The sequence below is a fragment of the Centroberyx affinis genome, unplaced genomic scaffold, assembly GCF_046629955.1.
Source record: "Centroberyx affinis isolate AG114_WGS23_722 - 3 ecotype Tasmania unplaced genomic scaffold, CSIRO-AGI_Caff_v1 ptg001115l_1, whole genome shotgun sequence".
NCBI classification, from domain to species: Eukaryota; Metazoa; Chordata; class Actinopteri; order Beryciformes; family Berycidae; genus Centroberyx; species Centroberyx affinis.
The window spans coordinates 1-142,253 of NW_027279657.1; the positions used below are offsets into that span (position 1 = coordinate 1).

Here is a 142,253-nt window from a genome sequence, read left to right on the forward strand (position 1 = left end):
TGTATGTATTTTAGAGAGAGGAGGGCAGAGGGCAGGAGGCAGCCAGGTGTGTGTGTGTAAACCTGGTCCTCTGGTCGTCACATAGGCTTGCTGGTGTCTCACTCAAAGCGTTCGTAGTTCCTGGTCTGTCTCACACGGGGCACCATGTCCATCAGCAGTCTGGGAGGAGAGAAAAGGTCTCATTAGAATTAGATTAGCACGCAACTATGCAGACATTACAACAATATACAACGTGCATGCTTTTAGGAAAGATTTTAGGAAAACGTTCATCGGTAGGTGGTTGTTTGGGCCATGTTCTGATATGTATATTGCTGAAGTGTCTGGTTCCAGAAGTAATTTCCCATTCATTTTTTCTGTATGGAATTTGATTATAAGTCATAATGTTTTAACAGCATAAGGATGAGCTATCAGATTGTAAAATGACTACATGTTCCTGCAGAAGTCATCAGTCATCAGTCAGTTTGTTAAGAAGTTGTGATCCTCGCCAAATACTACGCCACTCACAAGCTCAACTGAGTTCCCACCAATCGGAGACGTCGCTGCAAAGTTCCGCATTGTCAGCAGCCAGACCAGGGTAAAGTAACGTCAGTCAGCTAGCAACCTGTATTGGTGATAAACACCACTCCACCATGGTTTTGCTGTTTTTTTTGCAAAAGTCAATTATTACATTATTGTATTACATTAGTATATTATTTAGAATCACTGTTGAAAATGAGAGAAAGGGAATTGATGACATAGTAAGTCATACTAGTTTTGTTTTCTCATATGCCTTTTTCTGATGATTCTCATTATTCAAGTGGTAGCTGGTTGGTTCAGTCCAAAGCTTAAAACTCTATATCAGGATTTTCTGAAATGTCTACAGAAAAAATGAATGGGAAATTTACTTTTGGAACAGGGGCCACTGGAAAAGGAGGTGGGGAAAATTTTGGGCACATTTGTATGTGTGTGTCTCTTCTTACTTGACCCCATATGCCAGAATGATGAGTCCAATGAGAACTCCTATGGTGCCATCCAGGAACCAGACGTCAGCATGGTGCTTAAAGACCTCGGCACTGATCAGAATGGAGAATCCCATGATACCGCCAACCAGGGAGTTGAACGCTGAAACACAGGAGCATATGGGAAAATGTAACATCTGTGTGTGTGTGTGTGTGTGTGTGTGTGTGTGTGTGTGTGAGAGAGAGAGATGTGTGTCAGTCACTGTTAAAGGATGAAATACAGGAGGGAAAAAGAGAATACAGTCTATACCTTTAGCCCAATGAACTGTTTTATCATTGTAAGAAGTTTATTATTGTTAGAAGCACTCACTTTAACAATATTAATTTGACATTACATTAACAATATTAATTTTACACATTTCAGCGCTGACCCAGTACTGAGACAGTATGTTTTTGTTTGAAATTCATGTCTACACCCAGTTCCTTATAAAGAATATTTAGGTTGCTTCTGCCGTTCTCTTGTTCTTTGGAAACTGAACTAATCACATTTCAGACAGGTTATACAGTTATATAGAAATATGGGAACTGATATGTGGGTTAGGGGAGTTGCTATGGTGGTATCACAGATATTTCTAGATGTGTCTCCTTAATGGTTTTTTGTGCAAGCAAAAAAATAGTTATGATTCCTAAATTCCATAACTTAGTTATAAGTTATAATTCCTGACATTTTTAACCCTAACCCTATTTGAGTCATCCTTTACAGCATTTCCAAAAATGTTAAATCTTTTTTAAATTACACTCTCTGTGTCTGAAAGCAGCAGTAAGGCAGAGAGGTGGACTATTGTTTCGCCTGCAGTCAGTGTGAAGTCTTGAGGGAAATAAATCCAGGCTCTAAGAACAGCAACCTCAGGTTTATTGGATTGATGCTCTGTGTGTTTGGAGACCTGGAGACAGCAGTGTGTGTGTGTGTGTGTGTGTGAGTACACTGTACATGTAATATTTGTGTGTGTGGTTATGTACACTTTGTGTGCGTGTGTGTGTGTGTGTGTGTGTGTGTGTGTATGTGTGTGTGTATGGAACTGCCAGGTCTTGCAAATTTTCTTATTTTATCTTTATTGTGTGCATCCTTGTTTGTATTGATTGGGACATGAATACATCTTACAAGTTTGTGTGTGTGTGTGTATGTGTGTGTGTGTGTGTGTGTGTGTGTGTGAGAGAGTGTGTGTGTGCGCGTTTGTATACATGCGCATGTGTCTATGTGCAGCCGCTGGGTCACAACCTATTGTGAGTGTGTTTTCAGCTGTGTGAGCAGTCTACCCCGCAACACACACACATACAGTCGCCTACATGCACACATACACACACAAGCGGAAAAGAATATCCAAAGCCCTACCTTCCTTTTTGTGGTTTTGGTTTTTATTCTTTGGATTGTGTCGAGATGAATTGGTCGTCGTGTTCGTTTGTGTGTGTGTATATGTGTGTGTGTGTGTGTGTGCGTGTTCATGGTAACGTTAGCGTGGTTTCTGCATTTCTATAGCTAGCTAAAAGGCAGCTGCAAGGTTAGCTAAAAGACAGCTATTTTCATGCATTACAGTTCGCCTTTCCTGTTGTTATATCTCCGTCTGGGCTTTAGTGTATCAAGCACTTCTAATTCCAAAGTCATGTTGCACATCCAACTCTGCTGCCTCTCCCTGAACAAGCAGCCAGCCCTCGCTCTGGTGCTGCTGCTGCTGCTGCTGCTGCTGCTAATCTGGTGGGAACATCCTTGCTGTCGGTGCATCTGAGCCCCGGCCCCAGTCGTTCAAACACTCCCTGCCCCAAAAACATCAGCGCAGCCAGAAAGGAGGGCAGACTGCAGTGCTGCTGTTGGTGAGGCTGACCGTGGCCTGAACACCAGCACACCATCTCCCACCAAGTTATTCCCCAAACGTACTGTCTGTATGTTTAGCCAAAATGCTCAATAATTCAACCTGAGCTGGTGTCGCTCGAGACAAGGAGTATTCTGTAAAGCTAGATGTACTGTATGGCAAGGAGTTATTAGCAAGTATGATATAGCCTTATAACTTTCAAATGTCCGCTCATTCTTGATCAAAACTTTGCTTTCAAGTTTCCATTTACTGTAAGAATAGGTCATAGATATTGTGGGAGTTGGAGGCGGGTTTGAATACAAACAGAACAGGAAAGCTGCATGTAATTAGGAATATGGCATTTGGTTGACTCTATGGCTATGACATGCTATTTAAAATACAGCAGGCTGGAACTGGACCTGCTTTCTGCTGTTCTCCAATATTTCTCACCTCTCACTTCCTTGTATTTTTTATTTAACTAGTACAGGTTCAATAAGGCTCCTAGGATAATCTGTGTGTGTGTGTGTGTATGTGTGTGCAGCTGTACATGTGTATAAGAAGGAATATGTGAGTATGTGTGTATGCATGTGTAAGAGAGTCAGTGTGCACATGTGCGTGTAGGAGAAAGAGTGTGTGTGTGTGTGTGTGTGTGCGTCTGTGTGTGTGTCTGTGTGTGTGTGTGTGTGTGTGTGTGTGTGTGTGTGTGTGTGTGTGTGATTGTGGGTATGACTTAAGTCACTTTCAGGGACACACACCAGACTTAAGACCAGTTGATTGGGGACGGCTTGTGCAATTGGGGACAAAAGCCATGTCCCCAATTGGTAAAAAGCTGATTTTTGGGTCAGTGGTTAAGGTTAGGGTTAGGTTAAGGTTAGGATAAGGCTAGGTTTAGGCAAGTAGTAATTAAGGTTATGGTTAGGGTAAGTCTCCAGGAAATGAATGTAAATCTATGTAAATACCTCAAAAGTGACATAAGTAAGACTGTGTGTGTGTGTGTGTGTGTGTACCCTACCGTCAGTGATGAGCGCCCGGCTGGTCAGCACTCTTCCCAGCATGAACTTGAGCACAGCCAGCACAACACACATGAGCCCACTCACGATGGACACGCTGAAGAGGAAGTCATCCTGAAGAAAGGCAGGAAAGAAGAAAGAAAGTGTACAGATTAACCTTGTAATATTGTGATAAAGCACACAAATGAAAGACAAAACCAACTAAAGATAATTGGAGAGAGAAATAAAGAGAAAAAGACAAAGAAAGAGAAAGAAAGAGAAACAAACATAGAGAAAGCATGGGGAGTAGCTGTTAAACAGGGAGTAAAAGGAAGCATCAGCATCATCAGTCAGACAGAAGGACCCAGAAAGCTTTTGTCAGTTCTACCATTAATAATACATAGTGTACAGGCTTGACTTGGTGCATCAGCCCAAGGTCACAGAGATGCCAGTTAGTGATGGGAGGGTCTGGTATATTTTCAACTTAAAGCTCACCAGGACTCAGCAAAAACCTACTCAACCCTACAGACTCAACCTTGCTACCAGTTTTAATTGGGTTCAGAGAGAGAGGGAGAGAGAGAGAGAGAGAGAGAGAGAGACAGAGATAGAGAGAGAGAGAGACAAAAGGAAGGATAGAGAGGAAGGAAGAGAAACAAAAATCTGAAACAAAATCTTAACCTTACCTTATATAACACTACTTTGGATAAAACTTTCCAAACCCCAAGCAAACCCAGTTAATCAATGTACAGTATCTTAACAATTGATCCCAAACTTTGAGCAAAACCAAAAAACCCAATATTCTGTGTGTTTCTAGGTTAGCTTTAACTCTGCAAAAATGCTGGTTCTATTCTATTCTATTCTATTCTATTCTATACATGTTATGTGTTGTCAATGGAGAGAAGAGGAGGCAAGAGAGGGAACCCTTTCATTCTTTACAGGTGATTCCTTATTTGAATTGAGAGAGAGAGAGAGAGAGAGAGAGAGAGTTGCATGCATGCAGTTGTGCATATGTGTGCGTGTGTGTATGTGTACATTGCATGTGTCTGTGTCTGTGCATAGCTACTGTTTATGTGTGTACATCACCGTGTGCGTGATCTTGAGTGTGTGTGTCTCCTCGTGCATGTACAGTATATGTGTATACCTCCATGCATCAATGTGCGTATGTGTGTGTGTGTGCATGTGTGTGCCCTTGTCTCCCTCTTGCGCAGCAGCTGGGGAAGCCAATCTCAGCTCTCCGTTTTTAATCAGGCACTAGACACAGACAGCTTGCCATGAGAGCGGCAACCTGGACGTGACGCGAATCAAGATTCCTGATTTCACCCCCTCCCTCTGTCCTCGCCTCTCCGTGTGGTTTCACAGCCCGATTCTTGAAGCTAAAAATCTACCATTTCACAAAATTCACACGTTATCGCTGCTATCTGGAGGCAGCTCAATTAATACGTGTGAACAGGAAAATCTCCCGGTAGAAACCAGAGAGCCGAGAGTCTAATCAGCGATGAAGCCATGAAGTGAGGAACATCGCATTCAGACTGCAGATTTTCCATCCATTCTGACACAATGTGCTTTAAAGGTTCCTTGATCTTATTTTGTGGCTTTATATCCCTCTCCTTCTCTCTGGCGCACACGCTTTCATACACACACACACACACACACACGTAAATAACAAATGCACACACACACACACACACAGATCACTGCTGGTATGATAAATCACCTCTGACTTCTGTTTGATGAAGACTTCAGTGAACAACAAGCCTGTTTCTGGCCCAAAGAGATAGAGAGAAGGGGGGGGGGGCGGGTGAGAATGAGTGAGTACAGAGGTGAGAATGGGATAGACAGACAGGGGCAGAGTGGAAAAATAGAGAACATAAGGGTTGGAGGTGGGAGGGTGAGAGAGATAGAAAGAGAATGAGAAAGAAGAGAGAGAAAGAAGCAGAGTGAGGAGAGCAAGTGGATTTATTCTTCAGCTTGTTTCACCGTCTGGCTATATCGACGCTTGTTAAACTCTCACTCTTCACGTCTATTATCCAGCTTGACGTCTACAAGGGGATGTGTGTGTGTGAGAGAGAGTTTGTGTGTGTTGTGAGCAGCAGCAGTGATCTGTGTGTGTGTGTGTGTGTATTTTCAGTTCAGATGTGTGTGTTTGTGCCCATACGTGCATGTAAGTGTGCAAGTGTGTATGTGTGAGCATGTGTGGATGTTGTATGTGTGTGTGTGTGTGTGTGTGTGTGTGTGTGTGCGTGAATCCAACTAAAGAAAGAAAGGGAACGAAAGAAAGAAAGAAACTGACAAAAGAGCAGTCAAAGTGGAACAAGGGGACGAGTGAACATTTTAAAAATAGAGTGGATGGAGGGTTTGAAAAGCTCACAGAAGATACTGCTATTTTTAGCTGCACTAAGGTAAGAGCCAGAAAGTTAGAAAGAACAAAGAGAAAGAAAGTTAAGGTCTAGACGAGGTAATATAACATTGAACATATTAAGAACCTGAGGTGCCTAAATGTGAGATTGTTATACCTACTATACCTGAAATCTCTGCTGCAATACCTTTGTATCTCTCTACTTAATGCGCTTATTTATTAACTTCTACATTTAACTTTTATGTATTTGCAGTGTTGGATTTTCTTCATCAATAACTTTTTTTTTTACCACAGTACAGTTGCCATGGCGCTGCGGACAAAATTCACTTCTGTACTCTATACCTGGCTGCTATGAAACTTGGTGTGGTAAAATTCCTTTTGTACAAATCAACTGTTCTTTATTTGGCAGTAATACAACAAATTAAAAGTTGTATTGCTGTGAAAATTTTCCTTAAAAAATAATCACACCTCAGCTGCGATTTTCCTCATCTATTAGTTTGCAAGGACTAGTAGTAATTGAACTAGTAGTAATGAAAACAGTGATATATTATACATATATTGTAAGACAATTAGATATGGTTAGACAATACTTTTGCCTTTCATGAGAAAGCACATTGTTTTACAAACAGTGCTTCTATATGTGTACAGGTACAGATAGCACCTCGCAAACATATAGCTAGGTAGCATATTTAGCATATCAGCATATTTCACACATACATAGGAACAGTAGGTCTACTACGGTTCAGTTGCTAATGTTAACTAGCAAGCCAAGTTGCCTAATTTTACTGTATTCTCCATAGAAGAGATTAAGGCAGCTGATCAACTAGGGAGCCTGAAATCACATTCAAATGAACTGATAATTAATTACGTCTATAGGCTATATGCCAAGAATGCACCATGGGACTGTACAGAATCTGTAATTGTTTTGTTTTGTTTAAAAACCATGAAGTTATTAAAAAAGACAGAGAAGCAGTACTAGGCAAGATGGAGATCGATGGCAAGGGAGCAATTCAGACCAAAAGGTGAATAGGAAGATACAAAGCAGGGAGAGAACTGGTGAAGGAGAGAGAGAATGAGAGAGAAAACAGACAGGGGTAACAGGCCCTGGCTGGTGTCAGGCTGCTCCCCTGAGCCTCACACCCCCAGCTCTAATTAACATAATGGCACTGGAGCATCAAACACAAGGCTCCAGCCGAACTGCTGCCCTCCCTCAACCTGCTTCTCTCTCCTCGCTCCACTCTCTTTCTTTCATTTAATCTCTTTTGATTCGTGGTCAAAGGCGCCTCCAAGACACCATACAACACACACATGAAAGCACTCACAAAGACACACACACACACGTGCACTTCTTCTGTTTGCTGCTTCTTTGGTTTATCTTGTGCACATTCTCTCTCTGTCTCCCTTTTTATCTCGCTCTCTTTCATTGTATTCGTCTATCAATGCCACTCATCTGTCTCTTTCTCATCTTGTCTCTTTTTCTTTTCCCTCTTCACCTTCTCCAGCTTCCTTATTGTTACTGTTTCTTTCAGCAGGAGAGTGAGGGTGCTTCATTCTGTATCAAAAAAATCATTGGATACAGCATAACCAATGTTATTCTGTTGCTGTACGTGTGTGTGTGTGTGTTTGCTAATCCATGGGTCTATTGATAGCCAGATATTGGCGTCCTGTTGCTATGGAAACGAGTCAGTTTTGGCAGACATAAATTAAGGCTAAAAGCACCCTTCAGAGGAGATTTTACAGCAACTGTCAAAATCATTTTAGTCAGTTAATAGGCTTAATTCATGGCTGTGAAAGCCACCTTTAATTGTTTAAGACATTGTATATGACACATGCAACACGGTCTCACGATAGTTCGTGAAATAGTCACGAAAATTGAATCTATTGATTCGTGTACATAGACACGATTTTGCCATTTTTTTCGTGAAATGAACACGACCTAAAAAACGTTCCTCCACCACGAATTTGAAAACGTAAGTTTTGGCAAATAAAACTACTTGTGTTACGGTTATGGTTAGGCAACTACAACAACTTGATTAAGGTAAGAGAAATGGTTTGGTCATGGTTAAATAAGAAAAATGTTCGTTATAAATTTAAATGTGGCTTATGGTTCAAATGTACTTTGAACACGCTGGGAATCAAACCCCGGTCTTTGGCATCGAAGGCAAACGTATACGGCCAGCGTTTTATTTCAATGTCACGCTACTTCCTGAGTCCCGACTGACAGAAAAAAATGTGTTGCAGGCATGAAAGATACTTCCAATTGAAATACATTCGTTTGAAAGTCGTGCTGAGTGTCACGAAAAAAATTGAAAAATCGTGTCCATGTACACGAATCAATAGATTAAATTTCGTGACTATTTCACAAACTGCCGTGAGACCGGGTTGACACATGACATAACAAGCTACAACTCACTGGAAGCATATCAATCAGCAGGTGAAGAGTATGAGCATTGATCATGATACTTAAGAGGAAACTTGGTTAGTGAAGCGGACAGATGCTGGGGGTTAAATCATTTACAAACCAAATGAGAGGGTTCAAACCACAGGACTGCAAAGGAGAGGAAGGGCACTCGCTCCCTAAATGAGACGAAGGAAGAGCTGGGCTGCACTCCAGCAACAGAAAGATGAGACTATTCTGGGACCTGTTTCATAGTCTTAACACCTCTAGAGAAAGGTGGGGGTGAAGTGATGTAGACAGTCAAAAAGAGAGAGTGTGTGTATGTGTGTGTGTGTGTGTGTGTGTTTAAGTGTTTGAGACAGAGAAAGAGGGAGAGGGAGGGAGAGAAAGAATCAGGCACTGACGTCACTAGAACTAAATCAGAGGGCTATAAAAAGGTACCTGGCATGCTGTGATCAGAGTCGTGTGTGTGTGTGTGTTTGTGTGTGTGTGTATACAGCTGGAACTGCCAGATCTTGCAAATTCTAATCTTATTTTATCTTTATTGCGTGCACCCCTGCATGTATTGATTGGGACATGAATACATCATACAAGTTTGTGTGTGTGTGTGTGTGTGTGTGTGTGTGTGTGTGTGTGTGTGGTCTTACCACTTCAGGTAGCAGCCTAGTAGCCAGGTCATGGATGGCCTTTCCAAGGATGCATATGGAGGAGAGCACGAATACAATTCCAAGGATCACACATGCTCTGCAGACAGACAGACAGACAGACACACAGACACACACACACACACACAAAGTAGAACGTTAGAAGTTAGGTTACGTACCTGTCTAAATATGATCTAGGTGCTAAACCATTAAAACGTTAAGGAAAGTTCAACTAAAGTCATCAACTAAAGAAGCTGCCATGCAGCGCTCTGAGACATTTGTTCATTTTGCAAATGTCGTCCTTTCCTTCTGTTCTTTGGTTTCTCTTGGCTTTGCATCAAGACATTTTATCAGTTTACCCCGCTCCAGAGCAGAGCCAAACAAAGTAACCTGACATAAACAGTTATAGATGACCTGCTGGTTGTGGCCTTTGGCAGTCTGGAGAGAAACAAATGGCTTTTGCCCAGCTCCAAGAAATATTAAAGCAATAGTTCACCCCAAAATGAAAATTCAGTCATTAACCCTAACTACTCACCCAAAACTACACTGAACTCAGTCAAAACTCCCCTGAAGTTCATATGAAAACAAACCACAGAGCGAGTTCGCACCTGTACGTCCATCTCAGCCCTCTCCCAAACTATCAAAGTGAAAAGAGCAAAAATGCATAAAATGTTTATCAAATTTCTCCAAACATCTCGAGCAGCATAATCCAAGTGTTTGGCATAAGTCAGAAGACTGTTTACAGCCTATAGTGGACGTTTTGGGGCGGTGCGTGCTAGCACAGTAACAAGCACAGTCTGCTGCATAGAACAAAGCATTGCTGTTGAGGAATATATAAGAAATAATGAGGTAAATACTGGGTTTTTTGACCCAGAGTGCAATCATTTGGCTGCAAAATATTATACTTTGAGCTGTTTGAAGAAATTTGACAGACATATTATGCATTCTCTTGGAGCTGTAAAAGATGGCTCTGTTCACTTCAATAGTTTGGAAGAAGGCTGAGATGGAACTACAGTGGCAAACTCTCTCTGCATTTAGTTTTCACACCAACTTCAATGGAGTTTTGACTGACATGGGGGTGAGCAGATGATGAATGAATTTCTATTTTGGGGTGAACTATCTTTAAGTTTCCAAAGGTTGAGGAATAAAGCTTCTATAAGGATTTTATTATGCAATATAATTAAATGATGCAACAAGAACTCAAAAAGAATGACTGAAGTGCATAATTGATTGAATATTTGATCTGGTAGGTCAAGGCTGTGTTATGGCCTTTGGAAGACTTTGGAACATCAGCAATACAGTACAGAACAGCAGCAATATGCCCAAAGGACAAACAACCACTTCAGTTGTAATACTATAATGCAAGAGATGAAAGAATCTAACATTTTATTGGAAACATAGACTCTTTTCTTTCTAACCCCTGACTTGTCTTGTTACACCTCAAACTTCTGTCAATAATGGGCCTCGAGTGGATTAAATTTTTAATTTTCAAGCAAAAGCAGGAAGAATACTGCTTTAAGGAGCTCCAGCTGTTTTGCTGGAGTCATTCAAACACATATTTAAATGTGATAAATCATTACCACATTAGTTTTGAGACATGAGGATAATAATTGTAAACAAACAAGACCATTGCAGAGAAGAGTGACGCTGCATTATGCCGCTGGGCCATATTTTGCGGGAAATCTGCTGGATTAATTTACAGCACAAAGGGAGAACGCTTTATGGTACAAAACAGGAGGAGTTCTTGTTATTCTTCCAGCACAAATGGAGCTAAAGCTTTCAAATCACAGTTTTCAAATCACCCCCAATATGTTCATCCTCTTCAGCAAAGCTAAAGAGAAAAGCTGTGCATGGTGCTTGCATATACAGTACGCATGCATACATCAATGAGTTTTATGCAGTATGCAAGTGTTTGAGCAGACGTAAGCAGGCAGCAGGAAATATTTTCTCCTATTCAAAGAGCAGTGAAAGCTGTGCAGGCACAGAGGGCTGCAGTCGTTTAATTCATGAGAGTTACGGCAGACTTTAGCTTTCCACTCCCCTGCGCTGGCAGCTCCAGAATAAGATGTGGCTACTCAATGCCTCTCTATAGCTGGATCGTTTATCTCTTCCTTTGACACATCCACCAGGCCTGGATGAGAGCATCTGTCTTCCATGTATCTCACTACAGGATAAAGACACAATACCTCTACGGACACAGTAGAGCGGTGTGACTGTGTTACTGATTTTAGCAGTGGTGAGTCACAACAAAGCTGCAGCAACAATGTGAGAAAAAGAAACTTTAAAATGTGCATATATTTGACAAATGTCTCGATTCAGAACGCACTCAAAAATGGCTTCAGTTTAGAATTAGTGCTGTTCTGTACCCAATTCCAGTTACAAATTGGAAGCGTTTTAGTGCTGCAGCTTGCACCAAAGACAGAAATGAGACTAAAACAGGAACCATAGCAAAATTTAAGACAGCATGAAATGAAAAACACTGTTATCTAGTATAAATCTAGATATGCATGTGGCATGTGTCTCTCTCCCTCCATGGCTCCTCCACTTTCCATCTATCCATCTTCTCACAAGTCAATTTATCCCTCCATCCCTCCATCCCCACCCTTGCTGAAAAAAGCGGTGAAAATATCCCTCTATTTGTCTGTCTCTCTTCGCCTGTCTCTGTTTAACAGTCAATCCATCAGTCTTTCCATTTACTGTAACCTGAAACGAAAGAGCCAAGGGTGAAAATGAAAATGTCTTCATCCATCTATCCTGTCCTATTCTATTCTATTCTTATACGCTACCAGTCGCCACTCAATCTAAAACTATCCCCTCCTCCACAAGCAAGCAAGACACACACACGCACACACACACACACACACACACACACAGTCTTACTTATGTCACTTTTGTGGTATTTACATAGACTTACATTCATTTCCTGGAGACTTACCCTAACCATAACCATAACCACTACTTGCCTAAACCTAACCCTTACTCTAACCTTAACCTAACCCTAACCTTAACCACTGACCCAAAAATCAGCTTTTTACCAATTGGGAACACGGCTTTTGTCCCCAATTGCACAAGCCGTCCCCCATCAACTGGTCTTAAGTCTGGTGTATGTCCCTGCTATCATCCATCTCACATACACTTTGCTGTAGACAGACAGAAAACGGAACATGGGGGTGGAACAATACAAAGGTGTGTGTGTGTGTGTGTGTGTGTGTGTGTGTGTGTGTGTGTGTGTGAATTAGAGTGTGTGTGTGTTTGTGTCAGTTTGTATGTGTGTCTGTGTGTGAAACTACATAGTATGTCCTAGAAAACAAAATTTTTGTGTGCTTGTGCATGTGTGAACATCCACGCATGCAGGCATGTGTGTATGTGTGTTTGTGTGAGTGTGTGTGTGTCTGTTACTGTGTGTTGATGGATGGCAGACAGGCAGCTGGGTGTTTCATCACTTGCGACACCTCTGAGCTAAGCAGAGATACTGTTGTAAGACGAACAGGAACCAGGCTCTGCGCAACCTGACAGCTACTTGGCGAACTCAGCTGAACCTGGCCTGGAAACTGATGGGTCAACAGGCTTGAGAGACAAGATGAACAGTGATTAACGGTACAGTGACCTCAGTGACGGTTTATTCAGTTAGGAATGCATTGTTCCAACCTCTTCTCACCCCCAAACGAAGAAAGCTAATTTTTGAAATCACTTTTCAGTCATTTTATTCTAAGATTTGTGGACTAAGGCTGGGGACACGACTGACCAGACTGAAAAGATGGGACATCAGACCCGTAAAGACATGTTTGTTTTTGAGTCGCGTGTCATAGAAATGGACACACTTGACGAGTTGGATTTGGGAATCACTGCTACACAATGTACCAAGCCAACCAATCTCAAAAACAGGTGTTGTCGCAATATTGCAAAAGAGAAGCAAATCAACCATGGTGGTGGAGCATTTTTCCACACTTCCCATATTGTTTTTCCTTTTCTTGTGCTCAGCTCCCAGATTTGGGTCTTTGACTAGTTTATACTACAGGAATACGTCAGGACTTGTCCAGATTCTAGTTGTAAAAATCTTGAAATATTGATGATGGCCCCAACTGGATCGGGAAGGAAGAGAACAAAGTCCTTAGCTCATGCAGCACGAGATCATCTGTGCTGACTCTCCATTCTCAACTCAGACTCGAAAATAAGCCCTGATTGACAAATCATGGCTAAAATTGGCCTAAACGTTGTGAATACCTTGAAGGCTGTGACTGCACTCCATTGACATTGACGGGAATAAAAACATACTCAACAAAATATGAATTAGCATTAGATATCCATTAATTAGGTGCCTTAAGAGAAAGCAAACAGACACACCTACATATAGATAGATAGATAGATAGATAGATTGATTTGATGCAGGTAGAGTAAGGAAGCCCAAATGACATAACACCATGTAGATTGATGTAGATCATAAATCAAACATTAATTAAACTTGGCACAGTGCTTTGTACTCACATGTACTCTCTGTGCGCGGAGTGCACAGCTGCTGCATTGCTATAGCGCCAGAGGACGATGATGGATGACAGGACGTCCAGCGTGGCATCGAACTGCAGCAGGAACAGGAACCAAGCAGAAGAGGAGAGAAAAGAACGGAGGAAAGGGGTGTCGGGTCTGCGGTTAGATAGTAAGTTACTACAGAAGTTGCTGTGTTGAAGTAACACACACAATGTTAGGTGTAAAGAAAGACAACATGTTTCAAACAGCAATTATGTGCATAGGGGCAACACATCAAGTTCTGAATAGTAAATACAAAACAAGACATAACAATGATCACTGAGTGTAGTTTGTGACGACACAAGTATTTCTATGAACATATCTTCAATGGGTGTTGGAAATTCAGTAGAGCATGTTATGTTAAAAGCAATTAACACCAGGTGTGTGTTCTCTCAAATTACATGGGTGTGTTGAAAATCCCACTGAATAATCTCTTTAGTCGTGTTTGAACGAAGAGAATACAGCAGAGAGGCACTTGATCTTTTGCGCACTTAATCATTCCTGTATCAATTATTTAAATCCTCTCAATGGTTCTGAAGATTTGGTTAAGGCGAGCTGAAGTGCAAGATATAGGCTACAGGGTTTGCTCTTCTAAAGCGATTCAGTGAGCTCCATTGTACTAGGAATTTTGCTGTAAGGACTTTTTTGCACGACCAAGAGATTGATGTTGATGTTTAATTGTCTCAGGGGATCGAGGTGATGAACATTATTATAAACATGATATATTACTTTGCACTGCATTTTTCAGTTAATTTATCCCAAAGAAGATATGAGAAAGTGTTTTAAGATATCCCCTGGAGCTGTATCATAAAATATGAGCATGATCATTATGGGATTAATTTTCAAGTCACATACCTGTAAAAGCTAGAAGTTAATTTCCAAAAATCTTTCAACACTAGTGATGATCCTTGGCTATGATCTAGCCCCATTGTATTGCAGCCTGTCTTCTTATTACTTTATTAAAACTGTCATAGACAGCCAAGCACTTGCTAATTAAAATCCATTCTTTAATAATGACCTGATCCTACGAGATAGCTAGGGCTGCAGATTATGGTTTTAAACTATTTTAATCACATTATGCTAATCGAGTTTCCCCTCATTGGCCCGAGGTGTGGGTGTTTTAATGTTCATTTCACTGTTATTAAGCCTATTTTTTTTCTTTCACATCCTCTCTCTTCAGTTCATTCTCCAAAAAATAGCAGGGGACTGAGGGAGAAAATGAAACCAGATCTTGTCCAGACTGATGACCAGTTAATTGCATTAACATAATGAAACAAATAAGCATCAATTTATTGTGGACATTATTTTAAATGGTATTAGTATAACATTGGTATGTAGTGACATGAGTATAAAACAGCATAAGCGCATAATCGACATAATAATGTTGTGTGAAAACCTTGTATCTCCAAAGTGTTAACTTTTTAGGAACTTCAGGAAAGAAAAACAGGCTTGTTTTGAGCTAATGATGATACATTTTTTTCACATTATCCAGTGAGTTTTGAAAGGGTTTCATAAGTCCAAGAGGTCAGAGAATTTTTCTCAACCCATAGTGGACATCATTTAATGTAAGTGAAAACATGAGTTACGAGGTTTACATACGACAATTGTGATATATTACATATATTAACATATAAATTAGAGTGTACAAACTGTACATTATGGCCTTGTGTGGATTTTGGTTTCATATTTCTTTGAGCATATTTGAATGTACGTATATCCATGCATCAAAAATATTAAAAACAGTTGGAACTACAGCTGAACTACTCAATATGTATGCAGGACTCCTCTGAGTCTTAATCATCCCCTTAAGTAACTTTGATGTCAGCAAAACAACAAAACTATCTGATTCCTAGGTCAATGTTATGCACATATTCACATATCTGCTGATTTTAGTCCTTTACAGGTATAGGCGGCGTTCAAACGGTTGGGCATAGTTGATCCTAGTGATAAAATGTTTGATTTTGTTGAAACAAAGCCTCTAGGTCTGCTTAGGGAAACACAAAATGGACTTTTGACATTCAGTCTGAGCTCTCGGTATGCCCAGCCCCTTTTCCTCTGCCTTGTTACCTAGGAGACAAAGGGACCAATAGCACTTTGGTTTCCGCGATCATTAATAAATCACAGAGACCAAAGTTATGACTAATTGATCAATGCAAATGGAGGGAAGAAGGGAGACACAAACTCACGGCAAATCCAAAGGCTGAAGCGCTGTGTCTCATGAATGAAACCGCTGTGGGGAGAGCGAGAGAGAGAGAGAGAGAGAGAGAGAGAGAGAGAGAGAGAAGTTAGTGTCCATGGATTGCATCTAAGACAAATATATACGGTATAACATATTTATGTCACAATAATACTGTCAATTTGACAGTATTATCATGTGACATTATTTCTGATTTCTGTTAATTGGCTGAATGGAAGATAAAACGCTGTCCATTTGGGTGGTACATATTTCATAATGTGCTCACAATGCATATTCATATGGGATTCATATTCACAGGGAACATAACTCATGCATCACTCTATAGTGCGCATAATACATCTGATGTACAGATTAACACAAATTCTCCTTCCACAATGAAAAATTATAGGATTATTGTGGATTTTCTGGCTTGTTAACGGATGAAAACACTAATATCCCATTTTGTTAGTGGATAATTCATATCAGCAGCTCAGCAACAGCAACACAGTAGCCTGACAGGTTTTGTGTTTTGCTTTAGCTCTGCCAATCTATGCCCTAATGTACAATAAGAGACACACAGCCTAGCAGCAGGAAATGAGTCTCAAAGTCTATAAATATAGAAGAAGAGCTAAAAGTGAGAACTGTTAAGATCTGTGGGTAACTGTGTAAATATTTCAAATCACAGTAGAGGTGTTATCAGAAATATATCATGTGCATGATTAGGGTTCAATACTAGCAAACCCATTTCATGTGTTAATCGGTGTTCAAGAAACAAAATCAGTGTTTAACATAGAGCATCGCTGCATCTTATATGAAACCAAAATAATTCCAACTCTGGGGAAGTTTGTGTTATTACTGGGAATGAAGTTTTTGATACTGTAGTTCTTCATGGGTTGAGCAAAGTACATGATGCTGCAAAACATTATAGAAGAAGATTAAAAATCAACGGGCGTTCATCTGATACTGGTTTTCATCTGACAGCAGAGATGTAGTTTATAAAAGCAAATGGCTGTGACTGACACCCAGAACTTGCACTCTGAAGTTTGGCACTATTAAATTTATGCACATACTGTATTGCTGTAAAGCTTTGTAAGGCTTGACTGAGACTGGTTAGATGTACGGTGGTTTCATGAATGGGATTGTGCACATTGTACATACTCTGCAGTACATCACTTGTCCAGCACACCAGTGTTATTTTGTCCTTGTCCTTGGAATATCTCTCTCAGACTCTCTCTCTCTCTCTCTCTCTCTCTCTCTTACTTCTCTTACTCTCTCTCTCTCCCCCTGTGTTTTCAGGACAGAGTCCCAGGGGACATTGCGTCGGCAGCTGAATCACCATGGTAACAGGAGATTTGAGGGCAAGCTGGGAGTTTGTTTGTTTGAACTCAGCAGAGCTTTCATCTTCTTTATGTTTCCCTATCTCTGTCTCCCCCTTCATTTCTTTGTCTTTCCCGGTATATTTTTTTGACATTCCTTTTCTCTCTCTGAGACTTTGACATCTCTCTCTCTCTGTCTCTCTCTCTCTCTTGTCACATCTTTGAGTGGTGGCCTTTGCAGCTGCAGTGTCTTTTATTCATTCTAGTTATAGTCTCCCTGAGAAGATTTAGGAGCTCAGCGCTCCACAGTGGCAGATGTGATGTGACGTTGCATTTTTGCCAGGCACTATCATAGAAAAACATAATGATTCATAGTCAAGCCGAGCGCCAAAGTTGCCAAAATTCCCCAAACTTCTCAGATGGAAAGGAGGGAGGAGCTCAACACCCCATAAATCTGACTACCTGAACTTTTTGAATCCCTTCGCTGGACAATCTGTTAAATACTTAAATAGCTTAATGAGTTGTGAGTCTATAACTTTTGGCTTTGGTTTTTATTGATGTTAGAATCATTAATTGCAAGAGAATTGATTCTCATTACAATTGGATGACAGCGAATTACAAAACGACTACCACTTTCACTACTACTGCTGCTAAATGTTTACCTGTACTTCTCAGCTTTGTGCTTTTCATTTTATACTGAAGATACGTAAGTCAAATGGGAAGCAAGAAAGGAGAAGAGGATAACAGGAGAGAAAAAGTTAAGGGAAATGAAAAGTAATACTGGAGAGGAGAGGACAGTCCCAGACAGTCCCCTGATAGACGACAGCCGGTGCTAGTTGGGCTGGGTGTGTGACACATGAATATGACACAAACACACTCACACACACGCGTCTCGCTCTTTCCTATAGACCATCACAAAAAGTCTCTCTCCATTTCTTTCTCACACACCTACTCTCTTTATTGTTTTCTCTCTCCCGCTCTCACACACAGGGTGTGCTGGATCTCTGGAGCTCCACAGGGAGGCTGGCTCACCGGCTCTCCTACCCATCTGGACACTCCTGAAACCAGGCCAGGCCGAGAGCGTGTCTGTTTTTACCGTGGTGCGGTCGTCACGACACCGTGACATTCAAGAACCACATACAGGTAAATCTGAGACTCTTCAGTCCTCTTTTACCTGGTCGCTAACAAACTTTGTCATGATGCTGCAAAAATCATTTTTCAAGTCATGTCTACCAATTTAAGCCAAGTAGCCTAATGTTACTGTACTTACTTCTCCATAGAAGAGATTGGAAATATTGTTGTATGTTATGCCAATGAAGCCCCCTTGAATTGAATTGAATTGAATTGAATTGAATTGAATTGAATTGAATTGAATTGAATTGAATTGAATTGAATTGAATTGAATTGAATTGAATTGAATTAAATTGAATTGAATTGATTAAGGCAGGTGATCAACGATGGAGCCAGAAAGCTTAGATCACATTAAACAAACATATTAATTAGGTCTATATATCATCATCATGAATGCACCATGTGACTGTTTGTGACTTTTTTATGTGTGTATGCTGACTTTTGTGTGTCATCTTCCTGCCAAAATGGCCCCACTCCCCCATTCCTGGATTTTCGCTTCAATGGAGTCTGCTTAGCTAGCCTTCAATAAGCATCAACACTCACTGATTAAACAATCTGGCAAGCTGTTCAACTCCTTCAAGAAGAAAGATGACTTGCATTAGATGTCGTTGGGTTGTAATTTCACCATGCCGCACATGGCAAGCGGGGAGGGGGCTTTGCTTTGAGCTGATTCAGTACCAAGATCCAAGTCCACACTTGTGTCCTTGTGGAGAACGTTCTCACCAAGTTGTCTTGGGGAGAACAAACTTCTCAAGAAGACAAGCACAGAGAACATTCTCACACTTTGAGATGGGCTGTGTGCTTGACACTGCACGATCAATTAAGACGCATAGCTGTCTGTTTTTCCCAGCTGTTTCAATAGATTCCCAGCTCTGTACCTATACTCCACAGTGATGTTTATTCATGCCAGCTAGTTTGGATGTGATGTGTCTTTCTCGCAATGCATCTTGGAGCTTGGACAATGGACAAGAACAGATACTGAGGAAGACCATCAAACAGTACCTGACCTCCACTGACCTTTTCCTATTGTGTATAAACCCCTTTGTTTGTCAGGGGACTGGGAGTCATGATGCTGCTCTTCCCAAGACCTATTGAGCAACTGTGTATGACTGTTTTTTGTTTTTTTGTGTGTGTGTGTTTTTTTTACACTTCCCAAAATAGGAAATCAAAACCATTTACATGTTGACCTATACCCTGTCGTCTGTTTTCTGTGAAAAGTATTACAGTGCATCATTTTAGAGGAGTAATGATTAAAGGGCAGACTTGTCTAGGTATTTTGAAAGCATCTATGATCAATTGGAGAAAATACTTGGCAATTCTGATGCAGTGGACTCTCAACAAAAGCACTCAGACCAAGCAGATGTAGAATTCTTCTCCTCCTGTTCAAACAGATAATCTGGAACAATTTGCTTTTTGCTGGATTGGTGTAAAATCTAAGTGGATATAATGCCAACTACCTACGGTATTACCATTAAAAGTAGACACAGCATTAGTTTCTCACTATATGGGGACAGAGTCAAATAAAATTTGGAGGTCAAAACCATTGGACAACAAACCCAAAGTACCAATTTATTTTTATTTTCACACCAACTAATAGCGTATGAGCGGCTAATCAGGATTTTTATTAGTCTGATTTTAGCTAATCGCATTTGGTTAATCTGTTGGCTGTGCTTCCTGCAAGTGTACATTAATCCAATATCCACTCATTTCTTGAGGGTGCAGTGTACTCAGGCAAATTGCATTTTAAAGACTAAACTAAATTTTAGCATTACATTGGACTGTAAATTACTGCTCATAGGGATAGTGTTAATTTGCTGAACATTTGCTGAGCATTGCTTCTGATGTTACAGTATTAACACGGCATCATACCAGCCACCACTGTTGTATATGAAGAATGTATATGATCTAGTATAGGATGTATATGATGTATAGGGTGTATGTGTATGATGTAGTATGGTATGTGATGGTATGTAAAGCCCTTTGAGACTTGACTGTGATAAAGAGCTATATAAATAAACAAGACTATGTTTTGCCTGTATATAACCAGGAACACTGACTAAGAATATATTCTTGTTTTCAGCAGTGAACTCACACAAATACTGAACGACCATAGTCTTGCTCTGGTGGACAGTGAATAGCTTTTTGATGCTTAGTGTTTTGCTCGGGGGCGCGTGTTCACCTCCCCTGTTCAGATTAAATCATTTCTACCCAAGCAGGACTTCTATAGGCCATTGAATCACTCATTTAATCATTCACTCATTTTCTTTCTTTCTATTTTTAAGATTCTTTTGGACATTTAGCCTTTTTTTGAATAGGCCACAGTAGAAAGAGACAGGGAGAAAAAATTGGGAGAAAGAGAGAGAGGGGAATTAGCCTTTTTTTGAATAGGCCACAGTAGAAAGAGACAGGGAGAAAAAATTGGGAGAAAGAGAGAGAGGGGAATGACTTGTCTTTCTTTCTTTCTTTCATCCATCCATCCATCCATCCATCGTGCTGAAGGTGGTTTTTACGGTCAAAACATCACTGTGTCAGAGGGTTACAGGTCATATGCCCCCTTCTCATTTTTAGTGTGACATGAAGCAGGTCAAACTAGCTGTATGGGGTGTATATGCAGTGATGTGGGGGTTGAGTCCTCTATCGGAAAATCAGGTCAGGTGTCTATAAGCTCCTACGTGTGACCGTCTACATTCCAAGACGGGCTCCGTTAGAGAGCGCTGAAGCTGGATGGGTGAGAGGCACTGACCCACAAGCTGTTGTGGGTTTGGCTTAGTTAGTTGTGCGGTTTGTATCTTGATTAATGTGCTGACAAACCAAGAGACATAAAACTCCAAGTCACATGCAATTTCTGATTGATCGTAGGCAGATTTCATTGGATTTTAATGAAGTTAGTTTAATATTTCCTTGATATTCCATACATTTACATCTTTACATGGTTGATAAGCAAAGGTTTAGTCCCACTCATAGCAAGCATAACGGCGCTAGGTAATTAGGTGTGGTGATTTATCACAGAAAATCAGTTTGGTAAAGCACTTTTTTGGTAAAGCACTTTTTTTTTAAATTGTCTTGCACTTTAGGAATACTGATGTACTGATTAAGAGCAATAGAGATGGAATATAATAGTGGCAGAAACTGAAAAAGTAATGTACGAATTTATTGCCTCTCAGTGGGGGAAATCATCAGAAGACATGAGTCTGACTGTATTCTCTGAATTTATCGCTGCATAGTAAATGGTTTATCTGTCCTTCTGCCTTCAAAGACAGTGTGATGTGCCTGCTGGAGTGTTATACAAATCAACACTTTGACTGAGGAAGCACAGACACACACACAGACACACACACAGACACACACACAGACACACATGCACACACACAGCTTTTTTCTGCCATGTTTAAAATTTGGAAGCAGATAGCCCCGTGTCCCTGTCAGCTCCATAAAAGAACAGATGTCCTCGCTCTCTGTCATCTGTCTATACGCTCAGTGGGAGAAGATGAACGATGAAGACTCCTGTTCCTCAGCTTCATCACCACCTTGACATTATTGCTGCTGCTGCTACGTCATTTACGACTTCAATTTTTGATGCTTTTCTCCCTTTTAGGCGTGAATGAAAAGTTTTACACTATCCTAATTTGTGTTAATTTCCATGAACATTTAATCAGTTCAAAACCCACGCTTTAGCTTTACATGGCCGTCAAGCCAAAAACACTGAACGCTTTTTCTCGATTCCTGATAGGCTGATAATTTGGAGCTGGAAGGGTTTCACCTCACGGCACAGTTATTCGTTTATCCAGTTCTGCTCTCAAACTCATTTCGATGTGCCAGCCGTCTGTGTGGGTGCTGCCTGCCAGCAAATCGATGCCTCTCGCGGGGAGAGCAGACACTATTCTGTGTTACATCCTTTGGGTTGTTAGTTAATCAAGGAGGCAAGCATGCGTGACCGGCCCTAACAAGGCTAGGGAAATGGGGGAGAAAAGCGGGAGAAGAGGAGGTGGTGAATAGGTAGAGGGAGGACAAAGAAAAGGGAGAGCAGGAGAAAAAGTAGTAGTAGGAGGAAAGGGAAGTAACTGGGGAAAGCGAGGGGGAAGGGGAGGAGAAGAAAGGGAATAAGAGTAGAAGTAAGGAAGGGAGAGGATGAGGCTGGATGAAAGGGAGGAAGAAGGAGGAGGAGGAGGAGAAGCTGACCAGGAAGATCAGAAGGAAGATGGATGGAACGAGGAGTGTGGGGTGGAGGAGGAGCTGGAGGAGTGAAGTGGATGGGGGGAGGGAAGTGCAGAAAGATGAGGTGGAGAGGAGAGAAGTAGAGGTGTGGGAGGAGAAATGGGTGCCAAAGAGGAGGAGGGGGAGGCAGTGTAATTGATAGGGACGGAGCTTGATGTTGTTGTTAAGCTGTAAACAACTGCTCTTTCCCCTTGTCGACACTCTGAGTGTGACTGTATCACCGCAGATGAAAACCCACAGTGGAGGATCCTGGCAGCCTGACTGCATGCTGCATGGCAACGGCCTCGACTTTCCACAAGGGAAATTGACTTTCAAAATAATACAAAATGATAATAAAAAAAAGGTTTTCTCTCTTTTCCCATTCCCCCTATCTTCTTTATTCCATAACTACACCACCACCCTCTTCCGGGACTACAGTACTGTCTCATCTTTTTCACTTCATTCCCCCCGACACACACACACACACACACACACACAAACACACACACACATTTCGATCTGTTTTCCCCTTCAGAACATGGAAATTCTGTTTTCTCAAGCCAGTACACGGACACTGAGATTTTCTATTATATTATATTCTACTCACTTCTACAAAGATTGACATTTTTATTTGGCTCTCTTACTCTTATAGCCTCATTGATCTATTTTCCAAGTGTTCTATTCTATTCGTTTATGTACAATGTTAAACATAAATGTTACCATTTGATGTATTGTACCAGATATAGCTTAGAACTAATTTTCATCTGCAGTCCCTATTCTATTCTATTCTATTCTATTCTATTCTATTCTATTCTATTCTATTCTATTCCCCATTGTCCACTCAGATGTCCAGCCAACACCTGCATAGCTGTTGCAATGATAATGACTTGGCAATGGGCTGGTACAGCAGTGAAACCCTAATTATCAGCGGGTTATGCAAGGACTGGGGCCAGTGCCAACACTAACACCCATACCTCTCCCTCTTCCTCTGTCTCTCCTTAAATCTCTCTCTCTCTCTGTCTCTCTCTCTCTCTCTCTCTGTCTTCCTCTCTCGCCTCCCCCGTCTCTCTGAAAGTTCACGGATGCCAACACAGACTGTTTTTCCCTATTTTTCGCTTGGCAGTGATTGTAAACAGATGAGAGATGAAACGGCATCTGATCTGACATCAATTCCAGACTAGACTTTGAACTGCAGGGGGCGTTGAGGGACTGCGAGCCAGAACGCACACAAGAACATTCACAATAATATTCATATTTGTATTAGTCATTCTTGAGTTGTGTCGTCCCCTGCGTGCGTCTGTCGTGTGCGGCTCATGTTCGTGTCACTGTTATAATGTTTTTTCCCATTTATTACCCTCATTGGTTTGTTTGCTGCTTGTTTTGTGCTCTGCCTGGTCCATTAATCTTCCTTTTGAAGGGATTGAGCAGACTGTGTTTCGCCAACAGAAATATAAAGGCTAAGATGTCTGGAAAATGGCTCCACACTCTAGGCTAATGTATTAACTTAATTTATGCATATAAGCTTGACTCATACTTCATTCTTTGTCCAATTAACTATTGTCTGCTGACATAGGAAGGGAAAGACTTACGACAAATCCTGCACCGGCTGCTTTCTGTTCAATCACCCATCGCCACCCCTGCTGTTGACTGTATGAAAAACAGCCCACATCGAATTACCGGAATCATTTGCAGCTAAACAGAAATGTAATTACGTCCCCTCTCTGTTCCCCAAGGGCAGCAGCCCCATTCAGGGGTGTGAAATTGAATTACATGACAATTTTGGAAAGGAATAATCTAGGGGAGAAGTCATAAGAGCGAGAGAGAGAGAGACAGAAAAAGACACGGACAGACAAGCAGATGGACAGACCAAGAGTGTGATATAGATAGAGACAGAGAGGCAGAGTGGGTGAGAGCGATAATAACAGATAGACAGAGTGAGAGAATAATACAGTGAAGATCCCCTGATCCACTCCTGTGCTGCCAGTCGATGACTCTAGGAGTCTCCAATCTAATCTGAGTGACTCATCTGATATCTGCGAACAGTCAAATTCACAGGAATGGAGCAAAACCGCGGCATTTTCCCACTAATGGTCATGCATTCTATAAGCGTTCTATATGCAAGGACCATGCCAGGTGTTACTTTCAAATAAAAAAGAGGTGAAGTAAGTGTTACAAGGTTTTTTCAGGATACTGTCAAGGGGCTTTCTGGTTCAGAAGTGGAGGGAGAGAGAGGGGAGGAGAGGACGGGAGAGGTACAGAGAGAAGGATGAGGGAACAGAACAGGAGGAAAGGAGAAAGTGAGGAGAAATGATGCTGAATTAAAGCTGCACTATGCAAGGTTTTTATGCAAATACCCCCGTCTCATCAGCTTAAATCATGAAGCGGGGCTGCAGTAGAGAATGGTGCGGACACTGGTGGGAAATCTTCTCTGCGCACATGAAGTGACGACTCAAAACTTAAAAGCAAAATACTTCTCGCTGCCATTTTGGACCGCTGATGTTCAAAGTTGCCCAGTGCAGCTTTTATTATCCAAGCAAAATAATGAGATATGAAAAACTATTCACATTTACTTGCAGACATGCATGTATGTGTGTTAAAATACAGAAATGCGCATGAGCAAGCATGCGTCTGCAATCTGAATCTGAATTCTGTTGCAGAGGCACACATCTGTTCATGCATACCATGAACAGATAGACACCCAATAGAAATAGGGTATGTGTGTGTGCGTGTGTGTGTGTCTTAGATTACTGGTTGCTCTCCACAGGGGCAGCTAGTTAAAATAAAGGCCTTCAAGACATTGCTTCCTCGTTAATTAGCAGCTCTAAATGGGCATACACTCCCTCTGATGACACCCCACACACACACACACACACACACACACACACACAGAGACCAACGCCATCCTTGCCCCCTCAGCAGCAGCCAAGTTTAAAAGGAGACACATCGGACATGGCTGCAGCCGACTGCTCAGCTGCAAAATGTTGTGTTTAATAATTCAGGACCTACTGCTCTGCTCTGCACCGCGCCTCGCTCTCTGACTGAGATCGCCCTGCGGAAAACCCTGCTGGGACGCCTCCCCTCTCTCTCTCCCTCCCTCTGTTCCCTCCTTACGGGGTGCGCTCCTTTTTTCGACCTCTCCTCTCTGTCCTTCTGTCCTTCTCCCTCCCTTGTGGTCTGCCTCCTTGGTTCCCCCTCTGTCCCTGCCTGTCCTCTGGAAGAGAACTCTCCTCTTTTCTCTACATCTCTCTCTCTCTCTCTCTCTCTCTCTCTCTCTCCTCATCCGCCTTCTGTCCTCTCTGTTGCACTCAACGTCAGATCTATCTCCCTCCCTCATCCCACTTTTGTTTTTTTACCCTTAATCATCCTCCCTCCCTGTTCTCTTTTACCACTCCCTATCACTCTCTTCCCTTTCACTGTTCCCCTCTCTCTGTACCTCCCATCTAACCCCCCACTAACCTCCCTCTTTCATTGCTACCTCTATACTTTCCCTCCCAGCTCGCTCCCTCTCTTCTCTCCCACTCCTCCTCTCTCCCCTCTGTCTCTCCCTCCCTCCCTATGTTCTCCTCTGCCACTCCCTATTCCCCTCCCTTCCCTTTCGCTGTTCCCCCTTTCTCCTCTTCCTCCCCTCTCTTTGGCCCTCCCATCCTCTCTCATCACTACTCTACACGATACTGTCCCAGCTCTCTCTCTCTCTCTTCTCTCCCACTCCTCCGCTCTTTCTTCCCTCTCATTCCCTCCCTCTTTGCTCCCTCACTCCACCCCACTCCCCTCACTCTCTCCCAGCAGTATTGATTTGTAGGAGGGCAGGAGAGCGGTCGATGGGCACAGCGAGGGAGGTGCCATCTGCGAGCTGCTTGGCAGTGGGGACTCGCCGGGGTTCACGTGGAGATTAAGCCAAGACAAGCACACGGCTGACTGGCCTAATGCTTCCTACACACCTGCAGGTTTTAAAGAGCTTCGTTTCGGAAACGTTTTAGTTTAACAGCTTTAGCAACTTTCAGTGGTGCGTCCGTGTTCTTCCAAACACAGGCTCTAAGTCAGTGGTTCTCAATACCCAGAGTACTGCTGGTTTTCTGTTCTAGCTAGTTAAGTGCATTCACCTTGCATCGCAGGTGTAAAATAGTCCCTGAGTAGATGGTTAAAAAAACAGTCGACCACCTAAGTCTAAGTCTAAAATAGGTTCTGAGTCTAAGTTTACGAGGCAATAAGTAAAATATGCCTACAAAAAACTAAAATATGCCTTTAAATCATTTAATGAGTTGGCGTCATATCAAATGTTTTGTTTGGATGCTTGCCAATACCCCCAGACAAAAGATCATTAGTGGGTTAAAATATTCATTTATTTGGTCGAATGATAATACACACACACACACACACATACACACACACAGTTGATTATTAATCAAAGCTATCAACATTATGCTCAACAATTAGGCACAGAGTACAATCCAGTAAAGCCCAACAGAGTCATAAATGGGTTATGTTTGTATAAAAGACATTCATAGTGACTATTCATTTTCCGTTAATTTCCTCGCAGCAGGGAGAATTAATGTCATGTAGTTAGCTAAAGGACATTTTGCGGCATCCACTCTGTGTGCAAGTGCCAGCATTATGAGGAAATTCATTAGCACCAGAGAAAATAGCCTTTCAAGGTCTCTACTGCTGCTGTGTTCATCTGCCTCACACGCAAAGGCCACAGCTGCAGTTTAGGTGAGGAAAGGATTAGTTTCTCTCAGAATTTGATGAATGGATGGACGGGTGATGGCTGGATTGTGTGATTGAGTGACCTGTCTGCAGGGTAATCTAACAAAATTGATTGGGTTTTATTTTCTTTGGTAATTTTCCATTCTAGCCTCCAGTCCCTTTCTTCAGTGCAGGGGCAAGACAAGGCTACAGCAACATGATATAGCTGGTAGCTTCAAACAAAAACAATTGTCTAGTCAGAACTCTTCTGCTGTTTTGCCACTGAATTGTTGTTTCCCAACCCAAACAGGACCTCTTGACACCCATCATGGCTGTTTCATGTGTCAACAGCATTTAGGCTGATGCATGAGCACATTAATAATGAATACATGCGCTCTTTAAAAGCTGAGTTGAGCTAAAACAGGATGTGTTGTCCCTGACTAAGCACATACGGATGGGCATCTGCTATCAAACCATGTTGTCACATTTTAATACATCTGTTTGCTTTCATTTATTCAATACATCCTGTTTTCAATACAGCTTTTTGAAGTGAGTATAACATACTGTATACATAATCCAAAAAATTATAATACTGTTCAATACGCCTATGCATGGTCTTAACTGCACTGCTGACAAAAAGTTAAATATAACTCTTCTCATTACAATATAACATAAACATCGGTGTCTCGTTCCATTATAATTGAATCCCTATGGATTTTACCCTGACCGCAGTTGCATTATACTTCTTACAGCATCAACCAAATATTCTAGGCCAAGAAAACAATCTGCTTCATTTTCTTTTATAGTCAGTAAGTGGGCAAATTGAACTTGGAGTTGCACTGCACCATACATCACTGCAAAAAAAGAAACATTTACATAACTGAGGATTTTGTCCGAGGCAAATAGAGGAGGCTGAGAGGGAGACTGAAGTGGATCTGGTTCAAAGACACACGTGCACACTCGCACAAATACGGACACACACACACACACACACACACACACACACACACACACACGGTAGAGTGACAAGGAACGCAGCCAGACTGACACATAGGAGAAACTTAATTGAAAGGTTTCTGGACAAAAATGAAAGAAAAACACACCAAATAATTTATGTGTTTACTTTGCAGTCTTTTTTCTTAATTTATCATTCTTTTATCTAAGATAAAAATAAAAGCCACCTGTTCCGGGAATTTTTGTCTGTGAGGCACAGTCAAAAATTCCCGGAACAATCCACCAGTGGTTTTGAAACACTGAAAACATGTTTTTTCTCCTCCCCAAACTACAGTAGGTTTATGGGCTGCTGTGAAGGCAAAGTATTTTCAAAGGCTGACACAGTCTCAAACTAGAAAACTCAAACCTCCAATGTCAACGCTGAGCAATTCTCCAACTTACACAGCTGCAGCCTCCATAATGGTTTATGTTTTTTGTTTGTTTTCCAGGTTTGACATTTCGACAGAATAGCACATGAATGCAATGCTGTTTAGCAGTCGACTCGGATGTTGATGATGGACTTTCCCATCAGCAAATGAACGCAGCATCATCGTTATTGGCAAAAAAATCGCAGATCCAGATTATCATCAAAATCAAATTGGTGATTAGATTGGCTGATCCTTGCCAAATTTCAGCCAAGTTCGTTCATAACTTTTGGAGATATTTTGCTAACAAACAGACAGAGAGGTGAAATCATAACTTCTTTACAACTTTGTTGGTGGAGGTAAGCTTTACCAAAGCCATACCGGATACAGCTAACTACTTACTTCTATCACTTATTTTGCATAACATTAGGCATCATTATTTAACTAATAAAACAACAATCTCTAGATACATTCACTGGCAACAATCTTTTATATTCACTATCTTTAAGGAGGAAAAATAGTTGGAATTCAGACAGAAATGCCACACACAGAGACACAAAAATACAACTGCAGATATTTAAACTGTTTAAGGTATTTTTAATTTAACAGCACCGTGCCTCAAACTGCTTCAAAAACTGCATAGAGACCAATTCAATTCAAGTTTTTCAACATTCTAATTCATGCCACCCTACATTGTTTTGCAGTTTACTTTGACAGCAGCTGTGGCATATTCATCGACCCCTATCCAACCTCTCCTCCACCATTTAAAAACCAAACAGACTCAAGTACAGCATGGTGAGTGTTTCCTCTGGGTCTATTAGAGCTCAGGCTGGCAGCAGCAAATTAGGGATAAAATAACATCCTCACTGTTTACCTAACCGATTTATTTGCTTTCAGACCTTTAAGGACTTCAAATGGCCGCTGGCAGGAAGAGAGTGAGGAATAGTTAGCAGAAATCAAGCCACTCAGGATTCATTATCCTGAACTAGACCGCTGCATGAGGCTGAATTTAACAAGCCAAGTGTCTAGTGATACAGACTGAAGGATAAGAAGAGGGGGGAAGAGTGTATGTGTTTTGACAATGTTTAAGGAGTGGTTTTACACTAGTACTACTGCTTGTGTGTGTGTGTGTGTGTGTGTGTGTGTGTGTGTGTGTGTGTGTGTGTGCAATGAGTGTGTTGACCTTATACATTCAAATCTCTACTGAGGCACATAGTCAGGTATGCAGCCCACACCACATGGGGTCCACAGGTACCATGAGACCAAATAAAAACGCGCGCACACACACACACACACACACACGTACTCCTGAGAGAAGCCATTGTGCACATGGTAGAGTGGAGTCACCTGAGTCTGACTGATGTCTGTTTTAGTCTGGCAGTGGGGATTTCAGCTAGACACCTGAGCTACTACCTCAATAACCCCCCCCCCCCCCCCCCCCCCTCTCTCCCTCAATAACTTGTCTATTTCTCTCTCTCTCTGCTAAATGAATCGGAGCTACCTTAATAGTCTCCCTCTCCCCCTCTCTCTCTCTCTCTTTAATCGTTTCTCCTACATGCTTGAACTAATTCGACAGCCTCTCTTTCTATCAATTTCTCTCTCCATCTTTCTCTCACTACACCTCACCAGCCTGTGTGCCTTTTTTCTCCTATCCAGCGAGAATAAAATAGGTTACAATGAAGTGCATAAATGCCTCTCTGTAAAGGTGTGTTTAAAAAATGCCTTGAATGATTTTGCAAGGCTAGACTCTTTAGTAAGGCTGTTTCAAAGCCAAGGGGAAGGCAAAAGGTGAGTTCAGATCACTTTTGGTCTTAAAGGAATACGGCAATTTTTGGGTTTGTTGGTCTCCCATCAGCCACCACCTTCAGTTCCCATGAAAACAAAACAAGTCACGCTCAGTCTCGTGGGAAGAAAGTAGTCCCTGGTAGTTCAACACAGTAGTACATATTTTTCTATCATATTTTGTGTAAACTTTACCAATCCGCACAAAAATGACAGACACATATCATTTAAAATTGCTTACCATTTAGCTTTAGAGCTGCTACAAGTTCTCATTTCTTCACTTTTGAGATCATAGTCGCCTATAGTCACAAAAAAAGTCAAAAAATGTTGTCAAATGAGCACAAACTCTGAAATGTAGATTACGTGTTGTGGACACAAATTGTGAAGATTACATTGCTCCACCACAAAGGATTTAGTTAACTAAAGTTTAGGTAACTAAAACAATTTGTAAATGATGATGATGATTTGGCTGAAAATGTAAACTTTACTCACAGTAGAAAACTTCTTCACATGAGTTGGGGATTAAACCCAGGTCGTTGAATCCCCCCCAACCACAACACCCTTTCTTTCCACCACGCTATTTCACTGTAAAACTGCTGCTTGTTTCTAGTCTTGTCTCCTTCGTTTAATCCTGTCATGGTGGAGAAACATTTCTGTATTTCTCCACTCGTGCTCGGAGCATGTTATTTGCATTTTAACACATTGTGCTGATTTCATGAAATTGCATGAGATCAGTCTGCACTCAACATACTGAATGCTAAAGTGTTAGCATGGAGCAACTATAGCAAACAGTCTACCAGGGACACATGGGTGATTTTGGTGTCTACTTGTTCCTTTAAAGTCACAATGAAACCGCATTTTGAGACCTTCTCGCTTCCTTAAAGGATAAGGCTGGTGTTTTTTTTAATGCATTGCTTACCGTCAACAAATCCTATGAAAATAACAAAATCAACAATGCGTTTGCTCTACTCCCGTTACTTTCTGACTTCCCACGTACCGTTTTTAGCCATCAACCCAGAAGTCACTGGCTCCAATTGTAAGCTAAAAACCTTGAAATACAGCTCACAAAGACATAGTTTCAATTTTAAAAATAGCTAACTGTTACCACGAAAAGTCAGACTGTTGTAGTTATTACCAAATCAAATTCAAATGGGAACAAATTCTTCATTACGTCGGGGATTACATTACTATTTTCGGTGCTACGGAACTACTTTCCTGAGATCGCAAACGTGTTTACAGCCGGCTTGTTAAGTTGTTTGAGGAAAAAGTCTGTTTTTAATCTTTTTTTTTCTTAATACAATGGAATTCTATGGCTGCTGGGACATGGCTTCATTGGGCACTGGCTACATGGACGAGATTTGCTGGCAAAACAAAATCATTGCTGATTTTGTTATTTTCATAGGATTTGTTGACAGTAAGCAATGCATTAAAAAACACCGGCCTTATCCTTTAAAAGGTCCGATATCAAGCTAGGAGACAAAACTAGCCGAGCCCTACTGAAAATCAGTAAAATCTTAATGTCGATGTGGATGCTAAAACAGGAAACCAGTGTAAAGAAGCTGAAATAAGAGTAATATGGTCCTGTGATTTAGGTTTAGTGTTCATTGGTCAATTTTGTAGAGAACAAACTGTTACAGTCTATTTCAGCTGCTTGTATTGTTCTCTCAGCCTGCTGTCCTCAAAGTGTCATGATCACTGTCTGCTTTAACTAAACACCTGAGCGCAAAGCAGAGTTCAGCAGAGATCACCAGCTTTGTCAAATTGTACAGACAAACAATAAGCTAGCTTTGTGTGTGTGTGAGAGAGAGAAAGAGAGAGAGAGAGAGAGACAAAAGATGCACTGAGATAGAGAGAGGAAAAAACAGAAACAGTCATGGAATAGACAGACAGGTAGCGGAATAATTGCGTAAAAGTGAGACAGAGAGAAAAGCACAAAATGTCTCACACACACACACACACACACACACACACATACACAAAAATCAATCTCTTACCAACAGCATTCCCTTGCTATTGGCAGTTATGTTATACTCTGAATAAAAGCATGGCAACATACATGGACTGTACGCTCAAGTTAAGACACCAGAGTTTCCCCTTAAAATGAACAGGCAGCACAAAATAATTTACCATTTCGACTGGTTTCAACAGAAGGTTTAACTGCTTTTTCACAGGCCAAAAAATTTTCTGTAGCAAATGTTTATCCACACCTCACAACAATACACAAAAAAGAATCATATACAGACTGCACCTAACTTTTTAATGGACAATTTATTAGCAAACAATAATGAAACACAGGTTTTGTCTTAAACTGTTCATCATGGCCATAATGCACGAGGGGCAGTGAAATGTGATAGAGACAGGGATCAAGACTGGCCCTATTGTTAGTGCCGTGGATTCAATATGTCGGAGTCTCTCTGACCTTCAGGAGCTGCTGATTCAGACAGAACTCAAGTGAGGAATGCAAAGGATTCATTTTCTCCATGTGGAGAAACTGAGCCCAGAAAAAGAAAGAAGGGAAGGTGAGTGGAAGGGAGAGTGAAGGAGACTGATAAAAGAGAAACGTGTAGATGTGTTTTTGTGTGTGATTGTATAAGACAGAGAGAGAGAGAGAGTGAGAGAGAGACAGAGATTCTCATTTGTTTGTGGGGGTTTTAGTCCAAATCAATTCACAATGGTCTCTAGGGCAGCATTGACCACACTGCAATTTCCCCACAGTTTAATAATGAGCTCTGTGGAGACAGTTCTGCATAATCAAATTGAGACACAGACAGACAGAGATGCCTGAGACACTTACACAGGGCTTACACACAGGCACACACACACATACACACAATATAGGCTCTGAAGGGAAGGTTGTTAGTTAGTGGGAGGCATGAAGATCGTTTCAGCTGTCAAACACCAATTATTGTGATGTTTCCCATCAGGGGCATCAAACCACAGGAAGTGTAATAAATATTGAACATCTGAACATTTTCTGTTTACAGCTGGGTAAACTCTCATCTAAGTACGCCTGGCAGTTTGTTTTGGAGTCTTCTGCCCATGCAATAATGAGTACAGTGAGAGCAAAGAGTACAACATAGTTGGAGTACTGGAGGATTTTCAAAACAATTCCTCACTGCAGCAACTGTGTAAAACATGAGACTTGTGCGATTGGCTGTATGGGCTCGATATTGAGATTCAGAAAAGACCAACCTTGTTAATATTCACACTTTCGCCCCTTGTTAAACAATGACAATCGAATGGTTTCTCCTGCCACCTCAGTGTGGGAATTAATGCAGTCTGTCTTTCTCAATCTCTGTCCCTCTCTCTCTTTCTTGTCGGCCCTTTCCATTATCTAACAATGCGTTACATAAATAAACCTGGAAACCCAACTCCTCAGCTGCTAATTGGTGACATCAGAGTCACGGTGATTCATACATCACACCTTCTAGCTTTGCTGCTATCTAATTAAATCCTCCCCAACTTGCAAACAACAATCTTATATCCTCTGTGGATAACAGCAATTCACTAAAGAATAAGAAAGAAAAAACACCTCAGTGAGTCATTCCCCATGGATCACAGGATTTAAATGAATAGCCTTTTTGATAAAATGCTATGTGGTTTATTTAATCAACAGCACCAGGCAGCATTGAGGACTATAAAAATGGTAATGCTGGGAAATAAGCTGTCAAGGATGTTATGCTGTTGTTCAGGACAAGCCACAACTGCAGAGAAGATCTGAGCGTTACATTTAATCAAAACTTTACCAGCCTTGGAGCTTCATGAATCATGGGGAATCAGCTGGCCAAGGTGCATACCATCAACTCATAATGTTGTGGGTTTGAGTCCAGAACTCAACCCCCTCTCTTCCATCTTTGTTGTTTTATTTTATTGATTAGTCTCAAAAATATCATCAAAATATTCTATTCTATTCTATTCTAAACATGCTAAATTTACCACCTACAGCTGCATCATTTCTTTCCCGCCTGACAAGAGAAAAAAAAGACATCTCTGATACAGCCCCGTCATAAACTGTCAGGCCGATACACAGCTGAATCAGTTTTCTCATTTTGGGCAAGGTTCTTTCCATTAACATTCTTCAGCTTTTAGGCAGCTGAAGTATCTGTCCAAATCAATTTCCACATTGTGTTCAAATATTTTAAACCATATTCAAGTGTATTTTAGTTTTTTTCTGGATAGGGCTACAATTTATATCCTGCTAAAGGTTGGGGTTATAAGACTTTCTGGGTGAATACTGTGACACTGCTTCCTGTTTCATCACCGTTCACCCCGGCAACAGGAGCAGAGAGCTCACTGATTGGCTCCTGGCTTCAGCTACTGCTGTATACAATCCAGTTCTGACTGTGAAACTGTGAAAAACACACACACACTGGACTGTATAATATATGGTAGGTGAAATAAAGGGGAATCATAGAAGCAAATATAGCTGAAATTGTAGTTGAATTAAAAATAGTATAAACTATAAAACTATAGCAGGGAGCCTTAAGAAACACTAGAAACCACTCCAACCAGTCCATCAACATGCTGATCTGTTCCACAATATATCCCAAGGAGCATGTGGATTTTAACTAGAAGGATCTGTTTCTTTTTATTAAACTATTAAAGTGTGGTGATAAAAGCCTTTAAAAAGGTAGAGTACTGGCTTTGCGTGTTTATTTCAACCAAAACGAAACACGATAAGAGTTGTGATTCTTCTCCTGTCACACTTCAGACAGCCGCAGTCCTGACTAAGCGTTGGTCTCACATCTCAGACATCTCTGTTTTCAAACATCCCACCGAGCACCTTGTCTGAAAAAGCTCTTGCTGTAGGAAATATATCATTTATCCAACAAAGCTTTTTATAGCACTGTTTGAAGAACTGTGTTCAGTGCGAGCTAACCCACATTCATGCAGAGCAGCTGCAGCCCAAATCCACTCACTCAGTCACACAACTGTGCACCCAAAACACTCTTTCATCTCGCTTAAAAATTAATGAGGTGTGAGTCATGACCAACATCTATTTCCACCTATTTTGATTCTCTGTTGTCGGTTTCTGTTAGCCGTTCTCTCCGCTTCTTCCAAGGTGGAGAACAGTTAAAGACAGGTGAGAGATGAAAGCGGCCTGCCTTGCTGTGGGCTCGTCTTTGTAAAAAGTAATGGAAGCATCTTTGAAAAGAAACGGAGGCAGCTTTTTAGGTGCTTTAACTTTTTAGGGTCCAATACATTATCTGAAATAATGATGATATGTAGGATTAAGATTTGGAACTTTTTTGAGTGTGTTTAGCATGTTTTTTCCAAGCTTCACTTTTCTCTATGTACCTCAGCTGTCACATCTCAACATATAACTGATGGAAGAGTGTTTCGTTGTCAGCCCACCTTGGGGATGTGGTTTAGAAGAGGCTTCATTAAATCCACAATACAGTATTTTTTGACTATATCAACTATAGGTTTATACTTGAAAATAGTTCAGATATCACGATAATTCAGAAATACAGGAAATACAATTTCCTGCATTACTAAAAATATACAGTATATAAGTATGCAGCCCCTGTACTGCGCAGTAGCTACAATACTGTCTGCCACTGTGAGAGCTCAGTGAATTAATTTGAATTTGAGTGGTATCAGAAGTGTCACTGTACATTACTAGGTCCTTAAGGAATAAAATATCACAGGGCCTTTATATCTTATGGCGAGTTCTGCACTGCAACCTCACTATCAGCGTTTTTCCCTTCCATTGAATAGTCAGGGTGGGCTGCCTCGCCAGCTTCTAAAAGAATGTCATTAGAATTGGTTTCAATGGAGATTTTTGTGCCACATGGATGAATGACTGCTGATTCAGAACCGTAAAGATGAATATATGAGGGAAACACTGTTCAGCGCTGTCACTATAATTAACACAAAACTGAGAAAAAGAGTTTCTTTTTAGAGACAATAATCTGAGGATAAGACAGATGTAATGTGATGTCTTAACTTATAATCAACAAGAATCAACTAGTTTATTTTCCTCATCGAAATATGGAGCAATCCAATATTAAGAATAACTGTTGAATCATGGGTAACATGTGAGACATTATAAGGAACTGAATAGACAATGACAAAGCACAAGGGAAAGGAAAAAGTAGGAAGCTGAGTGTCTGAAATGCTTTGCCAGCATTTGACAATCCATTCATACTAGATCTCTGACTTCTATTGCAGAACACCCACATGATCCACTTAGTGTCTGACTAACTGCTGTAGCATGACAGTATTTCTGCAGGGCATTCATTCAGTAAAACACCCTGAGTCACTGCTGTGAAATATATCAGAAATTTGAAATTCTATGCTATTGTATTATTTTTCTGTTTTATTCCATTCCATTAAAACATCTTAGGTCATGATTGTCTTTTATATTGTGTTCTGTTCACACACACACACACACACACACACGCGCGCGCACACACACACACACACACAGGAGCTCTATGTCATAATCCTGGTGTAAGGAGCCTTGGCTGTCTGACAGAGAGGTGGCCAATAATTGTCTGTAAATTGAGTGCAAATTAGTCTGCTGTCTCAAGAGCGCACATGAGTGTGTATGAGTGTGTGTGTGTGTGTGTGTGTGTGTGTGTGTATGCATGTTGTCCAGACATGGTCATGAATGTCGCCTGCTGCTTGGGGGATACAGACAGATGGAGGGAAAACACTTGTAACCTCTCAGGTGCAAATTGCAGCAAAGAAGTAATCCAGGAGGCAGTCGATACAATTTCACCTGGCACTGGATCAAATTCCTCCATGAGAACAAGAACATACAGCCATATCTGAATCCACTTACAGAGAAAAGTTTCAATTTAAATGTAACGCACACTCTGTTTGTCAGAGCAGATGCAAACAATATTTTTTCTGGAATTAATACAGAGTACGCATGCTGCAACAGGACAAAAAAAATTTGAAGGTCATACAGAATCAATTGAAGGCAGCAGACATAATACTTACATCTACTGTGGCAGCTGCTTTTTTTTTTTTTTTTTAAATGTTATAAAGAAGAAGTGGATAGACAAATTAGAACTCAAATCTTGACTGGTTGCCAGAACATTCTTTGCACCTTCTGAGATCTAAACATAATACAAAATCTGGATTTACCAAACAATTGCTTTGTAGTTGAGCAGTAGTTCGCTGTTCATTTAGTGAATGCACAAAAATATGGAACTTCTACAATATAGGTGGACAGCTAAGCAGAGTTTTCTGACAGCTAAGCAAGTGCCTACATTTTACAGCAACCAAGCTTGTCTTGTCTAAATACAGCCTGGGATGTTTAAAAAAGACAGAGACAGGTAGAGTAAGTGCAAGAGTAAGATAGACAAAGGCAAACAGACAGAGATAGAAACCTGGAACACTAGTCTGAGAGAGAAACACAAGACAAAAGGAGGCAAAAAGAATCTGACTCTTGTTCCTATTAAGTGTAAAGATGTTGTGTGGGCTACTGCAGCCACTCTGCAGCTCCGGCTGTCAGACCGGCTTGTTCAGTCCTGTTTCTGCCTTCTTAGCTTCTCCATAGGTAACACTGCAAGCTGAGCGAGCCGTAAGACCTCTAAAGCCATAACCTTTTCTCTTATTCACGCTCTTTCCCATTGTGAACTCTCTCACACCCTTAGTTTTACCCCTCTCTGTCTGCTGCCACTTATTTCTGCCTCTCTTTTTCTGTCTCCATGTGACTCCTCTACCTAGCCTCTCTCTAACCATCTGTCTCTCTCTCTTTCTCTTTATCTCTCACTCTCTTTCTCTCCCACACTCCCACACTTATGCCACTCAGCAGCACCAGATATTGTAGCAGATGGTGTCACGTCTAATTTCACTGAAGTTAAGAAAGGCGTCCCACAAGGGTCTATTCTTGGTCCCCTTTTGTTTACTTCATATATATAAAAGATTTAGACTCTACCATTCAAAGTTATAAAGTCCATTTCTATGCTGATGACACTATCCTCTATGCCTCAAGCTGAGGCTCTTGTCAACTTGCAGCTCGCCTTTGATTCAATTTAGAAATCTCTCATTGATCTTAAACTTGTTTTGAATTCAGATAAAATGTAATACATGTTTTTCTCTAGATCTCACATTTACAGTGAGTCTAATTTTGGTATTCATACCTTGAATACAAGTTAACCTCGTACAAATACCTTGGTATATGGTATCCTTGTTGTCCATAAACTATGGAACTAGATCACAGGACTGTTTGACTTCGCATGTTCCATTCATGAAAACTAAACTTTTGTTTCTACACTCTTTACTCCTTCCTTTTTTTATTCTGTATAATTGTATCACAATTGATCATTATGTTATTGTAAATTACACAGCTTGTACTCAGGGCACCATTGCAAACGAGGGCTTTGCTCTCAATTTGGTCTTCCCTGAATAAATGAAGGTAAATTAAATTGAAATCTCTATATCCCCCCCCCCCCTCTCTCTCTCTCTCTGTCTCTGTCTGTCTCTCTCTCTCTCAGTGAATAAAACTTCTCCAGGTGCAACCCTGTTTTAAGCTATTTTGTATATGAGAGAGAGAGAGAGAGAGAGAGAGAGAGAGTGAGAGAGAGAGAGAGAGATGCTGACGCCAGTATCGGCAATAATACCTCATTGCTCTCCAAAGATGAAGGCGGGGATGGAAATCACCCTGGGGAATGAAGATAAATGATATGCCCCTCTTTCTCACACACTGTACTGTTGTACTGTTTTCTCTCACCATTACAAGCACCTTTCTTTATTTCATTCCTTCTTTCTTTCTTATTCTTACGCTCTCTTGCCCCCTCTTCCCCCTTTCCCATCCTCCCTCTGAGTATTTACGTGTCCCATCAGCCCTGCAGTGTAAAGGGTCGATAACCATTCGGTAGCAGGGGGTAAAGAACATACATGCATTAAGGGGAAAATTAGGCTTCCCAGTCCCTTCTCCCTAAGGCCATCCCAGGCTGCATATAATGTATTCCCAGGTAACAAATTGCCGTATGAGGAAGCCCAGGCCTCTTGGTAATGGATCCAGTGCAAGTATCAGTTTACCATTGATCAGAATGGAGCTAGCTGTTGGTTTCTCTGGGAGTTTCACTGGCGGGTCTTTTCTGTTCCATACTGCTGAGGCAGGAAAAGCTAATGGTTCGATAGACTCCATTAGAAATCTCGGTCCTTGAGCCAAACGTAAATAAAAGGGGAGCCCCGCTACATGAAAGCCATGGGTCCTTGTGCCACTGTTTCACTGATTTTATCCAGAAAACTATGGAAAGTCGTGTGAAGTTAAAAGTAAAATGTAACGTTCTGATGGCTTTGGAAGCTTGAAGAGAAATTAATGACAAGCTTGATTTTCCATAGCAAATAGAATTGAAGTGTGTGCTGCTGTGGTGGTGCAAAGCAGGCCAGAGAAATACAGAGAGCACAGAATTGGTATGGGCAGAACAGACATTCCCATTCAGATCAACATCTTGGAATGGTCATTTGTAGTGTTATATTATTCGAGATCGATCTTGGAATTGAGGGCAGTTTCTTACTCGGACTTGACTCTTGTCTTGGACAACAAAGAAATGTATTTCAAGACTGGTCGAGTACACAGCTGGAGTGTCGCCATAATCCCCCTCGTTTTGCATCATCTGAGACTATTTGAGTTTTTCTTTTTACTGTGATTAGATCTAACAAAACTGCCCCTTACAATGCCTTCTGTCATGTAGTGCTCTCTATCATACGTCCAATTGTAGGGTATGGCAGCCATACTAGGTCTACAAACAAGAAACTTGTCATGATCCCACCAGGAAGTGCTGCATCTATCCATTCTGTTTCCGTGGCGATGAATCTCTCGGCTGTAATACCTGGAGATTTCCCGGACGGAGCTGTTTGGACTGACTGTGAAATTCTACACCTCAACATTGGATAAGTAGGACATTACAGCCACACTGTTTAACTAAAAAGAAACATCCCTGACACACACATACACACATATGCACACACACACACACACACACACACATATGCACACACACACACACACACTCACCCACCCACGCACACACACATATTCCCTTCTGACGCTTATATTCAATCACACCACACAGTCTCACTTCCTTGGCTCATCAGAGGGAATAGAGGTAAAAATAGTCCACTGGTGCTGATTGATGAAAGACGGTGTGAGGCTGCCTGGTGAGACCATCTTATAATGATGTTGCAGATGGAGAGTTTTTGAGAGCCAAGCAAAGATAAAAGACTTCTTAGCTTCTGATAAAAATGCCTACCCAGGCTTCTCTGGCACATCAACAACAAGGTGAAGTGTGTGTGTAAAGTCGTGAAGCTTGTAAAAACAGTGTGTGCAAAATAAAAAACTGCAATGATTCCTTCCCCAAGAACGTACTAGCTGACATTGTTGCTGAGCATATTTGGTGCTGTCAAGCTTATGGTTGTCATATCCTATGTCATATCCTCACTCTAAACAAGATGCTCTCACTGTAAAATATTCAAATATTTACCCCATTGAGAGAAAGACGGGAAATTCACCTTTCCTAGTGTGTGAGTGTTGGTGTCTGCGTGGTTTACTAGGCATTGAAGGAGACCCCTTGTCCTGCATCTATCCAATGCTACAGGATTTTCAAAATGATTTCTCTTTCTAAGTGGAGTAATAGTGTAGCGTCACTGCAGTAAGCAAGTAAAAAAGTAGGGTAGGATTTCTACAATAGCTACATATTTAAAGCTGCACTCGGCAACTTTGCACATTGGTGGCCCAAAATGGCAGCAAGAGGTAACTGTTTTAATTTTGAAGACTCAATACCCAGAAATAATGTAATGTGGCATCAGGAAACTGCACACTCCTTGACCTTGGACCTACATTTCTTCCTCATAGTGGCTGGTGGGGGTGGAGGTGGTGAAAATCTTTTCGCAGCAGGTTCAGCCATTGTTGGGGAGTCCAGCTTTCTCTGCATGGAGCGCTCACTTGCTACTGCTTAGGTCCAAGTTTTGTATTTTACTCTTAGGTCCAAGTTTTGTATTTTACTCTTAAGTTTTGATTCAGCACTTCTTGAGCACAGATAAGATTTCCTACCAGTGGCCATACCCGATACCAGGAATTAATTTGGGCAAATAGGGCGTGGAGTGGATGCTCTTCTCTTTTGCAGCCCCACTTTGTGATTTAGGCTGATAAAACAGATTTATTAGGGGTCCAAGCATAGTAGCATAGCATAGCACATAGTGCTCTAATAGGAAGTCTGGCCATTGTGAATAACTTCAACAATGTGGTTGCAATGAAATGATGAACTTTACAGAAGTCACAGGCCAACACAAAAGCTGGTGCTACGCCTTAACTAATAGAGTGTGTGTGCCCAATCTTCACAACCTGTCAGCTTTTGTGTGTCTTTCTACCTTCTGTTTTGTCTGTCTTTTCAAATTGTGCTTGGAGCAGCAATTGCGGGGTCCAATTACATACAATTCTTACCTGGTGCAGCTTTAACAACCATGCTGTTCTCTTGCATCAACAAGATTGTCTCTAAGTGACTAGAATGACAGTTATGGGGCCATTGTTCTTTCTGCTGATTGGTCCATTAACCAAGGCCAAACCAGGAAGTGGTAGGGTTGTAAAATCACAAACAAGAGGTGAGATCAGAGAGTAAATGTAGTGTGAAGCCTAAAGAGAAATCCATTCAAACTGAAGAGAAAGCTGAGCACCGGTGCTGAGAGACAGACAGAATCTCCTTGACAACCCTGTCGAAGCCCTAATCCTTAATCTCAGTGTAAACAAAAACGTGTAGCTTCACTGCAGAAAGACAGAACTAATTGGAGTTTTCAAAATAACTGACAGTGATCTTGTTAAACTGACAACCAGCAGATTTGTATGTCAGCTATGTTTTGAGGACCAAGGACCAATTATGTTTACAATAACACACTATTGTTTCTAATAAAACTACAGATGAGAATTTGAATTAGGATGAAACATTTATGAGATTCATTCAAGAAAGAGCACTACAATATTCATAACAGAAATCATTAGTGACACACAAAAACCTTGTTAAAAGTCAAATGAAGTCAACTGATTGGTTTTCCCATTCTCGCTCATGCATTTTGGACACAATGCTTTTTCATTTGTTTGGTTTGGTCCCACTGTCATGAAACATTTTCTACACATGGGTGACAACGCCAGATACAATATTTCAGCAGGACTCTGATATGCTAAAACTAATTAGGGCTTTGGAAATCAGGTACTGAATCACAGAGTCCTTAGTGGATATTCTCGCTGTTAGGTACATTAACTGGCGGTAATCGCGACACAAGTGAGTTGCACAACCTGTGTGTGTGTATGTGTGTGTGTGTGTGTCAGCATCAATTGAGGTTTATTCACCAGATTTCACTAAAGATAGAAGCTGTGTAGCGAACCATGCTTGATCACTCTGTATCCCCTGAACATCAAGCTTTCAGTGCAGCACAGGTGTATTCAAACACACACGCACGCACACACAGACATACAAACACAAATCAGTCACACTTGTGCAAAAGCTTAGCACTTACACAGAGCTGCACGAACACAACCCAACCTCATCCTCACACCACTTCCACACACACACATACACATTTTCACAGAATGAGCATTAGTGCAGATCGAGTGATTTCTGCTTTGATAAACAGAAAGTGTTTATTTCCATTTAAGCCCACAATGTATAACTCTAGATGTGAAGATTTAAATTTAGATCCATTTAAAGGGTGATAGGGAGATTAGAGTAAGACTGTGCAGAGAGTGCACAAGGTCAGCTGCGCTATAATGTGCTGCTTTTATCTGACATTTTAGTCTGTTCTCTGGGTCACTGGGACTTTATGTCTGCTTGGCCTCTCCGGCTGTCTTTCTCTGGATTAGTCCCATTTGACAGTGGGATTGACCGTTTAATCTGCCCAAGAAATGCCTGCAGCGGTGTGGGGGTGATTGTGAAGGAGAATAATTTCATTCACACCACTGTTTTTTACGAGTGATATTTAATTTAATTTCCCCAGCATTCTCTCCATGATGATCCATGATGACACGTCAAGAGCCTCTGAAGGATCACAAGCAGTGGGGGGGTTGTCCAAATCTAACATGGTGGATGGGAGTCACCTTCTCTAGAATATATAACATACACTATATCCTATCTTCCCTAAAAACCTATGCATTGTACCTTACTTTAAACCTGTGTATAGGGTTCATGTTTACTTAGTGTCTATGTATGAATTGAACTGAATATCAGATGTACTGCAAATAAGGGAGATGACATCCCTATATCCCCTCTTAAATCTCCCCCAGATCCCCCCAAGAATTCAAATAAATGTAAGCTATACCAAGTACTCTGTTTTCAAAATCTACTCACAGATTCAGGGCCGGGTTTGATCCAGTAATGCGAGTTGAGGAATTACCCAGCAGAACAGAGAAGAAGAGAAATGGGCGTTCTGGCCAAGGGGGGAAGTAGTACGACTGTGATTAATAACTCTGACATTATCCTCGGCCTTATAAAGATTTCATAACCACAGCTAGAGCACAAGGGCCCGTGTACAAACACCGATACACACACACACACACACACACACAGTGGCATACACACACACACACACACACACAAACACACTTTGAACACTTCAGTCACTAATGATGAAGACTAGGCCATAGCTCACATCTTGGAGTAATAAACGCTGTGAAAGGCAGGGCCATTAGCCAGAAAATATTAGAGAAAAAAGTTTTTAGGCATAAAAGATTAGATGTCATTAGCTTTTTAATCTAGGAAAACATTCTGCCCCTCTTTCCCTGTGTTTGCAGCACTCCTTACTGTACTGCTTTAACACTTTTCATATAATAACACTATTCATATCCTTAACCTACGTCATTAGCTAGCATGTGAGCATGACACGTCTAAATGTGTGTGTGTGTGTGTGTGTGTGACTTGTCTGTGTCTTCCTAGCGCCGAAGAGGAGGAGGGGAGATGTCAGCGAAGCATCTGGTGTGAGAAAGCGAGCACGCCTTGCTGAAGATCGCCTCACTGCTGCTCCCTAAAGAGCTGAATAGCGGGGGATCTGTTTATTGTGGCAGTGTGGTACTTTGCAGAAAACCATGCAGTAAAAAAGCAACATCACTGCACTGCATGATATCATTATCGATGTCCAATTCTGTAAATCATTTTGGATTACAGCCACAGTGCAACTTACAGGTTTAAGTGCAAGTGACTCAAATGGCTTAATGCAGTAAAGCACAGCAGTAACTCACTATTGCAATAAAAAGCATAAGAAGAAGAGAAGAAGCAAATTTTTTCACCAAACCTTTTAGTATTAATCAATAAAAATGATCATTCCGACTTATGTAATTCTTCCACCAAGCAATGTAGTTCTTGAACAGCAGCTAAACAAAGTGATTGCTATGTGACACATAAGTAGTAGCATGAGTGGGGATTTTTGGTTAGCGACATTAATATTTAAATTAACTGTTATGAGGTCACAGATGTGTATTTATCAGGTATTTTACAGCATGACAGCAGTTTGTTTTTAAATTATAGTTACAATGACTAGGATACACGCAGAGCACTCTTTATATTCTGAAGGGGAAAAAGATTTTTGATTCAGTTTAAAATGCAGAATTTCAATGAACTCTAGGCTATACTCTAGGCTATACTCTAGGCTATGCGAGAGTGGTTACTGTGCATGCTAGCTAAAACGTCAGTAACCCCACTCTATGGGGAGTCAAAGCCCCCTTGTCCCAGTTCTGTCAGCAGTATTGTACTATATAGTGGAGCTCAATGGTGCTGAAGCCAGTAAAGCTTGCACATGCTGATTTGCATTCATTATATAATTGTTAATAAATGCCATTTACCAAACAGATTCTCAGCAAATAGCATCAAATCATGGGTTGTAAAAGAAAGCTTTATCCTCTTAAGAGCATAGTAGTAAGATACAGCAAAGAATCGGCTACTTAACCACTTAAAATTAACATACCAGTAGACAGCCAATCTGTGGCCTCGCTAAGCTTCAAAATTCGACATTGTATACTATTGTTACAGCGCAGGCCTACGAGGAATCAAAAGCATGTGAGGAACGAGAGGGGTGGACAGGGTCTGCTGTGTGACTCTGTGCAGGTATGTGGAGGAAAAGTGATAAGACAGTCAGACGAGCCTGATGGGAAAAGGAACGCAAAGAGGATGATTGTTCAAATGTAACGAAAGGAATCAATTGCAGGGAAATTGTCAACTGCACTGTAATATATAAGTAACACGGGGAAGAAGTGAATAATTTGTGCTAACTACAAGTATACTGCCCCCTTCCCAGGAGGCCATCCTCTGTATAGTCTCATTCCTGAATGCTCAGACTTGGGTACCATGACATATACTAAACATAAGGAGAATATAGGGAGAAATTGAAACTGATATGTCTGCTTTGTTTCTGACCAAATTAAGGGACTAAAGGAACGCTTACACTGTTATATATCATCAATCTGTGATGTTCAATGCTTTCCATTTTGTGATGAAGTGTTGTAATTAACGGGGGGAAACTTGTTGCATTCAGCTCTGGGTTATAAATGTAGGTGGAGCGAGAGATAGCGATAGCATAGTAAGAGCAAGAGTGTCTTGTAGCTGCAGTGAATTATGGTCTATTGAGGCTGTCAGTGGAGAAATTGGTGGATTTATGATGGATTTCTCCCCATATGATTGTTGAACATCGGTGTACAATGATGAGTCTAGAAAGAAGCCCTTGCTCTATTCTCGATTCTGACACCAAAACCAGATGTTTACCTTTCATGTTTTAGATGAGACATTTTACTCTATCAAACTCCACTGTAGCTGTGCTGGAGTGCTGAAATATCTCAGTGTGATGTCATGTCATCTACGTTTGGTCAGATGTCTGCAGGAATAAGAAAAATACACCACCAAACAACAAAACATGTCCAGGAATGCAAGGAATATCACCAATACCTGTCTTGTAACAGTTTTAAAGTGTTTGTGGGTGGATTTTTCTCTTATCAAGTGTACATCAAATAGTTCAAATACTTGAAACAATTAAAATATACTGTATATTTTGCAGCCTGTAAATTTCACATGCTGAAAAACAGGAGCACAGCACCTGCTGTTATTTACTGCTCTGTTCCTGTGTTGGTCAAGATGCTCTCTGCTGTATAAACAGTGTCATTTGGGAGTTCTCTGTTTTTCCCTGAGTCAGCCTTTTGCTCCTTTTGCACCTGCAAAGAGCAAAGATAGGCCTCCTTTTTTACACAGTGGAGACACTGAGACAAGGTGAGAATAATCCAGTCTCATCATACCTATTTGAGGTGGATAGGTTTTACTGCGGAAGGTCCAGTAACTGTAATTATTACCAACAGTATCTGCGACTTTAATCCAGTACAACTCTGCCATGTCCATAATTTTTACTGAAAGTAAGAATCTAGAGCAAATTATGGACTATTTTTCAGCAAACTCAGAGGTCATCTGATAATAGCAATCCAGTTTGAATAGATATCTCTGTAACATAATAATGTGTTTCGCTTTTGGCAGCTGGCAGATAGCCGGAGGGGAAGCTGATGACGTTTTACAACCAGGCTTAAAAGCACTAATTTGAGGAAAATCACAGAGGTTCTTGATCCCATATAAATGCTCCTCTGGAATTACACACAGAGCGCATGAAATTTACATCCCCCAGTACAACTGTGCCAGTTCAAACAGTGTTTTTGCTGTATTCATTCAGAGAGCCCAAGTCCTCAGGAGGGTCCATGGAGGCCAGAAGCAAAGACATTAAACCCACCATCACCAGTTAGCTTTGCCAGGCTAACCGTCTGCAGCCGGGCCATAAGGCCGTCCGTCCATGTCTGACAAAGATGGATTTATCCCCAGGGGCTCAGGACAGGAGAAGCAGCCTATCTCTAGGATTTTCACAAACCTCAGGGTCAGGGTGGGGTCGGGGGGGTGGAGGAGTCAGAGGTCAATGGACCCCATAATTTAATCCCCCCCCCCCCCAACCCAGAAATGTGCCTGTTATTTTGCCTATTTTGGGGGAAAAGTAGACCCAGATATTATGGACAAAAATAAAGGCACAGTGGAAGACCCAGAGAGGTGGTCTTATAACATCAGATATTTATGACCAGATCTAAAAAAAAAAAAAAAAAAAATCACCTTTGAGATAAATTGACAAGTTTAACTGCAGCCAGTGGTCATAAAAATGTCTCTCACACACACACACACACACACACACACACACAGGAAAGGGGCATAGAAAGGGTACGCACGAACAAACAAACACATACTGTATGTAGGGAAATGGGTACACAGACCTATAAATCAGTACAGGGATCAGGCATCATTAGCCATAGTTATGGTAAAATAGTAACTCCAAAGTCAGACTATGATAAGCGTGTCATTATTCCCATGGCAGAAAAAAAAGACTAACAAACCAAAAGGCACAGTCAAAAAAAAAACTGGAGAAGAATAACAGGAAATAAATTATTTTCATTTCTAAGTCTGACACCATATTGCCTGGCGCACTCCCTCCCTGCTGGCAACCTGGTATTTACCAGTAAAAATAGACTGTACAGGGAAGGAAAGCAAATGAATAAATGATTGTGTTTTCTGTCCCGAGAAAGACAGACAGTAGTAGGTGGGGGCAGGGGGTGGAGATGGTGTGTGTGCGTGTGTGTGTGTATGTGTGTGTGTGTGTGTGTGTGTGTGTGTGTGTGTGTGTGTGTGTGGTGAGGTGCAAGGTAGGGAGGGAGGGATGGAAGAGGAGGATAGGACAAAAAGGAGGAAGAGAGTAGAAGCTAGGGAAGGAGGCTTGGAGGCGGAGAAGGAGGAAGGACGGGAGGGAGGAAAGGAAAAGGAGGGAGGTAGGGAAGGTGGGTGGGAGAGAGAGGTAAAGCACTGGGAGAGGTGGAACTGGAGCAAGAAAGAGAGTGGGAGGGAGGGGAAAGAAAGAAAGAAAGACAGAAAGAGGGATAATGGTGATACTGTTGTTTCTGCGGTGGCTGCCCAGATATGATGAATGGCCTGCAGATAGCACACTGTACGGCTGAGTCCAAACATCTCTATTGTGTACACTCTGCCCACCATGATTCATCATCTGTTTGTCTCCGCTGCCTGTGTTATCCTTGCAGATCCAGCCAATGAGATACAGAGAGCAGCAACAGCAGGCAAATGCATCATCTCTAATGACAAAGAATGGATCCTGACAATATTACAGCACTTTGTCACATTTCTGAAGAACATGGCATAAATACAAATGATACTACGTGACCTGTAATGGTTCGGTAATATCTATCTATCTATCTATCTATCTATCTATCTATCTATCTATCTATCTATCTATCTGTCTGTCTGTCTGTCTGTCTGTCTGTTTGTTTGTCTATCTATCTATCTATCTATCTATCTGTCTATCTGTCTGTCTGTCTCTCTCTCTCTCTCTCTGTCTGTCTATCGTTTTTTTATGTGTGTCTAAATATTTGTACATATGTTTCTCAATCTAATTTCTGATTCAATTGTGCTATGATGATGATGATGATGATGATGATGATGATGATGATGATGATGTGCCTTTGTGAGTTGTACTTTTTCAGTCTTGTAAGTGCTGCTATATTTTCTTGAATAAAAGTAGTATGAAAAAAAATGAGGTAGGAGGAGGTGGAGAGAGAGAAATGAAAGAAATGTTAATGAAAGCCAGGTAAAGAGCAGGCCAAGGAGAAGGAGAAGAAGAAGAAGAAGAAGAAGAAGAAGAAGAAGAAGAAAGAGAAGGAGCAAAGTGAAGAGAGGCTGGCTAGTAGTCACAGTGAACCAGATCGTGTTTCATACAGAGTAACACCGGGAGGAGGCAAGAGGTTGTTACTGACTGGGAGAGACAGAAAGAGACTGAGAGTCATAGAAAGTGAGAGACAGAAACAGAGAGAGGGAGCGACAGAAAAACAGACAGACAGACAGGAAGTCTGTCTGTCCAGAGAGGAAAGTGAGAGGGATGGTGGGTGGACCAACAGCAGCAGATGGAGGGATCAAACTGACAGCAACTGGTCCAGGACTCAGACTGGTATCTGAAACAGATTCAAGCGCTTTTCTGGATTTATCAGTCTCGTTCAGCACAATGTAATCAATTGGATTATTCCAAAAGTCCAAACATGCCCCAGACTCTATTGCAGGCTGACTAAGGAAACACCAAAGTAAATGAAAGGATTTTAAAGGATTTTAATGAAAGTATCACTCCAGTTTTTTTTTGTTTTTTTCCCCCAATATCTTACTGGCGTTACTTTGTTAGCAGTCAACCTTTGATATCACCTGTTCTTGGAGTGTGTATTCACCAACTACATTTTATTTCAGTGTGTTTGTCTTTATTCATAATCTTTGTTACTTTGCTTTATTTGGTGTATGTGTTTGAAGCATGATTCTCAGTTAAGTGGAAGGATAAGTTGGCAAGTGAGATCACTTATTGTTGCTGGTTGACTGCTTAGGAACCCAAGGACTTTCACTAGTAGTTAAAACTAAAGCAAAATATTTCTTAACTAATTGGCCAAGACTCTAGGTCAGTCAAACAACACAGATCAAGCAGAATATAGCAAAACAACTACTAAGTTACTGCAATAGATCATCTTTATGATGTATTGCTAAAACACTAATAATGTCAAAATACAGCTATTGGTGATATACTTCATTTTTCTGGGCCCATTTTTGTTTTTTTGTTTTTTTTTCACTGATAACTGGCAAAAAGTGGACAACGTGATGTCAAATCAAGATATTTCCAATGCAGCTACATTGGAGTTTGATAGCAGAAAAGTTTTCAGCAATCTAAAACATTAGCTTTAAACATCAGATTTCAGTGTCAGTCCCTCAGAATCAAAGAGCTTCTTCTTCTGCCATTTTGCACTGGCGTTCAACAATCGCACAGCCACAAGACATGTGTTGTGTTTTGAGTAAGTGAAGCACTGTGGGAAACATAGGAAATCACTAACTGAAGACGCAGCAGTTACACCAAAAGCCTCTACAGGGTCTACAGGTACTGACCTGTTGAATTTACTGCTGTTCTGACACAATGGTTGATCTAGTATTCCCATGATGTCACATGCATTTGCTACCAATATGGTGCTTTACCATATACACAGCCATAGACACACAGCTCATTGGCTGTGGCTGTCATTCAATTATAATCATCTGTTAATTTCCTACCAAGATGGCCGTGTGATGATGTAACAGAATACTATGAATTATCTCTTATTAAGTCCCAACTCCTACTCTCCCTTCAAAAAAAGGTGACTTTTCACATTTCCTCTGGCTCTGCTCCTCCTATCTACAGCTATGTAATTAAACCACAGATGGAAAGCCAGAATGTAATAGATTTGATGGTTTATTTATAACTGTGTTGGGCCTCCACTATATGTATCTGGGTTAAATCACACTAATGACAGCACTATGGCAGAGAGAGAGAGAGAGAGAGAGAGAGAGAGACAGAGAGAGAGAGAGAGAGAGAGAGAGTTGGGAGGAAAGTTGTGTGCTGCTTTCTCAGCCAAATGAGGCTCTCTGCGTTCACATGGGGATTTGTTGGACCACACATAGATACAGCATTTGGATGAGACGGGGTGAACCAAGTTATTTTTGTTTTGTTTTCACCTTCTTTCTTTCTTTCTTTCTTTCTTCATTTCTTTCTATCTTTCATTCTTTCTTTTTTCTTTCTTTCTTACTCTGTGTCTTTGGCTCTACAGTACTTCTTGTTTCTCTTGCATCTGTCAGTGGCCTATTTATCTCCATCTCCATCTCTATCTCCCGCTAACACTTTCTCTCTCTTCTTTCTCTCACACACTCTGTCTTTTCATTGCTCTCTGGCTCTCTGATGTTTTCCACCCAGTTTCCTGTCTCAGCCTCTGCACCTCTCCTGCTCCTATACTTCCATTTCCCCCTCCCTCACTCTTCCTCCGTCAATCCCTCTCCCTCTGTCCCGTTTAATCCACCAAGAGCTTTTCCACCTTCCTTCTGGTCCCTTTCTCACCTCTCTATCTCTGCTTCCTTCCCTTTCCTCCCTCCTTCCCTCCCTCCCTGCACAAGCTTGCCGGCTCCTTGCACAAACATCAAATGGTTGTTGGCAGGGCGACAGATTGATCACGCAGGCAGCCTATTTGTCCCGCGGCCAGCTCCTATAGCCGGCTCCTAAAAGGCCTCTAAGGCAATCTGAAAATCAGCCTCGTTGGTGAGGAGCCGGTCCCCCGGTTTGAATATGGAACAGCTTTCCCTGTGGCCGCTTAGCAAGCAGAATACAAATGCACCACATCAAATGTTTGGTCCCAGCACAATGCAGAAATCCCATTATACATTATCCACTAATGAAACAATATCTATTCAGTTTACTGCCATATCGGTAGGCTGGGATTTATAGTAGACAAAAGGACTATAGAAGTATTTAGGCGGGGAGATGTGGTTAAGAAACTTTTGACGACATAACTTAAGTCCCAACAAATAACATAATGCAATCCTGCCATGAATGCAACACCACAGAACATAAGTGCAGAGCCTGAACTTGTCTAGTGTATAAAATATTGCTTCAGGATTGACATTTAGTGTCTCGGACCCCATTTACATAAAACTACACAAATAAACAATAGCACGCCTGGGAAGGAGCACAGTAGAATTTAAAGGTATTGTCTGCAGCAGATACGCTGGTTTTATTTGGTCTCATTATCTGATTTTTATCTGATGCACGGAATATAAGCAAATGCCGCTGAATTTCAACTTTTGCTCATGTTATTTGTATACACAAACCACCTGGGTGCTTGCAGTGGGATCCAGCTAACTTGCTAATCATGCTGACGGAGTGTTCATATTACAAACTTATTAATTCTTTTGATTTTACAATCTGCTGACAGTCCTGGCAGCCAAAAGTGTAAAAGTTGACATCATTATGAAAGGCAAACAAAATACAAAATAGATGTTAAGATTTGGAGTGTTCACTTCCAAAACACAAATCAGAAAAATCCATTACTTTATGGATCGAGTCTGTAAAAGTGTTTTCATTTTCTCAGGTCTCCAGTTACCTACTCTCTTTTTAAAATGTTATCACAGCTATCACATCTGTCAATTTTGTTTCAACTGGAGAATATTTCATTTTGAAACAAAAGTCTTGCTTCATTTGCTTCATCGACTTTCTAAAATCACACATCAATGTACCATTAAGGGGTGTGTGTGTGTGTGTGTGTGTGTGTGTGTGTGTGTGGTATGACTTAAGTCACTTTCAGGGACACACACCAGACTTAAGACCAGTTGAGTGGGGACGGCTTGTGCAATTGGGGACAAAAGCTGTGTCCCCAATTGGTAAAAAGCTGATTTTTGGGTCAGTGGTTAAGGTTAGGGTTAGGTTAAGGTTAGGGTAAGGGTTAGGTTTAGGCAAGTAGTGGTTATGGTTAGGGTTAGGGTAAGTCTCCAGGACATGAATGTAAGTCTATGTAAATACCCCAAAAGTGACATAAGTAAATATGTGTGTGTGTGTGTGTGCATGTGTATTGATCAGCTGCCTTGCTCACCACCTCATCGAGGAAATGTGGTCAAGTATCAACTTGTGGCTTTCAGCATTCGGACAATCCCGTGTTGTCACTCCATCACCTTAACTTTTTACACTTATCACTTCACACTCCTCACCTGTTCCAGCCAGTTTAAAGCCAGTCAGTTCCGAGCGGCCCAAACCACGGAGGTGAAATCAAATCAAATTTACAAGAAGCAACACAGATGCAGCACAGTGACGTCTCCGCCCACAGCTCTCGAAGCGTAACCTCTGCCCACTTTCCGAGGCTGATACGTCTGATAAAGTGCAGAAGACTTCTAGCATCTTAGCAGGTGAATAGCCTGCCTGGAGAGCACAAAAGACCTCTCTCCTTGAGATGGATCTGTGAAAGGCTGCGCGCGAACACAGAGCCACCATTAGACCACTAGAGTCATTCAGGAGTCAATACCATTGAAACTGCATTACAAAGGACCGGCCCTGGACCCTCTCCTGAACCCTCCTCCCATCGAAACGTTATAATGCTGCTGAAGGTCACAGAAATGGCAGAGGATCCCAGTAGTTGTCCTAGGGCCCTTAGAGAGAGAGAGTGTGTGTGTGTGTGTGTGTGTGTGTGTGTGTGTGTGTGTGAGAGAGAGAGAGAGAGATTGAGCAATGGGGAAGACAGATAAGAACAAAGTGAGAAAAAGAGAAAGAGCAGAAAGCCAGGAAGGTTGGCAGACAAAAAAGAAAAGGGGACAGAGGGAGAGAGAAAGTGGTGGTGGGGAAGAGAGAGAGAGAGAGAGAGAGAGAGGATAGACAAATAAAGGAGAGAAAAAGAGAGTATAAGGGAAATAAAACGAGCAATAGAAAGCTATAAAGGAGGCAGAGCCAGAAAGAAACTGGGATGGTGCGGAGAGAGGGGATAGAAGAAACCGAGAGAGAGAGAGAGAGAGAGAGAGAGAGAGAGAGAGAGAGAGAGAGAGAGAGAGAGAGAGAGAGAGAGAGAGAGAGGGAGGGAAAGTAGGGCACTCGCGGGATGAAATGGCTCGCTGGCGTTCTTTAAAGTTGAGCCATCACCAGCTCCGGCTCCCTGATGCTGCCTGCCAGGCCTCATCCGGCCTCATCCCCCCGGTACACTCACACCTTTCACAGCTCCTCTCTCCATACCTCCGCCTGTCTCTCCGCTCTCTTTCATCCCATCTCTCCTTCAAACACACACACGCACACACACACATACATACATCCCCATCCCCTTCCCTTTCTTTCTGTCTTCCATCTTTCTCTCCTTCCTGCCTGCTTTACTGAATCGGCCTCTCTGCTCTTGCCTCTCTGCTGTCTATTTTTGCTTTGAGTCTTTCTTTTTTTTGTGTTGAGTCTTTGTTTTTTTCTTTTGTTTTTGTGCTTGTTTTTTTTGCTTTCTGCTTATGATGTGGAGCTAGTGCAATCTAAATGCTGCGGATAGCAGGACTTGTGCACCGGTTTCTGAATGGATTTGTAAGATGAAGAGGTCAATAAACAAGTTTTTAAAATTCAAATTCTCTCTCTGACTCCCCATCCTGTGTGGCTGCAGAGGAGGGAAGCGTTGTGTTCATTTATTAATTTCCTAACCTACTGTCCTAACCCCCCTCGAGGCTGCAGTTATGACTGGCAGAGACACACTGTCAGCTGTCAAATTCAAATTCAAAATGCTTTATTGGCATGGATGACGATGTCAGTGTTGCCAAAGCATTGAGATGCATAAAACAAACCTTCAAACTCTCTCTCTGGCTCCTCCTTCCATCCTTTCCCTTGTTCTTGACTTCACTGCAATGCTTCTCTCTCTCTCTCTCTCTCTCTCTCTCTCTCTCTCTCTCTCTCTCTCTCTCTCTCTCTCTCTCTCTCTCTCTCTGTCACACACACTTATGCCTTCTCTCACTAATGTTTGTCTCACTCTCAGTCTCAGTGGTTCACATCTATTTGTGGGCCACCGTGTTCTTCTGTTTAAGTCTCTCTCTTTGGTCTTTCTTGAACATCCTTCACACACACACACACACACACACACACACACACACACACACACACACACACACACACGCACACACACACACGCACACAAACAAACACACACACACTGACAAACTGTGCCCTCCATCTCTCTACTTTGCTCTACGTCAGTTCTGTTTTTCACTGTAGCAATGTTTACCTCTCTCTGTCTCATCCTCACCCAGCATTCATTCATATAGTGGTTTCTTTGCTGTTTTATATGACTGAACCTGTGGTGAGAACATTTTTGACTTTCTGATCTTTCCCTCATTCCCTTTTCTCTTTCCTTTTCCATTCATCCCTTGATTTCTCATCTTGCTCAAAGCACTCTCAACTAAACCAAACATACTTAAACATACTTCAATACTTAGTCTAGTGTGGCCAATTAAATACATTTCTTTCAAGAATAACATTTGGATATTTTTGGCTGATAAAAAAATGTGTTTCATTTCACTATGTGATGGTTAAAAATTGCAACATGTTCACGAGAAGAAGCTTCTTGCATTTTTAAATATTTATCCTCTTTTGGATTATTGGTTGTCACTTAACACATTTTCTCACATACAGCTCTGAATGAATTATTAACATGAATTAGAATGGGACGCAGGTTGATTTAAGATTAGAGAAGAGGCCTTGTGACCAGAGGACTGCCAGCTCAAATCCTCAGACCAGATGGGAAGATGTGAGTACAAGAAGCGAATCAATAATGCTCATCCCTCCTTCCAGTATACTTTCACTGAGGTGCCTTTGTGTTAAACTGGGCAGAGTCTAGGTGTGAATCCATGCAGCTGAATCAGTGTGAAGCAGGGCAGCGCTGAGAGAGACGGCTCAGTTGCACTCAGTCAACACACAGTGGGTGAGAAAAAAAGGTTTGAATAAATTAGAACACATCCTGACTCGAAACCGACGCTGAGCCAGGATGACAAAGCAACATCCTGTCTTGCATTCAGATCAGACAGTGGTCAGACATGAGACATCACAGCGTGTTTTGAAACTGTTATTGCATCCTTTCATAACATCAGAGGGATCATTGATCTATGTTTTGTTCCGCACACCTCTGAGAAATGTCAAAATCCATGTGGAAATATTTATTTCTATGAAAGGTTTCTAAATTAATCCGTAAAAGGAATGACTGCAGTCATAAGACAGCATGGAGGTTCATTAAGAAGACACTGCCTTTTGATAATTTTTTAACAACTAATGAATAGATGAACAGATGAATGAATAGACGAATAGTTATACATTTTAACAAGCGTCACCTGGGAAAGTCCACATGAAAATCAAGTGATTTTGTTCCAGATCTGATTGTGAGATTGTGAGATTTATATGCCAAGTACAATAAACATTCAGGTATTTGTCTTGGTGACACTGGTGCAGGTACAACACACTGCACACATGGCAAAGGGACAGCAAGACTTATGATGGACATTAGATTGTACATGTAATAGAGGTACTATTACGAAAATGCTGACTAGGAAAATGCTATCCTACCCCTATCTCTTGTCTAAGCTATTAATTGCATATTACCAAAATTATGCTAGATCTATGGATTCTCAAACTACTTCTGCTTCCTTCACACACCTGAGTATTGTAGGTTACACATGCTTAGGAAATGGTATTTAAAATGTGTGGAAAAACTCTCTTTTACTTGCAATTAAACCATATTATTGAGAAAGCAATTGAAATTGAAAGCTGATGAAAACTTCAGGCATAGCCCAAACACACATTCTGGGTCAGGTCCCACAGTTCACAAAACCAGACATTAGATCATCAGGCAGACCATAAGACTGTTAAGGAACTGTGCTCTTATAACTGTGACTAAAATGTTAAGTTTAAGGTAGCACATGGTGAGTTTCGAGGTAAAGGCTTTATCATGTGTTAGAGTTTGCTCTTCACATCTGATTAAAAGCCTCTAAGTGAAACATTTCAATTTCGCAGCATTTCTAGGCATTGTTAATTTTCTTAAAACTACAATAAGTAACTTGAGACAGGAAGCATATTGATAGTCCCGCCCTCCTCCCCCACAGTTGGTCATGTTCACATCCCAAAACTTGTCACTCATCTTGATGAGCTGTCTACCTTGAAACGGCGTCTAGCCTGAGACTGAGAACCAGCATCCGTAAAGTCTCCACAGGTGTTGAAGAAGGAGACAACAAACTCAGGGAATTGGCAATAAAAGAAAGCAATGGTGATATTCACCCATTTCATGTTTAGCCTTGCTGTTCTTTCATTTCTTACTGCTTTCCGCCAGTGTTGTTGTTGTAATTCTCTCTGCTGGATAGTCACAACCCAGTTCACCACTGGCTGCGCCCACAGAAAACAGTTTACACCCCAAAATGTCCCAAACATCATTGAAAAGCCAATTTCAGGCAAACGGGGGATTTACATGTACACACAGGGTCACACACTGATCCAGATGGATGTGGTATGATAGGCCTATATCTTAATTATTAATTATTATTTTAATGTCAAAAAGTTGCATATTGTAGCTTTAAATAGAAAAATAAATGGATCATGTCACGCCACAATAGTACTGATCTCAACTGTGGCTAAAATTATCCATTTAAGCCAGCAAGCATCTCATGAGGTTTTGAGTAAAATACTTGCTCAAGTGTCTTACAGGATATGAAGAGCCTTGATCAAGATCTCCACATGTAACCAAAACAACTTATCAGCTTTTATGAAAAACTGCTTGACTGAAGTGTCATGCTCCATCCCTGTTCCTGCTGGAGTTGTGCTTCTCTGGAGAGTTGACCTCTAGTTGGGTTCAATCCATTTGTTCTTTGTTTTCATGCTATTGAACAAATGTTAGCCCTGTGTTGCATTCCAGCCCAGTGACGCCTATGCATGGCTAACATTAAATTTTCCTTGCTTGGATAACTGCTACTTTTAATAAAACGTTTTTTTTTTAAAAACTACTACATACTCAATGTGAGCTGTGAAAAAATAAACATTACTATGAACATTTTCCTGCTCATACTGTAGGAATCCATAGAAAATGTGTCCTTGATGCACTGTGTTAGCTGCTGAATTGATCAACCCAGCAATTCATTCATGAGCCATTTAGTCTGTGATTTTATCCAAAGCATTTACGGTTATATTTTTGGTTTAAAGTCAATGTAGTTGTGACCTTTGACCTCCAGTAAACCAATAAAATTGACAAAAAGTAGTTACTACTCTTTACCTCTGTAAAGCAGTGTAACTCAGTGTTTTTGTATCTTTTTTTAAACTCAACATTGTGAGGGAAAGGATATTAAGTCTGCAAGTGAAGACTCAGTTAAAGCTAGTTATGTTTGCACCAATACTAGACATGGGAACTTAAAGTTTAGATGGCATCATTTCCTCTTGGTCAACAAGGAAGTGTGCCACAGACAGTTTTATCAAAACTAGATAGCTAAATGAAGAAGCTGTCCCACAAAAGCACAGCAGTATCTATCTTGTATTTTCAGACAAGCTGCCACATTTGATACTGCTGCTGGTACACAGGTGAATGATTTCACTGTTCCTCTTAAAAGTACATTATTTCAGCTTACATAGCATTATTTCATCGACTTACTGAAAGCTGCCACAGCCAGTATGAGTGTGACCACGATGGAGATCCAGGACACCCAGAGAGCTTTCTTCCTGTAGCTCTGAGCTTCATGGGGCTTCAGACGCATGCTGCTCTCCAGGAGGCCTGCAGGACAGAGACATTTCAACATACAATCCATTATTTATTTACCTACCTGTATTTTGAGAGATTATTTGCAGTGTTCGTCTTATGTGATAATTCATTGATACTCTTTTTACTCGCCCCCTCCACAGCTAGGTCAGAAGACACACTTCAAAATGCATATGACACATAACTGATAGACTCAGAATCCCATATTGTGGCTTTATTGATCGGCTTAACTGTGTTACAGCTGTCCTAATGTCACCACATCTTAATCATTGTTCATAGTCCATGTCACTGAAACCTCTGGCCACTTAATTGAAAAGCAGTCAATGCTCTACCAAAGGCCCAATAGTCTAAAACCATCATTGAGTAATTAACGATGCCTTCAAACCATAATGGAACTGTCTCTTCCCTCCATCCTTCCTTCCTTCCCTCCCTCATGAAACCCTGGTTGTGAGGAACAGATGAGTCTGTCTTTATTAGCCAGACTAGATAGTTTCACATGGAAAGGGTGTTAAATTGGAATACCACTCAGTTTAACAATTCACATGCATTTCCTAATGGCTCAGAGCGGCACTATCGGTATGTGAGCGTGAGCAAATCTTTGCCTGAAGTCAGAGACCAGACAGCCCAGATTCTAATCTGCCTCAAGCTGCTCCATTGACACGAAATGGGAGACTGACTTTGTGGATTCATACAATATTTATAAGTCTGCATTTTTTACATCCAAATGAGCTTTTAATGCTATCAGTTACAATTCTATCCAGAAAATTGTCCTGGTCGCTGTCACAGTTGACTGTGAGCGATCCTGGGGCGCTGAGCTGCTGAAATGTAAAGTGTTCCCCTTCAACACTGCCAGCCTGGCCAGAGAGAACCAGGCAGGCGATGACAACACCACATAGAGAGCTAAGTGGATGAGTGTGTGTGTGTGTCATAAAGTGGGAACCTGGCCAGAAACAACTGCAAACAGAGAGCTGATGAAGTCACATGGCTGGAATCGGGTTAAAAAGTCACCGTCATTGTCATTACATTTTCTTCCCCCTACTATCATGTCCTCTTCTCTCTCTTCCTCTCCTCCCGCCCCACCTCCCTACCTTTGGTCTAAGTGTGGAAACACTGCCTGCATCCCTTGTATCTCTGCCTGTGGTTAAAGCAGGGAATGCTTAGGCCACCATCACAATAGGTACAAACCAGCTCTTTGGGGTGGAAAAACATTTAGAATCCCTTGGAGCCCCCTAAAATGATTTAAGGTTCAGGTTACAAGTTCAGGACAGGTTGAAGATCCCCCATAGTTTTCCTCAGATGTTTTTCCGCAGTATCCTGATTCTAGAAAATGCAGCGAGGACAGAAACTTTGCACTTAATTAGTTTGAGAAAACTGCATGAAATACTGTGAGGCTTTTATATACCTTTACTGTGGAAACTACACTATGCTGACTTCAGCACGGCCTCTTCGATTTGGTATTTCTTTAATTTTTTAACTGCCTGGGATCCATATAATTTTGCATATTTGTCACCCGCAGAATTGGTTTTATTAAAACATGTTGGTACTGTTGGGAAGCCATCAGAAACAGGCCAGTTACTCTTTTTCATCACAGCCCATAGTTAGCAAACACTAAACTAAACCTAACCTTTGACCTTCCCTGTCTAGCTGATGTGAAATCACTTAATCTGGTTGTAATTCATTTCTTTGAAGGACAGAAAATCAAAGGAAATCATATGACCTGTGCATCAGTCAAGGAAAACACAAAGGTCAGCAAACTCAGCTCAACTCACTGAGACTATTCTGTCACTGTTTAAGTATGTGTGTGTGTGTGTATATAAAAGTGTGTATATGTGTTTATGTACTGTATGTGTGTGTATGTATGTGTGTTTGAGAAAGAGAGAGAGAGAGAAAGAGAGAGAGTGAGTGAGAGAGAGAGAGAGAGAGAGAGAGCAAAAGGAGTCACATGGCCCAACAGTTACAGCTACAATGACACACATCCAATCATAAGAACAACTGTGGAGCTGTATGGAAATAAGTGTAGACACAAAATGTGTAGAATATTGCGAATAACTGTAATAGAACATTGTGAGCCTGACAGATCCATTAGCGTTGTGTGATATACTTGACATTACAAAGCAGACTTCTCTGTGAACCCTGACATTTTGAGTTTCCATCTGAGTCCTTGAGCAACATGTGTATCAATCTGGAGTCGCTCTGTTGACACCGGACAAGGGGAAGGCTTTGTGAACACTACAGCTAAAGCCAGGGCGATTTACTATGGATATTGGTGCATTTTCCGGTCCAGAAATGGTAGGATTTACCATAAAGTAAAACTTGATTTGGTGAAAATCCCCAGCAAACACTCTGTCTCCTATTACCTGTCAAATGAAGAGACTAGAGATTTGGTCATAGTCATAAAATATTGATTGAACTGTCTAAGCTTATGTGACTTATACATATAGGCCTACATATATAGTGCTGCCGTTTGGAGTTGCAAATACTTGATTTCTAAAATTACTTCATACTATTTACAGTAACGTATAGCACTTGTTATTGGCTTCTCTAAAGATCAGATAGATCAAATACCTACAAAGCTGTTCATGATTCTACACACGTTTGAATAAAATCACAATATTCTCCCACACTTGGAGGACAAATAATAAAAAGAACAAAAACTGTGTTAAATTCCATGCTAGCTAAACTGGCAGATGCATAGATGTATGTGTATATGGGTGTGTGTGTGTGTGTGTGTGTGTGTGTGTGTGTGTGTATGCGTGTGTGTGTGTGTGTATGTGGGTGGGTGGTATAGGGGGAAGTGAGACAGCATGGTTGAATGCTGCCTCACTCTGCTCACATGATCCATGGCTGGGGGATCAGCCGGGAAAGCATGTGCTCCACATATCTCTCCTTAACACACACATGTGTGTGTGTCTGTGGTCTGTGTGTCTGTCTCCCTCACTCACCTTTCTTTTATCAAAGTAATTAACAACAACCATCCAACTCAAATGGCCCACACTTCAGCAAAACACTTAACAGTAAACAAATGACTGAACCTAATACAGCAGGGAACCGTGTGACTCTAAACACAATGATGAAGAATTAATTACTCATCTAAATAAATTAAAAGCCACCCTATTTGCTTTTATTGCCTCACTTAATACCGTCTGACATCACTATCCTCTGTAATATCTAACGAAGAGTATGAATGGGCAGATAGATAGATAGATAGATAAATAGATAGATAGATAGATAGATAGATAGATAGATAGATAGATAGATAGATAGATAGATAGATAGATAGAATGCTTAAGATTAGTGGATTAGTAGCTTAAACAAATCATGCAACACTATTGTATTTTAGCCCAAAGGAAACAAAAACAAAATGCTGCTGGAAAAAAAAACTATTTTGAATGTGGGTTGCCACAGAAAAAAGTTTGAAAGCCAGTGGCATAGAGGAGCAGGATCAGATGACTGCAGAGATTTTCCGAGAGCAACGGCAGGGACTTTTATGTAAATAGGGGAGAGATTGATGCAACCTACAAGGAGCAGAGCAGGGGAGGGAGGTAGAAAGGGAGAGCGTGAAAGTGAGTGAAAGAAAGATAGTGTGCTCAAGTGCGCGTGCATGTTGTGTATATGTGTGTCTTTTGTTTTGTGCTTGCTTGTGTGTGTGTGTGATGTGTGTTATAGTGTGTTGGCATACATCTACCTCTTTTGCTTGACTTTTAAAAGAAACAGATTCCTCCTTGATGTCTGCTCCCCTCTTCTACCCCTGGCCAGTGTCTTTTAATAGCTCATTATAATAGCTCTATATGTGCAGGCCGCATATTCATAACTAAGCATAACGAGCTTTGTTGACACATCACCTAATGAGGAGATTGGACCTCATTGTGGCCCTGGGAAAGTACCTTAAAGGAATCAATTTCCTGTATTTTCCCTGATGTATCAAATAGTAACATACTGCACCTCGTCATTAAAAAACACATTATAAAAACACAAAAGTGTAGATAGATAGATAGATAGATAGATAGATAGATAGATAGATAGATAGATACATTCCAATAATAGCTTTTAAATATAAGACAATCCCATCTACATAGTGGTGACAACACTAATTAAAGCAAACATTTCAATTTAATTACTCAAGCCATATGTGCCTGATGATATGAATATCATTTGTATGTAAAACTGGATAGTATAATTACCATATTAATTAAATTCTTTGTCATCAGATCCAGTAAACACACATATTGTTAAATACATCTGTGGCTTTGAGCCTATAGAGAGACAAGCAGCAGGCTTATTGTTGTGCAACTGAGGCCCCGCTATTATCCACAGTGGAATGTTTTGTTTTTGATCACAGGCATTGTACACATGGGATAATGAATGGGATTATAGTGAGTTATGAGAGAGATCACATACATACACACACACACACACACACACACAGAAACTCACACTAGCACCTAAGCAAATGCACATATCCAGTGATGTATGTCAGGGTTTATTACATGATGTGACTAGTATGGAAATCTGACAGCTAAATCCAATTACCACTTACAGTATGTGAAGCAGAATGTGTGTGTTTGTGTGTGGCTACGTGCGTGTGTTTTAAAAAACTACTGGATTCTCCGAAGCAATATCTTTTTGTAATCTTAGTCTATTGCATTTCACATCATATTGCACAAATATCCAATGTCAAAGCCCACACCATTAGCCCTATAAGAAAATAGACAGACAAGTGAATGAATGAATGAATGAATTTTGAGTTAACTATGCCTAATATGTTTTGAATTGAATAGCTTTAACTTTTGCCTTCATCTAAAATCTATCCTGCTGACTTAGGGCCATCATAAATTATTCAAATGAGAGGCGGCTATAAATAACATGGGCAAAAAATCTCCACCATACACACGCGCGCGCGCACACACACACACACACACACACACGCACACACACACACACACACACACACACCCAGGCCCCCTCCCCAGGTTCCCAGGTTTTTTTCCCACCACATCCGTATAACTTTTTTTTTTTTCAACAAAACAAAACAAAACACGAGAGAAGTTACCTTCTCCCTCCACGTTGTCGGTGATCTTCATCTCCTGGCCCGTGGTGAACGGGTCTGGCTGGCCGGGGGCTTTGGCTTGGTGGTGATGGTTGTTGGCGAAGCCATCCGGGGCGCACTGGCCGTTCCGCACCATCGCCGGGCAGGGATCCACGATAGTCGGGTCCGGGACAGGGTAGGACTCTTGAGTCGTCGGATCTGTCATTGTTGTTGCTGAGTTGTTGTCTTTTTGTTTTGTTTTTTTAGGGTCAGAAGCAGAGGGAAAAAAAGATTCACACCGGTTTGTCAAGTGCAGCAGCCATCCAGCGCGTCCGATGCCACCGGTGTCGACTCAGTTGCGCAGGGGGAGAGAGATGGCGATAAGAGCAGATTGGAGATAAAGGACTATCTCCCCAGCATCAGCAGCGACACAACTCCCTCCGGATGAATAAAAGTCTACAGGGAAACAGCTCTGCAGGCTGGATTTAAATACTGAGCGAATTAAAGACACCCACTTGTAAGGTTAGATGCGGCGATGCGATACTGTGATCTACTGTGATCAGCTGTGGATCTGGCAGGCGGTGCCAGCAAGTTTTTTTTTCTCCTCCCCTCCCTCTACCTCTCTCTCTCTCCTCTCCCCTCAGCACCTATTAACTCCCATACAGCCCACTAAACGAAACACAGTGAGTTACATTTTTTTTCTTTTAATTGATTAGGCTTTTGCTATCCCATAAATATCCGATAAATTGCTATTTTTGATATTACGAAACAGAACTGTAGTAACCCTAATCTTTTTCTAGGCCTAAACATCCTACATAACATACCTATAGCATTGTTATAGTGAAACTATTGTGAAAATAGTGTTATCACTATTTTCACAATTAATTAAGCATTATATGGTCCCCATAAACTCACTATTGATAACCCCGGACACCCTGTAAGTCCTATAGGAATATAGTAGGAATATTGATTTTTCACCAGAGTGGCAGTTGGTTTAAAACATTATCAATTCTCTAAGCCAGATTTAATATCTTCCTTTAAAGGGAATTTGCATTTGCTCTTGAATGTCTGAATAAACTGATCGACAGTAAAGAGCAAGACACAACCATCTAATTCATTTTCATTCCTTCACCGGGTTTATCAAACAATCTCCCTCTGTCTCTGTCTCTGTCCCACTCTCTCTCTCTCTCTCTCTCTCTCTCTCACACACACACACACACACACAGAGAGAGAGAGAGAGAGAGAGAGAGAGAGAGAGAGAGAGAGAGAGAGAGAGAGTTTAGTCTACTAATGGGTGTCAATTAACCACCAGGTGGCGCCTGTTCACCCGGGGCATTCACCTGTCCCGCCTGTGTCAAGCTGGACACTGGACAAGAACAAATAATGATCCTGCAGCGTCAGTTCAATGAACCCTAAGCTATGGCAAAGTCCCTGCATCCACTACTAGCATATGACTTAAAAACTGCTTAACCAAAAGTGCTTATATCAACTAAATTCCAAGGTGGAGCAATTATTGATGAATGAAAAGATGTCATTAGCTATTACTTGATCAATGTGATAAATTATTAGACGCATACAGCTTTAGAGGGAACATTCATCCTGAATGCTCCCCTGATTAATTATTATTATTTTATTTTTTTAAGATAGGCCTATGTCTCCTAAATAAATGTTTTTTACTTGATCTTTCCCTCCATCACAATGAAGATACAAGATAATTTAAAAAAGGTCTTAAGAATTGTTGAATGTGTCAATTTTAACAGCAGCCAGTCATAGGCAGAACTAAGCGTATAAAAAGCTGATTCAGTGTAAAGAGTCAACTGGCAGGCAGCCATAGCATCCTGTTCAGAGAGAGATGCTGCATTATATATAAATATGAAAGTGATGAAAAAAAACAGCCTACTAAATCATCTGGGCTTATTAGGCTATACTGCGGACTGATAGGCCACATTATAGGGGCTTAATAGTGTTTAATAGCATACGGCACGGGCTTTAAACCTGGGTTATAGGCTAAGTAATGAATGACATGGGTGAAGCAGTGACATTCCCAGCAGCCATTCATTCACCTGTCGGTCATTGGTTTCTGCAGAGGGCGGGGAATCAGCTCGCTCACGTTTGTAAAATTGGCTTACGCGCAGTCTGTGTTCTAAATCGCTGGCAGCAGAATTCCACGTTCACCCGCGGGTAAAGAGATCACCAGGATGAAGATTGACATTCATAATCATATTTTACCGAAGGAATGGCCCGATCTGAAGCAGGTAGGCAATAGGAGGGATCATTCAAGGCATATTGCATAATCCCCTGGAGCCTCAGCGTGCGTAATTACACACTGTCTATCTACCTACCAGGCAAAATGTTTACTTCTTCTGTCCATTCTGTTGCTGACACACTTTGCCCATTATCCACGTTACACCTCATTGAATTGAATGCTATTAAAGGCCAGAAAAGGTGTACTGACATGAGTGCCAGTGAGGAGTTTAACAGTCCACTCCATAAATCTGTGTTCTCTCCGGCTGGTTAAACTTTAATCAATAGCTGGAGCTGGCCCTGTACTTCCCTGTCCTGTCTGTTCCTGCTCCTATATGTCTTTGTCAATATGGAGGCCTGGCTTGAGCTAATGATTGCCCATGTTCTGTGGCAGAGAGGAGGGGGGAGTTCATCTGGTGCCCTCACCTCCCACCTGCTCTCCAGGCACATTTCCTCTAAAGTTTTTTGGCTTTCTATTTAGGCAGAGTAATGTGTGTTGATCATGATGACTGTTTATATTGTTTGGAGTTGTAAGATATTAGTGATATTCCTTAAAAAGTAACTTCACACCATCACACTTTTTTTGCTGAGATGTTTGGCTTTCAGTTTTGGCAAGCTGAAATTTATTGACTCAAATAAAAATTGAGTCTGTTATGTAATCCAATAATGTAGGCTACAGTATCACTACTAACGCCAATGCCAACCAGGAACAGGTTCAAGATCCATTTTGGTTTCTCACCAGGTGGGTAACTTGAGGAGAGAAGACGGGAGATAGCATTCTCTTGTTAGTACAAAAAAAGTCAATGCATTCCCCTGATTCTCACTACATTTGAGGGAAAAGGCCAGAGGAGACAATTTCACTTCCACCAACTCCCTTGTCGAATTTGTACAAATTACCCACTAGTCCTGACCTATAGTTCAATAAACCAGCGGGTTTAAAATGAAATGAAAAAAAAAATGAAATAGCTACCGCAAGTCATAGACATCGCAGGAGTTCCTTGAAAAGTTGAAGGGCATAAAACCCACTTTGCATTCTGAGAAGTTGAAGCTTCGCCGTTGCATCAACAAAGTATGCAGTTATTGCTGATCTGCAGGGATATGAAACGGGGCTCTGCCGGCTCTATTGCTCACGTAGGCCCAGATCATCTGCGGCTTCATCTGTATGCATATGAGTCGACATTTGAGCAGCCTCAGATGGCATTCCCTCTGAGTGATCCAGGGTGTTAGTCCTCCGGGATGAACATTGAACCCCTGAAGATGAGTCACCCCTGTTCCACAGCAGGGCCGAGTGGAGGTTACAGGGCCCGGGCAAACTCAGATGTGCTGGTTTTAGTGCTGAAACAATGAGTCGATTAATCAAGTTCAAGTTACACTTTATTGTCATCTCAGTTGCATAAATCTACATATACTGTATATACATCCAACTATACATAGACTGTACACTGTGACATGAAATATCGTTTCTTCAGGCTCAGGTGCAAACTGAACCCGGAGAGGCCACTGCAACTGATCACGCTGCCATCTTTGTTTATCAACAGAAAATTAATTGATTTTAATTTTGATAAACGATTAATTGTTTTAGTCATTTATCAAGTAAAAATACCAAACATTTACTGGTTACACCTTCACAAATGCTAAGATTTGCTGCTTTTCTCTGTTTCATATCATTATAAAATGAATACCTTGGGGGTTTTTTTGGCTGCTGGTCAGACTAAATAAGCAATTTTAAGAATCACTCTGGGCTCTGGTAACTTGTGATGGCCATTTGTCATTATTTTTGACATTGTATAGACTAAATGATTAATCGATTAAGTAATTGATAGATTAATTGATTGTTGGTTGCAGCCCCAGTTGGTTTTGAGGCACTTCAGTGAGTGAGTTTGTCCTGGTTTGGCCTGCTCAGCCCTGTTGTGGAACCATGCTAATGTTTACTTTAAGAGATTTTAGATCTCAAGTCAAGATCTGTAATCCCATGCACAGCGTAATGTGCTTTGTATGTATTTGTATGGAATATTTGTAAAACTGCACAATGTTGTGTTTAGCATAATCACTGAGTGTTGTATGTGTTTCAGAGGTATGGCTATGACGGGTTTGTCCAGCTTCACCATCACTGCAAGGTGAGTCACACTGTACAATTTTTTGAACAGCATGTGTTCAAAATGCACATGCAAGGCGATGCATACTGTGTGTGTGTTTATGTGGGCACAGCATTGGGACAAAGCCAATTCTGCGGTAGGTGTGTGTGAGTGTGTGCTGGTGCACTTATGCAAGTGTATGAGGTGTACTGACCCAGCAGGTTCCCTGGGCTGCACCCAGCCCTGTGGCCCCGTCAGCCCGGGTCTCGCTGTGTGAACAGCTGCAGAACTCAGCATGGAGCCACTGTATCAGCAGAGAGTCACTTCAAACAGAGCAGAACACAGTAGAGCCAGGCAGCTGCTCAGGCTATGCAACTTTTGCCGTCAGACGCTGGGCTTTTGGCATCGGCAAACTGCACATAAGACACATACTTGAATGTGTCACACCAGTGCATCCTAAACATAAGCCATGCCTGGTGCTCACCTGCTCTTAAAGTCCTGATGCAGATGTAAAAACAGATCTAGAGTCTGTCCAAAGAAGACTCCAAACCACAACACAAGTGTGAATGCACCCAAGATGAGGGGATTTACAACCATTAATGCTTAAATCAGTGTCCAATCATTATTGTGTGTATTTGTTCCTGTATTTGAATATAGCTTGAGATCCTGTTTACACAGAATATAGACACATCTTTTGTCAATTTTGATGCGAGGTGTAAATGAAATGAAAAATCTCATTCTCATTCATATTGTTCTATTGTCCATATAACAGTAATCAGCTGTCTGCTGCCATCATGTGGTTGCATTTTCAAGTGTTGTGAAATCTAAAAGGCATAGACGTTAACAAGCTTGCAAATTGCAACAATGAATTGATAAAATGACCCAGAATAGGTCTCAAAATAAATCAGCCAAGAACATTAAATAATTTATCCATTCTTGCTTGCTTTCATTCTTTCTAGTGTGAGCAGATGCTCTCTGGGCAGTTTTTGGCTGGACCACAACAGCAGGGCCAGCCCTACAAACGCGAATGTCTGTCACTGACTGACTGACTGACTGAGTGACTGAGTGATCAAGTTACACCATTGGTCGGCCGTGGCACGTGGCACATCATAGGATCACAGAGCCAGAAATTTCAGTTTCGTTTTCTCCGCCGTCTAGTTTCTCCGCTGAGATCAGGAGCCCGTTTCTCCCACACAGTAAGCAGGCTGACCAATATCATGCATGTAAGCTGAAGCTAAAGTAGAATCTATACAATTATATCATATCACCGTTTATGTCGATGCATATGCGCGAGCTCAGTCCACCTGAAGCCCCTCTGTTCTGTCGGGGGAGAGAGACACACAAACAAGCATGGAGGTTTCATCACGCCGAGGGCTTATTGCCGACCTTCCCGAAGTTTCCCGGGGCCACGGTTACGGCCAGTGACGCTAGCTGGGCGCCGATTTGTTCCCACTGATCCGGCCGAGATTTCGGCCGGGGTCCCGACGACGATGTGCCCCCAGTGTCCGGCGAACAGCGTTTTCAGCACCGACGAGTAACAGAGCGCCTGGCGCTTGGATCAGCAGGATCAATGCGCGCCGTGGGTGGAGACGACAGCGGTGGAGAGAGAGACGGGACGCGCTGGAACGATCAGTATGGATGTATGGACTATTATTCTGTATTAGCAGTCTACAGCCAGGGATTAAAGTGGGCCGGAACGATCCGGAACGGCGTTCTGGCACCTTCGATTAATAAGTAAATAAATCTGATTGGCAGTTTCATACATAATAATAATGACAAGCGAGTTCACAGGGCTGCCAACTCTCACGCATTGACAGAGAGACTCACGCAATTGACATTTATCACACGCTCTCACGCCACAAGTCTATTTTCTCACGCAGTGAAAAACAAATTCATAACTGATAACGTTGCGACGTGAAAAAAGGAAACTGACAGCAGGACAGATGAGACAGAGCAGCACAGCGCAGCAGCGAGTTATTCAGACCATCTGAATAGCGAGAAATATACTCAAATTATTATATTATATTAATATATATATTATATTATTATTATATAATTATTATATTGTAATTTATTCCCATGCATGCTGCACAGAGTAATCTCAGTCAGCGGCTCTTCTGCATCTCTCCCTCTCCTCTCGTGCACGCAGGCAGGAGTGAGAGTGAGTTGCTATGGTTACGGGGACGCTTTGTGTCTGTCGCTCTGAAACTTTCTCATGATTCCCAATAATAGGTTTTTTAGGTTAGTATGCCTATGCAAGATCATGAATGTAAGCACCTAAATGCTGAAATCTAGTAATATAACATAATTTTACATTTTTGGTTAACATTATACAGGGTTGCTGTTTCTTGACTTAATCCAAGAGGTTAGGTGGTGTAGAAATGCAGGAAATTTGTTTTAAATAACTATTTTTTTCTGCCCCCCCCCCCACCAATTATATATCTACCGCCCCTAGAAATGCAGGAAATTTGTTTTAAATTACTATTTTTTTCTGAACCCCCCCCCCCTCCGAAACAGGGTTCCCCGACCTGCCAAATCCCACTTTAACCCCTGTCAACAGCGGAGTTAGTTACACCACTGGTCGGCCGTGGCACGTGGCACACTCATACATGGTCCAGCCATATACTAGGTTTTGACCTAGTCTTGTTTTATTCAGACAGGGGAGAAGTGGAGAGTTAACAGATAAAAACAGATTACACTACAAAATGTCCTTGGCCCACACACTGGTGGTCATGGTTTTGAGAGGCAGCAGGTCCATGCACTGTGCCACACATTAAAATTGACTAGGGACAATATTAAGTTTGCAGACTTTTGCAGCAGTGCCAATGAAGCATGTGAATGGTGCCAAGGTCCTGTTTTGTTTTCCCAGGGTGAAGCAAAGATGATGAGGGATGGCAAGCTGTTCCGAGTGATTCAGGAAAACTGCTGGGATGCAAACGCACGGATACAAGACATGGATCAACATGGTATAAGCACAGTCATTAAATTAAATACAGGGACAGCAAAAACTCCTATGACACAGCCTTTTTCATAGCTTGTGCCTGCCTGAAGATGATATTTCTGTTTATAACATCCAGGTGTCACAGTTCAAGCCCTTTCCACCGTTCCTGTGATGTTCAGTTACTGGGTAAGTATGCGTTTAGTCAGAGAAAATGTCGTCTGATAAAAAGGGGCAATCATATTTTATTACTGGGTGTGCAACACTTGAAACCGAATAGTGTTCCTTGTGCCCAACTGACTGTGAGCTGCACTTATCCACTCCTATTAAAAAAGAAGAGAAGAGCAGAATACAATATATTTTTGGCAGTCTAGTTTAAATTTCTATTACACATCAATCTTCTTGATTTTTAACCACAGCAGCCCATGTCTGTCTGCAAAGCTGCTTTATTTTTTTTTATTTTTTTTACTTTGCACTCAAGTTATAAACATCAACACCTCTTAGATGAAGCATAGGTGTGATTAAATGTAATTCATCTTTCATAGATTTTTCCCCTTGCCTTATTACCCGATTAATCCTGATTTGGGATCACAGGCCAAACCCCACGACACCCTGGATCTCTGTGTCCTCCTGAATGACAATTTGGCCCAGACGGTGCGCAGCCACCCCAAGAGGTTTGTGGGTCTGGGCACGCTGCCCATGCAGGCCCCCGACCTGGCTGCACTGGAGCTGAGGCGCTGTGTGAAGGAGCTGGGCTTCCCTGGGGTGCAGATTGGCTCGCATATCAACCACTGGGACCTCAACGCCCCTGAACTCTATCCTGTCTATGCTGTGAGACGTTGTATACTGTAGTACATGCTTACTAAGATCCCAATGGAGCGCTATGCAATAATACACCAGTGATTAATTAAGTACCTACATTTTTGTTTAGAGGAATTGATGTACAGTAACCAGTCAGCTAGGTTACACTTCTTTTATACTTTTATCTCCATCCCTCTGTATGTAAAGCATGCATACTCATTCATCAAGAAATACTGACCTTGGACATACCAGATTGTGCCCACTGCAATGTGCAATGTGTCTTCCATGCAGACAGCTGAGGAGCTGAACTGCTCCATATTCGTCCACCCGTGGGACATGCAGACAGATGGGAGGATGGCTAAGTATTGGCTGCCCTGGCTGGTGGGTGAGTGAGAAGGAGGAGGAGCAGGAGATATTGAATATGCCCCCTGGTCCAGTCGATAGGAAATAAAATACCCTTGTCTAGAGAAAATACCAGCTCCTTGTCTGCTGTTCTGCTGGGATCCGTGTTTAAATGAACATTGTGTAATAAACTAAACCAAAAGCAAATACACAGTGCTAAACACTGGACCCACTATTATTTATGGACAGAAGTAAACATACCCAACACTATATGCCCAAAAGCTGGATTTCCCTATAGCATTTTCGCTGTAAAATCATGTTTGGTCAATCATGCACATGAAACAAGTTAAAGGAATGCAGATGGGGAATTTTGCGAACAACTATAACCCGACTACAATACTGTTCACTTATACTGTATTTGAAAAATTGACATTTACAGTAGAATAAAGATGACATTTACTTATCTTAAGGTGCAGTGTGAAAACAACAATTATGTTTTGTTGTGTTTTCCCTTCCCAAAGGCATGCCGTCAGAGACGACCATGGCTATTTGCTCAATGATATTTGGCGGCGTCTTCGAGAGATTTCCTAAACTGAAGGTCTGCTTTGCTCACGGAGGTACAGAAGAGACCAGATATTTCAAATTCAGTTCAGAAAGTCACAGCAGAACAATATAAGCACTAAACTATTATTAAAGAATGGTGGGCATTCTACTGCAATGTTGCTTGATATTACTGTGCAAAACGTTTAAGAGCACAAGGATGCAACAGGATACTATGAGCCACAGCGTGTTGTTATTTGACCTTTAATGCGTTTTGCTTGTCTGGTTACAGGTGGCTCTTTCCCGTTCACCATAGGCAGGATTGAACATGGCCACAGGGTTCGCCCTGACCTGTGTGCGGTGGACAACAAGATCAACCCACGGAAATACCTCGGCTCTTTCTACACCGACTCCCTAGTCCACGATCCCGTCGCCCTGAAGCTGCTCGTCGATGTTATTGGAAAAGTGAGCTGCTCATTTGTCAGCCGTGCCATACTGTTGGTCTTTCATTGACTTTCACACTTTCAGCTTAGTGAAGACACCGAGGGAATATGACGCTGCCAATATTATTATATTAATATATAAATAATTTCTAGGCTATGGCAGGGATGGTTTGGTCAAGCTCATCCAACTTTGACAACCAACCAACCAGCTTTCTCTCTCTCTCTCTCTCTCTCTCTCTCTTTCTCTCTCACACTCACATACACACACACACACACACACACAGTATATATATATATATATATATATATAGTAACTATTGATACCATCATCAGTTTTACCAATATATACATTATGTATATGATCATTTGTTCAGTAGTACCGCTACAAGAATCATGGGATATTCAGCTAGTCTAAGGCCAAGTTCACATGTATCTACTCCTCATTCAGGACAAAGTGATGCTGGGAACAGACTATCCATTCCCGCTGGGCGAGCTGCAGCCTGGATCACTGATTGAGTCCATGGATGAGTTTGACGAGAAACTGAAGGTAACATTATGTCCCTCTCCTACATGCAGACAATGCAGATATCATAATTATATTGCCATGAATTGTTGTAAAATGAAATGACAAGGGACATTAACAGACATGGCAATGACTTTACTTTATAGCACACCGGATAAATCATAGCTAGGTTAAGCAGAAAAGAAGTAGGCTTATTAGCAGTAATGGAAAGGACACAGTGCTGTAATTTGGAATTGGTTATTGGAAGACTTTTGGAAGAAATGTCTTTAAGTCTGCTAGTCTTCAGAGGTTAATTGACCATGTATTGTAACATGGGGAATGGAGTTGTGATTCCCAATAACAAGCAAGCAGATCTTGTTAAGGGTCAATAGTAAATACTAGAGTCATTCTTTAGTCTTTTAAATGAGGATAAATGAGGGTACAGAAAAGGCAGTGATTAGATAGAAAAAATCTTAAAATGGTTTGTACACTTTTGTATTGCAGGATAAGCTGTTTGCCGGAAATGCACTGGAATTTTTGGGCCTCAAAAGAGAACAATTTGAGTAACATGAAAAGCAGATACATCTGCTACACACAAGGATTAAATGAAAATGTTTCATTTACACATTCTAATAATTCCAAGGAAAATATATTTTGTGTTATCTTGTACAGTAGATACAACCTATTTTATTGTTGTTTGGATAAAAATGTATTTAATTAAATGCTTTCAGTATTCAAATTTGTGAATTGCTTTATTTGTTTGAACTCAACAACCACATCAGTGCCTCTGGGAATAGAAAATGCAGGCAACCATATTTTGTATGTATAGTGTCTCAGGAGGATAGTGTTGAACATTAATTACACTTTGGGTTCACAATCAGCATTGATGATGAACAGAGACAAAGATAATGAGGATTATTATCTTAATCTCTGACAGAAGCCATGTGTCATCCAATTGGCCTAAAGACATTCTGTATATTATGTAGGCTAATTTATAATAATGGTATGATTTGTAGGCTGCTAATTTGAAGTCACACTAAAACAAAATGCACTAATTTCAAAGATACCGAGGGAAACACACTAAGGCTAAACCAAGAATTGGAGGGCATTAATGATAAGAATTAAACAATAATAGGTTATTCACCTGCTGCTACATCGTGGTTATAAATTGTATTAAAAAAAAAAAGAAGAAGCATACATCGGGGTTTCAAATCCACCACCATCGAAGAAGTAGCTTGTTGTTTCCTGTGCCAACTGGCGTCACGTCCGCTTTCTCGATGCCCTAAGCGAATGTTGGAGAGCAATGGCGGCGTGCCGGGGGTCTTCGTCGAAATGGTTTTTCACCCGGGAGCAACTCGAAAACACGCCGTCTCGCCGCTGTGGAGTAGAACCGGACCGGGAGCTCTCCTACCGGCAACAGGCGGCGAACCTGATCCAAGACATGGGCCAGAGACTCAACGTGTATCCTTTGTAAACAAACTCTCATTCGGCTAGGCTGGGACAGACATGGCGCTCATTCTCGGTGTGGGCCCTTTAGCTAGCTAATTTAACCCGGCTGCGGAGGTTAGCGGACAAGGGGTTTGTGACGCTTTGTTATATTTTTGTCTTAGTTACCGTTATTTTATGCATTCCTTATCTGCAATGTTGATGTCATTTACGTTTTCCCTGGCTTTCTAGCACTCTAAATAACGGCAGTGTCCCTCGAAGCTTGGCGATGAAAAGGCCACTAGCCGAGCTTGCTAGCGTCGCTAGCCTGTCGCTAGTCCTTCAGCAACCCCGTATCGTTTGAATAAATATGTCTCGCTCCTACGACCTGTAAGATCTCAGTTAATCAAAAAACAACGATTAGCTTCAATAGGACAGATAACTTAATACCCAATGTTGTCACTGTGTTGCTGGCATGATGTCGGTTTGGTTCCTGTCACATAGCTAGGTGACCAGGCTTGCTAGCCAGTTGTCGTTTGCCCACCTGTCGTCTTTCACACTCTGTCCGACCTCAGTCTTTTAAAACGCGACACAGCAGTTTATGGGTTGGCTTGATATTACTAATAAACGGAACGATTCACCTTATGCTTGCAACTTATGTAATATAAGTGGATTTCCATTCATAACTGTCTTCCTTGACCCACCCTCCAGCTCACAATTAACAATAAATACAGCTATTGTTTACATGCATAGATTTTATATGCACCACTCTTTCACCAAATTCCATAGAAATGTAAGTATTCAGTGATACCACAATATTGCTTTTGATGTAGGCTATATTTTACCCGTCAGAATATGACTTGGATATATCACCATTTAGTCAGTACAGGGCTTTATTTTGTAATGCCTCAATGCAATGGTTTTTTTTTACAGATAATTTCTCCAACCACCTTATTCCTTGCTGCAAAAGTGGAAGAGCAACCTCGGAAACTCGAACATGTGATCAAAGTTGCACATGCTTGCCTAAACCCCCAAGAACCGCCGCTAGACACAAAAAGTAATGTAAGTTCGGGTAGATCTGGGTATTGTAGGTTTGAAAATGATCTTCCTTTCTGCATCTGTCTTTCCACTTCTCTCAGTGGTCATGGTTTGCCTATGTCTGATTGGCTGTGCAAAGCTCCCTTGCCTTGTCCAAAGGGCTTATTTGGCCTGTTTTGGCCTGATGTTGGTGTCTACTGAACACCTCCACCTACCACCACTCACATTAAAAGAAACAGAGCCTCTCTGTGTGGAGTTTTGGCACTTTAAAATCAGCTGTTAGGGGGTTTGATTAATAGACTCATTACAATTGTTATGTAATGACTGTCTATCAAACTTCAGGCATACCTCCAGCAAGCTCAAGAGCTGGTGATACTTGAAACCATAGTGCTGCAGACCCTCGGTAAGTAATGGTGACTGGAGTGGATGACTTGAGAGAGAGAGAGAGAAAGCGCTTTGTTTATCATAATCATTATCATCGGCTTATCATTATCAATAAGAGTGTGGCATGATTGACCGCTGTTGATTTGTTTATCAAAGCCTGTTGAGTGAAATGTTTTATCAGCTGCCGAATGGGTTACTTGTCAAGTACATTTCTTCAGTAAATCATGTAAAGGTGACATGTCATTCTCTCTCAGTGCCGATATTCATTTCGTCGTATGCCATGGAAACCGATAAAGTCTTATTAGAGGAGTTTTCAAGGGAATCTTGCCAAATGTTATCTCCGCATTCAGTGCTTTAGTCACCATGACAACATTTTTTGTCAGCTGCAACCATCTGTGTGTGCAGTTTTAAAATGCGTGTAATACTGAGATAAATACCTGTCATTCAGAGTGAAAACATTCAGAACTGATTTGATTGCACTCTGTTTAGACCCGGCCGAATTAACTGAATTGTACATCAGGTCCAACTGTTCATTTATAGATATTTTTCTTATTTGAATCAGAATTGATAGTCGAAAATGTTCTGAATTAGATGTATTTGCTTGTGCATAAAATGACATGTCACCTCCCAACTGTGTCTGTGTTGAACTCACCTGTCATGTATTTTGTTCCAGGCTTTGAAATTACTATTGAACACCCACACACTGATGTGGTGAAATGTTCCCAGCTAGTGCGAGGTAGAGGCTTCCTTCTTTGCTCTTTGTGCCCTCTGCTCTTGTCTGTCCCACCTCAGATACGGGTGGGGAGGGGGGTGAAAATCCTGCTGATTTCATGTTTACATAACCACACACACCTGTTCTGTTGATGACCTTTCGAGTCCATTGTCCCTTTATGTGACATAGCAACTTTACATGAAAGACTTGATTTCTTGGCACAGATTGAGCCAAGTCCAGGACTGAAGCGTATGGAAATTGAGATTTCACTGCAAGGTTTTGCTCAGATCAGGAGCAAAATGTTTATCTTAAATGTTTTGACTGGTGCTTCGCAGTGTCATACTGTATCTCAGAAACTGACGCCTTCCATGGTGGTTTTGGTTGACGGCCTAAGGTCTGCTTCTGGGTTGCACTTGGATTGTGTAAACAGTGTGGCCGTAGCACTAGAATGGAAAGAAAGGCCACTTCCCTGCCTGACCTTAGATTTCTTAGATTGTCTTTTTACCTATGTGTTTGTTTTTGGCTTTCCTCACGAGGTTGCCAGAAAGCTCAAGGATTAAAGAATTTTCTGTTACCATTTTTCTTATTTTCCATTGTCTGTTAGACAGTATGATACGGTTTGGTTCCTGTCACATAGCTAGGTGACCAGGCTTGCTAGCCAGTTATCGTTTGCCCACCTGTCGTCTTTCACACTCTGTCCGACCTCAGTCTTTTAAAACGCTACACAGCAGTTTATGGGCTGGCTTGATATTACTAATAAACGGAATGATTCACCCTATGCTTGCAACTTATGTAATATAAGTGGATTTCCATTCATAATTGTCTCCCTTGACCCACCCTCCAGCTCACAATTAACAATAAATACAGCTATTGTTTACTTCCCTGCCTGACCTTAGATTTCTTAGATTGTCTTTTTACTTATGTGTTTGTTTTTGTCTTTCCTCACGAGGTTGCCAGAAAGCTCAAGGGTTAAAGAATTTTCTGTTACCATTTTCCTTATTTTCCATTGTCTGTTAGACAGTAATGTGATGAATTCGCATCATATTACAGGCTTAATTTATATAATTATCCAGCTTACTTCACATTTCCTTGATGCTAAGCTTGGTCTGTCGGCTAGGATGTTTTTCCCATCTCACTGTTCACTGGCAAACAACCTCCATTGAATGTTATTTTCAGTCTTGGCCTTGGCTTAATCAGTGTTTTCGAAATGAACTAAAAGGTAACAAATCAGCTCCTCTCCTAATGATAATCCAATTGTTTTGGTCGACAAAAACAGTAATCTTTTGTTTTCTTTCTTTTTTCTTCCCTGTCTGTCTCTCTCTCTCTTCCCTCACAGCAAGCAAGGATCTGGCACAGACTTCCTATTTCATGGCTACCAACAGGTTGTTATCCTGCCCCTCCTTTGTTGCACTGTGACTGCACACCATAGCTTCCTGTAATGCAGGTTACCCTTTCAGTGTCCAACGGGCCCTACTTGCGCCGGTGGTTGTTGGGATGCTTGCCTCCTCCCCTCAGCTCCCCTCCCCTGGTTGAGGGGAGCAGGTCAGGGTGGCTCGTAGCGTTACCGGCCCCGGTTGCAGTGCGGTGTATTGTACAAGGGACCAAGAGTTGGCACAGATGGGTTGAATGCAAGATGTGAAGTGTAGTGGTGCGCTTGAAACCCACACGTTTGCTCGGTTGCGAAAAAAGTGCATATGTCTAAAAGAAAGACACTTTGGTAGCCTGAATAGCAGCTAAAGATTACACAGATGTAAACATTTCGTAGAGGTCCTTCCGGTAAGTACCGCAAATTCGTTTTTTTTTCCTTTTTCATATTCATTTGTGCAAAATGCAGTATCTGCTGAAATATTTTTCACTTTTCGCAGTATTTGCTTGTCTTAACATGCACATTTTTTCTAGCTGTTCAACAGCCTTCTTGCATAAATCTAGCCTATTTAAAAGATAAGAAAATGAAAACATGTTGATAGTGACCCATTAAGGACCTGCAATGTCCATCCATCCACACATTCCTTAAGCATAGAGTATCTCTTGTGTATTGACCACACCTGCTTGTGTTTTATGCAACTGGTGATTGTTATTTATTCTGAAGTGAGGAAAAAAACGACCTCCTTGACATTTCTTTTAGTAGGTAGACTGGGTCCTTAAAGGGTTTGTTTTTAGCCTGTTGTAGAAAGGGATTGGTATTAATTTTAAAGTTTTTGTCTCAAACTTTTGAACATTAGTTAACCTGATGTACAATGTCTGGACCCTGACTGCAAACGATTCTGGGCATTTCGCACCCAGCTTGCGTAGTTCTTGCTATAATTTATTGAAAGAGTGAAAGCAGGAGCCAAGGAATGTTCTTAAAACGGCCCAGAAGTACGCTGACTGATATTGATTTGTTTTGAGTTTAGTCAGGAAAACTAAGATTCCTATGAATCAAAGGATGTAAGATATAAATCCATCTGAGACGGAGGTATGAAATTAACTGCAGTCATCAGTCAAATGCTGGTAAAGGTTGGCTGTGACTGATAGCTTTGTTTACTGGTAATGTAATCTGAAATACCAGACTCCAGACATTGTACTTGTCTCTGTGCCGAAGGTTACCATCCAGCTCTTACCAGATGCATTTTAAAACACAGCGCTCAGTGATGGCTAGTTCTGCAGCCTGAGACTTGGATAATGTCTGTAAGTCTCACAGAGTGCTGCTGAACTTAGATATTACATGGACCAGACTTGCCCTGAGGATCTTTCATATCACATTATTTATAAGTGTATAATCATGGCTTAAGTGCCTGGATAGGTGATTGGGTTGAACTGACTGTCTGCCAAAAAAAATCCCTGCCTCAGTGCTAATAATGTGATGTTAATCAGATTTATATTAGGTTGGCCCAAGATGAACTTGTGCCCAACTTGATAAGAAAGAACACAAGCCTTCAGTGGTGATTTTATTTGTCTCTGTAGCAGTCGATGTCTGTATTTCTGTGGTAAATACTTGGATGGTAGCCGTTTGTCTATTCTCATTTTAATGTTAGTTGTAATGTGCAATGTTGTTGTTAATGTCTAACCATGAACTATTTTTGTATGACCCTTTGAACTTCCACAGTTATAGCACACAGTTAGACTCATCAATGATGATGATTTGTCCTCGAGTCCTAGGTGACATTAGCTAACATATTCCATCTGGGGAACGCTTTCATCCAAAGCTTTCTTTACAGTGCCATGAGTGCACACATTTCAGTGAACCCCTAATATTGTCAGGACTAGTGCCTATCCTTTGTCATGCAGTCCGTAGCAAGAGAGACCTTAAAGCATCCCCACAGAGGGGCATGTAAGAGCAGCCCCGCACCGCTTAGTTTTACAATGATGCAACTGTCACATGCGTTGCCTTAGGATCCAGTGTGTTGGACAGAGGGCCGCCTACACTTAGCTGCTGCACCCCCCACCCCCCATGCTCCACCTTTGAAACCAGCCAAGCTCTTTGAAATTCACTTCACTCAATTCAAACATTACTTTTAACCTTACACGCCTTTATTTGCTTGGAGGTTCTAATAAATCATTAACTTAAGCTCTTAGAGATGTTACAGAACCTGTATTTGGTTGTAGAATTATTCAGGTGTGTGATCAGTTTCAAGTATAACAAAACATTCTGCTGGTGTGTTTGTTTTCTGTGTACTCTTGCAAACAAAGCTGCCAGTGAATTAATGCTGTCTGCTCCTTCTTGTGTTTTCTCTCTCTTCTCCACATGTGTGACCAATCCTGACGGTGGCCTGGCCTGAACCTGCACACAACACACTCATACACATACATGCTGTCTCACACACGCACTCATTCTCTCTTACACACACACACACACACACAGTCTACACCTCACCACCTTCTGCCTCCAGTACAAGCCCACGGTGATCGCCTGTGTGTGTATCCACCTGGCGTGTAAGTGGTCCAACTGGGAGATCCCCGTTTCCACTGATGGGAAACACTGGTGGGAATATGTGGACAACTCAGTCACTCTAGAGCTGCTGGACGGTGAGACTGAAATGTGTTTTATATTGCCATAATGTATTGGACTATATTGATTTATCAATATTAGTATTTGTAAACAGCATCTTTGTAAACAACATCCCTGTGAGAGTATAGCTAAATGAGACAAAGGACAGAGTTTCATTGTGTTAATTGAGGACAGCAGAAATGTTCTTTGAACTTGGCCAAATAGTCTTGTGCTTTTGAATTTTGTGGTGGAGTATCACCTTTGTCACGCTGTAATACATTTTGTTCTGTCATTCAGTAGTGTGATGACTCCATTTATGTCTTACACTTGTAGAGTTGACTCATGAGTTCCTGCAGATTCTGGAGAAGACGCCCAGCCGGTTAAAGAGAATACGAAACTGGAGGGTAAGATGCATGGCTGCTCCATGCTGCCTACAGTGTAAACAAATGTTTCCTTTTAAAATGTTTGTAACCTTTTATTGTTAGATGTTTTTTGTTGGGGTTTTGGTGGATTGGGTAATTTTTGGTGTTGGCTGCATGTCTTTATCCTAGTGCTGCTGACAGTGTAAAAACGGTTGTTAGTTGGATACATATCATGCAAACAATTTCAAGGTCCATGATTAGATGGTCTAATCATGGGCCTTACAGGAGGGGGGCTATAATTCTACATATAGTTAATTTTACATTTTTGTAACCGTGATGGAGCATTATGCATCGTGCTAATTATATTATAATTGGACAAAGCTAAACCACAAAAATCCAGATTGTAAATGCACTCAAGATACATTGAAGATCCAGTCACCCAGACTTCATTCCGAGGTCTAAGTACTCACCTCAGAGTGCCAAATGCTACTTAAAACCAAATTAAACTCTTCACATCCTCATATTAACACATCTCCTTCCTCTCTCTACCTTCTAGGCAACACAAGCTGCCAAAAAGCCCAAGGGAGATGGCACCCAGGCAGACAACTCCTTTGCCGGGCCTTCCATGCTCCAAGACCATTCCCTGGACTCCTCCCTCCCCATAGTCTCCTCCTCCAACCCAGCTTTTTCCAAAGCAGGCCCCTCCTTCACTGTGTCCATGCCTGGCAACTCCGGAGGCGCACCCCTCTCTCTGGACGCCATGGCTGGCATGTACAACCCAGCAGGCCACAGCGAGTGGCCCCAGGCCAACCCGGGCCAAGCGGGGTACCCCTCCACCTCTATAAAACAGGAACCCCTCAGTATTCCTCACCAAGGGCCGGCACTGTCCTTGCAGACCTCCACCTCCTCTTCCTCCTTGCTGCAGCACCCGCCGTACAGGACTGAGAAAACGGTAGAATTCAACCCTGTTAAACACGAACACAAAGGAGCTGGAGGGGGCGGAGGAGGCAAGCATCAACCACCAACCCAGCCTGCCTTCCCTCCTCCCCCCCAGCCGCCGCCGCCTCCTCCTCCTCCTCCACCACCTTCTCTGGCTCAGAAGCTGTCTCTGGACAAATACAGAGAGAAACATGCTGCAGAGCTGGCAGCCGCTGGACAGAAACGCAGGCTGGAGCAGCATGGAGGAGTAACGGAGTATGATGCAAGAGGGGATTCCTCCTCCTCTTCCTCCTCCTCTACCTATGCACCCTCCTCTACTAGCCAAGTAGACCACAGAAAACATTCGCAGCCCCACCAAATTTCCCAGCATGCTTATGGTGGTGGCAGCAGCAGCACTGCCTCCCCTTTGAAAGTGAAACTCCCTTCCTCATCTTCAGGGCAAGATAGGCGCCACCACAGTGATAAACGGGACAAAGGGACGGGCTCGCTCAAACTCCGCCTGCCTATCTCTACATCAGGCGGCAGCTCCCAGCTGGACAAAAGCGAACAACCGGGCAAGGAGGAGCTGAAGATGAAGATAAAGGTTTCGTCATCCGAGCGCCACAGTTCATCAGACGAAGGCGCAGCAGCCAACAACAACAAGAGTAAACATTCCAGTCCGCTGGTGAGCAAGGAGAAGCAGCACCGTGGAGCGGAGCACGGCCTCCATCGCCACCACAAGCACGGCCACAGTCACTCTCATCCCCACACACACAGTGGGAACGGACGAGGCGGGCCGGAGGGGCCGGGCGGGGGGGCAGCACTGCTCCGGAGTCCTCTGGGACTGGTCGGCGTGGAGGCGGCATCCTTCATACCTCCTGGATCCACCTCTTCGTCCTCCTCATCCCGTAAGAGGGCTCACCCCGAGGCCAGCCACAACCACCACTCTTCCTCATCCTCCTCTTCTTGCTCCAAAGTGAGCAAAAGCTCCAAGGGTGGCACTGGTGCTGCAGGTACTTCATCTTCCTCTTCCCCCTTTTTTCCTCCTTGCTCCTCTCCTGTACTGCAGTGTGTCTCGTCTGGCTCACAGCTCTATGGCTAACCTCCTCCCTCCCCCCTCCTCCTCCTCCTTCTTGTTTCTCCTCCTCCCCTCCTGTCACACCCAGGTGGGCTGCGGACCTCTCAGCAGTTCCCTCCTCCTAGTGAATCGGCACACGAAGTGGGCGAGCAGAGACACTGAGTCCACCGCTCGACGACCGTGGCCGCCACACGGAAATGGCAACACACTACCCACAGTCGAGACTTTGAAGACTATGCTCACTTCCCTGTTAAGTGCCCCAGGAAAACAACTCATTATGTGATGATAAACCCTTTATTGAAAGGCAGAAAAACAACTTATTAGCAAAAAAATGAAAAGAATTGTTGGACTTCTCAGTTTCTGAGAGAAGAGATATAAAAAAAGATGAAAAATTATGCTTCCTGACGGTCAGATCTCTGAGCAGCGATGCTCAATCCTGTCTTTCTATTAGTATGTCAAATTGCTGCTTTGTTCTCCTTGGTCTCCGAATGGGTCCGGATGAGTGTGTGTGGTTGAGTGTGTATTTTGACGGGGGAAGGTCCATCCCTAATGATTTCAAATCTCCACAGGGGAAAACAAAAGTATTATAAATACCATAAAAGGCATGGAAGGTGCAATTTCTCCATTTTCTTACTTATTTTTTTTTTCCTTTTTAAGTAGTAATTTAATTGAATCACATTTCTACAACTGTATGAAGGAAGCCACCTTACGGGTGGAGATGAGTTTTAAGTTCTGTTTGCTGGAATTCCATTTAGTGCAGTCAGTGGACGCCGATATTTTTTTTTAGGTGTTAAGTTCCATCTCTACAATTAGTTTCATGTCTTCATTTCTTTTTATACTTCAATACTGTACGTATGATCTGCATGTTTCAATCATCAAAGGGATGTAAAAGCAGAATGCTGACTCGCTGTTTACAGAAAGTGGAGATAAATGTACATACGTTTTTGTATGTTTAAAGAAAAAAAAAAGCTATACCATGACTACTCAGGTTTGGAGCTGCTTGTAAGTATAACAGGATGTCTATATACCTATAAAAGACTCAAAAGACTATTGTAACTTGTTGATGTAGGAATCGGGCATCATCAGGTTAATGATTGCAGCATTCCAGTGGTGTGTGCTTCTTAGAGCCTGTAGTTGATTTGCCTACAGAGGGCGCCGTACTGTACTTTCCATCACAGGAAATATCAAAAGACCCCTCCGCAACACGGGCACATCCAAAACCAACTGGTCACATTGTCAGAGCGATGCAATTTGTACCGATTTAATTATTTTTTTGGACCTCCAAGAAGACCTTAAGCTGGATGCCAAAGGCTGTGCCTCAAAAAGAAAAAAAAACTGAGACAATAATAGTGCTATTGAAGTTTACATAACCCTTTTTGCTTTGAAGTGCATTAAAAATAGTTTCATGACTTGGCGCTGTAGCCCCGTAGATGTCAGTCCGTGAGGGGATATTATGTAAGATTGTTCAATGAACCATGAACAGTGTATTTATACAGTATAATAAGGCAACTTCTGGGCTTCCTTCACAGCAATAGAGTTGTCAATACAGTGACTGATTGGCTGTATGCAAACCGATCAACAGGATATGTTGTAAACCTCAAGTATCTGCCATCTGGACATCTGTGATCACTTTTGTATCATTGGCATCATCATCCAGTTGGTTGAATTGCTCATTAGGTCAGAATTTTGTCTTTTGTCTGTGACCAATTTAGTCACATGCTGTCTTACACAAGTCAGTTTCATACACTAAACGGAATATATTGTTCTCAAGTCTGGACATGACCAAGTCCTCTCTGTTCTTGACTGGTTAGTCCTTTATTTTAGTGTGCAGAGTATATGATGAGGCTGGTTTGTTTGTACCCTGATAACAATAAGTGATTTTACTGTTGGGCACACAGAATAACGGCAGTTGTGGAAAAACAAGTCAGGCGCGCACAACTCTTGACATCCTTTTTTTGTTTTCATTTAAATACTACAAATAAACATCAAAATTGCCACTACCTTGAAACATTATAAATTCTATGATTGTTTGTTGCTGTTATTCTGCATATGTCCTTGTTACTTTAGTCTCTAAGAGTTAAGAACTTACTGATGTGTAGATTCAGTCATGAAAAAAAAACCACTTCACTTATGGATGGCATGCCTTTTCTTAAGCACAAATTTTTATTATTTTATTATTCTCTTATTCACTTTTGCTGTTTATAAAATACATAGATGTATCCTGCAATGAAGATCAATTGATAGGCACATTCAAAAAGTTAATCTCAATTTTAATATATTACACATTATTGACAATTAAGAGACCTACAGTTATACAAATAGATGAAAAATATCAAGGTGTTCACATGATTGGCACAAATTGCAGAAGAACCCCCCCCCCCCCCCCCCCCCCGGTTAAAGTAACTGACATCTAGCTGTCTTGTCTACTGTAGATTCTACTAGTGTTCACCAGGCGCTATGGATAAAAGTGCTTCTCATTTACTACCTTTACAACTGAAGGCTTAAGTGTTGATCGACTTCATTGTTTTCATTCTTGATGTTCTTAGTAGGACCTCATGTTCCCCAACCAATGACACTACCACTTTCGGCAGCGTAGGTAGCTGGTCCTTCCACGATCGCTACAGTCTACTTAGTGCTTCGAGTCACCAAATGTCATAATCTTAAATGTCCCTTTACACCCAAAAACATTCTCCCTCTCGGTGCAATTCTATGTTAACCACACAGTCCCTCTGGGTGAGCACAGCGATGTTTCTTCTGCATTTCCCAAGAGTTCACTCTAGTCTCGCTTTGGGGAATGAACGCGTGCTTCAGCAGTTGGTCTGCAGATGGCCGTAGTTTCTGGTCACTAAAGTTAAGAGAAAAAGTACTTAAAGTAAGTTAGGGGACCTATTCCCAAATATACATCTATAAATATAAAAATATGCAATGACTTGAAGCCCCAACTCAACCAGTTTCACATTGAATTATTCATTATTTAAACTGGTCGCACAATTTAATTATTCCTTAAGTCAATTTTTCATCAAAACTAAGCTGTAGGTTATTTATTGAAGTTGAAGTTGAGTTGAAGCAGATGGTGAGCAGGTAAAATGTCTTAAGCCAAGTAATTTACAGTCAACAAGGGGGAATATATTTAACAGTTTTCACCAGAGGGGGCAAGAGGTCTCACCTTGTCAGGCAGATTTTAACAAAATCCTTGGCGTTATCTGAGAACCCGTCAGGCAGGGAGGGCATCAACCCCCTTCGAGCGCCAATGTAGAACAAGGCGGCCATCTTGTCCATGTGTGCCAGCGGTGGTTTCCCTGTGGCCATCTCAAACACTGTGCAGCCCACGCTCCATATGTCCGACTTCCTGCCATATCCTGTCTCATTGATAACCTAGGGATGGGCGGAACATGTTGTATGGTGTGAAAATAGATTTCCAAGGCACCCCAAATCTTTTAGTCTTTATTCTACTGACGCCTACAGATCTCGATTCAGGTCAAACTTGAGCTTGTCTTTGGCCTGTAATGTCAGAATAGATGGATTTGCATAAAAGCGATTCAAGTTTAGTTAACCAGTGAAGCTTCCTTCATAAGTCAAGATATTGTCATGGTGCTCTGGGGAAGCTCAGCTCAGATGGCGGTTTTTCAAGAATGAAACATCACCTAAATCCATATCTACCTCTGGTGCCATCCAATACGGTGTGCCATGGACAGACTTGAGCAGGTCTCCGCTGTTGCTGGCGGTGTGGTTGAGGCAGCTGAGGCGCCGCGCACAGCCGAAGTCTATGAGCTTGACGACGCCGGTGGGCATCAGCATGACATTGTTCCCCTTCAAGTCGCGGTGGATCACCCTGTTCAGGTGCAGGTAGGCCACCCCTTCCATGATTTGATGGGTGTACAGGGCCAGGACACGCTCCGGGAGAGGACCGAATCTGAGGGGAGGAAGGGGGATTGTGTGTTAAAGTCATCAGTAAAGGACATTTTTTTTATTAATTATTTTTTGACAATGTTAAAATTGGTAAAATATGTTGTTTTTTCTCAAATCAGCCTAACCTGTGCAGGATGCTAGCGATGGATCCTCCTGGGACGTACTCCATGAAGATGGAGACCACATGCTGACGGAGCGAGGTCCCCAGGAAGCCAACGATGTTACCGTGTCTAAGGGTTTTAAGCAGCTCCACCTCCCCCTGCAGACGGCCATACTCCCTTTCTGCCGCCTCGGGGTCGGAGGTGTCCAAGCTCACCTGCTTCACAGCTATCAGCTGGCCCTGACTGGTCAGACCACAGTATACCTGGTGAGGAGACACAGATGTTTGCCAGGGATAGTTGAGCATCTATGCCTGTTGTACATGTTTTCAGTGTTTGTTAATTTATTGTTTATTAGTATTGTTAATCTACAGCGCATGATTATATAAATAGGTAGATGGCACATTTATATGGCAGGAATAGTGACTGAATAGTGACAGTACATCCAGAAAAATGTAGGTAGGGTTGTTCCCTGAGCACACATGTAAACTTTCTTCAGCCTCATTAAAGCTTTTAAGAGTACTGATTGTCGGCTCACAGGTGAGGTTGCCTTTTCTATCAACATCTTGATTTTGTCAGTAGAAATTAGTATGCTTACCGTCCCATAGGCTCCCCTGCCAAGCACTTCCCCCTTTGTCCATGTGATGGTGCCATCTACTACCAACCCTGAGCCACTGAGCGCTGCATTATCTGTTGAAATGACCTGCGACACGATGCACAGAACGAAGCATTACAAAGGAACTTTGTGAGACGGCAACGACTGTTAACATGCAGGGTGCAACTGAATTATCCAAACAACTGAGAAGTAGTCAGACTCTACAAAAAACATCAGGATCACTTTGAAGCTTTAGTGGGACTGGGATCATTTTGGTTTCCCAGGGTTGAGGTGATGCGTTTAGATAAAATATTTCAGTATGTGTATGTGAGAAATGTCACTGTTTGCATGCATTTTGGATGAAATATTATGGTGTGTCATTTTTTGTAATTTTGTGCACTAATGAAAAAGAAAAAGCAGATAGATTAAAAGTATTTGAATGTGTGAAATAGGCGTGGGATTTTTAAAAATCATGGTCATGCTATTAAATAATTCATCAAAACAGGTGGTTGTGATTATGGGAAATGTTTCTTCCTTTTTCTAAATAACGCTTTTGTTCTTTTTGACCAAAGCGTTTGCCAACAGTGTTTGTTTACCTCAGGACAGTTATTTCTTCCCATCGCAGCATCTTCTCTGCTGGACTCCTTTCTGCTCGATTCAAAGTTTTCAGGACACAGGCCTACAGACACATCCCTCTCGTCCAATGAGATCAGCTCCTCAGCCAGGCACTGCAGCAGCTCGTCAGTAAGCGGCCCCTCCCCCACCTCGTCCAGAAACTTTTGGTAAACTGGCGACATGGTGCGGCTGCTGCTAGCAGATGTCCAGGTGTTGATCTTGGGCTGCAGGGGGCTTTGAGATGACACGGGCTGAGGAACTGGTCCGTCTGGGTCTCCTGTTTCACTTTCGGTGTCTGATGAATTCCCCATTGTTCCTTGCGTATTCACCTGCATATGATGACTATAATATTCAGCATGAGAGTGTGACGTTTGCGTAGCTATCGTCTTATCAGGTTTTAATGTTTCAGACCCATACCTAGATACCGCCTCCTCTATGATAGATAACATGTGATGTTCGCCCTCATCTTGAGCACTGTTGGGACAAATCTCACCATCCTCACCTAGAGCTAAGTCAGCCTTTGTGTGCCATTCCAGCTTGGGCACTTCCTCCATTATATGTGTGTCATTCCTCGGTACAGGTGTGAGGCGAGGTTTCACTCTGGAGGAAACAGGTTTTGGTTTGCCCTTGGTTGAAACCACCATCTTCTCCACTGGGGTTCTCCTTAGCTTGTTACACTCTGGTTGTTTCTTTAAAGGTCTGTATTTGACTTTGTGGCTTTGCTGTGTCTTCCTAGATGGAGCGGACTGCACTTGTCTGTCTTTAAGCTTCTCGGAGGAGCTGGAGACTCTGAGGTTATCATAGACTGGGCCAGCAAACATCTCATAGATGGCTGGTCCCTCATCCCCTCTTTGTATCTCCTGAAACATGTCTTTGTAGGTGATGTAGTCCACAGCGGATTTAGACCTAGGCGTCCCGGCTACACTGGCTCTCTTCGGCTGCCGGGCGCTTTTCAGGTCCCTTACTGGTGGATGTTTCTGCGCTCTCTTCTTGTTGTTCTGCTTGTCAGGATTTGCTCTTTTGCCGTTTGGGTGTTGTAGCTCAATAACCTTCTTTCGTGGTGATGGGGTGTCGCTGTTATGCTGAGCACCCTTAACAGAGTTGAGCTTTGATTTTACTTTACTGACTGTCGCCTCTCCACTAATAGTCAGATCAGGGCTTTTCTTGGTCTTGGCTTTGACTTGTGTGGGAATGGATGTGGACCTCACATTGCTTTTGGACTTGATCCGATTTAGGATGCTTCGCTCTTTGTGTGCCAAAATGTTGAAAGACTGGTTAGTTTGGATATTTGCTCGTAGTTCATAGTTCATGCGGGTTCTCCTCTCTTTGTTCCAGACAGGCTTGATAGGTTTGATCATCCTCTCATCTTTCTGGGGATCCTCTCCAGTCAGTGTGAGGTTTACAGTCGGAGTGAACAATTGATTCTTCTCCACAGCAGCAGCACCAGTATTCAACTTTACATCCACAACACTACCTGGAATTGGTCTGTCTACATGGGACTTATTCACTGCAGTAGTTTCTTCATTTAAGGAATCCTTCATGGTTCTCTCTGCCTGTTTCCCAGCCTGTAGTTCATTTCTATAATTCCCCTCAGAGCATGCAATAGCGACATGCTGGCCATGATTCTGATCAAAGGTGATCCCATGATTAATGTCATTCTCAGCTTCAGTTTCTTTAGTATGGTTCATAGTGTCTTCTTGTTTTTCACCGTGAAATTGTATTGTTTTTTCAGTATTGGGAGGATCTTTTGCATGACTGATAGGCTCTCCATCCTGGATATCTGCCGGGCTGTGAATCAGCGCTACATGACGGATAATGTTAACACGCTGTCCCATCTTTGCCTTCCCAACCCCACAGTCACCTTCAGCCTCACTGTAGCTCACAGCTTTCAAATGCTTTGACAACTCCAGCTCTAAACGCAACCTGTCTTCGATTGTCTTCGTATAGACGTCTTCTGAAGTCCTTTCATGAACGTCCCTCTCGTCTTCCTCTTCCTCATCTTCCAGATCAATGGAACTCTGGCTACTGCTGCTGGACCCGCTTTCCTCACTGCCACCCCTAGTGGTGGGAGGGCCAATTCGTGGGCTGCCCCAGGACAGCCTCTCTCTCCTCAGCTGGGTCCTGGAGCTGAGGGGGCTCCGGCTGATGGGCTTCAGGGGAGCATGGTGCTTGAATCCAGGCAGAGCTGCTCTGTCCCTGGGCCTACCATCCAGGGGAGCCAGGAGCTTGGGGGTCCGGGGAAGGGCACTGGGGCGCAGGGCAGGCATGGAGCCCTGTGGGAGTTACAGAGGAATATGACAGCAGCTTGTGATTCAGTGGCTATTATATGGAGGAAATAAAACAAAGAATGTAATTTATATGAAGAGGCAAATGGATGAAGCTGAATAAGGATGAATGCCAGTATTGCTATGTGGTTGAAACCCACCTTTCTTCCATTTTCATTCCTGTCAGTCTCATGAGAACCGAGGCCTGCAGATAGGAAGGGATGATGGATTTACAAACACATGGATACAAGTATTATCAGCATAGCTAAAAGAATTAGGCTTTGTCTGAATTCTTCTGCAACATTAATCCAGTTTCCTCAGTAGTCATACCACAATGGCTTAGTCTAATGCTTCATTTTAAATACTTTTATAATGCTGCTGTTGCATGAGAAGAATTTTTACTCCAAATTTGATTTATTTTAATTGATAATTGTAAATCATTGGTCTTTTATGGGCCGAGATGATCCTAGAGCACAAGAAATCCCTTCAGAAACCATTCTGTATAATTAAACGATGCACGATCCCCAATCTGAAAATAAGGCTGCTTCTTAATTCCTAAAAAGAAAAAATTAAACTTGATGGGAAAACAGTGATAATTTTATACTTGGGTCTATTGGGTTAAGTTGTATATTCTTACGGGTCTGGATGTGCGCCCTGGCCTGGAGCAGAGTGTTTGAATCCAGGAGCGGTTCCATGATGCTGGGGGCCGATTGGCTGAGCTGGCAGGGCTGGACCACCGACAGCAGGCCCGGGGACGACGGGCATCCAGCAACCACACTCTTTGTTCTTGGCCTGTGAGGGACAAGGATCACAATCAAAGAGGTCAAGGATTCGGGTTTTTTTGGTACACACAACATGCATTTATTTCTAACCAAGATTACTGTTTTCCTGCCTTTTTTGTCTGATTTTTGTGTTGTCATTTTTCACTGGAAAGGTAATACGCAAGCCAAGCAGTGACACATTTATTGTGTTTTTACAATATACATCAACAATGGAGAGAAATACACCGCTCACCCGGTATCAGACTTGGCTGAGGTGCTGGAGCTACAGGATATCAAACTGAATGAAAAAAGCATCCGCACACTCAAATCTGTGCAAGAATCTTTATAATATGCAAGCTTTCGGTCAGAGACCTTCTTCAAGGCCTTTTCATTCAGTTACAATATACATCAACAACAGCAAAAATTACTTAATGTCGCTTTAAACTGGATTTCCTAAATAATTCCTCTTGGCAGTGGAGCTGAAATACAGAAAGCTTGTGAAAAGTAGGACTTGTACAAACGCTACACTTGTGTCCACCTGAGTGCGGCTGTGTACCTGTTTCTGGGCGGTGCAGGCAGGCAGGGGCTCCTGGTCCTCAGTAAGCCAGAGGAGGCAGCGGGATCCAGATGGCTCCAGTGTCTGCTCCTGTCGCTCAGGCTCGGCAGAGACAAACCTCCTCTGGGGAAGAGAGGAGGGGAGAAGAGAAGAGTTGTTTAACATGAGTTGAAGCTCAATAAGAGGCACTTGAAAAGAGTATGTACTTAGTGGGGAGTGTGTTGAGGCTCGGCTGAGAAATGCTGATTGACATTATCACAATGAGAAGAAAATGAAAAATGCTGATGAGAATAATTGCTCAGTGCTGAGCATTAAGCCACAAAACGCTCAATTACCTCTCTCTCTTTTTCCCTCCATCTCTCTGTCTTTCTAGAGGTTGATGCTATGAAATAAGAGACTTGCTCAAAGAGCTTTATTCTCCTTGGATATCTGGGGCTTGATTCAGTGGTGAGAGCGCCACACAACAGACAATAGGCTGATTCACCAAGTCTCTCTCTCTCTCCCTCTCTGTCTCTGTTGCTTTCTCTCTCTCTCTCTCTCTCGACCCTGTTTGGGTAGAACAGGTTGTCCTTGGGACACGGTGACAGGTGCCTCCATACTGGTTTGTAAGTGCAACCGGATACGACAGTATTCTACTGTTGGTGTAAAAGAGAGGGAGTTGTTGACTAGCCTGGGGAGAGTGTGTACTGTGTATACAAGTGTGTGTGTGTTGGGTATTGTACATCTGTATGTGTGTACACAACTGTTTGTGTTTACTGTGAACAGATGTTGATGTTTGTGCTTGTGTGAGCACCATCAATACTATCAGGTCAGTATCACCACTTTTAATATTACTGTATTGTTTATTTAATTTACAGCTACCCTAATACACATAACAACTGCATGTGTATGTGTGTGTGTGTGATTGCATGATTTCAGCCTACCCACCTGCTTCCCTTCCCTGCTTCCTGGTAGGCTTGCCTGATGTCTCTCAGGGTTTCCATGGCGTTTTGGAAACAGAAGGGGATCCCCTTATCTGCAACACACACACACACATACACTTAGGCCCATTGTATCCTCCCAGTATTCACCCTTAGGCACTCATCTAAGATAAAACTGGAGTTAGCCCCGCCCTCATAGAAGCCAAACTTTGCCATCTGCACTCAACAAGTTTGTTTAGAATGGTTAAAAAGGTTTCACTGATGTCAAACGAAAACCTTGTATCTCTAAAAAAAACAATCCATCTTTTCAGGAATCAAGAAAAATAGCCCTGACTTTAGATTGTGGCTTTCTGAAATCATACGGTGGTTTTTGAACCGGTCTCATGGGTTGTAGGATCATGAAACTTAAAGAACCATGTTAGTTGGAGTCATCTGGAGTTCATGTAGAGTCAGTCGACAGGCTGTGAGCATACTAGAATGCAAATTCACACCATAACATACAGGAATGAGGCTCGTGCCCCAGACCAGTAGGGTATACTTGAGTATACTTGACTGCTGTTTTTTTTACAGGAACTTGGCCATTTCTCTGCTTTCAATTTTTAGCAAGTGAGAAAAAATTTGCACTCATCTGATCTGACTATAACATGGGAAGAAAATCCCATGTTATGGTATAATAAACTACTGTAAGATCAATTTAACAAACAACAATTTAACTCCATACAATGCAATATGCAATAATTGTCAAATAATGAAAAAAAAAAACTGTACAGTGAAGTTACAAGTCAGAGGAAGTTCAGTGTATTATCCATATACAACATGACATTCAAAGAAAACAAAGGACATTACCTGTTTCTGAGCCTGTTAGTCCAATCTACCATCATATTACCAGTTAAATGATGAAGTGAGGACTGGACAACCTCTCTCTGTCTCTCTCTCTCTCTCTCTCCCTCCCTCCCTCTGTCTCTGTTTGTTTCTGTATCCCTCTCTCTGTTTCTCTACCTTTGTGTAAGACTAACAATTACACCTTCATCCTCCCTTTGCTCTCTGTATTTTCTCTAGGCTGTTTCTCTCTGTAACACAAATAGTTTCCCTGTCTCTCTTCCGATCTCTTCCACTCCCTCTCTCTCTCTCTTTCGACCATGCTGTTGTGACCGAGTTAAAAGTCAGGCAGGTTTCTCAGCTGAGAGGTTGTATTGTGCGTGACCCCTCCCTCCTGCCATCCTTCCCTTTCACCTCCCTCATTCCCTCTTTCCCTCCCGCACACCCACTCACCCCCCTCTCTCTTCTCCCCCTCTCCCCTCTCTCCCCTCCCTCCTGAAGGGTGGTGATTTGGTCTGGTGGCCTATTTGGAAGCCTGACACAACCAGGATAGGTCTTTGACACTATACTCTCATAACAAAATCTAAAACTGTCATTCTCTCATCTACCTCAACTAGTTAATTAACATCCAAGAATAAAACAAGTGCTGTCTTACTCTGTCTGTCTCTCTCTGTCTGTCTCTCTCTCGCTGTCTCTCTCTTTTTGTCAATGTGTAGACTGGTGTCTTAATTCTCAATAATTTAGCACTTGGAAGAAGGCACTTTTATGCCTGAAACTACTGTTTATGTCTGTTCTGTTGCTGCTGCTGTGTCACAAACAAATCCCCCCTTTAAGATCAATGGAAGTGATTTTGTAACCCTTGTCTACAGAGTCTGTAAAAAAAAACTTTTAATAGCTTCCTGGGTCATCACTCTGATTTCATAGTTTCAGTCAACAGTCCACACTCCTTACCTTGGCTGATGACTTTATGGTGGTCAGATAGAGGAGGGCAATCTGGAGACTCCAGCACTTCCTGGAGAGAAGACACATGAGCAAATACTGCCTCAACATTGCTGGCATGATCAGTATAAGCACATAGAAAATCTGTCTTCAGACATTGAGATTGCTAGACATCCTGCAGTACTTATGCAGGATAGACAGAAGCGCAGAGGGACTTTAGAGAGTCCAAGACAGTTCAATCTTGTTTCTTTCAGTTGAGAAATATTTCTAAAATGGGTTTTTCTGTCCTTTTCTGACTTGGAAAAAGTTATTCATGCCTTTATTTCATCCCATATTGACTACTGTAACTCCCTGTATTCTTGTCTCAATCCATATCATATAACTCCCATACTAACCAACTTTCTCTGGCTTCCAGATGATTTTGGTATTGATTTTAAGATTTTATTGATTACTTTTAGAACAATAAATGACTTAGCCTCAGCCGTTGAAATTTAGATTTTAATTACCTATGTACAAAACCGTCATCTTAGATCTACAGACAAAGCTCTCTTGATGGTTCCCAAGTCTAGATTAAAGTCAAAAGCGATCAAGCATCTGCACTCAAGGTCCCTAAAATTTGGAACCGCTTACCTGAGGGAATATAAGAAGCTAACTCACTCTCCTTTTAAGACACAATTTTTATAACTGTACTTTTAACTGGTAACATAATTCATTTTATATATAGATTTGTTTGTGGTCCAGTATGGTCAATTCCTTTTTGTCGTTTCCAAGTTTGCATTTGCTGTATTCCTTTTCTGCTGCTGTTTTATTTTATGTAAAGTGCTTTGTAACAAAAGTGCTATACAACTGAAGTTTATTATTGTGCTTGCCGTAGGCAAAGCACAATCTTATTATCTCACATACTTATTATTTTTCCACACAAAATTTGGGCACGCTACTCCTCCTACAGTTTTTACACTACATAGACATGTGAGACATCAAAACGTGCAGCTTATTGAGGAATGGTGTGCTATTACTTTTCTAAGACATTCGTCGCGGGGTTTTTGAGATATTCGCGATTAAGTGCAATTTTTTTCCCATTGACTTGAATGGGACTTTTCAAGAAGCAGCTGTAGCTCAGAAACCGTAAGAGCTAAAGTTCCCAAACTTGGTGGACAGGTTCAAAGTGTCCCCTTGTACCCTGATCTAAAAAATTACACCAATTGACTTAATGGTGGCGCTATAACAGCCCTTTTTACATTTTGGTCCATAACTTTTGAACCGTAGCCTGTAGAATCAAAATCTTTTTTCCCTGGATTCCCTGGGTCCATACGCATCTACTCATATAGGCCACGCCCATTTCCGCCTGAAAGTTTTTCCCGCAATTTTGAATTTTGTCCAAAACAGTTTTTTCGCTACTATTCCTACGAATTTTGTCCAATCTTCACCAAATTTGGCACACAGCATGTCTAGACTGTCCTGCACAAAAGTTATCGAGCCGTTCTTTGATATTCCGTACCGTTTTGATGTTATGGGCTTCCAGTTTGATGACATGTTGTGGGCGGGGCCTATGATTTAAAAATCGGTATAACTCATGAACGCATTATGCTATCCCATCCAAATTTGGTACAGTTGTGCACGTGTCATGTCTCAGCCGACCTGTAAAAAAAATTTTGTGTAATTTTGACCGGACTTTCCACTGGACATCCTTTTCCTGTCACAACGCTCACAAATCTTGCTGCTGTTTGCACATTGCTGTACACAGGTGTAATTACCATTAAATGACTGATTCTACTTCCATTACAACTACTGCTGCTCCACCTGGTGGCCTATTCATGGCACTGTTGATTCTCCCTGTACTGTAGTATTGTGTTTATGGCACCAGGGGGGGCCCCAAAGGCACTTTCAGCACAGCTCCATCTGGTGGCCTATTCATGACACTGTTGATTCTCCCTGTACAGTGGCAGCCCTATTGAAATAGTACTGTTAACATTGAAGACTTGTATTCAGTCATTTCTGATAGTCACTGCCACCCAATTATTCTAAAGTTTTTCTAAAGTGATCCAATCATTTGCTGTAGTCAAATATGACCATCTACAGTGTATTTCACTGTGTAACATACACACATCTCTACTACTACTACTAGTAGTACTAGGCCTACTACTACTAGTAGTAGTACTAGGCCTACTACTACTGCTACTACTGTTACTGCTACTACCACTAGTGCTACTTGATAGTGCTGCTAATACTACTACTACTTCTAATAGTGATACTACTACTACTACTACTATTTCTAATACTGCTAGTACTACTACTACTACTTCTAATACTACTATTACTACTACTGCTAGTAGTGCTATTGTCTAGTTGTAGCGTTCCTACTACTGTTCAGTTACACATTTTAACTACAAACAGTGAAACGCCTAGTACTGTAGTAGCCTACTACTACTACTACTATTACTGCAGCTACTACAGTGTCAGCAGACTCTCTACTACACTCCTGCTGGTTTAGACTTGCACTGTCTTTCAGTCCTTTACTGTTTCTACTGCTACTACTACAACTATAGCTATGAGCTACTACTGCAAACAGCAGATCAAAATACTCAAAATGTACAGACATTTAAACACTTTGTCATCAATTCAACTGTCTTCAACCTGTCTTGCTGAAGCAAGCCCACACATTTTCTTCAGAAAATGTAACCTTTTCTAGTCTATTTCAATTCAAAGGGGCTTTATTGGCATGGGGAACACATTCTCTCTCTCTCTGTGGCTCTCTCTCTCTCTCTCTCTCCGTGGGTCACAGTCTGTCTTCTCCTGGAGCCAGGTCTGCCTGTGGTAGTCTCAATGTCAGTGCTTCGACACAGCCAGCAGATGGCGACAAACTTAGCAGCACTCTAGCAAAGGCCAGTTCGAAGCGACTGTTGCGTGGACGGCAAGCACAATTAAATTTTCTTTAGAAAATTTAGCCTTTTCTAGTTAATATTATTACCATATAAACACATATAGAGCCTAGCTTGCCCCCGTGAACCACCTGCCCTTCCCCTCCAGCCAGCCAGCTGCCCTGCTTGTCTGCCCCTTGTAAAAAGATCCCCATCATACAGTAGTGAGGCAGCCGGGGTTCAGAGTCAGCCTCACAGCACACCCCTGCTCCACACTAAGACACACATGCACACGCACACACACACTCAGACGCTACTCTAACACAGCCAAGTACTTCTTCCATATATTTGTCTTCTGGGTGGCCGGTCACTTGGCCTGCCAGTCTTTCTGTTTGTCTGTCTCTCTGAGTGTGTGTCTGTTAATTGCGGCCACTTGAGAGCCATAGCCAGGTTGTGGCTCTGAGCGAACTCCTCTCCTCCTCTACTTACACACACTTGTTTAAATACTACACTAATTACACAAGGCTAACACCCGGGCCGTGTCAGTCAGGCTCCATTGATTTAATGCAGCGTGGTTTGTATAGAACTGAGCTCTCCGGGTGGATTAGGCTCGCTGGGGATTGTTTCGAACGTGGTAACGGAAACACAATTGGTTATTGTTTTCGACCGTCAACTCAGTTAATGTGGTTTAAACTAATTATGCATTTTGACAACATATGGCCAAAAATCAATGTAATGGCACAAAATGGCAAAATTGTAGATACTGATCTGATTTGCATGACAGACATAATAGATGCTCTCTCTGATTTCCACAACAGACACAATAGATGCTCTCTCTGATTTCCACAACAGACACAATAGATGCTCTCTCGTAAGTTTAGATCAAAGGCGGACGTTAAGGATTTTTGACTGACTAAAACAGAATTCATGTATGTCATTCCCTATGAGTTCAACCAATTACTGTATACATGACCAACTCTCTCCCAAAGCTCAAAACAAGAGCGGCAAGACTCTTGATGTCATCATGATATAAGAGTAACATTTTCATGGATTTTCTTCTGGACTGGTTTGCCATTTAAGCCACATGTGCTGCCACTTACCCCAGTGTGGCTGTGCAGTAGTAAGCGGTGGTGGTGGGTCGGTGTCGGACTCGGGGAGACAGCTGTCAACTGACTAGCGTGAAGGCTCTCGAAGTCCAACTCCAGGTCCAAATCTGCAAGCTCCGAGTCCAACTCCTGGCACAAGTATTTGTCCAGGACGAGGGGTGGGACTGAGGCAGCATCTGCACCAGAACAGAAAAGCCGATTTTAACCCTTTGTGGCTTATACTGATATCTCAAGAGGGAAAATGTGTGCACGGTTGCACAGGGTCCAGAGGTGTGGAAAGCCACTGTTGACACAGGATTGAACAACAAGAGGGTGGGGCATTAGATGTAGTAAATAAGTCCCAAAACAACTCTTTCTGCCTTTCTCTGTGTTTCTCTCTCTGCTTCTCAGTCTCTCTGTGTCTCCTGGTTTCTGTCTCTCTGTCTCACACTCAAACTCACACATTCTTATGCACATAAGCACCTCAGAAGGCTCTTAGCAGCACGGTCGCTCACACACACACACACACACACACAAACAAGCCTTTCTCACACGCTCACACGCTGCCATATAAGAGCAGGCTTTGAGGGCAACTGCTCAGGTTTTACTACGTAAAACAGGATTATGAATGAACTGGGTATACTGTGTGTGTGTTTGTGTGTTTGTAAGAGAGAGAGAAAGAAAGAGTGTGTGCATGCACATATGCATGTGAACAGGAGGTGTGGTTGTATGTGCATATGTGCTACATAGAAACTTTGCATTCAACACGTGGCTTAATGAGTAACTGACCAATAGGAATCAGTAACCAAAGTCTGTGATGTGAGGGACGGAGGGGCGGGATTGTTCAAAAATCTGTGATTTTTTATTGGCTGGATTTTTTATGTACACCTCCTGGTGCACGATTAAGACGAAACTAAAGATTTTCTGTTTTCCAGGAACTAAAAATACTGAGATTTTGATATAAAAATACAACAACTTATTTTTTTTCCCAATACAATGTTAACACACTCGTATGTTGGAGTTTTATTTGTTTTAGCAGACACCTGTATTTCTGAAATATCTGTGCATCATTTTGTGTCTCTTTCAAAATGGCAACTGTGGCATGGGTTCAGTTTTAGTGGATGTGAAACGGCTTTATTTGGGAAAGCATCAAAGACTTTTGTTGACTGCATAATCATAATCAGATTATTCTGATTATTGTGAAAGTAACATGAGAATGTCCAATAAGTGGATAATCCTTATTTTCCTAAAGCGTAATCACATGCATTGTGCTGGAATTAAGATCAGTATTTTCCCACGATTTTGAAAAGTGAACGACAAACACTGTATGTCCAGTTCCAATGAATCAGGCTAATTTATATACTGTACGCTTGTTACATCCAGGTGTGTTTAAGTGTATGTCAGTGTGAGAGTGCCTGATCCATTCATAGTGCATGTTTGTGCTTGTGGCCACTGAATGAGTGTATTCTTGCAGTTTCCATGCTTGTTTGTGTGTGTGTGTGTGTGTGTGTGTGTGTGTGTGTGTGTGTGTATGTGTGTACCTGTGTGTTTGAGAGCCTCAACCATCATATGAATGATCTCTTCCTTCAGGGGGCTGTTGATGTTAACGGCATAGTGGAGAGCAGAACAACCACTGTGGTCTCGTACACGCAGGTCACTGTATGGGGAGAGAAAGAGACAGAGATAAAACTAGTGTCAGTGTGTTTCTGCGTCAGGAATCTTCAAATTTTAAAAGTTTTTTTCCTTTTACACACACAACTGCTTTTGTTACTGCTGTTCCTACTGGCTAGGCAAAATTTCTTTAATTGCTCTACTAAGCTCAGTCTAAATTATGCAGAAGGGCCTTGGGAAGGCTTTTCTCAACATAGCATAATTAATAATTCTTGCATATTTTAATGCCAGTTGTATAAAAGCCAGACATACAGCAACACTAATACATGACTGGATGCTCATCATCGATGTTGCCCAAAAGTTCCACTGCAGCTTTTCTGCACCGACAAACAAGGAAATGAGGCAATTTGTCTCTCACCATAGATAATTAATGGACTCCTGGCAACTGCTTGAGGCCTCCACCTAAGGTAAGTGTGTGTGCGAGTGCATTTAATCGCTTGCTTGCCTGTTTGTACATATTAATGCGCATGTGTGTTTGTGTGTGTGTTCTTACGCTGAGACATCCAGCAGTTCCTTAACCACCTCCGCAGGTCTGTGTTCCCACGGCAACGGCGTCACTAGGCCCTCAAACAGGTCAATGTCCCTGACAGCAAGCATCACCGCTGTCACCCCGTCACTGTTAGGAACGTTCACATCCACCATGTCTGTCTGCGCCTGACACACACACACACACACACATTACACACATTACACACATAAATACCTGCACACATACAAACACACATGAGCCTACATACACACAGGGTCTGGACTGTAGCTTCCTCTCATCAAACCTCTCATCAAGCCTCACGATGCACAGCTGCACTATGGTCAGCCGTTTGGCTCAAGTTTAGGATTGGTACCTGAGGAGCAAGTTTAACTTATTTCTTTAACTGTGTAGACATGCACGCATGCACACACACACACACACACACACACAGTCTTACTTATGTCACTTTTGGGGTATTTACATAGACTTACATTCATTTCCTGGAGACTTACCCTAACCCTAACCATAACCATAACCACTAAACCTAACCCTAACCTTAACCACTGACCCAAAAATCAGCTTTTTACCAATTGGGGACACGGCTTTTGTCCCCAATTGCACAAGCCGTCCCCAATCAACTGGTCTTAAGTCTGGTTTGTGTCCCTGAAAGTGACTTAAGTCATACCCACACACACACACGTACACACACATACATACACACACACACACACACACACACACACACAAAACCCGAAAATTTAGCAGATTGGAGTTTTAGTTATAAAATCATTTTTCAGAGTTAGAGCTGCTCTGGAGGCAGAAATAATCAGTGGGTGGAGACAAAGAACCACAATTTTTCATAGCACAAGTCAGCTAACTGGCTAGCTAACTATCTTCTATCTACATAGCTATAGGCTAATATGGCTAGTTTGAACTTGGAAGGTCAGCTAGGCTAACTAGCTAATCTAGATAACTCTGCAAAATGTTTGTAGAACTAAAACTCCAATCTGTCAAAACTAAGCAATGGTTAGACATATTAATATTTGTTCTTCAAATCATCATTGTCAAATGTAACACCTAACAGAAGTCCATGTGCAAAAACATGAATTCAATGGCCAGGCACAGATGGAAAGCCCACAGCCACACACTATTCACACACCACCTGCTATTTAGACTCTGCTCTTTGTTAGAAAAGCACCTGATGATATGTATCACATTTCCAGTTACACAATCTCATACAAGGACACAAGGAGATTGGTAGGCCTGTATGTTGGCCTGAGCTGATGAAAGACTAAGGGGGAGTCCAAATGTGGCTACCAGTCATTTCAGAAAGTTCATGAGATGTGTGCAACGTTCTCTTATGTTTGTTTTCTTACATAAGAGGTTTGTGCATCTTTATTGGCTTAGCCTCATGAAAATATACTGTCATTTGGAGATCCACTAGAAAACAGCACACTCTTGTTTTTAATGGGAAACCTTAGTTGTTTAGCTGTTATCCTTGACACCTTTACTCACTGGGGAAATCCAAATGAGTAAACATTGATGGGTGTGGAGTGTGAGCCAGCCTCACCAGTAGTTGCTGCAGGGAGTGCAGGTCTCCCTGCCAGGCGGCCTGCAGCAGCTGAGCCTGGGGAGGCAGCTGAGGCCTGGACATCCACCCCAGCAGCTTCCCCTGGAGCTCAGGGGGACAGATGTGAAGTGCTGTCTGGTGGCAACAGTTACACCCGGTCACATCAGCCCCTCTCCTCAGCAGCAGCTGCACCGCCTGTTGACAGCAAAACAATAAAAAACTGTAAATGAAGCAAAAAATACAGAAATAGCAGACTTTGGATTTTGCAAAGCTAGAGGTTTTCTGCAAGTGTTTTTTACAGGAAGTTCTGTCAAAAACATATAAACTGCATGAGAAACAAACGTGCCTGAATTCTCTGCCTTCATTTATTTTTTCCAAAACAAAGACAGCATCATCAGTATCATGCAACTATAGGTGGTCAATTTTCATAATATCAGTTAGTAATATAATATGAATGAGCATGGTCTGAAGCCTTTGAAACGTGTCAGTTTTCTTTGCTTCACTCATATATTTGCGGCTCTGAGTGTCCCCCTGTGGCCTTCCCCGCTACCGGTAAGTCATATGTTTGTTTTGAGAATGGCTCCCCAAGAGGATGCAGAGGAGTTATATAAAAAACAAGAGGCAGATCACATGGATCTCATACACACAGACACATGTTATTGCTGTTGTCAAGAAAAGTACTGTCACGTGCGTTGTCACAAATCTCTCTCTCTCTCTCTCTGCCTCTCTAACACATCATAATATTATTGTTCACCTGTAGTAATTTTCCAGGGAACAACAGGCTGAGGTCATATCTACTAGTTTACATAACTACTAGGTTACCAAAGCTACATCATGTTTACCAGTAAAATGACTGGAAATTGAGTGTCCTCTGGCACCCATTGTAATGTTATCACACAGTGTGTATTAAAGATAATCTGTGCAGCATTTTCTTAACTAAATAATTTCCAAATAAAGTGAAATAACAACCATTGGCAATTTGGCCCCTTTGAGTTGCTTTCTGTTGGCAAATTTAGTGATTTTGATGTACCAGTCCATCATCTACAGGAAGAAGCTTTTTCATAGGGAGCTGAGCCCAGAAATCCAATGGAGAAAAAAAAAATTACAAAGCAGATGAATGGAGCTACTGTTGTTCTGTACTGTAGAGTTTCAGATCACAGTTTCAGTGTAATATAAATGTTCTGCTTCACATGAGAATCTCAGTTTTTATCTACTTATACCTCACATTATATGTTTAATTTAACATAAAGTATGAGTCTGAAAGACACTGAGGTTTTTGTATTATGTTCTATTCTATTCTATTCTATTGTATTCTATCCTATTATGTTCTGCTTTTCTTTTCTGTTCTGCTCTACTCTGTTCTGTTCTGTTCTGTTCTGTTCTGTTCTGTTCTGTTCTACTCTGCTCTATTCTGTTCTGTTCTGTTCTGTTCTGCTCTGTTCTGCTCTACTCTGTTCTGTTCTGTTCTGTTCTGTTCTGCTCTGCTCTGCTCTTTTCTGTTCTGTTCTGTTCTGCTCTACTCTGTTCTATTCTGTTCTGTTCTGTTCTGCTCTGCTCTGCTCTTTTCTGTTCTGTTCTGTTCTGCTCTACTCTGTTCTATTCTGTTCTGTTCTGTTCTGTTCTGCTCTACTCTGTTCTATTCTGTTCTCTTCTATTGTATTCTGTTCTATTCTGTTCTGTTCTTTTCTGTTCTGTTCTGTTCTGTTCTGCTCTACTCTGTTCTATTCTATTCTGTTCTGCTCTTTTCTGTTCTGTTCTATTCGATTCTGTGCCTTTTTCCATTCATTAGTAGTATCAGTCAATAACAACCATTTCAACAAGATACCATCTAATCAATTGGGGCACGGTCTCTTTTTGTGCAACTGAAACACACAACAATAGACTTCAATTTGAACCCATAACCAACCCGCCCCCTCCCCAAACACCCACCCCCACACACACACACACACACACACACACACACACACACACACACACACACACACACACACACGCACACACAGACACACACACACACACATACACACACACACACACACACACACACTCCCCCCCACTTACCTCAGTCATGCCCCTCTGGCAGGCGGTGATAAGGTCTTCAGTGTTGGGGACGTTCAGCTCTTGCCCCAGGCTCAAACCCAGTTCCTCCTCTTCCTCCTCCTCCTTTTCCTCCTCCTGCTCTCCTCTCAGCATCTCTTCCATGCTCCTCCACCTCCTCTCTCTCTTCTCACTTCTCTCCATAGTCCACAACTTTGCTGCCAGATCTGTGTGAATGGCAGCCAGAGTGTAGAATAGTGAGTCAGACGAGCTTTGTGCTTCTTGTAGCTGTGGGAAAAGCTGTAGAGTGAATAATGAATGAATGGATCAGAGGACAAAATTACACACTGACTAAATTACTATAAAGAGCATCAATACATCTTATCAGCGTCTTTTCTCTCAAGGTTTTAGGTTGTGTGTGTGTCTGAGGGCAGATTCCCATCATTATTGTGATGTTAGTCTGGTGATGTAAGTCTCTAATGATCCGTTGGTCCCAGCAGACACAGAGAGCGCGTGATAGGATTTTTTTCTCTCACATCATTACTGTTGGTGAGTCATCATCCTAATGTACATCATTATGTAGCATTATGAGCTGGTTGGCTAATGACTGAGTGGATGGGTGCATGCGCAGGTGCATACACAGGTGCTTGCCTGTGCATGTGTGTGTGTGTGTGTGTGTGTGTGGGGGGGGGGGGGGGGGGTCTGAGGGCTGTCCTACTGGTTTAATGAATGAGAGATGTAATAGAGCAACAGTCAGGACAGAGTGTCAAATAAACACTTTAAAGGCAAGATATGTAAACTAAATATAATATATTTCCTTGAATTTGCATTGAATGTAATGTATGTGAATACGGTAAAGTGGGAGGTAAATAAAAACTATATAGACCATGATAGTGTTGTTGACAAAATTCCTACATTGTCTCAAAAACTTCTCCATGTATTATGGTCTTTTAAGAGGATATTGAATGAACTTTTTGATATTATAATTGCATTGGCCATTCAATAGATTTCTGAGTTATCCCTCATCATCGATTACTTCTTTAATACACTAACAACGTACTTCAATATCAGCTTCGATTGGGTTTCCTTGCTGTTTTAACCAACAAATAAGTAAATGATCTACAGTCTAGTTAGTCTAATCCAGAAACCATAAAATGCAATTCATGCGGAAAGTAACTCACCTTTCCACTTGTGTGATGATGTCAACTCATCCACTGATTTATTTTCTTTAACTCGGCACTTTTCCTATTCTTCACATCCCTGTGTTTCCTTGATGAGCAAATCCAGCCTTCTGCAGGCATTTGACAAGTAAACCTTTTATCCTTTTCAACAGCCTCTCCAGTGTAGTGTCTCCTCTCCTTTCTTCTTCCTTCTGCACGCCTCCTGCTGTACGTTTACACTTGGTTGCCTAGGAGACGGCCAGCCAGACAAGCAGGCAGGCCAGCAGTGCTTTAAATGCCAGCAGGCTGTTCCCCTACGCAGTAAGGGAGACTGAGAGCTGCAATATACACAAGGAGAGTTTGAAAAGTTTTGCCAACATTTTTTTTTCCAATATGTATAACCATTATGTGACCAATTATCAGAATTTCATGACAATGGTGTAGAGGGAACCTCATGAAGACTCAAAACACACAAGACCTTGAACTAAAAAATATAAAGAATACAATCATACATTGACAATAGATTGGATTATACATAGGGAATTGACGTGACATATTTTGATAATATTCATAATGCCTTCCAATGGCACAATGTAATCCGACTTTTTGTTTAAAATCCTTGACACATGACGATTATGAGGTAAAGCAAATGGACAGCTCTTCAGAAAGACTGGCATAGACATCATGATGCAGTTTAAAATGAGCTATTTACAAGTAATATACCTGTGACTTCCACATGCCAGCATAATCATGTTGCTTAGCAACGGAGAGTCCCACTAAAGTTTTCTTTGAGCTTTTTTCTTCATGCTCCTACTTTTCCCTCAAGATAAATACTGTCGCTGTAACTTAGAAATAAATGTAGTCTATTCTTGTCCTGCTTGAGCCAGACAATCTGAACATTTTTCTCCTGAAGCTCTTCTTCTTCTTAATGAGCTCCTCAAAAGAGAGAAAGGCAATATACTTTAATTTCAGTTCATAAGGCTTATAGGCTTGCTGAACTCTGCATTCAATCAATTATCAATCTGAATGATCGGTAATCTTCTCTTTCTCTAATTTGCCAACCTTGTTCTACCAGTGCTGCTTTTTTCTGATCCCTGTCTCTCTCTCAGAGGCAAATGCATCCTCAGTGTCCATGTTGATATATGAGTTCTTACACTATTAACACAAGTGCAGCACAATCATCCTTTTCTTTGGCATCTGCGTCCTTTGTACTTGCAGATATCCTCACTGGAAATGTCAGACGTTTGTGCTGTGGTAGTGTGGGTATTTTTTAGGAGCGCAGACTTTCTCACTGGGCATATTTGTGATTGTTGGTGCTGCAGAATTGTCCTCTGTTTTTAAATCTGCTTCTTTTCAGGGGTGCAAACATCCTCTGTCGGTTTTTTGTGAGGTCTATCACCAGCAGTTTTCCCGCAAGTGTCATCCTCTTTTTGGTTCTTCGACTCTTTCTCAATAACAGAATCCTCCTGGGTTCCCTTATCTGTGAGGTCTGGAGCTGCACAATTGGCCTCTTCCTTGTCCTGACTCTCTGTCAGTGGTGGAGATGTTTTTGGCAGATACATTTTCCACTGATGCAGAGGAATATTACATTTTGACAGTGAAGCCTCCAGTCATTTTGTTTTTTGACTGCTTAGCTGATTTCTTGGCAGTTCCTGACAACACTGTAGAGACATCCTCTTTTCGGTGCCTTTGTATTGTCTGCACCTGGTAGCGCTGGTGCAGTTGAGTTTTTCTTTTTGACCTTTCAGCTATCAGCCATTTCATTTTCAGAGTTTAGCTTGCTGACTGGGAGCCTCATGTTTGGGAGACTGTTCTGAGGCAAAATCATCAAACTACACAATCCTAATTGGCTGAGAAGGACATAATGTTTTAGCTAAAACTAAAGTCCTGACCATCCCACATAAATGAATGATAAGTCAATATAGCTTTTCACATCTGGCTTCACAACAAATTGTATCCAAGAGATACTTTTTATTAACATTATCAGTCTTACACCACAAAGATGTAGGGTATATTTTCAGCTAGATCGGTCTTTGAAGTGAGAGGTGATCATCATTATCATCATCATCATCATCTTCATCATCATCATCATCACCACGAACATACACAGGGATATAACCTACTCAGCACTTTAGAAAACAAGAAAACAAGTCTAAAACAAATCTATACTAGATTTAGATCTGACACTTGACCAATCGCTTGAGGTTTTAGTTGTTCAGTTAAATTCTAGACAGGAGCTGTAAATCTCCATCTCACCACTAGATGGAGATATCCGACAAGTCTGAGCTCGGTGCTTTTCTCAGGCACTTGGGTCATTTGCGCATGAATCCAGACACCCATCAGATCCACACCACAGGTAGAACTTTTCCACCACACGTTAAGCGTCGAAGATTTTCAATCACAATTCAGCTTTTCTTTCACACCATCATGTAAGGAAATCCTGTTGCCTTAAAGGTCCTATAGGCTTCAAATGCACAGTTTGCAAAGCTTGAATCGCTCTCTGATCTTCTCATTCTTTATTGATTTGTTGTTGTTTTTTTGCCATTTGCCACACCATACCATTTAGAACAGGATTTCATTGATCTGAATGTGGTCAAATCGTAGTGATTTCAGCTCTGGTGTCCAATCTTTGTCGAGGTTTGGGTGCATTCTGAGGAAATACACATCCCAAGGTGTAAGCTGCATAACCACACTGAATTATTTAATTAAACTACTTTTCATTTTTATAGGTGTAGGCAACAAGCTGTGACCGTGCTTCCCTCACGAAAATTCACTATAATATTCCAATAAAAATCCTGCCACTAACACAATGTTAGTGCCACTAACACAATGTTACACTAACACAATGTTAGTGGCACTTAAAATGAGTTTATAGTGACTTTATTGTATTAAAAAAAAAAAAAATTCTCCTACGATATTACTAAAAATGAATTTCCCCAAGGGGATTAATAAAGTGCTATCTTATCTAAAATAGGATCCTATAACATGTCTGTAGTAGGATTCAAAAGTGACTGGTGACCTGCCTTATTGTGTATCTCTATAATATCATTATAATAATCCTATAAAACATAGGCTATAGTTTATATTTTTGATGTGATTGTATAGGAGGTGTATCCTAACATTTGTAATGGGATTTTGTCCGTAGCTACAGGTTATTTGCACGTGATGGAAGGACCTAAATAGGACCAAAAAAGAACATTATAGGTTGGTCCCCTAAAAGTTTCTGTAATGTCACTAAAGGTTCTGCAAACGTTATGGGAACGTAGTGTAGAGACGTTCTGGGAACGTACAATTTCTAGCCGGGTACTACCAGTGTGTTTCCGATTAGCCAATGGAAAAACACTATTGGAGCCTACCACCCCCCTCATCCAAATCACCCTCGTGTCCCCTCCCTGTACTACGCTCAGTAATTGCCCTATCTGTCCCGCCTGCTCACCGAGTGGTGTCCCCCCCCCCCCCTCACCCCTCACCCCTCCACCCCGGTACAAACTGTGACCGGCTTTCAGCTTCACCGGCCCACGACCCGTTGTCCCGTTGCGCACAGCACAGTTTCCAACCAGCAGACTTAACTGCAGCGCGCCACGGATTTCGCTCAACATCAGATCCATTCGCAGTACAGACAACTTTACAAGTCAACATGTTGTCACGTTTCAGTTTTCAATGACAGACGACCGGTGACAAAATGACTCGTGAATGAGGAACTACAGCACGGACGGGGTTAGAGTCTTCTCCCCCGAGCAATTTGCGCAAGGTGATCCCGCCTGTAGCCTACGTTACCTTGCTGTTTGACTGAGAACAGGACGGCCGCGTTACATGGATTTCCCCACCAATCGTCACTTTAATGCGGGACCGTTTGATGTGATCTATTACTTTTTGAGTGTACGCTACTTCGGCTCGAGTTAGCCCCGCTTTTCCCTGCCAACACACTTCGCTTTTCTCCCAAACTTCAGTCATCAGTGGATAATTTTGCGACCGAGAGGATGGGACCGCCGAGCGGAGCGGCTCTGCAGAAACAGGCGCTCCTCTGGCTGCTTGTAGGTGAGTTTGTCCACGGACAGTCAAATAGCCTACTGTAGGTTACACTGTTGTTAATGGGGAAACAAAAGGTGGGTAGGCTCAACTGTGACCTCCAGTCGGTGATCATCACAAGACAAACGACTGCTAAGATGAGAAGAAATCAGTTAGCCTATATTTCCAGAAAGGCATTCATTTATTCGTGTTTCCCTTAAAAGACTCCATCCTCATACAATTTACATCAATTGAAACTACTTACTAGGCTATTACGTAGTTACACTATGAATTATGTCAACTTCCAGAGTTCATGTGGGGTTATCCCTGGGCATAGAGCTATTACAGTATGACAGTGAAACCCTATGTTATCATTTCTACCTTTTATATGCGAATTGCGGTAGCCATATAGCCTAACGTTTAACGTTTATCAGTGAAAATGACATGCAATTAGTCCAGGCTGACTTGGTGGTTCCCTACGACGAAACATCCCTATAATATTCCTATATAGTGGTTTATAGTGCGTGTGGGCGACTCAATAATGAGTTTAAAGTGACCTTATCATAATGGATCATATTTTCTATGGTATCATCAGAACATTCCGATGGAGGCTTACAGGTTTGCTGTGATATTTGTGTAGTATACCTCTGAAATTTATCATCACAGGATTACTGTAGTTGCCAGCCTGTCTCGCAGTGTAAACAACATAATCTTGGTTTTAATTGGTTTTAATTGGGACCAAGCAGTGACGGTTAGGAAGTGACAGTTGGCAGAGTGGAAGTAGGCTACTGCTGAGGGTCATACTTTACTTGTGATCATACTTTACTGCATGTTTCTATAATAATAGGTTGGTAGGTGGGTATACTCTTAATGCCTCTTTTCTCTTATTTGAATTGTGGGACACACAGCACACAGGTAATGTTACCTCCTACTTATCAGGATGAATTCTCACCAAAAAAAGCCAGTGTTGTTGCATAATTCAAATAAAAAAATTAAAGGTATAGGTATTATATTGCGCTGAAGGTCTTATAAGCATGAGTTTTCAAAGTTAGGTTGGTGGTGTAGTGGTGTGTTTGTTATATATATAACTATATAAACCATATTTAATCCAAGCTGTTGTTGGAGAAAGAATTCAGTGACAGTAATCACATGCTTTTCATATAGACTTTGAACACATGTTCATTTAATTCATTCTGGCTGAGAGTTTACTGTATGTGATAGGTCATTTGAATCACTTAGTTGGAAGTGTTACGTCTGGATAAAAACATCAAATATATTAACAACACATCATAGAGGAGAATGTGCTAAATCTGCTACATACAGTATTTCTTTTGAACTGACATCAAGCTGAAGTCACATTGTTCAGCCGCTTCGGTGCTTGGATCCCAAGCAGTGTTTTTCAAGCTTGGGTCCAACTGTAAATTTGGGTTGCAGGAAGATTCTGACTGGAAAACAGCAGTTCTGTATGAAGCCACTTAGAGCAATACCAAGTTCCTGCAATTTCAGTTATCCTGAATAAAATACTAAGTATAGCATAGCTACCTTCATCTTAATTCTAGATCCAAAACAAATTGTATTAGGTGAGTCTTCAGAATTCCCTTCAAAATCAGACGCATGAGTAAAAAATCTTAGGAAAAGGTGGGTTCCCAGAAAGCAAGTAAACATCAGTGTCTTCCTTGACTGATATCAACTGTTTATGCTGACTGGTAGAAGTTTGGATTCACATCTGGAAGACTCGTCTCCTGTCAGTCTGTTACACAGGGGGCAATATTCCACTTCACTAAGGTTTCGTACCTCTATCTTCAGTGATACATGGGAAACTTTTTTTGTTATTTTACTCAGTGTTTCTGCGCAGATGTTTTCTGCTGGCTCTATGGCAGCCGCCAGTGTCCTAATTATGCCTTGTCATGTGTGTTCCAGTGATGAAAGTAGCAGCGGGATCAATAAAGTTATACTACTATTGCTTATTATTATGGAGGTAGGCAGTATCGTCTGCAGCAGGGATTGACATTGTCAAATGTGATAAATCCTTTATGGATAACAGTGGGCTATGAGGAAGAAAAGCATAATGACAAAATACAGTTGGTAAAAATTCTTGGCAAAATTATCCACCTATAGACTGCTCATACAACATATTCTTTACAATAGGAGATCAAAATGCAAAGACGCTTTTAAAAACCCAGTATCAGTCTGATCTTTAAGTGATATTTCACTTATTTCTGCAGGAGTTCATGAGTGTTTTATCACATAATTGCCTGCTTTGGGGAGCCGCACTCAGTTCCACTTTCTTACTTCCATGTAGAATATCCACTTTAAAAATAAAACTTCTAACACATCTACAAATAAGCAAAAATAAATACATGCATATGTTTGCAATTATCAATATTGAGAGCTGGGGAAAATCCTGAATGCCGGTGGTGATGGTGTTTCCCCGGGCGGTTCATGCTGGACGCTGACTGCTCCTTAACTTCCATGTGGTTGGAAAGTGGAAATTGTTATACCAAAGTGAAATAGAGGTCTAACATAGCAGCATCATGCCACACAGCACCATGAGTGCATATGGGTGGTCCCAGTGGGAATCTTACTGCCTTGCTTTACTATTTGCATGCTTTAGACAGCCTCTATAGGGAAAGTAAATGACTCCGCATTGGATATAATGACCAGTTGAGTGAGAACTTGAGGGAAAGCTGGACATGACGTTTCTAAAGATGTTTCCACTGCTGCTGCATCTCATGTGTCAGTTATTCAGTTTGCTTCATTAATAATACAAATGTATGACAAAACCACTAAACTGATCACCTCACAGATAGTCGATCAAATCTAATCTCTCCCTTTCTCTCTACATCTCTTTCTTTCTCTCTTTTTGTCTTTCATGCCTCTGATTCTATGCCTATGAATACAATGATCTGCTGACTTGAGTTCATTCCCCAACCCCTAATACTAACGCTAACCACTAAATGCTTTACCCTTCCCTCAATTGTAATTCAAACCCTATTCCTTAACTCTAGAATAAGCATTTAGTGTTTTGACGACCGGCAAAAAATGTCCTCACAATTGGGCATTTTGTAGTTGGACTGTACTTTTGAGGATTTCTCTTGAAAATACAAAGTGAAGAATACCATGAACACACATGCAGAAGTGAACAATGCAGATACACACACATACACACCTGAAACACACATAAATACAGTATGCACACACACACAAACACACACACACACACACACCATGACTCTCCGACAAAGGTGTTTGGCCACGCTTCCAGATGAAGCTGACTCCTCTGCTCTTTGCTCCTTGTTTCCTGTTACAAAAGCCTCACGTAGGCGTTCTATATTTACAGAAAGAGAAAGTTATGACTCATCACAGCAGCACCAGGTTGCCTCATTACAGTTTTCACCATCTTCCCTTCTAAATCAGTAGTTGTCAAACTTTTGCTCCAGAAACTACTTTTTCAAAAGGATTTTTTCCCAAGATCCAAACTGATTTGGCAGGCTTTTAGGCCAATATAGCAAGAATTACCCTCTTTTAGTCTTTTAGTCTACTAGTCTATGGTATTTTATACTATCTTAAATAGCCTACAGGCACTTTGGAAGACAATGACTGTATAATATAGTCAGTAGAGCAGAGACTTGTTACAAAGATGGAAGGATCCAATCAAAATAACTTCTGCTACTGAAGTCATCAGTCTCTCCAGAACAATTTGGGTCACGACAAAAGCAATGTTTTAAATTTTCTCCAGCACTTTTCTACGGAGCCCCTCTGGGGTCACATGGTAGAAAAAAAAACTTGATGTGTAAATCTGTGCGAACGGATTTGTAAACTGTGCGAACGGATTTGTAAACGGTTTACAAATCCGTTCGCACAGTTTACAAATCCTCCATAAAAGCTGTGAAACTCCAAAAACACAAAGCTAAATCAATTTAACTAATTTCACTATCGTTAAATCTGCTGTTAAATCTAGATAACATTGAACTTATTTGGTGGATGTGGTCACCGCGGTCCATGCAAGGCAGGTCCATTCGCTGAAGAACAGAAGAGTGCATGTAACCGTGCGAACGGATTTGTAAACTATTACAAATCCGTGATTGTGAATTGTGGATTGTGAATCCGAGGGCACGGTTTAGAAATCTGTGCGCACAGTTTACAAATCCGTTCGCACAATTTACAAATCCATTTGCACGGATTTACACATCGAGTTTTTTTTTCTACCATGTGACCCCAGAGGGGCTCCGTACTTTTCTCAGAATGAATGAAGGGGAAAAGAGTCCTTCACTCTTTCCCACAGATATGAAGGGATTGGCTCAGAGAGGCACTGTAATCCTCTTTCCCCGACGCAATAGTCTTTCATCTGTCGGCTCAGTATTCAATTTGAATTCATTTGAAATATATGTCACACACAAGCACCATACTGTAGTCGTAATGCTATGGTGAAGTAGCAGAAGAATAGATACTTTTTAATACTTCGAGGAACGATTCAGGGGAAAATGTCAGGCAATTATGACAGTTTGGTCTCATTGTATGGCCAATAAGCAATAAGAAATGATTCATATAGTTTCTCCAACTAAAGGTCAAGGCCTAAAGTCAGTCATGGTGTAATGTTGGGCGGGTCCTCACCTGGGAAGAGTACTGCTATGTTTTAACAAGTTTGAGTCTTAGGCAAAGTTTTAATCAAACTCTGTCCTAGGCTGAAAAAGTTTAAGAAACCTTGGGTTAATTAATTTTGTTTGTTCAAGCTTCTTTCTGAATCCCATCAATTCACCAGAGCTTCCACAAATCCATTCTTGCAGATGTGCCAGCAATCTTTCCAGTGTTTGTTTTTTTTTCTGCACATAACCCAGCCTAAGGCTGGTCGGTGTGACCTTTTGTGCTAAATGCTGAGTAATCACAGTCTCAGCCTTCATGAATCAGCATACAGGCATACAAAGTAGGAAACTTAAAAAACATCAATAATACAGCTGTAGTAAAAAAAAAAAAAAATGTAAATTTTCCTTGCATCCTGTGTGTGTGTGAGAGTCCTTTGTGTGTGTGTGTATATGGAGGCTTCAGAGAGGTGGACTAAGATACACATACATTACACTAACACAGGAGAGAGAGATGGGATATGGGGTAGATGGTCAACTGGATGTTCATTGTTGTCAGAAGGAGAACAACAGTAAACTCTACCAATGCTGGTGGGCAGAAGTTGCCCGAATTTCCCAAATTTCTGATGTTGAAAAATCCAGCAAAATGTATGCTGTATGTATCCGCATATGTTTTTGCACCTGCCCTTGTACTTTCAATAAAGTAGTGAATAGGTTTTTTCTTCTGACTTTCCGTTTTGGACTTGGGGAGAAACCACAGAACATATTCAACATTTTGAAATTAAATATTGAAAATGAACAGTCACACTACAGAATATTTTTTGAAGGTGCTTCGTGTACCATGTTTCTCAAAATTAAAACCACATTTCCCATAAACCCTGTTGTTTCCTGTCACAAACAGGATGTTGCTACTTGTTGCCCTTCTCCCTCCCTGGTGTTGTGCTGCACGCCTTTGGTTTAAAGTGGGAAATATGCACTTCGCCAAGTAAACTAGTGTGATATGGAATGAAGTTCTGTATTACTTTCAAAGTAGAACAGGTTCCTGTTTTGTGCTGTAAAGTGGTAATGATTTACTGATGTTAAAAGCTACATGTTTCTTAGCTTTTATTGTCTGAATGTAATGGAATGGTCAAACCTCTTTGCCAATGAGAAGGTGCAGTTTGCTGTTGTGGTTGGCTGACATCCTGCAGTGCCAGCAGGTATGGCCTTTTTTCAGGCCACTATGTGAACACAGCAAGGGAGAGGGAGGGAGAGAGAGAGCGAGCGGTTGACCCCCCACTGCTACAGACAAATTTCGGGCCCCTCTGATGTAGCCAACAGAGACAGTAATGTCAGCTTCTCTCCCCAGTGCCTGGTTTAGCTGGATCTGTGGAGCCCTCATCTATCTACATAACTTGGATTCATGGATTTTACAGAAATACTGGGTGCTCACTGTTTCTCTTCTGCTCAGACAGAGTCACGCACATTTGTGGTGTAAAGGACGTATTTGAGCATCTCCATAAATCACAGAAAGAAAGAGAGAAGGATACAATACAATGATGCAACAAGACCGAGAGATAGAAAGAGGGAGAGATAACAAATGGGGTAGGCGGGGCCGGGTAGCGAAGGCTTTAATAGTGCTGATAGATATTTGCTTTGTTTATGTGTGTGTGTTTGTGTGTGTCATGTTTGATTGGTGAGACAGGCCCGCCCACTGGACTTGGGCTAATTAGATTCATGTTGAACAAGGGATGAAAGGAGAAGAAGAAGAAAGCAAACAGCAGTAGCCATGGCCCCTTTATGTTGCTGTTTTTCATGTGTATCATGCTGGATAACTTTCTTTTTGGATCTCTTTCTCTTCGCCGCTCTCTCTCCCTCTTATTCTACTGAGTGTTCCCTATATTCAGGGAGAAGTAAATACAGTTATCCAGTGAATTTGAAAATGAAATTTGAATTTGAAATTGAAAAACACTGTTTTATGCTTAAGTGAGATGTTTTCCTCTAGCAAAATCCACAAAAGACAGAAAATTCAAATCACCACCCAAGGCTACGCTTCGGCTCCTTGCCTCTGTACTAAAGGTTTTCAGCATTCAGCTTTTGAAAATCTGCCTAGCACAGTTTTGCAACAATGACGGTTTACTGCACTTCAATCAATATGTACTCACCACTGGGAAGATCCTTTCTAACTTTCACGCACAAAGATCCTATTTCATACTCTTTAGAGAGGGATTAACGTGCCTAACCGCCAAGCCGTAATCCGTGAGCATTGAAAGCCATTTTCGGTCTGTCTACAGTAAATTTAAGGGAATTTAAGGGGTGATTAGGGTCTGGCATCACCCTGGTTACACAGAGTGTGAAATGAGCCCCCCTAATTAGTTGTAGAATCTAGGTAACACTGCGGGACAACAACTCTCTTCTCACAATTGCTTTCTAAATGAACAAACAAACCATTGTGTGTGTGTGTGTGTGTGTGTGTGTGTTTGTCCACACGATGAGCCACTTGGGTACCCCGGGACTAGCCAATTATTTTCCTTCACATTTTCTACAATTTATTCAGCATTCATTTATTTATAAATTACTGAGGGGGAAACATTAAAAAACTGTTTAAGCCATTCTCTCTCATCTCCACTGATTGTGATTTGCATGTAATGGCTTTATGCTTTGTGTGCGAATGTTGCGTACTGTGTGTGTGTGTGTGTGTGTGTTTGTGTGTGTACATACAGTATATGTGCTAATATTTGGACGTGTGTTTGCATTTGTTTTGCCAAATTGATCTATTATAATATGAATAGTATCCGAAACTGTGTGTGTGTGGGTGTGTGTGCAGGTGTGTATGTGTGTATGGTTGTGGGTGTGTATGTCCATCACATGTGTCCATATATCAATGTGTGTGCATTTGTTTTGACAGATTTTTCAGTTCTAAGAATAGCATCAGAAACTATGAGTATAACTCCTCCTCCTCCCCCTCCTGCTCCTCCCTCTCCCCCTCCTCCTCCTCTCCTCAAAATCCAAAACATTAGTCCCCTCACTGAGCACCAGGGAGCAGATTTTACAGCCCATTTATCTGGGGCGCTGCTCTCATACATTACATTTAACCTTACATAACAATTTCATAGTGAGATTGTCTATGCGGTTCACTCAACTAGCGCACCGGGCTGGAATTTTCTTTGAAAGATGTTTTGTTTTTTCATGGTATGTCTGCTCTATGGAGAGACAGGATGACACGTGACAAGTGGGTGTGTGCAGGATTCAAACCCACAACATTAAGACTTCGTGGCATGGAGGCCAGCTTAATGAGACACCAAAAAGCCCGGAGGGAATTCTCTAAACATTTATTTAACCGGACTGATTGAATAGTAACACATTGGTATTTATAGCAGTGACCCGAGGGAGGAGCTGCAGATGCAAGGAGGGTTACATACTGTAGCCTACATACTCACACTTGCACTTGGGAACTGACCATTACGACCACATATAGTCATAACCACAGTCTTGTGCTGCTGCCCGCTGAGCAGCAGTGGCTTGCTCTGGGGTATAGTGATGGAGCAGCAGTAGCCTAGGTTAGACAAGCTAACTGTGTGCTGGACTGCTTGTGAAAGGTCACCAGTTTGAATCCCAGGGCTGGCTGGGAAAACAAAGGTGGGGAAAATGATTGAGTGATAGACCTTATTCCCATGGCAGCCAGTTCCCCACTGAAAAACATATTGGGTGCATATATGAGTAACAGCAACTCTTGATTGTCCAAGACAAATTCTCTGAGGAGACTATCTTATCTTCTCTTATCTTACATTAGATCAGTTAGTAAGCTAACTAACTTCCATGCTCATTCATGTCAAGTCTTTGTAGTTGTTGTTCATTAGATTGCTTGCTAATTTGAGAACTGTTAGATCTATTTGAAGTCCTCACTTCAACAAGTAACAGTAGTTTTATATATATGCCAAACTTCCAGGTAGTTTCCCAGGGAGAGTGTAGGCGCAAGTTCAAAATGGCTGCTGTGGGAATAAGCTTAATGCTCTCCCCTCAATAACAACTGTTGTGGTCCTGTTGAATGAGGCATGTAACTGCCCAGCTGCTCAGTGACCAGTAGCAGGAGACTGGTTGCACTGGACAGCTCCCAGGTGTGAATGCATGTGTATGAATGTGAAGCAGGGCGTTGCTGGAAAAGAGCATGTATGCTCAGTCAACTTTTTTGAGGCAGGTGGGGCGGAGATCACCTTGTGTTCACTTTCCACATCCAGATTTTCCCCAGCTTGATCTGGGATTTGAATCAGTGACCTTTTAGTCATGAACACACGTCTCTAAGCTTCAGGCTGGGGAAGCCAGACTGTTTGTGACAGCCTGGCTTCAGATCCCCAACACTCAGTACCATCATGCGCCATGCGATGCTACAGTGAACACTACAGATATGATTTCACAGCCCATTTATCTGTGGAAATCCTCTCTCATAAATCACATTTTAAAACAAGCCATGCAGGGGATTCATCTAGGATTTTCTCTATATAGTTTTCAAATGAAATGTGATAAGGACTGTTGGGCTACACACTGTAGCTCCAATGAGCTGCCTTCCATCAACATTTTTCATTATTTTTCTCTCCGCTGCTTTTGATGCAGAACTTACCAATTTACTAGAAGGGATTTAGTATCAAATTGAGCGAAGAAAATCCCAAATTACACCAAATGAAAGCAACATTGTAATTTGCATTAGAATGTGTCATTGCAGCTAATTTGCCGGTCATGGATTTAAACAGAAAATCTGACAACAAGCAAGGATGTTCTTAATATTCCACTATTAAGATCATATGATGTTAAGACTAAGATTGATTATATTTAGGCGTCATGCTGGCTCATCTGGCTAAGGCGCATACCATGTACCCACTTTTGTTGCATGTCATCACGCTCTCATTCACATCTTTCCTTCTCTGTAAAATGTCCAATAAAGCAGAAGTGCTGTAAAAAATAATCTAAAGAAAAAAGATTGATAATATTAGCTAGTGTACTGGGAAGGGAGAATCCCATGGATTTGAATCTCTGCTCCGTATCAATAAGCCATTCAAACCAGGCGCGATTTGAGCAGGAGTTATTTGTCAGCACAAATGATTCACTGCATCCCGCTTGTTAACAACTGATTGTTGAAAAAGAGAGAAAAAGAGAGGGGAACAGGCAATTTATCCTCCACACTGTGTCCTGTGGTAAATCTGATCAAATTGGCTGCACACTGATCACCTGATTTTACAGCTCATATATCTGTGACACTCCTGTTTCATACATCACTTTGACCTTGGTTAGCAGCGGCACAGTGTCACCTTCACTGGCTTTTACTGTTCCTGGCTACCGCTCCTATTCAGTGTTAATCTCATTCAGTGAGTCAGAGATGAATAAGAGCACTCATCCTCTCTCGCTCCCTCTCTTTCTCTCCTTCTCCCTCTCAAACTGATCTTACAAAGATGAGAGCTGTGACTAAACTGACATCTCTGCCGTTGTTGGTGTCATCACATGGTCTCTAAATTATTTTCCAGCATCGCAAGTCCACCTTTCTGTCTCTCTCCCTTCTCTTTCTCTCTCTGTCTCTGTCTATCTGTCTGTCTGTCTGTCTGTCTCTCTCTCTCTCTCTCTCTCATCAAGTCTTCTTTCCTCTCTGCCTCCTATTCTCTCTACATTAACATTTTTTATAACTGGTCACGACTAGTGTGTGTGTGTGTTTGTGTTTGTGTCTATGAATGTGTGTGTATATGTTTGTTTATATATGTGTGTGTGTGTGCTGTGTGTGTGTGCTTGCCATACAGTAACCCAGTTTTTCAGTGTCACGCTTGAGCTGCTAATGAGGAGTGTTGGGGGAGCCGCTGGTTACTGGGAAGTGCAGTGTGTGCGTATGAGTGTGTGTGTGTGTGTGTGTATCTATCTGTGTCTATGATTGGTGTGCATGCTTGAGCATGTGTGTGTCCTGTGCATAGTTGAATAGCTATTAGCAATTAGCCAAGCTACATGGAGCCAACTAGCACTTTAGCACCTTGGAAGCCAGGCTGGTGTCAGTGCCACATACATACATACACACACACACACACACACACACACACACACACACACACACACACACACACACACACACACACACACACTCACACACACACACACACACAGAGGCAGCCAAGCAGAGCTGGCATTGTTTCTAATCATTGTAACTCCTCACACTTTCTCTGCCTGCCACTAGCTATTGGAGCTACTGCTGTGAGCCAAGCAAGATGCATGTCACACACACACACACACACACACACACACACACACACACACACACACACAGCACTGGCTCACTGTCATACGCTGTCACTTGGTACCCACTCCCTGCCAATGAGGTTTACATTCACACACTCACACACACAAACCATATATGTTTGTGTAATATTGTCAAAACATTTGTTTGGGGGTCAAGTGAAATAGAAATGCTCTCCCGTCCCTTAACAGCTAACGCAGCAGTGCCCTTGAGCAAGACACTGAACGCTCAGCTGCTCCCACTGTACTGCTCAGCTGCCAACAGTAGAACACTGTGGCTGTAGACAGTACACACACACACACACACACACACACACACACAGCTGTAGTGTAAGGGAGGAACTGTTGTAGGAAATGTGAGGGGGAAGTGATAACTAACTAATCCTGTGGTGTCTGAGAGGATCAGTGGGCTATGATACATACAAATGTAAATAGGAAGTTATAATACAGAAATGCCATGAAAATAAACTCCAGAAAGAACACACCTGCCCCACCGGTTAAACTGGAACATATAGCCTCCATGTTGCCGTGAATAGGCTAAATGCTTTAGTTTTCCTGCTGACTGAAACTGCGTTGTGCATAAACACATATCTAATAGATGCTTTAGTGGTTCAGTGGTTCTCAACCTGGGGATCGGAAGATCATTTTGGGGGGTCGTGAGTTCGTCGTGATTTATGGGATAGGATACAAATAAATCAAAAAAGGGAAAATCATTCAAAAAATGCTACATGCTTTACAGCACCATGAGTGCACATTCCCAGTGGGAGTCAAACCCCTAACCCTTGGCAATGTTACTGCCATTCTCCACCCATTGAGCCCACTGGACCACAAACACCCACACAGAAGCCACCAAGACACCGAAGCTGTTCCAATAAAAGTTTAACTTTGCCATAATATGCCCGACCATCTTAAAGTTACACAACCCTGCATGGAAAAACACACATAAACAAACAGAAACACACCGTTACAATGAAAACGCTTTTGTCTTTGCTTTATTTTTTTCCTCTGACACCATATACAGTCGGTGAAGTTAATTGCCTTTCTCCATACTTGCTCAGTGATCTCTCCTCATCCTACTGTATCCCTAACCTCTGTGAACCTCACTCTTTCTCTTTAAGTGCGAAAGCGAAAGCCTCGTAGGACCATTAAGTCGGACTGAGAGGAATAAATCGACTTTAGTTTATCATAATACCCATACATTTATAGCATTGTACAAAGCACAATCCAGAATTTTGACTTTGATACCAATACTAAGTTTAATATCTAAAATTCCCATACTACTACCGACGCGAGGGGTAACGTTGAATTGACTGTCAAGACTGCAGCTCTGTCTTTTCTAATCCTTCTTCTTCTTCTCCTCCTTTTAACTATTCCAATCCACACACACATCCTCTAGAGGTGACATTAAAATGGAATTTCATTTGCCGAACTTTAGTGAAACTATTGAACGTTTATGAAATCGAGTATTGAATTCAACCTTTTGCAACAAAATTGAAGCAGTATTGAAACTTCAGCTATCGTGACAGCACTGCTATTAAGCATAATCAGTGGTTTGGTCAGTGAGAGAATGATCATTTGGGCCCACAGGATGTTAATGAGCTTTATTCAAAAGCAGCGTTGTCATTTGGGAACTACAAAATGGACCATTATCCCCAGAGAAGAAAATTACCCAGATATTATACCTGATGACATTACAAGTTTGAGTCTTTGTTCTTATAGGAAAATCCAACATGAACTCCTAGATTGAGTGATGTTCCCCATTAATGAGACAATGCCACTCCAGAGTAGGAGAATAGGATCATCCATATTTAGTTCTCTTGCTCTGTTACGGTTACACCATGTCAGTGATGGTCCACTGGGACTTCTGAAAAATTCATCAGCCATTTGACAAGCATGTAATGGTTAGCCTGTTAGTCCTATATGAACGGATTACAGGTGTAATCTGAACGGCTGGTGACTATTTAAAACGTGACCTTTGCGGGTGTGGGTGGTAGAGGCAGAGTGAGGGAGGAAGGGAGAAAGAGATTCAATTAAATTACATGAGAGAGAGAGAGCGCATTAAGTGAGTTGAGAAAGACGGAGCCACAGTAAAGAGAGGAAATGTCAAGATGTATGCTTTATTAAAGATGACATCAGCTGTATTGAGTGAGAGAGATTATGAATTCAGTTTTATTGAGAGAGAGAATGAAGGAAAGCAAGAGTGGGAGACATTTATGTAGTGCAGGTTATGCATGGCAGCCCTTTACTTGAGCTAATTATGTATTATGCAGATGAGTCCTAGCCTACAGCAGCAGTAGCATCAAGTTAATTTATAGAGGAGAAGAGGAAAACATGAAGAGGGAAGATTAATCTACAACCCTTCATGTTACCACTCCTCTCTCTCTACTCAATGCAATTACATTTACTATTCTCTTACCTGAATTGAATTCAACACTCACTCTCCATCCTCTCTCATTGTCTTACACTCTATCTCTCTTTCTCAATTCCCATTCCGAGAAGTGGCATCACGCCAGTTTTGCTAGTATGCCTGTGTTATTATTGAGCCAAGATCAGGCACAGTTGGCTCCACGCAGCACACACAGCTCTCTCTGTCTCTGTCTTTCTCTTTTTTGGCTGATACTCTGATGATAGATAATGTCCACTGAAAGAGAGGGAGAGAAAGCGAGACATCTCAGCTGTTTGTGGCACTGACTGTGTCTTACACTGGCTCAAAAATGCCGCTGGCATATCAGCAAAACTGGCTTAACACGTTCTCTGAGGGGATTGCACAGATTTGGAAAAAAAACAACTTTGAGTTTTCGCTCTACATGTTGTGTTTTCAATAAGCAATTAAAGGACTTGTCGAGTTAAACCCCATGCTGCCTCCAGTGACTTTGCCAGCACAAATATTTTAAAGGAGACCCTGCAGCAAATCACTAGTTTACAACTCTAAAGAGGAGCGACATCTGATTCCTGCGAAAACAACTGCACATCCCCTGCCGTCATTCCCATGAAGCTGCACCTGAACGCCATTCTGATTCTCACAAGACTGCTGGAGGTAATCGTACATCACTGTCTGAGGTCTGGGCTGTTTGAACAGACTGAAATTTGATGATGCCACTGGAAAGAGCCTTTAAATCAAGCATAGTTTATGCCAATCAAGTGCTTAAAAAACCACAGAGAGAGAGAGAGAGAGAGAGAGAGAGATATCGAGGCCCCTTGGCGAGGAATGTGACCCTACAGAACCCCTTGACTCTCCTCTGGGTCCCCGGTGTTGAACCAGACACTTGGACAGAACAACAAAAGGCAGCAGATTTATGCCTCCATTTGGTTTTAGGGGAGAACATGAGAACAGAGGATTCAGTCGAGAGGTTTCTGTGTTCCTCTGTCTGCCGCATGATCTATAGATGTGTTTTTCACTGCCTGGTGGGCCGCAGGGAGGTTACAGTGGGTTGCACAATCAAACTTTATTAGTTTAAGGATTAAGGTTTCCAAAGCCTTACTAAGTCAGAGAAATTAATTTAGAGTTGTGAGAGAAATTATGTTGAATATGTTGGTCCCAGAGAAAACAAGTTGAAAATAGCTATAGGATACACACACACACACACACGCACACACACACACACACACAGACAGCGGCTGTGTAATTCCATTCTGTTGGCCACTGTGCAGGTCCTCCCCTGGAGTATTTGGGTGGTTGAGTGCTTTGCCTTTGGCAGTCACAGGCGGTGCGGCGACACTTTTGAGGCGAGAGTGCCGTCAGCAACCCAAATTCACTTGTACCCAAAAATTTCCTATCAGTCCATGAACTGAAAGTGGCAGTTTTCCATCCACAAGCTTAGGTCTGCAGCCTCAAAGCTGCTTCCAAGTGTAGCCGTAAGGTTTACTGCATTAATCCAAAGGATGAAAACAGTCAGGAATATGCTCAATAAACTTGATTTACTTGTCTAATTTTATGTGTAAAAGAAAGAGTACAGTTACAACCAAACACAGGTACAACTCATTTGTGAATGCTCATAAAGGGTTGGGAACAAACAAGGGTTGGCAAACATTCAGACAATGAGATGGATTTCTATGGTAGCCTTTTGCTTTGATGTTTCCTGACAAAGGAGACTCAGCAGTGTGGGTTGCCTGTTGTGTGTAATAATGCAGAAGCAGCTCAGGTAGAGCGGTTATCAGCATGGAAAAGCAAATCGTAACCAAATGTTATCAGGCACGTAATACCTCATTGTGTGTGTACAGTATGTGTGTCTGGGTGTGATTTATGCTTTTATTATGTTATGGGGTCCAAATGTCTGAATAGAAACCCTGAAGAATGGAATAGAATGGAATGGAATAGAATAGAATAGAATCCCACACCTGTTTCTTTTAGTATCGTATGTTTATTTGTTTGTTTCTCATGTTGGTTGTTCTTTATTGTTGTTGGGCTATTATTACTACCGCATTTTTTTTTTTTTTTTTTTTAAATCATTACACAACTTGATGCTTTGCCAATATCAGAATACATGTCATGCCAATAAAGCAAATTTGAATAGAATAGAATAGAATAGAATAGTCGAGACTCGTAGTAAGAGTTAGGGTTAAAGTCAGGGTTAAGCATGTAGTGGTTGGGGTTAAGGGGAGTTTATGGCATGAATGTAGGTCATGGAATGTCCTCACATGTACAATAATGTACGAATGTGTGTATTTATGTGTGTGTTTACATGTACAGTGTATGGAGGTATGTATTGCGTGTGTGTGACTGTTGAAAGCTGACCAGGGAGTTCATTTCTTATTTAGGTTTTTTCTCTCTAATTCTTCCTGACAGGGCCAGCGTCTCTCTCCACCTCAGTGGCTCCACCAGCCCTCTGCTCACCTCCAACCAAACCTACTCTGACACACTGTGTTTGTGGATGTGTGTGTGTGTGTATGTGTGTGTGTGCGCGTGGATGTGTGTAACATCGGGTGTGCGTGTGCCCATGTGTGTTTTCTCTGCCTGTGTGCTTGCACCCGCTCTCCAACACCAATCAAACAAGTTGCATGTGCCTTTCCGTTTGCTTGTGCCGTGTGTGTGTTTGTGTGTGTGTGTGTGTGTGTATATGCCCCTTCCCCTCTCTCCAAAGCTGTCCTGACATGTTGTGTAATTGTACTCGTCCGCCCTGCAGCCCACTCTCCTCTTGTTTTTTTGGCTGTTGTAAGCTCTCTGTGTCTCCCTGGCTCTTTGTCTTTTTTTCTGTCTTTCTCTGTCAGTTTCTTTCACTCACTCACATGGTCATGCATGCACACTCACACACTCATGGGCACACACACACACACAAATACACAGAGATATGCAGGCCTGCATATCTCTCTGCTTTCATTGATCTTCTCGCTTTGCATTCCCTCTCTCAGCCTTCTTTCTTTCTTTCTTTCTGTTTCTTTGATTCTTTGTTTCTTTCACTCACTGTCATGATGAAACCACAAATATGTCAATATTTCCCTATTTCCTATTCCTACTGTAGTAGTCATGGTCATGGTATGTCTGTAGAACTCACACTTACATCTTACATGTCTTACATGACATCTATGGCCATAGGTATATTTTCAGCTAAATACCTAAAACGTACATACAGTATATATTATGTACAGTCCCCATATTTAACAAGAAGGGTGGTGGGAAGGTAAAATCATGTTTTCTTGATTTTTCCTTAGAATAATAGAGATGCTATGATAATTTAACATGAAGGAAGTTACCCACCTTTGATTTGCCCTCTACTCTTTTTAGATAACATGCACAGTGGCGTTGCAGCTCATGCTATTGTTGTGTGTCCATTTTTATCCAAGCTAATTGTAAGCTATTACAGCAGAGACCAGAGAGTCAGAGCAGACCTCTAACTGTGCTGAAAGCCCCGTTCATTATAATGGTTAGCTGGCACTGGATCGGACTAAACATGACAGAGAGAGGTGTTGCACACACACACGCACGCACACACACACACACCCTCTTCAGTAATTACCATGACATGTACTGTATGTGTTTGTGTGTCTTGGGGATGTGGGGTTGGGCATAGGTGTGTGTGTGTTGGTAGTGTGTGACAGATGGGAGACCTCTGTCACTGAAAATACCAGCGAGGAGACACAAACTGGCTTCACTCATTAGTCTCTCGACAAAGGAGTGTAGGAAGCACATTTTCAAACCTGTGATTTGTTTGTGTGTGTGTGTGTGTGTGTGTGTGTGTGTGAGTGAAACCAAAGATGTGAGAGAAGAATTAATGAGGAGCAATTGTCACTAGCTTTGTCATTGTGGAGGTCATATGCTCTTTCATATTCTTGCCAGTTTGAATAGTGGTTAGTGTGTGTGTGTGTGTGTGTGTGTGTGTGTGTGTGTGTGTGTGTGTGTGTGTGTGTGTGTGTGTGTGTGTGTGTGTGTGTGTGTGTGAGTGTGTATGGATATTGTATTCATTTTGAGTGCATTGACACTTATTTGGTTTCCATCATATATCACCTTTAAAACACAGAGTGCACTGTCCTTTTCTTATGTTTTAATGAACTTTCCATCATGTCTGTGTTGCAGCATTAAGAATACAAGGCACTTTTGTTCTTAGTCAAAGCCTGCAGCCAGGACTGTATAATCTTCCTGACAACTCTTCCTCGCAAACCTTTGATTCCTTCATATATGACAAATATTGAGGAAAGTAGAGAATTAAGGAGAGAGAGAGAGAGAGAGAGAGGGAGAGAGAGAGAGAGAGCGAGAGAGAGAGAGAGAGGAAGAAAGAGAGAGAATTACATGCAAAATATAATCAGTTTGAACTAGCCTTGCTGTGCATTATAGATCTTGAAGCAGTTCTATCTGTCTCTGTCTGGCAGGCAGGGGACATCCCACTGTACAGAGACATTTATCTAACCAATTATACCTCCCTCTCTCTGTCTCTCTCTCGTTCTCTCTCTTGCTCTCTCTCTCTCTCTCTCTCTCTCTCTTCCCACCTTTCCAGTCTTCTTCAACTGTATACTACGTAATAAATCAGAAACACCATTCAAATTTTAAATGATATATCGCTTCACTTTTCCCCTGGAGCCTGATCTCTGGGTGATAAAAATCTAATTTACTTCCTCAGATCATGTTTCTATTGCCTTTCCACAATAACCCATTATTTGTGCCTTGCTGCTTGGTCTAAATACAAGGCGTTTAATGTGGTTTGATAAGTCAGTGAGGGCGCATTAGTTCCAGTAAAGCAGATAAAGCCAGATAAGATATGAATTATAATGAGTAATAATAAAGCTAAATTTATGTAGCACTTTTCAAAATAATGATGCAGAGCTCTCAGCCCACGGAGTGAAACCTCTTCATAGTTCTCTCTCCTCTCATATCGCCACTACAGTCATCTGCAACGCTATATATACAGCTGTAGAGGCTGTAGCTGTAATCCTGGGATTACCTAATCACACCGAGTAAAGTAGAATAAAGTAACTGTAATCAAGCTTTCTGTTTTTTTTTTGTTTTTGTTTTTTTAGGATTTCATTTCTAAAGGGAAATTACTATTATTAATTAGTTTCCCTGCTTTTCTCCTGTGTTCTGCTGGGTACCTTTTTAAAAACACAGTTGCATTTTCACAGATCCGTGTTTTTTTTAGAGAGGAGATTACTTCAAAACTTTCAGACAATGTGTCATCATAGTTATATATATATATTTTTTTGCCACTAAAAATCTCTCCTCTCTCCTCTCACCACTCCAGTCAGCTCTAACACTAGAAATAGTGCGGTTGGATTATAAAACACACTCAGAGTCATGTAGTCACAGAGATACTTAGTGCTAAAGATAAATGAGCTAGATGGATACAGCCAGTAATATTAATACTGGGACCACAAGCTACAACTGCTTTTATTTCTGAATCGTAGGAATTTTGTGTAATGGCCCCACTAACTGCTGTGAAATTGATACTAAGTCCATGTTATATTGCAATCATATTGGCCCACAATTGTGACTAGTAATGTTTCTATTTTTCTTACTAAAGTTTCCTATCCAATTTTCTTCCAAAACCTGCCCATGTATCATTACTTTTATGGTTACGAAAGGATTCACATATTTAATATTCCATCCAACAACAGCAGAGTGTTGGACGACTGCTGGCGAATCTCAGAAGTAGTACTATAAGCTGAAGTACTTGGCATTGAAATACATTAAACACACACATTGTTTGGTAACTGTTGCTATTTGTTTATCTTGAGTTCTGTTCTCTCCTCTCCTCACTCCAGTCAATCCATGGTTTATAATAGGAATCATGTAGTTATTTATCCAGGGAAAGTCGAATAAGCATGCTTGCTCTTTTCCAACAAGGCCTTGCTTCACATTCATACAGTCAATATGTAGGTTACAGTTATATACTTCAACTGCAAAGTAATAGTGTATCGATCAAATATAAATCTTCACTTTTCTTTCTCTTCTTTCCATTCTCTGATTTTCTTATCAGCAGTATAGTTCTGTTATCAACAAATGGAGGAAGCAGTCTCCTGAAAGAACAGTTCCCTCTGCAAACTGTTTCTTTCAATTTGTTCCCACCCTGTTCTCTCACTCACATGTTCACTGTTGGTAACAAGCAGCAGCAGCTCCAAGATCTTTTAGTCATGTAAGAGACACAGCGGCTTTGTCTCTTAGAATAATGCCTGGTAACTCCAGTGTTCAAATATTACAGGAGGCTCTGCATGCCAGATTTCAGGTAATTGTTTTATAAACCAAACAAACGGTTCATTCTTGTATTGTGTTTTCCATATTGTTGTCCTACACACAGTAAAAGTTTATAGATTATTAGAATTTGTTGTCTTAATAAGCATCTGCTTTTCCCTGAGATACTGAGGTGATGAAATCAATAGTGGTGTGAGTGGCATTTAAATAGAGTTGTACGCAACAACTTGAACCCATTCAGAAACTCAGTGCAAGTGAAAGCTGCTATTAGGAGAATCTACATTTAAAAAGATACCAAATATTTTTCTTGAAATTTGGGTTTTGGGTGTGGAAGTGAAACGTAATAGCTGCTTGATAATGTAATAACTTGTCAGAATGAATTTCCCCCAGGGGATCAATAAAGTGCAATCTTATCTTATCTGAAAATGTCCCTCTAAATGGGTAAAAATGTGATCAAATCTATTAATAATTAAGGTTTTACTACATTTTCAATCCATTTGAACCCATTTTTTCCTAATTTTGATGAATTATCTGTTATCAGTTATCAGTTGCCACAGGTGGATTGCAGATGTTCATTAAGGTGGTCAGAAAAGTACATAGGGTCGAACACTTTGTTTAATAATCAGGGCAAACCTTGAAGCATAAGTCAGTCAGACTTCACAGTGAAAGACTCTACACTAACTCTATTCTCTGCTTCTGACTTTCATTTTATATCAGTACATGGCTACAGAGAATTAACAATCTGGTTTTTCAGTTGTTGTGGGACATCCGTGTGGGATAAGGGTTATAGGGTTACTCTCAACATCTATTGCTTGTCAACACCCCTTTTCTTTCTGCTGTCTCCTGTCACTCTCCATTGATAAAGCATAAACACAATTAAAAGCAATCTTTACAAAAATGCTCTCACACGCTCTCACTACACCATCTGATGCACCAACTGCTTCTGTAGCCTCTCTCTCTCAGGCTGTGTGTGTATGTGTGTATGTATGTATTTGTGTGTTCTAGTATTTCTGTACTTATGAGGCCCAAATGCCCCCACAAGGATAGAAAGATGAGGAAATCCTCCAGTGTGAGGATGTTTTGCCTGTATTCACTTCTTCAAGGGACTATTTTAGGGCTAGGATTTGGGTTTAGGGTTAAGAATTAGGATTAGGTTTAAATTAGGGTCAAGGCTAAGGTTAAAGTTACTTTAGGTCAGGACTTGGGTTTAGGACTAAGTTTAGAAGTAGGATTAGGTTTAGAGGCACTGACACATCCCAGAGAGGCTTGGAGCATTCATAATAATACTGATAGCTGCTGTGTGATGGATGGACAACGGAGTGGGAGGAAGGAAAGGAGGGAGGATGCGATGGAGGGAGACAAGAATTAAGAGATTAAGGGGATAATTTGATCATTTTGAGGTTTCTTTGAAGGAATTATTTCTTCTGTCTCTATCTCTCTCTCTCTCTCTATTTAATTATGAGTGGAGGATGAGTTAGTGGAGGATGTTCTCAGTTATGAGCGGAATTCCCCCTGGGTCCCCAGCTGTCTGATTGGGACTGCAGACAGAGGTAGAGGAAAGCTTTAATGTGTGTGTATGTGCATGTGTGTGTGTGTGTGTGTGTGTGTGAGTGACAGGGCTAGAGGTAGAGCTGTAATACGGTGTGATGACGACAGCTGCTACACAGCTACTGGCGTTCCTCCCTCCTAATTCATCAGACATGCACAGCTCACCAGACAGAGAAAGAGTAAGGCTGACTCATTTTCTTACTTAGTGATGTACAGCAACGTCTATGAATAAATCAAAAGTTCAGTGGGTCTGATGTCATTTGTTTGCTCCCAAAAGGCACTTGGTAATCAGTTGTGAAAGATATGTTGACATGGTTAGGCAAAATTACAGAGTTAACTTTGCATGTGAACAACTTTTCTTTTTTTTCAGAGGTTGGCATTTTGAATTCCTGCATCACTGTGGCCAGCGGAGGGAAAACAGTTTCCATCTCCTGTTGTAATGTTGGAGAATAACCTATAAAGGCAGCATCAACCCAGTTATCTTTGAGTAGGACTATCTGTTTTACTCTTGCATTGTCCTACAATCTATATTGAAGGAATACACCAAGTTTTTGGCAGATTGGCCCATTGGTCAACTTGAGTGATGAGAATATAGACACCAAAATCATCCATGTGTCTGCGGTAGATCCTTCACTCCATGCTAACACTTAGGGATACACTATGTTGAGTGATAGTAGGTGATTGGCATTATTATATAAGTAAGAAGACTTATCTTTTAGTAATAAATATGTATGACTAGTTAGATATGCATATAAATATAAAATATATCATTGATCTAATATAGCTGATGTAGCCAGGTATATTTGGAAGTATTTTAGCTGTACACAGTCTCCCATTGCCCACCACCTTTACTTATCACTATGGAAACGGGGAAAGGAGCCCCTCAAAACTTTTTTTTTTGTTGTCATATTTTGTGAAAGTCCTGTGAATCTCCAACACAAAACATGCCACATATCATTTAAGATTACTCACTATTTAGCTTTAGAGCTACTACTAAGTTCCCATAGTGAATGTTAACTCTTTAGCACTATGTTGAGTGAGCAGGCCTCTGGCATTATTTCAAAAGTGAGAAAATGGAAACTTGTGGCAGCTCTAAAGCTGAATGGTTCACACCTGGTCAAGTTTCTGGATGTGCATGTCCACACACTGCCTCTGTATTGTTCGCTTGGAGTACGGGCCGACTGCAGGACATTTTAGCAAGAAGTGGAGGAGAAAAAACACGGCTCTCTACTCACTTCATTTAAGTGCACAATCGGACTGAGGGAACACGCCACGGGTGAGAAATGGCCATTTTCGATTCACGTTCAAAGGAACATTACGTTCCGCTGAATTATTCAGCGCTACTCACGAGTTGTGATGAGCACAATGAGGAGCGGGGTGAGCAGAGAGCGGAGAATACGAGAGAGCAGAAAAGAGAGAGTGAGAGATAATAGAAGAGGGAAAAGAGTCCACCTATGACAGAGAGAGAACAAGCTGTCTATCTTTCTATCTAGCTCATAAAACTGGGCTGAAATGAAAACAAAATTTCAATACACTACAGGGCGGCGATGCTGCAGAAAATTAGACAGAAAAGCATTTTCAGCGATATCAGTGATAGCAGTGACCCACCACTGCTAACTACATCCAGGCTGCAGTCAAACCATCTGCATAATTCATACACATCATAATAATGAGAACAATTTAATGCAGAGGACTGAAGAGTGAAATTGTCAGCTAATACTCACAGCCTGGATGTGACCCAAACTTGTAAGGAATGGTAGAATAGAAGCTATATTTATGGCAGGAAATTTATATTCATAGATATTTTTAGTTGCAGTCTCTCTCTCTTTCTGTCCTCTCTCTCTCTCTCTCTCTCACTCACACACTCTCTCTCTCTCTCTGGGACCAAAGCAATCCCTTTAATAACTAAATGCCATTATACCATGGAGAAGGAAAGGGCATGGGGACATAAGGACACAGATGGAGCCTATTAGTGAGCATAAGACACAAAGAGAAAGAGTTTCTCTTGTCGCTTTGAGTTCACCTCAAAGTTTTAAATATTTTGTGTGATACATCCTATCACATTTGTTTTATTTTTTGGGGTGGGGGACATTATTCCCACCTCTCCTCATATATTCATTAAGAGTCTGATTCAGACTTAAGTGCTGCACAGTGGTGCTTAAGTTGTTTTTTTACGCACGCACCCCACTATACCGTTTCCACCCCTGGAGTTAAGGGCGGGGATATGCAGCCTCCTGTTTTAGATGCACACTTGAGGTGATGAATATGTAAATCAATGCTTGTCTACCTTCACATTATGATATGCAGATTCTGACTCTGACTTTAGCGCTCGAAACCCTGCAATATGTCTAGCAGTCCCATCATTGTCATGATGTCAGACAACAAATCTGCACACTCACTCACACTAATAAATTCTAAAGATATTAAACAGGATATGAATTGCTGAGTCACAAGAACTGGAAGGAAATGAGTTAGACCGTGCAACAATATGCAAGGTCATGTCAGAATATATGGAATGTTATTTAAAGTAATATGATGATTCTCTACAACTACGCAAACAAGATGCACCGTATCCTGCCATTTATGTGCTCAGGTTTTCAAGGGATGATCAAAGGAGGCGGCACTACCAAGAAATCATTTTAATGTGCCGACTTTAACAGACGCCCAATGCACCTATAGCATTTGCACATGGATAAGGCTTCAGCCACTGAGCTGTGCTGCTGATTTGCAGAGCCAGATCGCACAGCTGACATCCCCCGTGTCGCTCCAGATAACATGCGTCCTTTCCATCCCAACGATAAGTGCTGTGTCAGGTGGACAGGATGATCAAGGAGTCCCACTGCCTGCTGTCTCCCACTGCCTGGTGCAGTTCTTAATGGCAATGTCCAAATGCACCAAAGAATATATTGACCAAACCGATGCACAAAGTTGCAGGAACAGATTCCATTGTGTTGCTTTCCGAGCCATCAACAGTATGTAAGTGACCATCAGGGCGCAGAGCACACAAGAACAAATGTACAGAAGGTAAAGACAAGTATAAAGCAAGTTTATATATACGCTCTGATGAAGGCTATATTTGCCAAAATTCGTTAGCGATTCTTATGTGTGTGCAATAAAACAAACTTAGTGCAAAGTAAGTACTCTGCCGTGCGCTTTATTTGTGGATGTGCCCCATGTCTCTTTCTCTTTGAGATTTATTTTTTAACTAGTCCATACCCGGGGATGCGCGCGCCACAACTACGTGCAGACTTGCCAAAAATGCGCATAAAGAGCGTAAATGTGGGAAAATGGAAAAATCAGCTTCGTCAGTCCCTGCCTATGCCAATGCTCAATGCCCATGTGCAGTTTCAGATTGATTGGCCAACCCATCGAGGAGCAAAATGGATGCAGACAGACAGACGGACAGACTTTTCCTCATTTTATAGTGGGATAGACTTAGTCATTTTTTGGTTCAGCACTCCAGTGAAGATAGTTTGTTGAAGCGCACTCCTTTCTCCACTCACATGACCATAAGGAGTGTTTGTGCAAAGTTTCAATGAAATGAGCAATGAGATTAGAGACTGGCTTGTATATATACTGTATAACTTGTATAGGCAAAAATGTGGAATAGCCTTAATCATTTCATATTTCGTGTGTGAGTTTTGTGTATTTTGTAAAGTGTATTTTATCATGTTATATTTATGTCCCATGGGCAAGTTGTCAATTCGATCCTCATGTACCATTGTAAATGCATGAAAAGGAGAAAAGTCCTCGGCCTGATTTTCCACAATGCCAATTGAAAGGACATGCACCAGAGAGACAAAATTGCCATTGTGAACATAAAATAGTCAAACCTGAACAGGAACAGCTCAAGCGTGTGGATTTATGTACAAGTAAGACCCATGTAACTTTACACAGTCTAAACTGAGCCATAAGAGACGTGGGAAGAGACTAAAAAAAGTGTTTTAAAGTCAACAGGGTGGGTGTGAGATGGGCTGATAGGGTACGGTCAAAAATAAAACCAAATTAGATTAGGCCAGTGATGGAGATTTCCTTCTATGTGAATCAGCAATGAGAGGAATGATGACAGTGTCTGGTGATAGCAGAGATACAGAAAGAGATAGAGACAGAGAACAGGCACAGAGAAGGATGCTGGCTCACTCATGAACATCAAATGTTGCTGCTCATTAGTCTTCGCCTCTGAAGGAAAGTATCTGTAGCCTGTTTGTCTTTGTCACTGCATGTTCAGACTGGCAGGCGTCATAAGATACAATGTGTGATCAAACAGTTTGAGGGGACTGTATCCATGACTCAACAGTCTGCCATTTCTCCAAAAGGGACTCATCTGTTTGAAAAAGTGAACCGAGAGAAAACCGCAGTCTGGATTGATGCTGACATTCAGCTATTTCTGCATGTGTTAGTCACTGGTACGAACACCAGAGAATGAAAACTATGGAGTTAAATCTACAGGGACTGGAATTGGACTTTTCTTGACTCCCCCTTGCCTCCAAAATCTCTTACCTGGCAGGACGACAGGTTGCCAAAACTGTCCGATAAACGAGCAACTTGTGAGTCCATGTGACTTTTTTTTACAAGCCCTAAATTGTAAGTGTGATTGCACCCTTTACAGTGGCCTTGGTCTCAAATCCTTGGCTTCCTATTACAGAAGACAAGACTGTCCAGACCTCTGGACCTCGACTGAAACTTTCAAAATGCCCCTGATCCGCTCCATCAAGAAATTGTCAAGCAGTGTACAATAATTGGCATTTCTCTCTTAGGCGCTTGCTTCAAAGATAATTTATGGTTCAACGTTAAAATGTCACTGTAGCTTGGCTGTAAGTGTCTGCAAAGACTGCAAGAACTGTGATTCGTCTGCTTGGGCTGCTTTGTATTTCGTCCTACGTGCTTCCGGTTGATTTCTGCTGATAGTGAAGACAACATGGAGCAGGTTGAAGAAAGACCATCTTCTCCTCCTGTAATATTCTCCTTTTCAATAATGCTAGACAAATCAGCTCCTCTTCCTGATCTAACAAAGCCATTTCCAGTTCCTAATCACTATCCACCACCATTGTTACCGTTCTGTTTCAGAGAATGTAAACACGATTACTTCCGTTTCTCTTCTAGACAGGATGCAACAAAGCACAACACAGCTGTTGTGCACATTACTGTTGGAAGACGCTAAAGAAGATGTTAGAAATTCATGAGAACATCTGAATTCACAGAATGGCACAGAGCAGACAGCAGATCGATTTTTCTTCACGCTCATTTGTCATTACTGTTTTACGTGTGTTTTTTATTCTGGTCTGTGATAAAACTATTCCTATTGGAATACATTACTGAAATAAAAGCACAGGAACCACCGGTCCTGTACAAATCTGTGATTTGTGGGGAAATGGGGATTAAAAACGATTTGTCAGCATCTAGTTATCTTTCCAGCTGTGTTGGTAATTTCCATATTTTGTGGAGGCCCACCACTGCTGAATACATTTAAGGAAACACACTGCAACAGATATCCATTTTAACAAGTCATTTATTCTAGTATTAGAGTTTAAAAATCTCTTTTTTTCCCTAAAGTGAAAAAAATCTTCCAGTGAGGGGTACGATAATTTATGTTGTTTCCAATTAAAATGAAAAGTGTTATGTTTTGGATAATAGTGATCTGCTTTGTTCTGCCATGTTTCATGATATGACGCTTGTTGGTAGAAAAGTCCTGAAAGCGCAGCTGCAGTGGAAGTGGAGTTATTTCATCCCACTGGCAAAGTTTTTCACTTGTTCTAAGAAAAATACGATTTTAAGATTTGATACGCATGAGACTAAATTACTTGTTCAATGGATAGACACTTTTTTATTTTTTAAATCTTTCACCTCCCATACGACTGGAAAATGTTGAAAACAACACGAGGCAGTGATGCTTATGTACGCAGCTCGTTTGATGCTACATTTCAGTGACTGAATGAGAGTCGGTGACAGTGTTCAAGATTGCACAAAACAAGTTTCAATCCAAAAAGTGTTGTCATCAATCCCCCTGCCTCGTTTATATTCAGACTTTTATCTCATGTGAGATGAATCTCCTCACAGACTGTGTGCCTACATTCTTCCCTCAGGACTCACTCCTAATATCCATGTGGGACTTTAATATTTCATTTCATGTTTCATCTGAGTTTTTTTTTTTTTGCCTAATTGCTTTAATTTCACACTAATTCTCCAATTAAGGAATTTTTAAGTTCTTTAATCTTTAATACGTTTTTATGATCTTTTCCTCATTTGGAATTATTTATCTAATAATTTTTTTTTAGGCATGTACTGCACATCTTATATATTAAATCCTATTACCATTCACAATTTTTATGAATTGTGCGGCGTGTGATATCACTCTCGGATTGTTGCTTGGAAAAGCACCAGGAAAAGATTACAGGCCTCGGGTTATAGCTTGCAGAGTGACGTAACACAGCAGATCAATGGCTGGGTCAAACTTGACTTTGAGACTGGAGTGTGTGTGTGTGTGTGTGTGCGTGCAAATTTTGAATATGCAAATATGGCCTTTGAGGCAATCAAGAGGGCATTGTGGTAGAAGAATAAAGAGTGGGATGGAGAGTGGAGTTGAAGAGAGAGGAGTAGGAGTCGGAAGAATAAAGAATGTAGCTCTCTGGTTAGCATGTGCACACAAAGAAAACACACAAACACACAACATACACATACACACACACACACACACATACACACACAAACACATGCAACACGTTCTCACTGCCTCTTTCACTCGTTCTCACATCCCATCTTTTATCACCAAATTTATATTAAGACAATATAACAAATAACAAAAAAGGACAGATTGTTTACAAACTGACATTATTCTGTTGACGTACTTCATAATTTTGAACTAAAAGAAGGAAATTAAGGAATAATCTGTTCCAAAATTGGGAAAATGTTCCAGTAATACAACCCAGACATGAATTCTTCATTGATAATTTCACTGCCTCGTCTTCTCCCTCCTACCCCCACTCTCCTGCTGTGAGGCTCTTAGTTTAGTTTCTTAAAAAAATAATGAGATAAAAAATAAAAATAAGAAAGTGGAGAATTACAAGAGCTGAAAATATGTATCTTTGAGTATGGAAGAAAGAGTAGAAAAAAAAACACATAAATAGACTGCACAGAAAGATACTCCACATGTAAGATAGTCCGATTCCATCTCACATACACATAACTACACACATAAACACACACACACACACACACACACACACACACACACGGCCCCCTGAAGCTAGCTGCAGGCAGGGTGTGCTGGTACACGGAGAGCAGTGCACTCTGGGAGACGTCCTACAGAGAGCAGAGAGGAAGCAGCAAGCATGCGACCGGTCAAAGGTTATTATAATCCACAATCCTCCGCTCTACTTACAAGTCCACTTCCAGTACATCTCTCTCTCTGTAAACATTATTCAACCGGACAAGATGACTAAGAACATATTTTTAAAAGAACATATTTTTTCATATGGGAGTTTATTCACACACACACTCCCAGCTGTTCCTAGGAAGGGATTCTATAATGATTTTAAAGGGAACAATTTTCCGGTGAGAGGCCTTTTTGTTTTTTAATACTTTTTATTCTAATACATCTTATACATCTTAACACAGCACATCTTGATGGCAATGTTTCTTTTTGTGTGTAGAGGTGGAAAAAAAAGACATACTGAATACAAAGAGGATTAAAATAAAAATGAAAAATAGAATATGAGGCATTTTTGCATGAAATGACTAGGATATTGGATCACAGTCGTTTGTCCAAAGGTTTTGTTTCTTCATTCATCATTTTTGTTTCTTCATTCATCATTTTTACTGTCTAAATACAGACAAAAAGATGTAAACAAGGCCATTGTAAAAGTCACACTTTTTACATGCTTGCTGCACTGCTGCTGCACTGTAATACAGGATGCAGAGTGGAGAGACTTGTACAATGGTGTCCACTTGAGCATAGAGTGCCTTTTGAAAACACATACACACACACAACAACAGGGAAGAGTAACAACAGAAATAATGAGGGGACAGGAGTGAAAAATGTCTGTCATCATTTATTCCCAGAACATCTATTCTATCGAGAGTGAGAGTCCCGCACCAAACAACCATTCAATATAATCAATGACAGTCGCCAAGCTAATAGCCTGCTGTGTTGAGGTGAGAAGGTGGCCTGGGGGCATTATCTTTTGTTACACATCCAGATCAATATACGGTTGAAGGTACACTGCAAATGGGGAAATCTTCCTTCAATCATGAGCTCTTCTGCAGCTTCATCATCTACTGCCTCTTTGTCAGTGAAAAGTGTCTCATATAAAATTGATTAGACAAGGAGAGATGCTTGAGCGTTGGGACAAGATAACTCATTTAGAACTAAAAGAGAATATGTTTTGTCAAAGACTGTTTTGGATATTGCGTTGCAGCATTTTGTCAAGTTACAGAAAGAAAGCATAGATACACAAACGTTTTTTGTTTTTTTTAACACAAGCAGAATGTCTTTTACCATGTGAGTACTGACAACCATGCTACACGGAGCAATAGAAATCCTAGACTTAAAGCACTACTTGATTTAGTTTGAAGAGAGCCAGTATTGGCAGCACATGCAAAGCCTTTGTCTTTTTAAAAACACTGTGATGATGAGACGACCAACAGTGTAAAAACCACCCGGCATATAGGGTGCCACGCCATTGTTCCGACGGCCCATTATTCCGAAACCCCAATAGTCCGAAAACTCCATGCCTGGCTCCATCCACATCCGTGGCTTCTGACAGCCTTGACCGTAAGCTTGCTCTAACCCTAACCTCAGTGACCCCATGCCTCAACCCAACCACCTCTGGGATAACGGGGCTGTCGTACAAATGGGCTTTCGGTCCAATCGGTGGACATTTTTCGGACTTATTGGGGTTTTGGAATAATGTTGGGGTAATGGAAGAATGTCATTACTTTTATTTTTCTTTCATATTGTTTCATTTTTCTTAACAAATTTAAAAGAAAAAAGTGGAAATCCTGTGGCATCTCATGCGGAAAACATGCTGCTAACTGAAAAAACATAGTCTAGGTATGCCTGATATAAATGAGATTGGCTTACCGTTTTAAAAACAGAGCAACAGTCTCGCATTTCATTTTAAAACAATGATTTGTTTTAAAGTTACTGCTACAGCTTGTTTTTGAAGTGGGTAACACAAAAGTACTCCAGTGAACAGTGTGAACAGGCCTTTGCTTAGGCAGCCAGGGAGTTGGAGTGAAGCTAAACTTTCTGTTACTATGGCTCTGGTTTGCACAAAGCTTCTGGATATCTGTTACTGGAACAAACTGTTTGTTGAGTCAAACATAATTAGGCAGAGTTTCCCGACATGATGAAAGAAGGAAATACACAGATATGAACTCTCTCTCTCACACACACACACACACACACACACACATACACACACGCACATACACTTGATCTTGATCTTTGATCTTGGTGTTTGATCTGAGCTAGATAAACTTCTTCATCCGCTCTCCTCACTGCATGAATCACAAACTTTATAGGAATGTAAACAAGTATATTTTTATATATATATGTATATATATATTTTTATCATCCCATCCTTACTGGGGTTTTTTTTTCATGTTCAAAGTGACACCTACTCTTATAACACTAGATTCTCTTTATTTTTTATTATTTATTATTATTATTATTCTTTTTTTTCTGTTTTACCCCCATCGTCCCTCTTACATTCCCCATATCCCTCATGTGATATTGTTGACATTGATGATTATGAATGAGCAATACTCAGTGAGCTGTCCACTTCTCCACAAAGCTCTCAGGGAGTTGGAGGGAGAGAGAGAGAGAGACAGAGAGACCAAGAAAGTATAAAAACTGTTTTAAAGAGAGGGAGAGGGTAAGAAGAGAGGAGAAAGCGATGCACATTGAGCAAGATGCAAATGTAGAGAGAGAGACATCCATGAAAGAGAGACGAGAGACAGTATAGGTTGATAAAGAAAAGAAAGAGAGAGAGAGGAGTGTAGGGGCGAATAAGTAAGGCTTAGGAGAGAAAGGTGAACAGAATGAGGAGAAGAGTGGAGAATGTAGGGAGAGAGAGGAGGATGAGGGCAGAAAAGGAGGTGGAGAAAGAGACAAGAGGATAAAGGATGATGAGGGAGTGTATTTCACAGGTTTGGATCCGACAGCCTTGTGACAAGTATATTGTTGTCTCCACTATTTCACTTGAATCCATTTCGCGAGACCTAATTAAAGCTCATTGTTTCCTTCTCCCCACGTTTCCCTTTTGTCTAAAACCTTTTTCACTACGCAGGCACTCTCTTCCTTCTTCGGTAAATGGTTTTTAACTGCTAGCAAGTTGCGGGAAGGCTGGCTAAGGACTGTGCGTGTGTGTGTGTCTGTATGTGTGTGTGTGTGAGCGTGCACGTGAGTATATCTGTTATGCTAAAAGGTTTCTCAGAAGGGGCTCTGAGTCAGCAGAGGTAGATGGAACAGGATTCACAATGTGCATTGAAAAAGAAACGGAAAGAAAATATCCAAGTTGCAGATTATTCGCTGCGGTTTGAAATACGAGCTGCTGACAGTAATTTAAATTCAACACAACATGTCTCCTGTCTGTGGCATTTTAAGGGGCTTATAAGGCATTATCTTACATAACATTTCAATAAGATTTTCAGATCAGATACCAGTCAGTGTCGCCGAAAAAGAGGCTGTGTGCTCAGTAAACAGAAAACATTATTTAACCAAAGCATGACGGATTCTCCTTAGGAACCAGTTATCATCATCACCAGCCAATTTATTAATTCCTCCCTTGGGATCATTAAAGTTCCACCTTATCTCATCCCAACTTAGCTGCATTTAGATCTTCTGTCTTTAACGCCGCACACGTTGAAAGAGTTGACAGTCCAAGATGTCTTTTCCACCATCAAGCGCTCTCTCTCCCCACGAGTCACAATCTGTCAAACGCCAGACAGAAAACATCGAAGTAGATAGTATTCACTGTGGACAACATGTCCGCTGTTTGTGCTATGTCTTTTTGGGGGGTCTTGTAAGGCAATAAAATGTCTAACACAGACATTTCAATCTTATATCCAACAGATATGGGACAGATCTTAGTTTGCAGTGACCCAGAAACAGCTGACAGTATTCACAATGTCTTTGCTTCTTTCACTCCGAAGTGCTTTCCTGTGCTCTCTCCCCGTGGAGGTGAAGCCGCTCACAGTTGACTCGGTCCTCTGTTTTTGTGCCTTTTACCAGGCCCTAGTAGGTTTTTCTCAGTTTGGACACACACACACACACACACACACACACACACACACAGACAGACAAACAGACACACACATAGTGATACTGCATTTAAAAATGTAGGGGAAAATGTGCATCAAGAATGGACCTAAAATCTGTGTGTTAGTGTGTGTCTGTATGTGTGTACGGGCCAAGCTTGTGTGTATGGACACACGTGCTTCTGCATGGATACCTCTGTGTTGTGTGTGTGTGTGTGTGTGTGTATGTGCGTGTGTGTGGTAGAGAGTGCTTGAGGAAAACATACAGCGCTTTCCAATGCAGTTGTGAATGTCAGGCTTGACCCTGTCACTGAAACAAATGACATTTTCATGTCATTATATACATCTATTTGACAATAAAAACAAAAAAAATCTCAAAACTTCAACTTTCTTGGATTTTTATAAATCTCATTACTCTTACTTCCTGGAAAACAGCATGTAAATAGGCATACATAAC

The 142,253-nt window shown here is 41.5% G+C and overlaps 3 protein-coding genes across 6 annotated transcripts; 2 read left to right on the forward strand and 1 right to left on the reverse strand.

The window, feature by feature from the left end:
- Nucleotides 1–98: 98 nt before the first annotated feature.
- LOC139647819 (transmembrane protein 163a-like) lies at nt 99–63,669 on the reverse strand. Its single transcript, XM_071523795.1, has 8 exons — nt 63,468–63,669; nt 58,313–58,432; nt 15,883–15,926; nt 13,658–13,749; nt 9,176–9,272; nt 3,798–3,909; nt 960–1,101; nt 99–159 (listed from the first exon to the last, which is right to left on the reverse strand). The coding sequence occupies exons 1-8, from the start codon at nt 63,667–63,669 to the stop codon at nt 99–101; spliced, it is 870 nt and encodes a 289-aa protein (XP_071379896.1).
- A 1,941-nt stretch (nt 63,670–65,610) lies between these two features.
- LOC139647820 (2-amino-3-carboxymuconate-6-semialdehyde decarboxylase-like) lies at nt 65,611–73,895 on the forward strand. The gene is made up of 10 exons (XM_071523796.1): nt 65,611–65,698; nt 67,760–67,804; nt 70,632–70,728; nt 70,840–70,889; nt 71,295–71,531; nt 71,793–71,886; nt 72,365–72,460; nt 72,676–72,848; nt 73,275–73,373; nt 73,833–73,895. The coding sequence occupies exons 1-10, from the start codon at nt 65,642–65,644 to the stop codon at nt 73,893–73,895; spliced, it is 1,011 nt and encodes a 336-aa protein (XP_071379897.1). The 5' UTR covers nt 65,611–65,641.
- Nucleotides 73,896–74,618: 723 nt separating this feature from the next.
- On the forward strand, nt 74,619–85,204 carry LOC139647818 (cyclin-T2-like). Of its 4 annotated transcripts, none has more exons than XM_071523792.1 (10): nt 74,619–74,789; nt 75,465–75,546; nt 75,687–75,815; nt 76,134–76,194; nt 76,849–76,911; nt 78,224–78,269; nt 80,729–80,892; nt 81,188–81,258; nt 81,773–83,147; nt 83,301–85,204. In XM_071523792.1, exons 1-10 carry the CDS (start codon nt 74,632–74,634, stop codon nt 83,372–83,374), a joined length of 2,223 nt encoding a protein of 740 aa, XP_071379893.1. In that variant the 5' UTR covers nt 74,619–74,631; the 3' UTR covers nt 83,375–85,204. The 4 variants fall into 4 exon arrangements, 3 of the variants coding, with proteins under 3 accessions (XP_071379893.1, XP_071379894.1, XP_071379892.1); XM_071523793.1 differs by having other exon boundaries at nt 81,773–82,415; nt 82,464–85,204; XM_071523791.1 differs by having other exon boundaries at nt 81,773–85,204.
- Nucleotides 85,205–142,253: the final 57,049 nt, after the last annotated feature.

What these genes read in the sequence shown, in the direction of transcription:
- LOC139647819 (XM_071523795.1), bottom strand. Translation starts at nt 63,669, where the DNA reads ATGACAGATCCGACGACTCAAGAGTCCTACCCTGTCCCGGACCCGACT. An exon ending in CCGGGCGCTCATCACTGACG is followed by an intron (nt 1,102 to 3,797) that starts GTAGGGTACACA and finishes CCTGTGTTTCAG; the next exon opens with CGTTCAACTCCCTGGTTGGC. An exon ending in ATTCTGGCATATGGGGTCAA is followed by an intron (nt 160 to 959) that starts GTAAGAAGAGAC and finishes CTCTCCTCCCAG; the next exon opens with ACTGCTGATGGACATGGTGC.
- LOC139647818 (XM_071523791.1), top strand. Translation starts at nt 74,632, where the DNA reads ATGGCGGCGTGCCGGGGGTCTTCGTCGAAATGGTTTTTCACCCGGGAG. An exon ending in CGCTAGACACAAAAAGTAAT is followed by an intron (nt 75,816 to 76,133) that starts GTAAGTTCGGGT and finishes ATCAAACTTCAG; the next exon opens with GCATACCTCCAGCAAGCTCA. An exon ending in CACTCTAGAGCTGCTGGACG is followed by an intron (nt 80,893 to 81,187) that starts GTGAGACTGAAA and finishes TTACACTTGTAG; the next exon opens with AGTTGACTCATGAGTTCCTG.
- LOC139647820 (XM_071523796.1), top strand. Translation starts at nt 65,642, where the DNA reads ATGAAGATTGACATTCATAATCATATTTTACCGAAGGAATGGCCCGAT. An exon ending in ACAAGACATGGATCAACATG is followed by an intron (nt 70,729 to 70,839) that starts GTATAAGCACAG and finishes TATAACATCCAG; the next exon opens with GTGTCACAGTTCAAGCCCTT. An exon ending in GGTCTGCTTTGCTCACGGAG is followed by an intron (nt 72,461 to 72,675) that starts GTACAGAAGAGA and finishes GTCTGGTTACAG; the next exon opens with GTGGCTCTTTCCCGTTCACC.